At 42.6% G+C, this 126,338-nt stretch overlaps 1 protein-coding gene across 1 annotated transcript; it reads right to left on the bottom strand.

Moving 5' to 3' along the window:
* Positions 1-11,226: 11,226 nt before the first annotated feature.
* Positions 11,227-61,723, bottom strand: plcb2 (phospholipase C, beta 2; the record flags this gene model as incomplete). The annotated part of the gene is made up of 38 exons (XM_080750861.1): positions 11,227-11,403; positions 11,839-11,922; positions 15,429-15,486; positions 16,505-16,561; positions 18,306-18,370; positions 21,157-21,298; positions 21,413-21,478; positions 21,917-22,153; positions 22,303-22,461; positions 22,963-23,130; positions 23,254-23,301; positions 25,250-25,433; positions 26,367-26,642; positions 27,542-27,868; positions 28,911-29,010; positions 29,730-29,791; positions 30,178-30,282; positions 32,044-32,143; positions 32,760-32,924; positions 38,399-38,550; positions 41,284-41,408; positions 42,566-42,650; positions 43,255-43,351; positions 43,447-43,529; positions 44,409-44,685; positions 45,018-45,102; positions 46,583-46,665; positions 49,951-50,108; positions 50,682-50,828; positions 51,567-51,733; positions 52,257-52,357; positions 53,304-53,379; positions 55,497-55,550; positions 55,670-55,749; positions 56,898-57,038; positions 58,895-58,963; positions 61,412-61,489; positions 61,640-61,723. The coding sequence occupies 38 exons, from the start codon at positions 61,721-61,723 to the stop codon at positions 11,227-11,229; spliced, it is 4,722 nt and encodes a 1,573-aa protein (XP_080606987.1).
* Positions 61,724-126,338: the final 64,615 nt, after the last annotated feature.

Below are 126,338 nucleotides of genomic sequence, written 5' to 3'. Positions count from 1 at the left end.
ATCAATTCTACCATAGATTTCATCATTTCGCCCGTTCTCATACAGAGGGAAAACAAGTCCAATACTTGTTAGAATATTAAGAGGTTGCCTACCGCTAAGTGAGACTTGAGAATTTTGCTGAAAAATCCAATGATCCTGGGCTGGCTTTGAGATGCATGGTTAACCTATGGGTAACTACTGTGTTTCGGTTCAGGAATGTATTTTCTTTTATGAGCAAGTGGTCCTTGGGCCCAAGGTTATTCAATCACTTCCCAGTTAAGTGAAAAGCTGAGTGTTCAACCATGTACTTTGTCTGAAGTCACGTGCAGTGTTGACATTCTCTCACCCCATACACACTCAAGACACTCACGTTGCTCAGCATCTACCTTCACACAAATCAATTCGACTATACCTTTAGCACCTGAACCCTATCGTCCCTATATTCTGGCTTATTCCGTGAAAATGGACGATCTACAAACTCACAACACGTCGCAACTATTGGCTATTTTCGCTAAGAGTTGGTGTAGAGGGAAAAGGTAGGGTGCCAAGTATAGAACCATGGGGGACTCCGGTGAACAAAGTATATCAGGTTTGCAGCAGATTTCTTACCTACCCACTGTAAACATAGCAGGGTAATGTGTGAGGTTTTGTGCAAATGTAGTGATGCATGGGTCTTGGCTGTACTAACTGTGGGGGCTACAATCACCCCCCCGCCCCCCCAATCTTTGGAGTGCGTCCTCTCGTGCTTCACACTTCACGCCGCGGACCGCCGCACACAACGTCCCACATGTCCCTCACACAAGGATATCACGCTCGCCAGATTGTAGTGATGCGTGGAAGCGAGGATTGAACCCTGGGGTCCCACTCGCTAGACCAACGCACAACCAGTCGTGCCAATAGGGCTGAGCCCGATTGGCAGGGCTGTCTTGGCTGTATACTATGGGGGCTACACTAACAATAACATGCATTGTTTTATATTTTCATTCATTGAAGTTTGTATACATAATAACTAGTAAGACGCCTCAGGGCGAAAGGCGACCTCGCTCTAAAGGGCTAGGCCTAGGTCGCGCCATGTCTTGGCCGTCTGGCCAGTGATGTAGATCGGACCAATGGCAGATATATGGAGACTCCTGGTACCCATATATGGAGATCCAAATACTGTATGGAGATATGCTGTGAGAGCCCAAACATGCTTACTCAGTTATTGTCTCCACCAGCCGAAGGCATGGGGGAGAGTATGTTTTCCCCTCCGTCCGTCCGCCCGTCCGTCCGTCCGTCCGTCCGTCCGTCCGTGTGTCCGTGTGTCCGTGCGTGCGTCCTCGCAGTTTGTGTGCAGCTAATCTCAGTCGCCGTTGGCCCGGTCGCTGCCAAAGTGAGCACACACATTCCCTGGATGCCAATCTAGAACCTCTGCCCTAAATTCTTCAAATGGGCTTTTTCTAGCGCCACCTAGTGGCCGATGTTCGCAAAACACATTTCTGTGCACTACTCTTACAGATTTTGTCCAAAAATCCTACAAATCGGTAGTCAGTATCTCGACAGCCATGTGATCGACACGGATCTGTCCGATTTTTCATATTCCATCCTGATTGGCTAAGATTGGCTTCCAAAGTTTGTAGGATTGAGCCGTTTGGAACAAAATGCCTCAAATCCCAAACGCAATGTGCAATTATCATGAAATCGCGCACAAATGTTCCCACTAGGTCGAAGAAGAAATGCCACTTAACATTTTTGAAATCAGCCTCATGGTGGCGCTATAACAGGCCGATTTGTGGTTTTACCTATAACTCTACCGATCAGTTTCAAACTTTGTAAGCGCATTCCCTAGAGCTAAGGATAAACCTTTGCCCTGCATTTTTCACATCAGCCTTTTATAGCGCCACCTTTGGGCCGACTTATGTAAAACACATTTTTGGATATTACTCCTTGAGATTTTATGCAAAGATCACGCAAATCGGTACACAGTATCTAGTCATGTGATCAAGTCCGATCCGTCTGTATTTCATATTCCATCCTGATTGGCTAATATTGGCTTCCAAAGCTTGCAGGATTGCTCCGTTTTTAAACAAAATGCCTCAAATCATCAACGTGTGTGAAATGTGAAATTTGCCACACATATTCCCACTAGGTCAAGGAACAAATGCTACCTTTTTCACATTGGCCTGTTATAGCGCCACCAGCAGGTAGACTTTAGCAAAACTCATTTTTGGAACACAGTGCTTCAAATCATGCATGCAGCATCAGATTGCCATGAAAGATCTAAGGTGAAGAACATATGCCACCCTTTTTACATTGGCCTATTATACAGTAGCACCACCAGGACGCACGGCCTGGTGGAGACCTGTGCTCGGAAGAGCACTGCTTCTAGTTTGTTATGTGAAAGTCCTATGATGTCTATGACATCTGACATCACAAACCTTTATGCCCATACATGGAGATCCCTGTCTGGGCTGTCTTGGCTATCTGTCTTGGCCATATATGGATTCTGTTAGTGTGGCATGTGGCCGATGTGGCCTCCATATTGGGCATTCCCATATGAAGTCTGTTAGATATGGGTTTAATATTGATGACATCAGGGAACTCCATACATGGGCATAAAAGGGATTCTGTTTGTGTGACATCACAGTGAAGCTAGAGCGTGATGTCAGAGCGGCAAACCCATAGACCATAAAAAAGTGTACACGTCCAGACGGACGGAGTCAGCATGTGCCGTTTCACATACTAAACTGCGACTTTCGGTCGCAACTAAACTGTGACCTTCGGTCGCAATGAATCCTGGTCTCTACTTGCACAAAAGAGACTGATATTCTGCCTGTTTTGTTTCTATCTTGACCATGCACCAATTATGTAAAGTATATCTGACATTGTATCTTTGTTATCTGATTTTGTTTTTCGTTCTCTTTTCTCTATTCTTATGACTATTTATGAAATGACAAAGCGTTGGGAGCTCGTACAAATATTATTTCACCCGATCCGTCAATAATGTGTCAATAAACGTGAAGTTGAAGTTGATACGAACGTTATTAGCTTCAAGTGAGCCGCTGAGTGACACATGGTGACTCACCTGACTTCAAGTGCTGCTCACTGCAGTGACCGTGTGGGCTTGAGTCCAGCTGACAACCTGTGATCCGACTCCTTTTTCTTCCCACCTCTCCGGTCTCTCTCCATCGCCTCCGTTCAGCGGATCACAATGACCTTAAAAGTAAAAAGAATATAATAATAAATTCATTTTTTGGCCGTACAGTACCAGTCTTTCTGTCAGTGTTGGCCACATACAGTAGTTTGCATAACACACAGACAGAACACTGAAATAACACCTTTAGCTAAAAGTATATTGTTAAAAAAAGTATGCAGCACTTGTAATTATTTGCCAAAGTGCAAATTTGAATGCCTTGTGTTAACTATAAATGCAACTTTAAAGTCTCCTAGAGGGTTTTGACAGTGAATGAGCTCTGCCTTTAAGTTAGATGTGTACAGTATGGTACATTTAAACTATATACTTCTTTGATTGATGTCCCCTGGCGTAGGCCTACTGTACTTGGTCCCCTCCCTTTCCCCCTCTACGCTGAAATCTCTTCACTGAAAATAGCCAATCTACAGTACAAGCTCTTAATGCATTGAGGCGCGTTGTGAGCTATTTTCTCCAACTGTTCTATTTTTGCTGAATGTTCGCCTATATCATGCCATGCCCAGAATAGGGACATTAGGTTCATGTGGGTGAGCTCATCATGTTCATCAGTGGATTGTTTCGCAGCCATTCTCTGTTCCGACAGATTGATGGCATCATACTGTAGACATTTCAAAATAGCCTCAATGCCCGTTTTGACACAACAGAGACAGAAAAGCAATTTCTTTAGCACTACTTTTAACCCTTTCAGCACTTTTCTTTGCAGCTGCCCTGATATGCTATGAAGTGCTTTTGGGACATCTCTTTGCTGGTTCCACTGTAATGGCTAATCTTGAGTCAAAATGAGTACCTGAACCAAATTTGCGCAATTGCTTTTCCCCTTTCATCTTACCTGAGAGACACACTGTCAATTTAACACATTGTGACTTTAATATTTTCCCGAGACTGATGAAAATAACTTTTTTTTCTCCTCCATACTGTAATTCACTTCTTTGATTTTATTCTCTTTGATGCCTTTTCTTTGATTTCTTTTTTTGAGGTTCCACTTCCTGTCACTCTATGATGGACTTTGTACCAGGGACAACTGGTAGTTTGTGTCAACGAGCAGGGGCGTCACAAGGGGGGAAAGTGGGACTGAGTTACTAGGGCCCACGGTGGAGGGGCCTTAATTATTTTATACTTCAGCTATTAAAAATAGCAGATCTACAAGCTCACAGTGCGGCACCAAGTGCCGCGCTGCGAGCTTGTAGATCTGCTATTTTTGAAAAGTCGTGAAGATGTGTGCAAATCTTTGAATATATGTCGTTTTTAACATTTGTAACTCAAATTTTACTTCTGGGGGGTTCCTGGAACTACATATTTTGAGATGGGGGTCTGTTGCCAAATACATATCATTTTGGAGGTCCTTCACGTGAAAAGGTTTGAGCACTACTACTGACATAGAAACATAAAAAACCTTGCACAAATTTTCAAGATTTCTTAAAAATAGCAGATCTATAAGCTTGCAGCGCAGCACTTGGTGCCACGCTGTGAGCTTGTAGATCTGCTATTTTTCAATAGTTAAAGTAACCAGGGCCCAGAATTTGGTGCGACACCCCTGTCAACGAGGGTTTGTAGTACCATTCACAAAGCCTATGCCTTGCAGCTCGCAACAACTGTAGCAGGGTTTCCGTTTGCCACTCGTTGCTGTTGTCACCTTGTCAAGCTGTCCCTAAACTCCTGTGTATCTATCCTCCAGGCACTCACAGTGACTCAGATGGTTGAGTATCCCATTATACGGAGATCACTAGGCAACAGGGTTTGCTGATTGTGCAGGGAGCCAGATGAAGAGCAGTATAAATCACCTGGACAGAGTCGCATTAAAGTCTCTGTGTGTGTGTGTGTGTGTTCAAATCTGGCCACCACACACACACCACCGACCCACTTGTAGGAGGTACAGTACAAGATTTGTGCCTCTGAGAAGACATATCTTATTCATTGAGCTGATAAGATTATTGGCCACACATACTGGGCACACATACTGTACACGCACGCACGCACGCACGCACGCACGCACGCACGCACGCACGCACGCACGCACGCACGCACGCACGCACACACACACACACACACACACACACACACACACACACACACACACACACACACACACACACACACACACACACACACACACACAGAAAATCATTTAAAAAATCACGCTATTTTGTTAGGCCTACTGTTGTTTTTCAAGGTAGGCCAGAGCAAAACCATACACGATTATACGACGCTGGTCAGTGGTCTAATGTACATTGTTTGTCACCAATGGGAGCAAAACCTACGGTAACCGGGTTCCGGAACGCTCGCCCCAAAACACACTCGCCCAGCAATACTTGTTTTTCGTACATTTTAATGTAGAATTAAAGGAAATAATGAAGAATCATAAAAGTCCACCCAAAAGCACCTTGTATTTGGAGGCAAGGTAAGAACTTTCAAAGTCCCCGGAAAACTCCCAACTATTCCGGGCCTAAAGAAATACAGAAATATGTATTTCTTTTAATTTTTGGCTTTTTTTAAAGATGCAATCCATAACTGCTTTTAGTGAATAAAACGCTGCTATTTTCTGCTATATTGCATGAAAGTCAAAACACAACTTATCCTCTGCCAATACAGGCTTTCTGTATTTGCTCAGCAGTAGCCCAATACTGTAGAACAGGGAAGCAGGGTTCGAAACCCCAGTAGGATTATGGATTGCAGTACTACGGTAGCCTTGCTTTTTATTAGATGAAAAGGTGATTGGAACCCTTCCCTCCTGCTCTGGATCCAAATTGTATCAATCTAAACTTGACAGAAACGAAAGGTGACACATTATGACATAAACGAAAGGTTACACATTATAGAAGACATAAATGAAAGGTTACCCATTCTAAGACATCAGTCAAATGTAGACATGCAACCTCAACCCATACGAATTAAAAGGAACTGCAAACCCTGCTCATGGAGTACAACTTCTGTTAATGTTCCATAATTAGGGGACCGTCTAACAACAGCATGGTGTCCCTGTTAATGACATCATGATTGAATAAATGACAAGAGTGAAGGTTTTACGTGGACTAAACTAAACTAATTAGCAGTGGTGCAAAGTAACTTGTACAATTAATCAAGTACTGTACTTTTGAGGTATTTTTTTTTTTTTACTTTTTTTCACATTCCCTTCTACTCCATTACATAATTCAGAGGCAAATATTGTACTTTTACGCTTTTGATACTCTACGTGCATTTTGTTATCAATATACTTTTGTAGTTTTTCTCAAGTGCATTTTATTCCGAACTTTTACAGAGTATTTCTACATTACAGTGTAAGTAAAAAAAGCAATACTTTCTAATTAGGGGGATAAAGGGCCACCTAAGGGGTTGTCTCAGAGTATTCCATGGAAATCTTCCATCTAGGGATGCACCGAAAAGGAAATTATTGGCCGATACCGATGTTTAAAATAACAATTTAGCCGATAGCCGATACTGTTGATATTTGATTATGTTGCTTTTGGTGTTAATATCTCCCCTTTTGGGCCATGGAAACAAATAAATCAACATTGTAAGAAATAACTGTTCAGAATCTACTCTCTTGGTAGGCTGCAGATAACCAACACACAACATAGCCAGTGTCAAATGTATGCTTATCAACAACAGATAAATATCGGCTACTGCCATCGGTGTGGCCGATATATCGGTGCATCCTACTTACATCACTCTTCAACACTTCTCCGCAGCTGCACCACTACATTGTTCCACTGTCTCTCTCACACGTGTCTCTGAATACAAGTGGTCAGAGTCATCATAGCTTCCAAGTATGGGGGGGCAGCATAGCTCAGGGGTAGAGAAACCGCCATTAGAGCACGAAGGGTTCCCAAAGGGTTCCCAGTTCGAATTAGGGCTCCCCCTGATTGAATGTCGAAGAGCCCTTGAGCAAGACTCTGAACCCCTAGTTGCTCCTGGTGAGCAGGTTGGTGCCTTGCATGGCTTCCTCCGCCATCGGTGTATGAATGTGCGTGTGAATGGGTGAATGTAATGCACAATCTATGTAAAGCGTCTTGGATAAAAGTGCTATATAAATGCACCATTTAAGTACAATCTGATTTGACATGATTTCTCCTGCTGCTCAGCAATCCCATCTCGTCATTATGGGTACTCTGTGACATATTGCTTTGGGAAATTGCAGCAGTAGACTATACTTATGGGTTGTATTTGTTTTTGTTTGGCATTTTTCTTTTTGTGTTGGTTCTATTTTATTTTATTTGGACCCTGTCTTTATGAACTTCACATATACCTTTAGCTCTGTATAAGGTGTTATATTGTTTATTTGAGGATTGCTACTTGTATTACCTTGCGCAGATCTTTTTTTTTTTTTTTTTTTTTCATATCTGGTTTTTAACTGTTTCCGGTCAAAACAAGAACCGCTACTTACGAATGTTGGATTAAATGCAATAAAAAAAGAAATCTGTCACATCTCGTCATTGGTACAGGAGGCTTTTTAGATTGAGAGTCCTTTCTACCTGACGCTAGTTCGTTATCGCTCTGCTTTTAAAATGCTGATTGATCCTTGAAGCCTGCAGTATTCTTGGAAAACAAGGACAATTACAGTATGTGGAATTATGAATTAGACCTGCCATTGTTGTGAAATCTTTTTGTTCATTTTGCCCATATACAAGCTCTGGATCGATGTGGAGAGCGAGTGAGCGAGTGATAGAGAGAGAGAGAGAGAGAGAGAGAGAGAGACACACACAGACAGACAGAATAATTGTCTTCACATGCCTTTCACTCACATGCATATAACCAGTCAATACACAAGTATTAAATGAGTCACTACAGGCCACTTTTTAAAATTGCCTCCATTAAAGCTTTCATTCCTTTGTTCTGTATTCGTAATATGAATTATCCTGAAGACTCTTCTAGTAAGCATTTGAATCCCCATGTTGTTTTGGCTTTTATCTGATTGTTTCTGTCCGATAAGTTGTTGATGAACCGTTTATGATGCCGCTGTATGTTGTTTGTTCTGTTGTGCTGATGAAATGTTCTGTACAGCACTTTGGTACAACGAAACTCTATAAATAACCTTGATTTGATTCATAATAATGATAATAATGGACTTTCTGGTGATTCATGTTACTTGCATTAATAATGTGTTTAGAAACAATAATACAAGACCAGGGCAGGGATTTCATGGAGGCCATGAAGGCCATGGCCGTCGTTGCCCCTCACTTTGGCCTTGTGCCCCTCAAACCAATGACACATAACGTGAGGTCACAGTGACCTTAATTCCAGCTGACTGTCACTATACCACTTTCTCCTCTGTCTCTTTCTTGTCAATAACCGGTGTCTACTGTCTACATATTGTCTACATATTATGTAGACAGTAGACACCGGTGTATCTTTCTTGTCATGTCAGACACCAGCTAGTGTCTTTTCTGAAATTCTGATTCTGAAATCTTAACTCCCCCGAGTCCCCATCTTTAAACCAATCTAGTGAGCACGGATCAGTAAATACCATCATTTATCTATTTCACTGCAGATTAGTTCATCATCCCTAACCCATTCTTTCAATGGACTAAAATCTTGTTTTATTTGATGGTCTTGATCCTGCCCTGGCATTTGTGTTTTTACACATTAACGCACACATTCACACTGCAGACAGACATAATGAGCAAACTGATTTATTGGAAGTTTATTGAAAGGTTTTAAATCACAAAAGTAGGTAGTTAGTATATTATCATCTTAACATGTAACTTTAGACAATTGAAATGAATGATCAATTCACTACGAAACAGTATTCTTCAGTATTCTACATTGATGTCACAAGTTACTTATCGATCAAGTGCCATGGTGTTGCCAAGCTGTGTTGATTGACCCAGCGAAGGAATGGCAGATTCGGCCAAGCCATGAAATAGTATGTGTGTCTCAAAGAATTAGTCTATGGCAGGGGTCTTCAACGTTTTCAGGCCAAGGACCCCTTAGTTGAGAAAGAGATGAAGCAGGGACCCCCGACAACCTTTTCAGAGATTCCATAGTTTAATTATTTGACAGCACAGTCAGTGTATTTTGGATTCATGTCAATTGATGTTTTCAGATATTTAACCACTTGAACCGTCAATACTTAATAAACTTGACCTTTCACTCTGTACTTAGTCTGCTCTTTTTCCCCTCTGCACCAAACCTCTTTGCCGAAAATAGCCGATCTAGCTAGAATATAGCTAGATGTGCTATTTCTCTACTAGTTCAAGTGGTTAATATAAAAAAGGAGAAAAAAGTTTCTATCACACAAAGATTTGGCGGACCCCCTGTAGTAACTCTGAGGACCCCATAGGGGTCCCGGACACCCTGTTGAAGACCCATGGTCTATGGTCAACAATCAGGGAAAACATAAAATGCATACAGTACTTAATGTAAATCAATCAAAAGAGAAAAGTCTGCTATAAGACGGTTTGCAATCCCAGCAGAGATAAATAACAGCATTTTGACCTGTGGTAGACAGTAATAACCAAATGCATTTACTGAACTGTACTTAGGTACTTTATGAGTGTTTGTACTTTACTTGCGTATTTGTATTTTTGGGGAAATTTATGATTTTCACGCCACTACACTTCAAAGCCAAATGTTGTACATTTGACTACACAGACTCCATAGAACGCATAAACGTAAGGTGTGCGCAACACACGGAATGCTAATCCATGCCAACACTCTGTTCCCATTGAAAACCATTGACACAAAGTTAGGTGCGACTGTAGCATAATTTCAAATACTGTGAAAATAGCGAATGTACAAAGCTCAAAACTTGTCATCACGTGCTTGTACATCTGCTTTTTTCACATTTCTTTGGCAATTTCTGGAAGATCTTTGAATTTGGGGGGGAAATGATTACATTTCAATACAGATATGAATTGATATTAAAAAAGAAGTAAGTTTAAAAGCATGTATTGTGCTTGTGCGAGCACTTTCTTGGTCCACCACTGATTGTGACCCACCTCTACTTTATGTCCCACTTACAGAATGAATAGGCTACTTTCTTTGTAATTAAGAATCCATTTAAACCTCAAAGTGAATCATATATTCACGCTTTGTGAGAGCCGTGTGGGAGTTTCAATCAAGAAAGAATATGTTGCAGTGAAGTGTGACAGAGTGATTCATTGCATGAGTCAGCCTGTAGAAACCTGGGTCTCTCTCGCGGCACATGCTCGGATATTTCACCCTGACCAGCAACGAATTAAGGCTGAAAGGGAACCGAGTACAGAATAAAGAAGTGTGAGGGCGATATGACATACACCCACGTCTGAAAGGTGTTTCATGATGCGTGACCTACAGCGCTCCAAGGCCGTTTCGGTACTGGAGGGAGACGAGAGAGAGAAGCAGTCGAAAGCGACGAGTGAAAGTCTTCCAAATCGTCAAACTTTTGTAGTAGGCCTATTGTATGAAAGACAGTTGTGTAAAATGTGCATGCATATTGCATAGCTATAAGATATCCCATTCATTTAATGACATCCTATTATTAGATGGTATACATTATTGGGGTGGTTGTATCTGGTCTCCCTGCTGTTCTATTGAGACATTTAGGTCACATCACATGTCATGTTTAAGGGTCCCTGGTATCCTTCAAACTAAATCAAATTTTGACGTCTCCACACTGGGCAAAATGGGCCAACAGCCATGTATGTGAACCAGGGGCATCACAAGGGGGGAAAAGTAGGACTGAGTTACTAGGGCCCAAGGTGGAGGGGCCTTAATTATTTAGCGGTTGAAAAATCACAGCGCGGCACCGAGCTGCGAGCTTGTAGATCTACTATTTTTGAAAAGTGAAAATGTGTTTTTTTTAAGCGAACTTTTGTAACTCAAATTTTGATTCTGGGGGGTCCCTGGAACTAAATATTTTGAGATGAGGGTCTGTGGCCAAATACATATCATTTTGGGGGTCCTTCACATGAAAAGGTTTTTCAAAAAACCTTAGACTGATTTGAAATATATAAAAAAAAAAAATCAAAAATAGCAGATCTACAAGCTCGCAGCGCGGCACTCGGTGCCGCGCTGTGAGCTTGTATATCTGCTATGTTTCAATAGTTAAAGCATTAAATAATTCTAGGCCTAAAAGGGTATTAACCCAGGAACACATCTCCATAGACGCCCACTCCTTCCACCTCCTCCTTCTTCTCCCCACTCTGGTCCACCTGCTCGGGGAAGTGGGCTCCCACACACACGTTGACCGCCTCCTTCACCTCCCCTGGCAGAGACCTCATCTTCTGCTCGTGCTCCTTCAGCGCCTCCTGGTTTAGCTGGTGACAAAAGGGCCGATAAAGTTCATTATACGGGGGCGTCAGGAGCTTATCAAACAGATGTCTGATAAGATATGTCTTTTTAGGATACCGTTTTTCTTCACCTGCCTGGCTGTCATACAGGTTTCTGCGTTGGCAGAAGCCAACTGATAATACAGGCACGACTACTGCATAGCACGAGGCTGATGGTGTAACTTATTAGTCATACACAGTAAGACTTTAAATGGTTAGGGCGAAGAAGCTTTGACATTTGAATAAGTGACAGTGGCAAATACAAAAGTAGTTTCAGCTCGGTCTGACTCCTAATAATACTTGAATTGATAGAATAGTATTTGATAGACAGGTGTGTGTTGGCTTAATGCACTTTTGCCTTGGTGGGATGATTACTGTCAATACTGTGTGTCAGTGCGTGCGTGCGTGCGTGCATGCGTTTACCTGATTAGCCAAGGCTTTGATCTCCTCTATTGTAACAGCCTGTTTCTTCATCAGAACTTCTTGCTGAGGGCTGTAATCTGGGATCTGTAAGAATATAACACACGCACCAGTTCCCAAACAATCACTTGTGTAGCAAGAGTTCCTGAGCATTCATTTAAATTTTAATGAACACAAAAGGATTCCACTGTGGTCAGCGGTTTGGTCTGTTTACTGCAGTACAGTATGTCTGTTTCCCCTATCGAGTGAAAAACAAAGATTGTGTTTCTGTACACGACTGTAACAATACATCTGCTCATGTTTCTGTGTGTGTGTGTGTGTGTGTGTGTGTGTGTGTGTGTGTGTGTGTGTGTGTGCGTGCGTGCGTGCGTGCATGCGTTTGTGTGCCCCCCCACGGGAGGCAACCCGAGAAAGACGATCAATACAGTTTGGGTCACAGCAGGTTGGACTTGTCCAATTCAATCAGACACTGCTTAATGCACCCGGCCATTCAATACACAGGCCATGCTGATTAAACAACTGATTGTGTTATAAATAGTGGCTGTAATTAATGGGTATAAGCGCTGATTAAAGGAGGATGGAAATAGAGATGGTAATGCAGCACCGTTGGAAGCTGTTTGGGGTTTGGTCTGAGATGAGTCGGACAGAACGGCCGGTGGAATATGCGTGACTGATGCCAGATTTTCGGGGTCCGATGCCCAATGCATCCGATTTCGGAGAGTACTAGACCAGTGGGTGGGGCCCCTCCCAACATGATTTTGGGCGCGTCCCCAGATGACAGTGCACTGACAATTTAAAGGGCCAGTTCACCTCTGGGTCAACCAGATCTTATTTTATTGTTGTCTGGGAGAAGATCAACACAACCCAGAGTAATTATTTGTGTTCAATCTGTGTTTTTAGATATTTTAGTATTTCTGTGTGAATGATGATGCTTTTTGCATCATATGATGCAGCATGATGCAAGTAGTAACTGCTGCAACCTGCGGGAAGGCGTCTGCGAGACCTGGGTCTGCAAACAGGTCTGCAGTGCAGACCTGTTTGCAGACCCAGCACTGCAGACCCAGGTCAACCTCTCTACTGCTCCCAGTGGCAGCCTTAGCTCCAGGCGGAGCCGCTCGATTGTCCACGACATTGCAAGCGGCGCGAAGGCCAGCGGACCTTGGTCCTGCTCTTCGCCCCGGCGCGAGTGGCCGCGAAGAGCGGGCCAGGGCCGCGCGGCCGGCGGAGCGCCGCGCGAGTTACGAAGCCGTGGTGAATGCAATCGTTCTATTTATGCCCAGGCCGTAAGGCCTGGGCAAGCCCACGATAAACGCCCTGTCCAAGTGACTACAATGTCTGCACAGTCACCGAAGCACTAGGGGCAGTAAAGTCAAGTAGTATGGGGTCTGCAAACCCGGGTCTTCAGACCCACGTCTGCAGACATGCTGCAGACTTCCCGCAGGCTGCAGCGGTTAGCTTCTCGCATGATGTGTCAAATGATGCAAAAAGCATCATTGTTCATGCTGAAATACTAAAATATCTCAAAACACAGATTGAACTCAAAAAATAACTCAGGATTGTGTTGATCTTCTCCCAAACAACAATAAAATAAGATCTGGTTGTCCCAGAGGTGAACTGGTCCTTTAAGGAGTTTTAAGACCCTTTGTTTTAATACATATTTAATTTAAAAGAACATATATGTATATAAGAAACCCTCAGTGTTAATTCACTTTTGGTAATTTATCTGGGGACCCCCTGGAACCAAGGACACTTGGGGACCCCCTGGAACCAAGGACACTTGGGGACCCCCTGGAACCAAGGACACTTGGGGACCCCCTGGAACCAAGGACACTTGGGTTCCCCCGACCCCATTTTGAGAACCACTGTCCTGACTCCTGACTACCAAAGGTTTAAAACCTTGAAATCAATTTGATGCATGTTTCTATTTGAGAGGATTTAACTAATAAGCAAACAAATACATTACCATAAACACAAATAACTTTTTGTTATAATTTTTTTTAAATTAAGTAGCAGATATATAAATTAAACTATAAAAATATCATTCAACTTTAATTATACAATGAGCTAACAAATAAAATACTGTACATATAAATGGAATGTTAATTTATTTAACCACTTTAGCCCCATTTAAATATTTTCATAATTAGCAGACCTACAAGCTAAGTGTGACAGCGTGTGAGTGTGTGATGCGATGCATTGTGAGCTTGTGGCTCTGCTATTTTTGAAAATTGTATCTGGTATATTTGCCAATACCGATGTAATCAAAAACGTTAATGGTTGTTCTCCTTGTAAGTATGTATGTGTCTGTGTCTGTGTGTGTGTGTGTGTGTGTGTGTGTGTGTGTGTGTGTGTGTGTGTGTGTGTGTGTGTGTGTGTGTGTGTGTGTGTGTGTGTGTGTGTGTGTGTGTGTGCTGTATATGTTTAAGAGAATTAAAACATTAACCATGATATAGCCATTTTAATAAAGGCTTTTCAACTTGAGTGCTAAATCATTTTTATATTCCTCACACATAATTGAACTTCAGAGCACTCTTTTCTAGTTTTCTGAAGAGCGCAATCAGTTTGATTGTGTGTCTGCCCGTGCGTGTCTGCCCGTGTGTGTGTGTGCCACTGTGTGGGCACGCCTGTGTAGGTAGCTATGCACATGTTCTAAAAAAGGCACCAGACTGGCCATGTGACTGAAACACTTTTATGGCCAAAATTGAAGCACAGTGTTACTTTTTACAGTAGATTGGCTACCTATTGGCTTAGGTACAGTGGCCGCTTAGGGAAACGATCCCAGTTCCAAGTTCGATCCACATTTTCCCAAGAGTAATGTATTGTTTTTAGTGGTGATAGAATGCATAAAATACAGATGGCCTCCATTTCTATTTACTGATAGCTTATACATTATGCATACTGTACCTGATCAGCTCATGTGCAGAGGGTCAGGCCACACTGTACGTTAAGTTGTCGTTATACTGTCTTTCATAATGTTATCCTATTTTAACTTGTGATACCCTATTCCCTATACCTTAACCCTACCCCTATTCTACTTATTCTGTACTTGTTCTCTACCCTTACCTGCATCTTATCGTTTCATCCTTGCTATGGTGCTGCTATGACTGAATTTCCATAGGGATCAATAAAGATCCATCTATACATATCCAGACATAAACATTTCCAATCAATTTGGTACCAGTGGATTACTATGTGCTCAGAAGGAAAAGTAGACCAATATACTATAGCTTGTAGATCAGCTATTTTTGGCAAAGAGCTTTGGTTTAGAGGGGGAAAAAGAGCAGACTAAATACAGAGTGAAAGGTGAAGTTTTTAAGTATTGACGGTTCAAGTGGTTAAATATCTGAAAACACAAATTGACATGAATCCAAAATACACTAACGATTGTGCTGTCAAAAAATGAAACTATATGGAATCTATGAACAGGTTGTGGGGGTCCCTGCTTCATCTCTCGCTCAACTAAGGGGTCCTTGGCCTGAAAACGTTGAAGACCCCTGATATAATATGTCCCTGTACTCACCACAGCATCAGGTTGATAATAATATTATAATAATAATATAATAAATAATAATAATATATGCTCCAGTACTCACCACAGCATCAGGTTGAGGGGACTCTTCCAGTGCGTCGATGCTCATTGACCTCTTGATCCTGACCAGATCATTGGATTATAATAAGGGTGTTCAGTTATACGGTTTCCAGCTTGGATAACGATGATGATAATCACACAGTGAACAACTGAACAACAGCATTTTATGCAGACCCCAGGAAGACTAGCTGGTTGCTATGGCACACCAGCTAATGGGGATCCTTAATAAATCAAATCAAAGCAAAGCATAAATTACAAGCAACGTTTTTTTTTTTTTTTTTGTATTTCTCTCTTCACAATGCTGTAAGGGAAATCTCAAGACCGCTGATTGTCCATCGCAGTGATTCTCAAAAGGAAATCACGTAGAGGACCCCCAAACTGATATGTTTGGATTTTGGAAGGACCCACATACTGTAAGTGAAGATGTATGTTGTTAAAATATAAAAAATATAATAGTTATTCAGTATCGGCTATTTTCAAATATCGAAAGTATAAAATAGGGTTAATTTCTTAAACTGACTTTGGATGTTATAGAGGGTATGCATGTCCACTGGGACCCGCCCCCCTAATCTAGACTGAGTGGCAAAACATTGAGCAGCATGGAGCATTGGAGTTTGGAAGTGCTAGTTGCAAATCACTGCACGGCCCTGCATACCACCTGTTTCTAATTTGCTCATAATGCAGGAGGCAGCAGGATGTTGTGTTGTAGAAAACGAGTGCTTCCAAACTCTGACACTTGGAAAAATAAAAACCTGCACAGAATATCTTGACAGAAAGTAGCTCATAACATGCCTATGGTGGATTTTTATGAAACAAAAACTTTGCAGATAGAAAGAGGATAATTCAAGCTTTCAGTACAGCCGCAATGTTGGTGAGTTAACTTTGTTTCATACAATTAGATAGGACTTTTCCTTTTGGATGTATGGGCTGTCAATGGCAGAAATTAGTGTTTTGCCACTCAGTAGGCGTGTTCCCACATAACTTCCAGCAATAGTGATGTCACGCGCATACCCTCTATAGACTAATTCAGAACTCCAGAACTTAAAAAGTATTTGAAAGCAAGGTCTCGCTGTCACTCACTTGGCCTTGTCTGATGAGCATTTTTTGAAGCTTTTCTTCTTGGCTTCTTTGGTTTCACTGAGGAAGGGACAAATAGACAGAATTTAAAGGAGTAGTTCACCCCAAAAATTACTTATTTTCTATCAATTACACACCCAAAGTATTGGCAAATATTTAGTAATAGCAGTTATTATGCATTACAGCAGGTCTCGGAAGGTAGCAGACCTACAAGCTCACAACACATCACGTTGCAACACGTTGTTGTGGGCTTGTAGATCGTAGCCTGATTTCAGACTCAGCTGAAGCTTGAGTCTGACATTGTGCCCTGTTTGAGCGATTTCTGGAGGGGAGGGACTTTGACGGCACAGATTGGTTATTTGTTAAACCCACCCCCACCCCCTGCGCTAATTGGAGGAGCCGTCATTTCGGCTCCAGAAATCACTTATTATGAACACAATTCCAGACCAGAGAAACAGTCCACTCAGGTAGTGGGCGGGTCTATGGGCTGGAACCAGGCTATGTAGATCGGGTAGTTCCAAATCTACAAAGCAACTTGTAAGTAGTAAAGAGTATAAAGAGTTTAAAAAGGTGCAATATTTGAGTTTATATTTGAGTTTGACCAAAAGTATACTTCAAAATTGTACTAACCACTAAAACCCCAGCGTCCAGAACAGAAAGGACGCTAGCATAGAGCCAAAGTTACTTTCCACCACTGTCTGAGAACAAATAGTCATTGTTGGGTGGAAACCTTGTATGTCCATAAACGTTCGTTTTGTATTTGTAGTTTTAAAAATGATTTAAAATAGTAAAGCACACAACGCCTCGCATCGTGAGGCGTTGTGTGGTTGTAGATCTGCTATTTTCACAAGTTTTGTGCGACAGTCTTGTATGATGAAACTTTACAAAAAACTAAAAAACTAATTTGAAACTTGAAGATACAAGGTTTCTGCCCGACAGTGACGAAATACAAGACAGAATTTAAAGGACCGCCGTCTCTTTCAACCAGAAGCCTTTCCACTTCAACGTGAGGTTTTGGGGACGCTGTGACCTTTGGTCTCAGTGGTCAGACGGAGGACAGGAGGCTAAATGCTGTGTCAGAGTGTCTGCGTGGACAGGTAGGTGGCAGGGACCGTACAGTATGTCCCCAGGCTGTTTAAACACCTGTTGGCTAATGGCTGTCCTTAGATGACCATCTGCCAGCTGGAGACACTGGATAACAGACACGCACGCGCGCACGCACGCACGCACGCACGCACGCACGCACGCACGCACGCACGCACGCACGCACGCACGCCAAGAGGTGACTCATATTGTCCTTTGCAAAACATGGAATGCTTAACTTCAGACAAACACACAGCGATGCTCAAATCAAAGAACTTTTGATTTGCCAGTGTCCCTGTGTGTGTGCGACGTGCGTGTGTGTGTGTGTGTTCATCTGAATGTGCGTGCGGTACGGTACTCAGTGATGGTAGAAGTACTCACATGTTTTACTTAAGTACATGTATCAATACAGCAATGTACTGTAGATATACTCTGTTACAAGTCAAAATGTACTTGAGTAAAGGTACAAAAGTGTCAAAAGCACCTAGTAAAAGTACTCATTATGCAGAATGCACACATTATCAAGTCTAAAATATATAAAATGATTTCAGGTGTATACTGTATAAAGTATATCGTCACTGTCAGGCAGAAACCTTGTATCTCCAAGTTTCAAATTTGTATGTTTCTTTTTCCATAAATGAAAGCCTCCATCATACAAAGGTGTTGCACAAAAGTAGTGAAAATAGCAGATCTACAAGCATGCAAGTGTATGTTGTCCCACCTCTCCAGGGCCCTCATCTCACTGGAGTGTCTCTCGGTGGCCATCTCCAACAGCTTGGTCAGACGCTGTCCCACAGGAAACAAAAAGAATAGTGGAAGAAGTGGCACAGTCAGTGTTTTCCATGTCAACACGAACAACATTTGGACAATGTAATTTCCTCGATTAAAATAACACCTAAACTCCTAAATAGGCTATAGATCACATGATGAACAGAAAAACAATACATAATACAAAGCATTAGCAAGTCGAGGCGCAAATGCCTACTAGCAGACTTACTTAAAACTTGGAACACATAATCATAAAATAAGCTCTCATCCATGCATGCAGAAAACACACTAACTATCAAACACATTCATGTAACCTGTCACCTCCTACACAATAGGAGGCAAAAAATAATAAAAAATCCACAACAGAAGTGAGTGAGTTCCAGGACCATGGACAGTTGCTCAGCAATCAGCCAAATCAATACAAATACAACAGACCTATATGTTTTCTTTATTGATTTTACGATTAGAAGAGCTGAGGGCACTGATAGTGACCTGCATTACACTTCCTGAGAATGACGCCCTTCCATTCATTTTGCTCACGTTACGCCCGCTGATGTGAACCTCCATCTCTCCCAGAACGGCATAAAACAAATCTGACTGCATTAACATTTTTAAAACATATTGAAATGAACAGGTACTGGCCAATCTGGATGGGGGGCACACAGTCCAATCTGGAGGGGCACCCTGTGGCGCCAGCAGAACGCATTGCATCAACAAGCTCGTAGATTGTCTCTTTTGTCTATTCACAAAGGATACTGTATAGTAGGGCATTAATGAAAAAGTACTCAGTCAGACTTCATTACACAAGTCGACTCTCACCAGAGAAAGTGGAAAGTCGAAGTTGAAAAAAAAAAAAAAAAATCTATTGTATGCGAGGCGTTGTGAGCATGTAGATCGGCTATTTTCACAATTTCTGCCTCTATATATGTGACAATTTGGACAGTGTTTAATTTGTCATTTTAGAGCCCCTCAAACCAATGGCATGACCTGAGGCCACAGTGGCCTTAATGCCCCAGCCCAGCTGACTGTACTACTTTCTCCTCTGTCCCTGTCTTGTCAATATGTAGGCACCAGTGTCTTTCTTGTCAAAGACACCAGTGTCTTGTTGAGTCCCCATTTTTAAACCAATCCAGTATCTTTGATTTGTGCAGGACTGAGCATCAGATTGTAAATACCCATTTATTTATTTCACAGCAGATATTCTACATATTACATTTAACCCTTAAATTCAATTAATTATTTCAATGGACTAAAATCTTGTTTTATTTGATGGCCTTCCTGCCGTGGCATTTGGCCTTTGTGCCCGCAAAAAATGTACAACACCAAAGGCCAAGTGGCCTTGCCCCTAAAATTATGAAATTCCAGGCCTGCTCTATACACTTGGTTTGTTTACAGTTGAGTGAGAAAACAATGTTTCACATTAAGTTAATCCTCTGAGGACCCCCCAAAATAATTGGGGGGTCGTGTGTGATGTGATGACGTCATCAAACGATAAAGTCGACTTCAACTCAACTTTTTACTGAGTGGAGTCGACTTGCAAAAATCACAAGTCGTTAATGCCCTAGTGTATAGGGCTGTATAAGTGGTTTTCAATATGCACAGCTTCTTCTTATTTAATCCAAGCGGTGCACCCAGTGCAGAACTCCCCCCTCCTTGTTCATTTGCATGCACTCTGACTTTTAAGTATGCCAAAGCTCTCGTTGGCCGCGCATACAAGATGCCCTCTGTCACCTCGCTCCAGTCATACCGGTGCGATGTGGACTAGCACTCTGCCTCGGAGAGGTTTGCAACCCTTCCAAAATTACCTGATTGACCTCTCAATCTCCTGCAGAGCCCTCAGTTTATGCTAAGAGCACCCCAGAGCCCCCGAGGCTGATGGGTAATCAATAGAGGCTGTAAAACTCTGGATGCTCGCCTGCGGCCCTGGCGTCGCACGGCACCAGAGAGCTGAGGCGAGGAGGAGGGGTGCACCGATGGGGGAGCACAGAACCAGTACAAGTAAAAGTCTGGTAGCACAAAATGCACATACACTTACAAAATGAGTGGCATCATAATTTACTTGAAGGAGTAGTTCTCCCCCCAAAATCCTTTTTTTCTATTGATTATTCATGCCATGGAGACTTGAGTTCAATAATATTTTTATTTTCTTGTTGCAAGACAAAACTTACAATAAATGTACTCCCCATTGATTACGGACGGGCCCAGCCGGAATCAATGAGGGTAAATCTACTATAATCATTTTTTTGTCTTAGGAATACGACGAAAAAAACTACAAATATTATTGAACTCCATGCAGTCTCCATGGAGTGAGTAATCAATAAAAAAAAAAGTCATTTTGGGGGTGAACTACTCCTTTAAAGTACCAAAAGTAAATGTACCCATTATGCAGAATGTCTCGTTTCACAGGTTATTGTATGTCTAAAATGTATAAAAATCTTTTGTAAATAGCAGATCTACAGTACAAGCACACAACGCATCACATTGTGACGTGTTGTGAGCTTGTAGATCATAGCTTGTAGAACATAGAATGTATGTTTTGTACTCAAAATCCACAAATTAACTAACTAAAGTTTTCAAATAAGCAATATTTGCTCCTGAATAATTTACCCCCCCTTTTATTATGCAGAAGTGTGACAGACAGCACAAGTGGAGTCATGCGTTTAAAAATTGTTTAAAATTTGCATTAAAGACTGTATCTACATAGGGTGACAACTTGGGTGGCAATTCATTGTCATAATGGCATGATGGCCGCTGTGTGAATATGGTTTATTGGGCTGACGATGAAGCCCATGGAGGCGTCTCACCTCGGTAGCATGCTGCTCCCTCCTCCTCTTCACGTGGTCGTGATGCTCCTCCCACAGAGCTTGTAGCTCCGCCTGCAGCTTCTCCTTCTGCTCCTGGACGCGCTCCCTCTTGACGCCAGAGTCAGTGCTGTCACTAGAATTCCTGGGGGGGGGGGGGGGGGGGGGGGGGAGAGAGACACAGAGTCAGTGCTGTCACTAGAACTCCTGGGGGGGAGACACAGAGTCAGTGCTGTCACTAGAACTCCGGGGGGGAGACACAGAGTCAGTGCTGTCACTAGAACTTCTGGTGGGGGGAGACACAGAGTCAGTGCTGTCACTAGAACTCCTGGGGGAGACACAGAGTCAGTGCTGTCACTAGAACTCCTGGGGGGGAGACACAGAGTCAGTGCTGTCGCTAGAACTCCTGGGGGGGAGACACAGAGTCAGTGCTGTCACTAGAACTCCTGGGGGGGAGACACAGAGTCAGTGCTGTCATTAGAACTCCTGGGGGGGAGACACAGAGTCAGTGCTGTCGCTAGAACTCCTGGGGGGGAGACACAGAGTCAGTGCTGTCGCTAGAACTCCTGGGGGGGAGACACAGAGTCAGTGCTGTCACTAGAATTCCTGGGGGGGGGGGGGGAGACACAGAGTCAGTGCTGTCGCTAGAACTCCTGGGGGAGACACAGAGTCAGTGCTGTCACTAGAACTCCTGGGGGGGGGAGACACAGAGTCATTGCTGTCATTAGAACTCCTGGGGGAGACACAGAGTCAGTACTGTCACTAGAACTCCTGGGGGAGACACAGAGTCAGTGCTGTCACTAGAACTCCTGGTGGGAGACACAGAGTCAGTGCTGTCACTAGAACTCCTGGGGGAGACACAGAGTCAGTGCTGTCACTAGAACTCCTGGGGGGGAGACACAGAGTCAGTGCTGTCGCTAGAACTCCTGGGGGAGACACAGTGTCAGTGCTGTCACTAGAACTCCTGGGGGGAGACACAGAGTCAGTGCTGTCACTAGAACTCCTGGTGGAGACACAGAGTCAGTGCTGTCATTAGAACTCCTGGTGGAGACACAGAGTCAGTGCTGTCACTAGAACTCCTGGGGGGGAGACACAGAGTCAGTGCTGTCACTAGAACTCCTGGGGGAGACACAGAGTCAGTGCTGTCACTAGAACTCCTGGTGGAGACACAGAGTCAGTGCTGTCACTAGAACTCCTGGTGGAGACACAGAGTCAGTGCTGTCACTAGAACTCCTGGGGGGGAGACACAGAGTCAGTGCTGTCACTAGAACTCCTGGGGGAGACACAGAGTCAGTGCTGTCACTAGAACTCCTGGGGGGGAGACACAGAGTCAGTGCTGTCGCTAGAACTCCTGGGGGGGGGGGGGGAGACACAGAGTCAGTACTGTCACTAGAACTCCTGGGGGGGGGGGGGAGGGGGGGGGAGAGACACAGTCAGTACTGTTACTAGAACTCCTGGGGGGGAGACACAGAGTCAGTACTGTCACTAGAACTCCTGGGGGGGGTGGGGGGGGGGGGGAGAGACACAGTCAGTACTGTTACTAGAACTCCTGGGGGGGGTGGGGGGGGAGACACAGAGTCAGTACTGTTACTAGAACTCCTGGGGGGGGAGGCACAGAGTCAGTACTGTCACTAGAACTCCTGGGGGAGACACAGAGTCAGTACTGTCACTAGAACTCCTGGGGGGGGGGGGGGGGGGAGACACAGAGTCAGTACTGTTACTAGAACTCCTGGGGGGGGGGGGGGGGGAGACACAGAGTCAGTGCTGTCACTAGAACTCCTGGGGGAGAGACAGAGTCAGTGCTGTCACTAGAACTCCCGGGGGAGACACAGAGTCAGTGCTGTCACTAGAACTCCTGGGGGAGACACAGAGTCAGTGCTGTCACTAGAACTCCTGGGGGGGGGAGACACAGAGTCAGTGCTGTCACTAGAACTCCTGGGGGGGGGAGACACAGAGTCAGTGCTGTCACTAGAACTCCTGGGGGGGGGGAGACACAGAGTCAGTGCTGTCACTAGAACTCCTGGGGGGGGGGGGGGGACACAGAGTCAGTGCTGTCACTAGAACTCCTGGGGGGGGGAGACACAGAGTCAGTGCTGTCACCAGAACTCCTGGGGGGGAGACACAGAGTCAGTGCTGTCACTAGAACTCCTGGGGGAGACACGTAAGGAAGAGTGTCAAATGCAGGGAGACATTACATACAATACCGTAGGAGTAAGACGTAGGGTGACATACTGTAAGATGGACATGTGGTGAACTTTTATATTTCAAGGACGGTTTGGCAGTTTGATATGCATTACAGAAGGTCACAGACCCACATAACTCAGAGAGAATACCAATGGAAACAAATGGACACGTAAGGGTCCATTTGTACACTCTCAGAGTTACAGACCTGTTTTGTCAATCATTTAGCTGGGGAGATGCAGCCATGTTTTGATGAATTCAGTATGTTTCATATGGAACAAAATCTGTGAACTGAGAATGTCAACAACTGTAAAAAACTAAACTAAACTACACTAAACTAAACTAAACTAAACTAAACTAAACTAAACTAAACTTCTTCAGACCTCACCTCAGGCCCTAGCACTCCTCACTCCTTGTATAACTTATTGATGCTACAGTAGTTTACTATGCAGATACTGTATATACTGTATGTTGGTTACTTGTTCACGTTTGTGTTACTTAGATTTGATTGAACACAGATCAAAGTAATTTAGATAACATGTTGTTTAGACTGGGTGCTAGGTTAATTGTTTACGTGGTATCTATTGCAATCTATTTGAATGTGACCATTTAACTTGTTGTTTATTGACTAGACTAGAATACATGGCATGCTTACTCTGATCTTGTACGTAGCTCTGGACAAGAGTGTCTCCTTAAAGGACTAAATTGTAAACTGTAAGGGGAAAAAATGTGCTTGTTTTCCAATGGAAGGGGACAAATTTGCTTGTTTTCCAAAAAGAACAAAAGCATTTGCATCAAAATAGTACAAAATATCTTAAAAAAAATAGCCAACCTATGGGTTCACAATGCATCGCATTTGCAACGCGTTGTAAGCTTGTTTTTGAACAGCCAATGTATAATGTAAGTACCGGTAATAACTAAAGTGTTAAAATCATTGTAGTGAAGCAAAAAGTACAAAAGGACCCCCAAAGTTATTATGTATTTTGCAGCGGACACCCATCTGAAAATATTTTTGTTCCAGGGACCAGATTTGAGTTAAAAATGTTTGCTTTTAAAACATATTCAAAACAAATCTTCACAAAGTAGTGGAGTAGAAGGATAATGTATGAACAAGTAGAAGTACCCCCAATAATTTTGTCCTTACTGTACTTGACTAAATACATTTTGTTACTTTCCAGCACATGGGGGATGAAGAGGTCAGGGTAGGACTGGACCACTGTAGGGAAAGTCGTGACATAGCTTAACCGTGTTTACTCAATCATGTAGCATTGTGCACTTGCCATTATAAGCCACTTGTGCGAACCTCTTAAATGTGACTCATGTTTGTAGTTGTATTTTCGTCCACTGGCATTCCGTTCTCCTAGAAAAGCACATTTAGCTCTTACGCTTTTTAAATTATTATGCTCCAATTATATGAAGTGAGCAGAACAACCGCAACTTCATTAGTGGCAGACTATAATGCTGTAAAAGAGGCCATTTAAAGGACAAAAACAGGATGACCCTATATATTTTGCTGTGTGTTGAATAGCGAAAATAGGCGATCTACAGACTCACAATGCATCACATTGCTAGCTTTGTTTGTAGCCAACGTTCGCCCATATACAGTATAGTGACATACCCAAGCTGGGTGGTGACCAGCTGAAGTTATCCACACCCGCAGTGTTGCTGTATGGTAAATAGGGGAGGGGATGATTAAAGCAGTGTATTTCGTTTGGCCCTTTTGAATCTGCCTTTTGCTGGACATTAGTACAAAATAGAAAAAGTACAAAACTATGGCACTACCTCTATGTTTTTGCGTAAATGAATGCCCTACTTCGTCACACTGCATTGCTTGTGGAGATATACTTTTGTGTGTAGGCCCTACGTTTGCGTGTGTATGGGTTGGGCACAAAAAGTTTGAACGAAATACACCTACTCTTTTTTCTTCAGCGACGCCTTCTTCTTGAGGGCTTTGAAGGCTTCAGAGTGTTTGTGAAGGAGGTCCTCGCTCTTCTTCTGGAACCTCCTGTCCAGCTCCTTCATGTCCTTCTCCTGGTGCTTGGTGGTCTTCAGGTACCTCTTGTGCTGTGTCAGTTCCTCGCAGGTCACCGTGGATGGCTCTAATGGGGTTGGGGGGAAAATACAAACAGATATAGACGGTGACGCTGTAGGGCAGTGGTTCTCAACTTTTTCAGGCCGTGACCTTCCCAAAAGAATCATACAGTAAGGGTAATTGCACTGGGGACCCGCCACCCTGACAAGCACTTGGAAATGTAGGAGTTGAGGCATTACATTTATTTTGACAAGGTTCCACAGAGAAATATTGAGAAAGTACTAGCAGAACAAGCATTGTGAGGCGTTGTGAGCTTGTAGATCGGCTATTTTCAAAATTGTTGCCTTATTTGACAATTTGGCCAATGTTTGACCAGTTTTTATAGTATAGTTTGTTGATTACTTTTGATGCAGTAAAGTTTTTTTCTTTCTTCTTTTGAGGTATTTAAAAGGTCCTAAAAGTCCTTAGATTGTCAGTTTAACTGTCACCTGGGGATCCCCCAAAATCAATCCGCTTTAAGCATTGCCCTAGGGCAATGTCACGCAAATGTCGCTGAAATAGCTACCGGTAATCCACAGTCAAGCTCACAAAGTGGTGTGGTGCGTAGATCTGCTATTTGCCAAAATCTTTACACATTTTATAAGTGAAAGTGAACGTGCTAAAGTCTGACAGTTGGTTTAATAAATATTCAACCAATTTTATTTTTTAATTTCCTGAAAAGCAACTGCTTTTTTTTACACACGTTTCCAATGATATGCTGCATCAACACACACACACACGCACCATATCTTCAGAACATTTTCTTCAATATTCTCCCACCCGATGACATTGACTTGAGTGTTATTCTTAGGCCTACGTCTATTAAGGAAAGAACTCTGAAGTGCTCTGCAATTTTCATTTCAAGTCGAGTCGTCCCCTAGATTGGATGGAATTGGAGAGCTTGGCGCCACGTGATGTGGTGAGGCACGTGAATCTCCTCTACGCGGTTATACCTGCTTACCTCCGTCTGACGGCGGCTGAGGTGAGTCATCTGAACACGCAGGCACAGACAGCTCACATGGAACAGCGGCGGCGACACCGACAGCAGCCGCCACCGCCGCAGGATTGGCCTCCTTCCCCTCCTCCACAGCAGCGGGATCCATCTCCGGGTTATTGGCCACATCCGTGCCGAGGGTCTCGTCCGAGCTGGGCTCAGGCTCTGGACTCGGCTCCCCCTCCTCGGGGTCTCCATTCAGTGCTTCAGGATCTGCCTGGGGTTCTTCTGATTGTGGCTCCGCTGTGAGGTTGTTATAGTTACCAAATAACAAATTGTCACTGTCAGGCAGAAAACCTTGTACCTCCCAAGTTTCAGATTTGTATGTTTTTTTTTATATAAATGAAAGCCCTACATCATACAAATGTGTCGCACAAAAGTAAGGAAAATAGCAGATCTACAAGCACACAACGCCTCACAATGTGAGGCGTTGTGTGCTTGTAGATCGGCTATTTTGTATTTTCCCTATTTAAATCTTTTTTTAAATCATAACAAAAAATGACATACATTTTGGACATACAAGGTTTCCACCCGACAACGACAAAATACTAGAGTTGAAAGGAACATTTTATTTTTAGCTACTATTCCACTAAAGTCAGAATGTGTTCCGGTGCCTGTATCATTTTGGCATGAGTGTCGGCGGCAGACAGATCGATGTGTTATTTGTTCAATATTACCGCCTAATATTGTGGGTGGATAATATATGGGTGAATCTTATCTTCCAATATTTTAGCTGTGTCAGTTTCAAGACCTGTTGTCAAAAAATATCAAAACTCTTTACAAATAGTCAGTTTTCGAATCTCAACCCAAACAAATACCCGATATTACAATAAAAGAAAAAAGAAACTAATAAAACATAAAAATAAGCCTTTGCAAAACAAATACAAACTAACCTAGCAACAATAATAACCTTGTGAGCTTGTAGATCTGCTATTTTCAATCATTTTACTTTTGGTACTTTAAGTACTTTTTGATGCCAATACTTTCATACTTTTACTCAAGTACATTTTGAATTCCGGACTTTTACCTGTTACAGAGTAGTTCTGTATTGCAGTATTGATACTTTTACTTGAGTAAAAAAAATTGAGTACTTTTTCCATCACTGAGTAGACGTAAAAGTATTGGAAAGGCTGCTTAATAACCTTGCTCTGCGCCTGCGGTGGTGTTCTCAGTATCAGGGGTGGGATCAACATCCGTGGCAGGTTCAGGTTCAGCTTCGGCTTCAGGTGTGGGACCTACTTCCACAGTGGTGGGGTCTTCAGCGGCATCAGAACTTTGGGGAGGGTCTTCAATGGGTTGGGTAGCATCTGTAGTGCTGTCACCCTCTCCGTCGGGCACATCATTAGTAGTATCTGCGGATTGGGTCTCGGCCTGGGCTGCAGAATCCTCAGGGGGAGGTACAGAGTCCTGTGTGTCTGCAGTCACGTCAGCCTTCTCTTCTGGAATGGTGGCGACTTCATTGTCAGGTTCTGGGAGAAGAGAATGACAACAGAGAAAGCACTGCTGACGTCATGTCGTAAAAGGTAAATAAGCATAAAGTAAGTCAAACGTAACTAAGCAAAAGTAACTAAGTAACTAAGGTTTCTGTTACTTTACAGCTTTAAATTTCAGAGGGAAATATTTTTTACTCTACGTCATTTTTTTACAATTTGAGTTAGTTGGCAGATTCAGATTACTGTTAGATTCAGTTAGTGTGTTAGTTTTAATTGGACCTGGCTTTTACTGGCAATGTGGAAAGGCCAACAGCTTAGAAAACACCTTCAGATGGTCTGTCCAAGGACCAGTCTCAATGTCTAGTGTGACAGACACAACCTGCATGCACATCAGCCTAGATGAGGACACTCAGATCTCAAAACAGAGGCTCTTCAGAGCTTTGAGCAGACAGTAACGTTCCAACGTAGGGTAAGTGATTTGCTTTGGTTAAAATAAGTGTCTATATTCTACTCATTGCTATAAGAATGTTTGTTCAGTAACAAGAGTCTCCCTGTCTCTCCAGCTCTTTAGTAAACGGAAAATGCATTTTCAGGTCAGGATACCAGGATTTTATATATCTTATCAAGATAGAGAACTCAGTCAGGATACACGGATTAAACAAGTGGAAGGGATGACACATACAGTATGAGCAGACAAAACTGGAACTATAAAAATGAAGCCGATAAATTGGTACTCTCTAATAGCATAAAATATATGTTGTAGCCCCACCTCCACCCTACGAAATAGGGGTCCCTGCTCCATCTCCCCATCAGTTTGGGGGTCCCTGGTCTGAAAACATTGAAGACCCCTGCTCAATAGCAATGACTACTATCAGAATATGTGCTCAATTTGATTTAACCAAACCAAACATGCTATCAATCGATAAGACGTTTGATCAGGAAACAACATAAATCAGGAGTATTACTCTATACTGGGAGTCTTCATGAAACACAAAAACATAACAAGAAGAAACATAAAAGAAATACTGCTCTAACATCCTAAAAAAACATCATGTCAGCATAAAGTGCTTGTCATTACCTGCAGCAGAGGCTGTGCTGTTCTGAGCCCCAGCGTTCTCAGCAGGGGTTTGGACCACAATGGGCATCTCATAGGGGGAGATGTAGTCTGATGATGACGGCTTTGGTACAAACAAGGACAAGGACATCACATTCTACAAAAGAACCCACAGCGCTTCCAGGAAGAGGTTTAACCAGAAAATGTGTGCGCAGTCTTCTGGCAAAATGTGTGCAGACCAGTGGTGGAAAGTAACTAAGTGACTGTACTCAAGTACTGTACTTCTAAGTACAATTCTTGAGGCATTTACTGGAGTATTTCCAATGTTCTGTACTTTTATTTCTAGTCCACTACATCTCGATCTCAGAATGCAAATATACTTTTACTCCACCACAATTTACTTTTTGGTAACTAGTTACTTTGTAGATTTAGTTTATTATTACAGAACAGCTCTATATACATTTGAAAATAGCCGATCTACAAGCTCTCAAATTCGAATGAAATATGAAACATCTTGCTTGCAAAAAGCATGTTTTGAAGAAAGCACAAAGGGGTGTAAAATCTGGTCGGTTAAAAACGGATGAGGTCTGTATGGGGAGTTGTACTGTAGCATGATCCAAGGGAATCCAGTGAAAAAGAAAACTGGATTGTACGACCTGACCTACAGTATATGGTTCAAGAGTTATAAGCCAAAAGGTGAAGCGGCCTGTTATAACGCCACCATGAAAACAGGGGCAAAAACATAACATCTGAGAGAAAACTTAAGCCTTATTTACTAATAGGTCGCTACACAAAATTACTTCAGAATTGGTATATTATTGTTCTGTGTATCGTTTACAGTACCTTTGGGTTCTTCGTTGTCTTCTCTTCACCCTTTGTGGGGTTGAATAAGGCATCTGTGAAATCTGAGGTGGGATCAAAGGACTGCATGAGTGTAAAGGTCCACATCCATTATTAAACCTGAATAATGTGAGTCTTTGCATACACTTTTGCACATGCAGATCATATGTGCATACATACAAAAACAACTCAGAGAGTGGGTCCATTTCGTTCCGTTTCTACATTAATACTCAAGAGTTTACAATGTAAGCTGTAAAAGGGTTTGTGTGTGAAATGAGTGGCTATAGACAGTCATTTGCCCAGCTGTGTGCTTACACACACGCACGCACGCACGCATACACACACACACACACACACACGCACACTCATTAAACTCAATCACAGATAAGAATTCAAGTTGTGTGTAGTGGGCGATTGTTGGGGCAGAACAGAGCAGGGAGCGGCGGTGCACCTGCAAAGGCAGCGGGGATGTAGTCCTTGACCTCGATGAACACGAAGAGAGCTGGCAGCGTGAGCGCCATGTTGCTCTCACTGCGCAGGCAGATGTGCTGGAAGCCTGCGGAGGAACAAAAGCAAGCCCCTCAAGTATTTGGAAGATGAGAAAAATTCTAAAGTAGCGGATCAACAAGCCCAAAACGCGACGCTTCGCAACGCTTACGACAGGGGTGTCCAAGCTTTTTTCCAAGGGGGCGATATCAGAAAACATTGAAACACCCAAGGGCCGACTATCTGCTGACATAATGCACTTTTGGTCAGACCCTGACAAAGTCACATACGTACTGTGTGCATTCAAATGACAATATTTTATTTAACACTCAATGGTCTTTTGTCAGGTGTGTGCTCTGATCAAAACACAAATAACTCACATTACCAAATGTAACCAGACTTGCAAGGTAAAAAATAGCCTTTCTTTGACCCCTTCAGAATGCGACAACAGGGAACTAGGAATCCTGACTAATTATACTCTAACATATTCTTGTCTGGTGGGCCGTTAATTGCGACCGTAGGGAGCATTTACTATCAAAACCTCCGCGGGCTGTCCGTCCGTCTGTCCGTCCGTCTGTCCGTCCGTCTGTCTGTCACACGTCACACTTTTGCCCTGCTCATATCTCCACAACCGTTGCCCCCATCCATGCCAAATTTTGCACACACACTCCTTACCTGCCAAACTACAACCTCCAAGGACCCCCGGAGATCCAGGGACCCTCAGGTCCCTGGGGGACCCCCAGGTGTAAAAAATGACCAAATGTGCAAAAATGACCAAATGACCACCCCAACGGGGCTGCTCACGGGGAATTCCTGGGGACCACCCACTCCTGGTGCTCCAGAATGGATGCAAAAGTGGTGACGCCCCCAGTGGAGGACCCCCTCCACTGCAGCTCACATAAAATGCTGTAACTCGGGCTGGGAGCGTCCGGGAGAGCCGGGGCCGGTACCTATTCGTCCGCCAAGGCAACGCGGAGACCCCACCCCTCATTTCTCACATGGCCCTCTTCTAGCGCCACCTTCAGGCCCATTTTTAAAACACATTTTTGGCCACTGCTCCTACAGTTTTTGCCATAAAATCACGCAAATCGCTACAAGGTATGTCTACACTCATGTCATCAACATGGATCAGGGAGATTTTGGAAAAACAAATTTTTGCCCAAATTTTTGCCCGATTAGGGAGTCTTACTGGTAGTACAATTTAGGAATGAAGCCGCGGGCCACATGTGGCCCCCGGGCCACACTTTGGACACCCCTGGCTTACGAGCTCAAACTGTGATGCTTCGCGGCGCTTAAGAGCTGGCACATCTGCTACTTTTGATAGTTTTGTGTGACACTGCAGTATGATCAGTTATGGCATTCATTTACGAAAAAACACAAAAAGTTTGAATATGGGGATACTGCTTCTGCCCGACAGCAACGACTTAAAGACCTAAAGACTGACCTGGCTGTCTGCACTTGGACTGGATGGGTTAGATTAGGGTATGAATATAGGCTATATAGGCTGGTATAAATATAGGCATGATGTGTGCAATCTATCACCCATACAATGCACATACTAGCAGATATACAGATACACATACAGCATGTATGCTGTATGTGAGATGACTCCTCAGTGTTCATTATCCATGAGTGTACAAATGGACCCTTACGACGAGTTCCAGTATGTTCCATTATGTACACTCTCTGAGTTAAGTGAACACTCAGGAGTTCACAGTGTACTGTGTCAGAGAACTTGAAGGACCTTGTGCCGTTTACTTTAAGCTGAGTATTTATAGCTTCTGATCTTTTATTTTAGTTTTTTTCCCCCCCTCAGACTTCTTCCACTGACCTGATTGGATGGCGTCGACGGGGAGGATCCGGTGTCCCAGGAATTTACCGTTCTCTTCGTGGACCACGAGTCTCAGCGCGGCCATTTCGGGGAGCAGGATCTAGTGGTGTTCACCATAAACAGCATCATAACACTCACCATAATGCATTAACCAAGTGAACCCCACACTGTCGCTATTCTGGGGTGAAAGTTCAGTGAAGGTAGCAGGTCTAAAAGCTCGCAATGTGTTGCAACGTGGCGCATTGTGAGCTTGCAAATCAGCTATTTTCGGTAATGATATTTAGTGTCGAGCAAAAACAGATGAGACCCCAGTCAACTAAGTCAAAGTATTACCTGGACAGATCCATTTGTGCCTGAATGCTTTTGATGAAGGATGGATGCACACACTTGATTTGATAAAATATAATTCGGTATTTGTGTGTATTACTACTGCATGTATACGTGTATGCACACTGATGAAGACTTAAACACGAGAAACGTTAAGTTTTGAGCATTCAATTAATGGGATATTTCTATTTCCACTATTTTTGAAAATGTTTGAAAATATATGGACATTTTTCAACATGGAAACGATTATGACGATTATGTCAAATAATTGTGATTATGTCAAATAATTGTGATTATGTCAAATAATTGCGATTAGACGATTATGTAATAATTGTGACAGGACACATTCACTAACAGACAGACAGACAGACAGACAGAAAGACGCACACCTTTTCAAAGACAAAGGGTTCCTCATTCCACACGGGGTTGATGGCGTTGGGCACGGTGGACCACTTGGTCCTGTACTTCTTCTTGGGGTCTCCAGGCAGCCCGATCACCTCCACCTCCACCCCTGTCTTCACGTTCTTGTCACTGAGGAACTGGCCTGAATAGATCTGTCGGGAGGAGGACAGGAGTCTAGGAGCTGGGTTGTATCGTTGTTGTCGGGTGGAAACCTTGTATGTCCAAAACCGTTCGTTGTGTACTTATCCTTTTAAAAATGATTTCAACTAGTGAAAACAGCTGATCTACAAGCACACAAGGCCACACACCGCCCGTCTGTCAGTCAGTTAGTCTGTCAGTCTGTCCGTCACGTCACACTTTTCCCCTACTCATAACTCCGCCACCGTTGCCCCTATCCATCCCTTCATTTCTCACATGGCACTCTTCTAGCGCTACCATGAGGCCGATTCTTGCAAAACACACTTTTGGACACTGCTCCTATAGATTTTGGCCTAAAATCACACAAAGCGGTACAAAGTATCTCTAAGTCATGTCATCAACATGCATCTGTCCCATCTAGCGCCACCATCAGGCCGATTTTTGCAAAACACATTTTTGGACACTGCTCCTACAGATTTTGCCCTAAAATCACGCAAAGCGGTACACAGTATCTCTAAAGTCATGTCATCAACATGGATCTGTCCCATTTCCCATATTCCCTCCTGATTTGCTACCATTGCCTTCTAACATTTGTGTATGCGACCTGACGGTCGCTTATCTCCCGAATCCCGATTAGGGAGTCTTACTGGTTGATAGAAAAAAAGAAATCCGTTTTTGGGTGAACTAGTTGTTAATTAGACAAATCAATTTAGTTCGCACTGATTCATTAATGTATGACAAAATTGGACACAAAGGGAAACAATCTAAATTATTTGATGAATCAAAGAATAAATCTGTAGAATAATGGTTAAGAAAAGAAAATATATGATAGTTGCAGCCCTAGACACGTGCAGCACTGTGGACATGTGGCGGACACAATGCAATGGATATAAAAATAGGTCTCAGTATGACAGGTATCACTCCCACACACAGCAGGGGGCTGTATGTATTCTACTTAATCCAGTATCTGGCTTAAAGTCCTGTTCGCAATTTGGTGTTAGGGGAGTTTCTCACCTGAACTGAGTCAGTGGGTCCCTAGACATTAAAAATCACAGAGGTGCTCGTCCGCCATAGTGCCAGGAATGGCGCAATGGCCAAATCAAATATGGCTGCCATCGGCTATGATGAAAATCCAACTTTTCTGTTTCTGGGTGTATATGCACATGTAATACCTCTATTTGGACTAATTGTGGTGTGGGGAATTCATTTCTGATATTGTTTTGACCATTTTGGGCGATTTGGACCTCAAAAGGTCATGGTCAAGGTCATTTTGCTATTCCGAAGACCGTGGGCCATAACTTGGCCATTGTTAGGAGTAAAAACAGGTGCAGTAGGTCTAAATCAACTAATGCTGACATGTATAATTCATTTATGACATTGTTTTGACCATTAAGGATCATCTTGTCTTTGAAATATCAATGTCAATGCCATTTTTCAAAAACGATTTTGTTCATTACTTGCACTTTTATAGTATTTTGTGAAAGTTTGTTACTATTTTATAGTAAGTTTGTTTTGTTTATAACAAAAGACATACTAGTGAGAAATACAACAAGTAAGCATCCACATTTAACTTTAAATTGGGGTTTAAAATGGGTGTTTAAATGAGCAAATAAGACTATTTACGAATAAAAGTGACAAATAAAATTACACAACAAAATCACACACACAATTAAATAACAATTTCCCTCAAAGTGCACCATATTGGGATTGTGTGCATGCAAGTTAGTATGAGGTGTTTTTACAGGATTGATTTGGCATTGTTCCATGGCAAAATATGATGCACAGAACTCCATCAGTGTCGAGTGTCTTGCTTCAGAAATGGCAGGAGTGTACTAAAGTCAAAGTGCTCCTTCCATCCATCAGAGCTTGACATTGACTTTTTGAGGCAGTTGTCCTTTGGACAAGTATATTTCCCATTCACTTGTCCGGAGACAAAAGTCACTTGTCCGGATAAAAATTTCATACATTGAAATAATAACAAAAGGACGGCTAATGACCCCCCTTGCTCCCTCCACTCCATAGTATGGGCACTTGTCCCGGACAACAGGACAAGCCTTTATGTCATGCCCTGTTCCATGTTCCATTGGTTCTAGTCTTTCCTCAGGTTCCTTGGCTGTTCAAGCAGGTGGCAAGAAATGCGCTAGAAAGGTGCCTTGTTGGTCTCAGCAGTTGTACTTCTCTGCTACCAATACTGTGTCTTGTTCTGTCAAGGTCTTTGCCTCTCCAAAGTTTGTTAGACATTGTACTCGGTCAGAAGCCATAACTACATGTTTAATCCTCACCTGGCCCATGCAGTCATCTCCTGTCTCCAAGGCATATGTGCCTTGATCACTGTCTTGGCTAGTGGTGCTCCAAGATGAGACTGCTTGATGCAGTGCAAGTGAGTCTCACCAGTGCCATACTGCTGCCAGATCTCCTTCATCCCCAGTGCTTGGAAATATGGGGTGTAGTATAGCAGTAATGTGAAGGAGACAACAACTCTCTGGGGTCCGCTCATAGTTCCGACATCCCATTATTCTGACCATTAGGTTAGTGAAGGTTAGGGATAGGCTTAGTTATAATGGAGGCTGTACATGCACCAGGTGTCAGCCTCCTTAATCCTATTCAAGATGTCTGGGATCTCTTCTCCACTAGCGACATCATCAACAGAGACAACAGAGCTGATAATGGTAAATGGACTGCATTTACAGTATATAGCGCTCTTCTCCAAAGCGCTGTACAATGTATTTCACATTCACCCATTAACACACACATTCACACATACATTCACACCAAGAAACCATGCAAGGTGCTCATCGGGAGCAGTTAGGGGTTCAGTGTCTTGCTTAAGCACACTTCGACAAATAAGCAGGAGGAGACATAAATCGACCCTGGAACCTTCAGATTCCAAGGCAGCCGTTCTACCTACATCGCCACAAGCTTGAATGGCCACCATATTCCGAACACACAGCTGGAGAGCTGTTTGTTCACCTCAGACACCCAGAATGTGTAAAGTTGATGAGGGATGGGTGCGTCTATCGACTCTGTTATCTCTGATGATGATGAGTGGCTCCCTGCAAAAGGGGCTGGAGATGAAGAGATCCCAAAGATTGAACTAGATTGAGGAGGCTGTCACCAAGCTGCTGGTACATGTGGAGTCAACTGGCCCTATTATAACTAAACCTACCCATAACCCTAACCTAATGGAGGGAATAATGGGTCGCCAGGATTATGAGTGGACCCCAGAGAGTTGTCGTAGTGATACTTCCAAGCACTGGGGATTAAGTAGATCTGGTAGCAGTATGGCACTAGGTGTGCAGCGGCACATGCTTCTACAGCATCAAGCAGTCTCTCATCTTGGAGCACCACTAGCCAAGACAGTGATCAGGGGACATATGCCTTGGAAACTGGAGATGACTGCATGGGCCAGGTGGGGACTAAGCATGCAGCTATGGCTTCTGACCGAATACAATATCTAACAAACTTTGGAGAGGCAAAGACCTTGACAGAACAAGACAGCATTGGTAGCAGAGAAGTACAACTGCTGCCTGAGACCAACAAGGCACCTTTCTAGTGCATGTCTTGCCACCTGCTTGCAACAGCCAAGGAACCTGAGGAAAGACTAGAACCAATGGAACATGGACGGATGCAAGGAACACTTCGACTCTCGAGGATATGGCTGCCTTGCTGAATACATCCTGTAAAAACACATCATACTAACTTGGATGCACACAATCCCAATATGGTGCACTTTGGAAATTGTTATTTAATTTTGTGTGTGCTTTTGTTGTGTGATTTTATTTGTCACTTTTATTCGTAAATAGTCTTATTTGCTCATTTAAACACCCATTTAAAACCCCCCTTTAAAGTTAAATGTGGATGTTTACTTGTTGTATTTCCCACTAGTATGTCTTTTGTTATAAACAAAACAAACTTACTATAAAATAGTAACAAACTTACAAAAAATACTATAAAAGTGCAAGTAATGAACAAAATCGTTTTTAGAAAATGGCATTGACATTGATATTTCAAAGACAAGATGATCCTTAATGATCAAAACAATGTCAGAAATGAATTATACATGTCAGCATTAGTTGATTTAGACCTACTGCACCTGTTTTTACTCCTAACAATGGCCAAGTTATGGCCCACGGTCTTCGGAATAGCAAAATGACCTTGACCATGACCTTTTGAGGTCCAAATCACCCAAAATGGTCAAAACAATATCAGAAATGAATTCCCCACACCACAGTTAGTCCAAATAGAGGTATTACATGTGCATATACACCCAGAAACAGAAAAGTTGGATTTTCATCATAGCCGATGGCAGCCATATTTGATTTGGCCATTGCGCCATTCCTGGCACTATGGCGGACGAGCACCTCTGTGATTTTTCATGTCTAGGGACCCACTGACTCAGTTCAGGTGAGAAACTCCCCTAACACCAAATTGCGAACAGGACTTTAAGTCAGATACTGTATTAACTGGAATATGTCTGCTCTTGACTTAGAGGAACAAATTAGCAGACGGCCTCAGTTGAACGAGGCGAACAAGGGCACTCTACACTAGCCACAAGCAGACACACACACACACACACACACACACACACACACACACACACACACACACACACACACACACACACACACACACACACACACACACACACACACACACACACACACACACACACACACTGTACATAATGAACCAATTAGACACAACCAAGGTTGACACATACAGTATAATAATGATGCATTTTGTGAACTCTCAGATACACATGCACGCACACGTGCACACACTGGTGATTGTACTTTCAAAACAAGTAGAGTAGGGAAATAGCCGCCGGCGGTACACCTGCTTCTCCAATAAACAATCCAGCCTCCAGTGATTGGTTTGCGTAGTGAGGTTTTCACAGGGACAGGATGAGTGTGAGTGGTGGAGAGAGAGACATGCCATGAATTTAAATGATGTGTTTCAACCACTTGAACCCCAGTATGCACATTCTGTGGGGAACATTTTCCAAAAATAGCAGATCCAGGCCTACAACATGTTGTAGACCGGCTATTTTTGGCAAAAGAGATTTGTAGATGAAGTGGTTAAAGATGGGATGGCAAGATTTTTTCCAAAAAAAGTGTACAGAAAGTGTTAAAATTAGGTTTTTATGTGGCCACACCCACCAGTTCATTAAGTATGCCTGGTTGTCAGGTGGGTGGTGACACAGCTGAAGTTATCCACACCCACAGTGTTGGGTGTATGGTAAAAGGGGAGGGGTTTATTTCACGATGTCATTAACTCAGTGTTTTTCAGTTGGGCCTTTTGACTCAGAGGCTTTCAGGAAGTAACCAAAAATACACAGGGAAGGCAAATTTACAAAACAGAAAAAGTATAAAACTATGGCACCACCTCTTTAAATGTCTGAAAATACACATTGATATGATTCCCAAATGTAGTGTAAACAAAAACAAAAAAAAGTGTCATCCTGTCACAGAGAATGGGTCAAACCTGCCTTTATGGTCAGTGTGTTGGCCACGATAGTGTCAATCCTGTCGCAGAACGGATCAAACTTCTTGTCACTGCGAACCATGACATCATGCTTCAGGAGATAGCCACTCCTCCCGTTGTACTCGAACAGGGCCATGTTCAGCTGCATGGGGAAGTCTGACAACACACACACATCAATGACAACAGACATGAGCGACGGACGCACAGTATGTAACTTTTACTACTTTTTATTGGTTCAATATTATTTTAACCAACACACAGACGTAAAGGGTGTTCAATAGCACATATTTATGAAAAAAAAGAGGGCCAATCGGGTGGAGTTAGCTGGTTTGGCAGAAAGTGTGGAGTTAGGAGGTTTTGTCCCAAGCACTTTTTACTACTTTCCATTGGTTCAATATATATATATATTTGTTTAAGATTTGTTTTTGGGCTTTTTTATGCCTTTATTTGATAGGATAGTAGACTGACATGAAATAGGGAGAGAGATGGGGAATGACAGGTGGCAAAGGTCGTCCGGATCGGGAATCGAACCGGCGACGCCAGCAGGCATCATAGCCTAGTATGTGGTATGCGCCTTGACCACTAGGCCAGCGGGCGCCCCGGTTCAATATTATTTTAAACGACACTGAGATGTAAAGGGAGTTAAAAATGGAGTTAAGAGGTTTTGGCCAGACAGTGATGCACTTTTACCAGCAATAACCCAGGTAACTTCTCCTTTGGACATTTGTACATTATGAATGCGACCGTCAAAGATTCTTTTTAGTATCAAAACGTCTACCTCATGTCCGTCCGTCAGTAGCCTCGGAAACCCAGACTTTTAGTCCGTCAGTGAGTCACGCTAATACGCAACATTTCGTTGCCTATCGACTTCAGTTCCTCCCTCCCAAGGTTCCTCCCCCCTTGTTCCATCCATGAAGGCAGGTCACAAGTTTTAAGTAACACATTTCGTGTAACACTCACTCACACGGGTCTGTGGCGCCTGTTGATTGGCTGTGGCTTTCACAGACAGCTCAGATTGCTGTTTAACACGCTGTTTAACGGAACGCAGCTCTGTCAACTGGGGCGCAGTTCTATAACACGTTGTTTAACCTGGACCCTGTGTGTCTGTGTTTGTGTGTGTGTGGGTATGGGTGTTGTTTCGCTTCTCGCCCTTAGGGCATCTTACTTGTATGCATTATTGTATTCAATCCATCTATCAATCAAAAGCAGTCATCAGCCACTGAGTAGTGTGGTGGTGTTCACCTGCATAAACACATTGCCCTCTCGCAGTACTTTGGTGTGTTTCCACTGTTCAGAACAAATCTACCAAAAACAACAGTGAAAACACCAAAATACAGCGAAAGGGCCACGTGTTTCTGCAGGTCAACTCCACCACACTATGTCCAGGGGCTGATAACTGCTGGTAACCTATAGAGCAGTGGTTCTCGACCTTCTCAGACTGCGACCCCCAAAATAATCATATTTTAACTGGGGACCCCCCACCCTGACGAGCACTAAGAGTTGAGGCATTACATTTTGTATAACACGGTTCTATTGTGAAAATAGCAGATCTACATGCTTGCGTTGCGAGGCGTTGTGAGCATGTAGAAATGTCTAAAAATACCTTAAATTGTCACGTTAGAAATGTGCAGATACCCTCTATACACTTAAACTTTATGTTGGTTTGTTTACTGTCGAGTGAGAAACCATGTTGCACATTAAGTTAATCATCTGGGGACCCCCCAAAATAATTTGTGGACCCCCCTGGGATCCCTTTTTTTATTGTTTTGTAATGTAAACACAGCAGGGCAAAGTTACATACTATGCCTTTGAACAACTGACACGTTAATGACAAAGGACACATTAACTTTGATGACAACAGACAGTAGACATATCCATGACAACAGACAGTAGACATATCCATGACAACAGACAGTAGACATATCCATGACAACAGACAGTAGACATATCCATGACAACAGACAGTAGACATATCCATGACAACAGACAGTAGACATATCCATGACAACAGACAGTAGACATATCCATGACAACAGACAGTAGACATATTCATGACAACAGACAGTAGACATATTCATGACAACAGACATATTCATGACAACAGACATATTCATGACAACAGACATATTCATGACAACAGACACATTCATGACAACAGACATATTCATGCCTCCTCCTTGTCAGGGGACTGAGGGGAGGCAGAGCAGTGGAGCATTTTGCAAATAGGTCACAAAGGTGCAACACTGACCCACTGTGGTGAAAAACAGAATGACAACCTCCAAATCAGCCTATGTAAACAGATGTTAGGCTCCATTAGGATATGATGATAGTCAAATGTGAGCCTTGAACGGGAACGTCCCCTCAGATAATAACCAATCTGAAACAAATGATGACTGGAAGTCTTTGAATATTTCAAATCCTTCTATGATGTTATGTTTCTATAGTTTGTCAGTGGTGCTCAAACCTTTTCATGTGAAGGACCCCCAAAATGATATGTATTTGGCAACTGACCCCCATCTCAAAATATTTAGTTCCAGGGAACCCCCAGAAGCAAAATGTGAGTTACAAATGTTTGCTTAGAAATACACATATTCAAAGATTTGCACACATTTTCACTACTTTAAAAAAAAATTGCAGATCTACAAGCTTGTAGCGCTGCACTCGGTGCCATGCTGTGAGCTTGTATATCTCCTATTTTCCAATAGGTAAAGTATTTTGTGTCCAAAAACTGAAGTTGCAATCAAAGGCGCTATGGAAACCCTGTTCAATCTATCTACTGTAATGGTCAACCACATGCCCCCAAACAGAGACATCTGCTCAGCTACTGTGAGATATTCACACAAAGGCCTGACTGGCCATCAGTATCCAGAATGTGTGTCTATTTCCTACCCATAGTCTGGTAGTTGAGTGCCACCATCTGGCAGCCTGCGTTCCAGAAAGGCTGGGGACTGTAATTGGAGGAGTCGATTCTGGTTCCTTTAGGGTAGATCCTGCTCATCTGTCTCTTGTTGTACCTGGAGGAGCTGGTTAAGGATCATGGATGGATCTATGAGCGTGTGATGGATCACAGACGCGACCGCTGCAATCCTTACATTTTCGCCATTCACAGTGGCTGTAATTACGGTTGTACGGCCTGTTTGTATCAGCGGTTCGCAAAGTGGTTTGACCACTTTAACCTTATTTTATGAAGCTATTCAAAAATAGCTGAAGCTCGCAACGTGTCACCCGATGCCATGCTCTGAATTAAAGATTTTGGAAAAAAAACTTGATCAATCATTTTCAACAACATAAACCTTCTATTATGGCACAAACAGCTATATTTTCGTCCGTGCCTTACCCCTTATCTCTAAACTTCTGTGCCCCTTTTTTACCATTTTGAAAATCTTTTTAAGATACTTCAAATAGCCGATCTACATTGACACGTTGTCAGCTTGTAGATCAGCTATTTGAACTATTTAAAAATGTGTTTCAAAATAGTAAAAAAAAAGGCAAAGAATTTTAAGGATAAGGGGTGAGGCACGGAAAATAGGGCCCAAAATGTTTTCGGATGAGGGCCCATGGGATGAGGGCCCATGGCCAAGTGAAAATGCTTGAGAAGCAATGATTTAGATGCAACATCACAGCCGCCCACCAACAATCAGATACACAATATTCAGTTGTTATACTGTGTCATTAAACGGCTTTGTTGAATCCTCGATTTCGATTGGTCAACCATGATGGCATCCTGCATCCTCCTTGGCCACTACTCTCTCTTGTCTGCAGTGCTATGGAAGCCAAAACTTTTAAGCTATTAACATTTCAAAATCAATATTTCGTGTCAAAATTATCGATTTAGCTCTTAAGTAGCCGTGTAATAAGCAGGATATCGCGTGGACATTATTGGAAAATAAAGCCCATGATGGCGTTGCATCGGTCCTGCTTCACCCTGTCAGGGTTTATTTTCCAATAATGTCCGCCTCACTGTGCATTATCGCTTACTTGTTCACTTTACTACCATTACGGTCACCGCCACTGCATTTGCCTGCCCTAATTATATATGTAGTCTCTCGCACACGCACACACACACACTGCCTGCAATGTTCCTACTGCAGCCATTATGGTGTGCACGTGGTGTGCATGTGACAGTAAAGAACTTGAACTTAAGTGTCTTGAGAGCTTGTTTGAAAGATACTCCACAAATTCCACTGCCGACTTGGAGATCATACCTTCCCCTCTCGTCTCGACAAAAGACGAGATGTTGTAGCTTTTGTTCTTCTCTGCGAATGACAAGAGGCAGATATGAGGGAGACTGACAGAACACAGCATGTTTACATTTTTCTTTAAACAATAAATGAAATAAGATAGAAATCCCACGATTTTGTGACCCATTTTCCCACTGAGTGCCAATTGCCTATACTGTAATCCTGGGCGCTACTCTCCCTCTGCCAACCTGGGGAGAGCTCCGAACTGAGCTCACGCTTCCTTCAATGCATGAGGAGTGAGCAGGCCGCTTCTTATTACCTGACAGGGGGGGTTTCTGCGGTAGGACGTAGTGCGTGGAAGGAACACGTTATTCCAACCAGTTCCTTCCCCCTCCATCAGGTGCCCCGGCTGGCCAGGGGGAGGCAGTATAGAGACCAGGATTACTGCATGTTTTTTGTGAGGGTTTACATTTTTCGAATGAATCCTGGCATCCTTATTTTGGGGCGAGCATTCAGCGAAAAAAATAGATGTCTATTTTCAGCAAAGAGATTGGTGTTGAGGGAAAAAAGGAGTGGATCGAGTAAAGAGCCTTGGAGGACCCCGCTCAACTAAGTATATTGAGTTTAAGTTATTAAACAGTCCCTCCCAAACAGTAACACAAAGAAGTTAAGGACATACTTCTGGCATTATCAAAGGAGACAAATTTGCATGGCTGGATGTAGTTGACTATGGAAGACATGGCTTCGTACGCTGTCACTTCCTGTCCAGCTGTGCCCTAGGGGGGATTGACAGGATGTTAGCTGACACACGAAATATTTAGACAGGACACAAGAGCATGTAAAAGAGCGATGATGCCGTCACCCTCCCCACCTCGTCTGAACTCTTCATCTTCTCCTCGTCCTGTTCTTCTGTGTCTTCCTGTTCTTCGTTGTCCTCCGCAGTCACGTCCGCCTCTGTGGAACCGCATAAACAACGTCTGGTAAGTAAATACAACACATTATACACACACGCCATTAAGACATCACTACTGAAAGAACATGAAAACACACCAACCAGCCAAACATGATGCTTGTAAATAAAGTATGCTGATTTGGTTTGGCCTTTAAAGCTACACTACATTACAGTATGTGGTGCTTGTGCCATGCTTATAGTTAGATGGTACATGGTTTCAACGTACCGTTGATCCGATGGAGCGCATTATAACTCACATTAACGTAAACATTTTCGGACTATCGGCAGTCAGACAAATGGGCAGCTCCCCAGTCCCCACTAGATTATGTTAATACAATGTATTACACAGCTTGGCTGAATGCTTGATTCTAATTGGTCAATCGCTGAAATCAGCGGTCTGTTATTTCTTGATAACAGACCGCTCCGCTCTATAACAGACCGATGCCTAATCAAAGGCTCGGAGCACCTGCTGCACTCAGGCTGCACTGCATGAATTTTGTGTCTATCCAACATGAGAGCCATGTAAACAAACACACAGTGTCATTTAGAAATAAACGTTGCTCTCAAGAATGTTTTTTAAAAAGATTTAAAAACACTTCCTTGTTTTGTGTGTTTTATAACCACATTAATAAAAACATGTTTTATGTGTTTATCCCACATAAAACCACTGTTAAAAAATACCTTTTATGCGTTTAACTGAAATTCGAATAAAACATGTGCGTCTCTTTAGCCACTTTCCACCTGGTGTCTCTACTCTCTATTTTGGCAAATGTCATTGACATTGTCAGAAATGGTCAAAAAATAGCAACAATCATGATACGGCTTGATTTTGAGCTTGTATATCAGCTACTTTCGTATAAAGTGGTTAAGCTCCATCATACCTTGGTTCTCCTGGGTGGTGGGTGCTGGGGTTTCAGGGTCATGGCTGGGGGTGTTGGGGTCCTGGGTGGAGACAGGTGGAGCCGTTTCACTGGTTGGTGGAGCCGTTTCACTGGTCACTGGAGCAGTGTCACTGGTCGCTGGAGCTGTGTTTTGGTCGCTGGTCTGTGCAGGGGGTTTCTTTGACTGGTTTTGGTTTCCATGGCTACCTTTCTTGTTCTTGATTAAGATCTTGCCCATGAGCTCAGACGGGCTGGGTATCTGCTGACCAGGCTTAAGCTAGAGCATGGATGGAAGCAAAAACAGCAACGTGGTTGAGAACAGTGGTCAGCAACGATTGAATGGACACATGTTCTGTGTACTATGTGCATGAGCTCATCTCTTGGCTCATTGCTCCCTCTTTTGCACGCTCGCACGCACGCATGCGCGCACACAGACACACACACACTTTAGAGATTAATAAACATTTTGGGATGACTTGATCTCCACCTCATATATTGAGTGTACTTGTGTAGCTTGTTTCCTTTTTTTAATTATTTTTTATACATACTCAAGAATTCCAAATCATACCATTATGATACAATTTTTGTTCCTTACACTCTACTACTCACAGGGTATTTCTCCAGTGGCTCTGTTAGTAGAGCGTCGCCAAAAATGGTTTTACAGTAGTTGGCCATTTTCTCTTGCTGTTTCACCCTGAAACAAAGACCCACAACAACACTTACTTTTAATCCGTGAATCATGCCGACGACGAGTGACGGCAAGTGACACTTTCGTACCGATTATGACATTTTAAATGACGATTAATTGTCACTCAAATAATCGCGATTAACGATTTAATTGTGTATTTGTCGTTGACAATAACATTTCTGTTTGGCTTTTAGGCTTTGAAGTTGCACATGGTAATCATGACACATACGTTAAATATACAAAGATTACTGACATATTTGACAATTTTATACTTAAAAAAATAACATTGAGAGTGGAAATAGACGATCTACAAGCTCACAACGCGTCACATCGTGACGTGTTGTGAGCTTGTAGATCTGCTATTTCCGCTACTTTTAGAAAGTGTTTGTAACTACCCACTTGCCACAAAAAGTTCAGAAATCTAACTTTGGTCGATTATATCTCCCCTTTAATAAACTCAAATGGTATTGTGTTTTATATCATTTTCATTGTTGATTTGTCTCCTTTACGAGGTACAGCTTGTAAGCATCGGGCATTCGAGGCATGAGCTACACAGCCAAACGTGTGGGTAGCGCTGACCAAAGATTTGCCAACATTCGGTCCATTATATCCCCCCTTTAATTGTGCCAAGTGGTATTGTGTTTGATATCATTGTTATCGTTGATTCGTCACCTTGAGGTACAGTTTGTAAGGATCTGGCATTCGTGGAATGAGAAACACAGCCAAACGTGTGGGTAGCGCTCCTCCAAAAATTGTCAAAATGGCCTAGCAGGCCTGCAATACTGTTCTTTTGGTCTTCACCTTTGTTACTTGGGGCATTGAATGATTGCACTCTCTCACAGTAATAAGGAAAAGAAAAAACAACACATATTGGCAATTTCTACACGTTATTAATGTTAAGCTCAGTGTCAGGGAAGCCCAAAACGAGAGTAAATAAATGCCAGCAGAACAGTATATTGCAAGCCATTTTGGCAAAATTCTGGTCGGCGCTACCCACACGTTTGGCCGTGTAGCTCATGCCTCAAATGCCCGATGCTTACAAGCTGTACTTCGTTGTAAAGGTGACAAATCAACGATAAAAATGATATAAAACACAATACCATTTGGGTTTATTAAAGGGGAGATATAATCGACCAAAGTTAGATTTCCGAACTTTTTGTGGCAAGTTTATATTAACATTTCTCAACATGTAAACGATTATGCAAAATACTTGCGATTACCTCAAATAATTGCGATTAGACGATTATGTAATAATTGTGACAGCCCTAACCACAGAGCATAAAGGAGGCTTTATTCACAGCACAGGAGGCCTATTCATATCATATCCTGGAAATGTCTTGTATTCTAATGGTAACGACAGCATTACAGACAGTAATATTACATTTGTGATAATCACTTTGTCCAGTGCAATGGGAGTACAGGGACAACATCGTGTATCAATTAAGGGGGGGGGGGGGGGGGGGGGGGGGGGGGGAGACATACTTACGAGTCCACGTGGTTCTCAAAGGACAGGATTACAGGATACGGTGACGTCTTGAAGGCACTCTCAGCGATGGCCTCAATCACATCCTGTCACACATGAACACACATGGACATGCAGACATGGACATTGTATTATCTCATTTAAAGGGATAAACTTCATCACCAAAATGACTTTTCTCCCATCAATTAACTCACCCCATGGTGCGTTAGATTCATGGAAAATTCATGTTTTCCTGCATGGCGAATGAAGAAGCCAAAAACGGCCAAAAGTAAATAGGGGTCCAAAGTTAACAGCAGAAAAACTCTATCAGAAATCGAGGGACAGCGAATACACTTCCCGGCAGGTGCCGGACCGGTACCTAACGCTAACCCTAACCTTAACCCTAACCCTAACCCTAACCCTAACCTCAGTCAAACTATACCTAGCCTCACTATAACTATGCCTTAACCAACCTTAACCTCAGTACAACTATACCTAAACCTAACCTTAACCTTAACCTCAGTAAAATTATACCTAAACCTAACCTTAACCCATTGCGGTAAACTGCCGGTCCGTGCTGCGGCCGCCGGTCCTACTGCCGGGATGCAGCGCGACTGCCGGTTGAACTGCTGGTCGTTCGGCCTTGCCTGCCACGGCAGTTCCGCGGAAGGTGCCGGTGCCGGAGACTGTATTCGCTCTTTCTGCAGAAATCTCTCTATAGAATCTCACCACAACTCTCACAGTAACACTACTATCGTCTATTCAGTTCGCTCTCAGAGCAGCATGAATGATATGCATAGACCATTGTTAAATTGCTGCTTTGGGGGCATTTTGTCAATGCTGCTCTCAGAGCAGCATGAATGATATGCATAGACCAGGGGTTCTCCAACTTTTTTATCTCACGACCCCATATTCTTAGCAAACTTTTATTAGCGACCAAAACAATGCATTTTCGCAAGGCACGGCCATCGTCCGTGCACAAGACTGTTTACACCGGAAGTGTTTTAAAAGGCTATGTTTGAGTGAATACACAACCTTTTGGAAGTAATGAGCAATGAGCATAAGCCTGAATACAAGACACTTTAATTATATACTGTGAGAGTTGTGTGAGATTGTATAAACAGATTATTGATATACTGTAGTTTTTGTTGTTGTTAATCTTGGAACCCTATTTACTGTCATCAAATGTTTTCTTCATTCCTGCATTCTTCATTCACCATGAAGGCATGGCGACAAAAACAAAACGGTCGCCATGAATTCAAGGCCCATGGGGTGAGTGAGTAATTGATGGGAAGTGCAAAGTATTCCTTGAACACATTAAAACCGGGTAAGCATCTGTGTCATTTACAAATTAGAAGGAAGTATAATCAGGTCTCAATGTGTTCATTTGGATGAACCCTGGAGGCCTGACTGCAAAACTGGGACAAACATGATGAGCTACAGACACAAAAAACACATACGTGCAAACACACACTAACAAACAACACTCAGCAATTCACCTACAAGTAAGCTAAAAAAAATGCAGTCAAAAATCCCAGAGGAAAAGAAGACAGAGAGACAGAAGAAGTGTTGGTGAAGAGAGTCCCTGAACAGGAGCGGAAGGGACTTGATAACAAACAGCACCAGTGAACTGTTGGAGCTGGAGAGCAGTGTGGAGACACATCCAGAGGGTGACACTAAACCGCACTGATGGATTCTGATGCTGTGCCAGACTGGAGCTCTGGTGAAGAGAGGCCCTTAAATGGAAGTGCCGAATGAGAGGGGATGATGAAGGTGTGTGTGTGTGTGTGTGTGTGTGTGTGTGTGTGTGTGTGTGTGTGTGTGTGTGTGTGCGCGGCGGCGCGTGCCTGTGTGTGTATACAGAATGATGTGTATGCTGTATGTAATGTGAGCATGCGGGTGTGTCTGTGTGTGTGTGTGTGTGTTCTGTATGTATTGTGCTTTTTGTGCAGATCCAAATAAAATAATTCAAATGTGCATGCGTGCGTGCGTGTGCATGCATTACTGTACATTACAGTGTTACCCGCTCAGTGACCTTTGTGGTTTAATGTGAACATTAAAATAACTGGTAGAGCGAATGCACAGCCTCCCATGATAGTACACCGTGACATTCTGTAGTCGCTATGGACACCGCTTGGAAAGTCTCAGGAAGCCCTGAGGCAAGAACTACACTGCACTCCATTCACAGGATGCTAAAGTTTGGCACATGGTTTATAGAGTGCAGAATGGATGACGCAGCACGGTAGACACGGATGTGTTCAATGCAGTGGCTGTGGATAACTGTGAGTAGGGCTGTCACGATTATGACATTTTACAATTATCACTCAAATAATTGCGATTAACGATTTAATTGTGTTTTTGTCCTTGACAATTACGTTTCTGTTTGGCTATTAGGCTTGGAAGTTGCACATGGTAGATATGACACATAACCTAAATATTCAAAGAAATGACTGACATATTTGACAACTTTATACTTAAAAAAGAACATTGATAATGGAAACAGCCGATCTACAAGCTCACAACGCGTCGCGACGCGACACGTTGTGAGCTTGTAGATCTGCCATTTCCACAATTTTTTACTTAAAAAAAGAATATCTAAACATTTTTCAACATGGAAACGATTATGACCATTATGAAAAATAATCTCGATTATGTCAAATAATTGCGTTTAGACGATTATGTAATAATTGTGACAGCCCTAATACTGTGAGGCTGTTTACAAAGGAATGTGAGGATATCAACCACTTTTTTCTGTACTATTTTATACTGTTATGCAGTGAAAATAGCCAATCTACAGCTCACAACATGTTGGCGCATGACACATTGTGAACTCCACTATACTTTTTTGAAAACTTTAGTGACTAGTTACTTTATTTAATTTAGATTTTTACAAAACCACTTCAGACCTATACTTTGGCAATTTGAAAATAGCCGATCTACAAGCTCACAACGCGTCGCAAATGCTTTGTTGCCATTTTCCTGTGCATCAACCACCTAGGCACAATTATTACATAATCGTCTAATCGCAATTATTTGACATAATCGCAATTATTTTGTCATAATCGTCATAATAGTTTCCCTGTTGAAAAATGTTCATATAGTTTCAAAGATTTTCAAAAATAGTGGAATCAACGCGTTGCATCGCGACGTGTTGTGAGCTTGCATATCGGCTATTGCCACTATGTTGTTTTTTAAGTATAAAGTTGTCAAATGTGCCAGTATTTCTTTGTATATTGAGGATATGTGTCATATTTGCAACTTCAAAGCCTACAAGCCAAACAGAAATGTAATTGTCAATGACAAAAACACAATTAAATCGTTAATCACAATTATTTGAGTGACAATTAATCGTCATGTAAAATGTTATAATGGTGACAGCCCTATATAAACACCTTGAAGAGGATCTGCGTGGTCATGGTGAAGCCGTGGGTGATGTGGGGGTCCTCCTCTGGGGGCTTGCCCTTCCAGCAGTCCAGCTCCAGACACCTGCAGCCTGACAGCAGACACTGGCGGTACATCTCTGGAGAAGACACGCCTGACAGCTGGCCGGCTGCACAGCAACACACAAGCACAATTTCACACGTTACATACAGGATGTGCCAGGGCTGGGCAATTTAACAAGCAATATATATCATCGTCGTTGTCGGGTGGAAACCTTGTATGTCCAAAACCGTTCGCTTTGTATTTATCATTTAAAAACATGATTTAAAATTGTGAAAATAGCCGAGCAAATAGCCTTGGATCATGAGGTGTTGCGTGCTTGTAGATCTGCTATGAAGCAGGGCTTTACTTTACAAAAAAAAAACAACACAAATTTGAAACTTGGAGATACAAGGTTTCTGCCCGACAGTGACGATATACCGGTATACGGTATATATAGATATAAAGAAATATCTATCTAGCATTATATAACTTTCCTATTCTGGATTTTAACCTGGTTTCCTGGGGGATAAATTGAATCTTGACCATCAGTTCAAAGTTTTTGTCAGATCCTGTGTCCAGGTTAGACATAATGACCTTTGACACAATCTAAATATCTAATAAATCTGGCCACAAATAAATCACACTTCCATCTGACTCTAACTTCCTCAAATGATTTGCAATGAATAGTGATGTGTGTGACCTGTCAGGTAGGTGTTGTGGGAGGACTTGATGAAGTAGTGTGGGATGGGTTTGGTCATTTCGTGGCACAGAGCCAGATGGTCCAGGATGATCACTGACGTCTCTGGACCCATCAGGTAGAACAGAAGGCCTTCTCGTGACACTTGACCTGCACAACACAACATGGAGGAATTAACAGCTGGTTACAGTGGTGTACACAGGACTAATCCCCAGCACAAATTATAGAATCTCTTTAAGTGACAATACAATATCTCTCCTTTAGAAAGCACGACATCATCTATTCATGTAACCTGACTTTCGCCAGATGGTTTGCAGCATTGCGTATGCCTGCATAACGCTCTGCTTCTACCATCTGGACTCGGTCCAGCACAACCGATGTAAGGGGCGGGCCATTTTTTAAAATTCTAAAGCAGGTGATTGGATATGGCCGTGCCAACTCCAACGACTCATATTGGCCTGTCTGCATGACGTTGCACCCAGAATCCGCCTCCTGGGTTTCCACGTGGTCTGCAATCAGACTCTATTGGCTCAGAGCCGCTCAGAGCCCGCCCATAGCTGCCGCTGATTGGTCCGGCCAGGGACATTCCGAAGGGAACCCCTCCTCCGCAAGTGAACCCAGATGGTAAAGCAATGCATAAGCAATGCTGCCACCATCTGGCGAAAGTCAGGTAACTATTCATGAGTTGCATTTGTAATCCTAAACGGCCATCTTGAGGACCAACACAGGTGTTTCAGTTTGTCTGATTGGCATAGAACAAATGTTCTACGCCAATCTGTGCTTGTAGATCGGCTATTTTTGCTAGTTTATATCATTTTTAAAATGATAAATACAAAACAAACGGTTTCGGACATAGAAGGTTTCTACCCGACAACAACGACATCTCACCTTTGTTGGCGTTGGAAGTGTTGGGTTCATATTTTTCGATCAGAGCCTTGATCTGGTCTGGCCGGAGGCGGGGAAACAACTCTTCGTTGAGCCGAGAGTCCCTTTGTTTCTCATTGAGGAACTTGGTGAAGTTCTCCTTGGTCATGTAGGGTTTGGAGCCGGGGGAGCTGGGAAACACATAGTCAGTCATGCCAGGCACCAGGGGTGGACAGGTTCAGGTTCAGGTTCAGGTTTATTAGTCAAATGCATATCCATACAGGTATAGACATACAATGAAATGCTTGTGCCAGGAGCACTCTCAGCCTTATTACACACAAAAAAACAAGACAACAACAGGTCACCCAGGACAACCCAAAAACAACAAAACAACCATACAGTGTAACAGTGTACAGAGTACTCACACAAAAACGTCAAGATGTGATACGGTGTGAGCTTGTACACTATAAACACGAACTTTCAACTTAATGTCTAACCTCATGTAGACCTATACAGTACAAACCGTACCTGCTGGTTTACGCTATGTAGATTTAATACATTTTTGCCTCTCCCTGACATGTTTACTGTTTGATTTTTCTCATTGCCCATTCTCCATGCTCCCCCTGTCCCCTTGAACAAAAAATCATTTCCCCCACTTCTTTGCACCTGTAAACCTGTGATGTGACAATAAAGCAGGTTCTGACGAGGACTCACTAGGACGAGAAGATCTCATCAATCTCAGGCCGAGGACAGAGATTCGTCAGGAAGGTCTTGAAGGCCGTCTCGCTGAAAACATCAGGCTTCATGGTGTCGTACTGGCGAGAAAAGGGGGGGCGGGGGGAGAAAATAACTGGAACATCCAATATTTCTTTTGCAGGTGCGCGTTGGAGAGGAAAGAAGAAATAATTTCCGCTCGCTGCTCTTGCGGTCAAGACGATCATTTACTCTAGCTGACATTTTGACTGCGAGGACAGTGTGTGTGCGGGATTGTTCTTTTCTTCCTGACACCTACTATAGAGGTTGTATTTACGGACAGCTGTCAGAGACGTGGCAAATTGAAGAAGATTAGGATTTATCTGCCATGAAGAAACAAGTATAATGGAAAGTGGAGCTGTATATCATCCTTGCATGAGGTGGGGTTGTAAATGTATATCGTCGTAGTCGGGTGGAAACCTTGCATGCCCCAAACCGTTCGTTTTGTATTTATCATTTTAAAAATGATCTAAACTAGTGAAAACAGCCGATCTACAAGCACACAAGGCCTTGCACCGGGCTTGTAGATCTGCTGTTGTTGTTTTTTTTTTTTTTTAAGATTTGTTTTGGGGCTTTTATGCCTTTATTGATAGGACAGTAGACTGACAGGAAATAGGGGGAGAGATGGGGAGCGACATGCGGCAAAGGTAGTCCGGATTGGGAATCGAACTGGCGACGCCACCAGGCATCCATGCCTATGTGGCAATGCTGGACCAGTGGACCAGCTGGCGCGCCAGTAGATCTGCCGTTTTCACTACTTTTCTGCGACGACCCCACGTTTTGTAAAGCAGGGCTTTACAAAACGTATAAATTTGAAACTTGGAGATACAAGGATTCTGCCCGACAGTGATGATATACACATAAACATGTCAAACAGACAGTGGTGTAAAGTAGCTAAGTACATTTACTTAAGTACTGTATCTAAGTAACATTGAGATATTTGTACTGGTAAAATGAACATACAGCTGTTTGGAGATACAGTAAATAAAAGGGTCTCCCCTTTCCAACCTTTCCTTTAGGGAGGTGTGCAGAGGACAGAGCACTCTCTACCCTCTTCTTATCAGCCGGGAACATCTTGTAGATACTGAGGGAGACAGCATAAAGACAGCAGAATGCCATTGAACATTAATATAGTGGGGATAGAAATCGAACAAATATACTGTAGTGCAGGGGTCTTCAACGTTTTCAGGCCAAGGACCCCTTAGTTGATCATTTGACAGCACAATCATCGTTGTATTTTGGATCCATGTCAATTTGTGTTTTCAGATATTTAACCACTCGAACCGTCAATACTTAATAAAGTTGACCTTTTACTCTGTACTTGGTCTGCTCTTTTTCCCCTCTACAAAACCTCTTTGCCGAAAATAGCTGATCTACAAGCTGTAGATCTGCTATTTTTGGCTAAAGTTCTCAGAATATAGGGTTCAAGTGGTTAATATAAAAAAGGAGAAAACAAGGTTTCTATCACACAAAGTTTTGGAGGACCCCCTGTAGTGACTCTGAGGGTCCCAGACACCCTGTCGAAGACCCTTGCAGCACTGCAGTGGTTCTGCCCAACCATAATCATAGTTGAACTGGGGACCCCCTACCTTGATAAGCACTTGGAATGTAGGAGTTGAGGAATTGCATTTAGTTTGACTCAGTTCCACAGGTACTGTATAACTTGTGAAAATAGCACTGCGTTGCGAGGTGTTTGTAGATCGGCTATTTATTTTTCTTTCTTATATTATTTGACAATTTGGCCAATGGTTGTCCATTTTTTGGAGCTGTGTGAAGCACAGGCTCCCTATACGTGGCTGTGTGGGTCTGTCTGTGTGTCTGTGTGTCTGTACGTAGCCTGGACTTCGGCGCGTAACTAGTCCCACAGTTTTGCCACCACACACTCGCGCCATATGTCAAATCGACCGGCTTACTCGGGAATCGTGGGCTATTACTTTTCTAAGAGAAAAGTTGTATCGTTTAATTGATATAAATTTATTAGTGAATTAATTTTCCCCATTGACTTATAATGGGAATCACAAAAACTCACATTGAATTATTTTTCCCTCACAAACCATTGGGGCTACAGTTTCAAAACTTGGAGAGGAGGTTCATAATGCAGGCAAGGATTAACTGAAAAATAATTACATCATTCGGCCTCATGGTGGCGCTATAACGGCCCACTTTACGTTTTGCCCCGTAACTCTTGAACCGTAGATCGGAAAATTAAAATTCTTTTTTCCCTGGATTCCTTGGGTCAAGACGCATCTCCCCACATAGGCCACGCCCATTTGCGCCAGGATAGATTTTCCGCCATCTTGAATTTTCTCCAAAACACACTTTTTGCTCCTTTTCCTACATATTTTCTTCAAATGTCACAAGAATCGGTACACATGATCTATCGACTCATGCGATAAACATATTCAAACGATATTTTGATAGTCCATACCGTTCTTCCGTGACAAGCTTCCAAAGTTAGCGGGAGGAACCCATTTTATAAGAAGTAGCCATAAATCACAAACGAAACATCCAGTCAACACAAAATTTTAAACACAAGTGGCGGGCGCTATACTGAACATATACCCAAAAGCATTTCCACTTCGACCCATAGGGGGCGCCACAAACGCGAAAAACGTAACCGTTTCATGCCAAAACGTGTTTTTCAGGGGGAATGACCCTCTCAAAACGAAACACAAACGATCTCTGGAGAGACGCGACAACGTAATCGCCTTGCGGAACTTGTGGGAGGAGCCTATTTCTTAAAAACAAGAAACCATATCCTTACTTCAGAAACGCAGGAAACGCAAAACACACTTTTTGCTCCTTTTCCTACATATTTTCTTCAAATGTCACAAAAATCGGTACACATGATCCACACACACACACACACACACACACACACACACACACACACACACACACACACACACACACACACACACACACACACACACACACACACACACACACACACACACACACACACACACACAACTCCACTTCACACGGGTGTGATTTTTTTATTTTATAGTATAGTTTGTTGATTACTTTTGATGCAGAAAAATGTATTATTCTTCTTTCTTTCTTTCTCAAAATGTCTTAAAAGTCCTTAAATTGTCACTTCACTGTCATCTGGGGACCCCCCAAAATCATGGGTGGACCCGACCCACAGGTTTAAGAACCACTGCGCTAAACAGACCAATTCAAAAGCATAGTACCCACTTTTTTACAGGAATCTTTCCATCCTTGTTGGTATGAAGAGAGAGGCGCACATATCTAGGACAAATAAAGCACAGGGTCACTGACTGTCATGTGCAGCACATTGTCATTTCACAATAGTGACAAGCAAGAACTTAGCAAATACGTGTACAATATAATAAACCTCGCTGACTCACATTTTATCAAGAAACACTTGTCTGCATGCGTTGTTTCTCGCAGGGTTGTAGGCGATGGCGAGAATGTCAGCTGCCCAGTTCTACAATGAATTGTAAATGGTAAATGGACAGCATTTATATAGCGCTTTTCTCCAAAGCGATCGACAATGTATTTCACATCCACCCATTCACACACACACGGCAGAGGAAACCATGCAAGGCACCAACTTGCTCATCGGGAGCAACTAGGGGTTTCGTGTCTTGCTCAAGGACACTTGCCAGGAGGAGCTGGGAATCGAACATGGAACCTTTGGATTCCAATGAGGCCGTCCTACCTCCTGAGCCACTACCGCAAGTGCCATCATGTTGCAAGTAAACATAAAGGAGCACGTTGGTAGCTGACCGGATATTGGGTCAACCACGCGCCATCGCAATGTTCCCGGTTCAACTCCATTCAATTCCAGCTGCAGACCTACGTTGCATGTCCTTTCCCAGCTCTCTGCCCTTCGTTTCCTGTCCATCTACTATCCTATCTAATTATAGCGCCACAAAAAAGTCCCCCCAACCCTAAAAAAACCTTAAAGGGCAATTACATAATACTAAATATCAAGCCCTTTACAGTATATCAACTACTTGACCACTGGAGCGTATTGATATAATCAATGCCTCAGGAAGCGGGAGACTTGCATGTTGACTTTGGACACAACAGAATTGTGATTTCATTACAGCTGATTAAATCCGGATATTGGAGCCATAAAGTCCAATAAAGAGTGCAGGGACAGAGGGAGCCTTGTTAGAGGAAGAGCAGGCTCACTGTATAATGCATAACGGCCTGCGGCTGTCTTTAAGCAATCAAAATGGATGTGGGACAGAGAGACTAGAATAGTAAACAGATACCATACTGATAGTTAACGGGGGGGATAACCACTAGCACCCTGGCATTCCTATTTTTGGCATGTTCTTCGTATAGGTGAAAACATATTTCAGAAATAGCAGACAGTCAGCCATGATGCGACGCGTTGTGAGCTGACAATCTGACATCTGCTACTTTCAGAAAATAAATTGAAAGAATTTAGAGAACATTTTTTGAATTGATGAAGAGTGTTCCCATCAAATGGGCAAACTTAAAGCACACTCGAGCATTTAAAAAAGCCTTTAATTAGACTTAAAAACAATGAAATGCCAAAGCCGAATTTTTTATGAATTGTTTTTTATAGAAATCTGGCTTATGAGAAGTATACATTATTACCTGTGTCACTTTCTCTTTAGAAGCAAAGAAGTTGTGGAAGGTGAGATCGACCATGTCTGGGCCTGTGACGATGGTCAGGGTTTTAGCCAGATGGTTGCTGTCTGGGAAGTCCATGTTGAACACGTTGCGGACCTTGGGGTGCTGTGGATAAGGAGATGAAGCAGGTTGTAAGTAGGTAGATAGGTAGGTAGGTACTTTATTGATCCCAGAGGGGAAATTCAAGCGTTACAGCAGCTCATAAAGACATCAATGAAAACACATGATGATAATAAATATCTAAAAGAAATGCATCTAAGCAAGTTAAAATGTTACTAAATAACTGACAAACCAAACCAAAACATTACTAATAGAGATCTGAAAAAACGTGTATCCCACATCCCCCCTCCTACTGTAACTGGCCTGGTCAAGCCAACCAGATGAGGAGTTGTACAGTCTTATAGCTGTGGGCAGAAAAGATCTCCTATATCGTTCGTTTTTGCAAATTGGATGTAACAGTCTGTTGCTAAAGGAGCTTTTCTGCCCTTTCACAGCGTCATGTAGGGGGTGAGAGTTCAGCAAAAATATAAATCACATAGAGCATACTGTACCAGTATACTACAGTAAATAAGGCTAAATAGTCCTTCGTGCAGTTGGCTCAGGTTCAAATCTGACCCGAGTGTCTATGGTGCATCATATGTCTTCCTCTCTCAAAAACATTAAAACAATCTACACATTGAATATACGTTTAATGACATGTTTATAAAAACCTAAAAACTGTATTATTATGAAAGCTCAAGTTCGAGAGGGAACATGGATTACTTGGCTTAACTTATCATGATCATCAGCCTCATCAGCAGCAGCATCAAAATGCTACAGTATGCTGAAGTTGGTGTTCTCATAATTTAGATCCATTGTGCCAAAACGTTTCAAATGCATGGGAATTGGGACCTTTTTGAACACCTGGGAGCTTGTACATTGCAGGCAAATCTACTGACCAGAGCATGCAAAACACACACACACACACACACACGCACACACACACACACACACACACACACACACACACACACACACACACACACACACACACACACACACACACACACACACACACACACACACACACGCACACACACGCACACACACGCACACACACGCACGCACACTGCAATGACTTATAGTGCTCCCGTCACCAGCATGGAGCTGGAGCTAGCAGCGCTAGCACAGTACAGGACAAACAGTGAATGAGATGAGATGTCAGTGTTCTGCTCTCCTTGGGGAACAGAATAGATTCCACATGCTGCTCCAACCCTCTGCTGCTGAATAGAGTCATAGAGATGTTATTTTTGGGGGACAACTTTCAAGGCTTTATTTGACAGCAATAAAGTGGAGAGAAAACGGAAGCAATGGCAGGAGAGAGAGATGGGGAAGGACTAGGGTTGCCAATGATCCCCGTTTTTTTTTGTCTCAACACATAATATTTGAGTTTGTACTCATGACATAAACAGCAGTTTAAATTAGGCCTATTAAGTACAATTTTGGGCCGCTATATGTGGCCCTCACATCTAAAGGTCAGGCCACATTAGGGCCCTCACACCTTCAGTGCAATGCAACGCTCTGCATTGCATTGTGAGCTTGAAAATCGTCTTTTTCCGACAGATGATTACAGTTGACAAAATCAGACTTAACTCTGGATGGAGGCAACACCAAGTGGGAGCCAGAGATACAGGCTTCATGCTGTCAAACTGGATCAGCCCTTCACTGCTGCATGATAAACTGAAATCCTACTGCTGAACTCACATGGCAATCACAACATAATGTAATGTGAGTGTGTGTGAGCACGTGTCTTTGAATTGAGGGGTAGGGCATATGCTGCGCGAATGTGTAATTTTTGCAATGCAAATACACCACTCCTGGTCTCCCACTAATGTAGACCGCACACACACACAACCATTTGAATTGGAGTTGGAGTGCAGTAAAGGGGTTATTTAACATTGTTACACAATAATAATACTCACTTTAGGAAGTTTAGCATATTTTCCTGTTCTGGTGTCTCTGATGGTGGCAACATCCAGGAACGTAGTCTCCTGGGAGCAATAAACACATCCAATTCACACAACTCTCATATTATACTGTCATTGCCAACACAAATGTTAAGATACAATCTCTGGACACTGTGAAAAACAAATTACAATATACTTTCTGTGTAAATACTAAATATGGCTATGTTCATCACATTTTTGGTCTATCCGGATTGGAATCAGAGTTGTTCTATCACTATAAACAGGAAAAGAAAAAAAGAAAAAAGGAATAAAAACATTGAAACCGATTCAAACAGTTATGAACCAACTGTGTATTCAAAATAAGTTTCAAATCTGATTTCTAAAGTTGTCTCAGTCTGAACACTTGGACACTGAAACCAGATCTACATTTTGTTGCCTGCTGGAAAATAGCCGATCTACATGCCCACAATGCATCATGATCCGCCGCACTGTGAACTTTGAGATCGGCGATCCAATGCAGATAGGTTGATGATGTCTGAATACACAAATCTGATCTGATCTCTTGCAAATAACACTGTGGACAGTCAGCCCCACAGATCAGATTTGAGAAACAAATTGGATTTGCCTTCAGTCTGAACAAAGCCTAAGTTAACTTCAATCTCTCTATCTACAGTATCTCATGTAATTCTGTCAGAAGATGTAATCTTTGCAATAGATGATCTACAAGAGTATAGTGTGTGGATAAAGCAATAATGTTTCTTGGTGTGTGAGTTTGTGTGTGCGCTAGGGATGGGACGATAGATATTGGGCCTGGAAATAAGGTACTTAATTGATAGTCTTTTTTTCACTCGCTATCAAATCTCTTTGCCAAAAAATAGCCAATCTACAAGCGACGCGTTGAGAGCTTGATCGGCAATTTTTTGGCAAATGTTCTGCCACAGGATAATGGATGTTGGGATATTTTGGTTATCGCGATAACATCGTAAATCGCATTTTTTCTTTCTTTATTTTTTTAAGATTTGTTTTTGGGGCTTTTTTATGCCTTTATTGATAGGACAGTAGACTGACAGGAAATGGGGGCGAGATGGCGAGTGACGCGCGGCAAAGGTCGTCTGGATTGGGAATCGAACCGGCGACGCCACCAGGCATCCATGCCTATGTGGCAAAGCCAAAGGCGGCAAAGGTCATCTGGATCGGGAATCGAACCGGCGACGACGCCAGGCATCCATGCCTCTGTGGCAAAGCCTAAGTGGTACTGTATGCGCCTGGACCAGTAGGTCAGCGGGCACCCCCTCGCTTTTTTTTTTTTGTCAAGATAATAATCGGGACATGACATTTTCATATCGTCCCATCCCTATTCTGCGTGCGTGTGTCTTTCTAGTCTGTCTGTCTGTCTGTCTGTCTGTCTATGTGAGTGGGAGGGCGGAGAGAAAGGAACAGTGTAAAGTATATGGGGATGAAGACAGATAGCCCTCTTCCCATCCAGTCAGCATCACAGTGAGGGTTGAGGCGCACAGCGAGGCAGGCTGGTGAAGCCAGATCCTGCACCAATCAATAACCTCTGCCAGGCTGAGGCAGGCGGGCTGCTGGGATTGGGAGACGCAATGCAGCTCTCATCTATTCCCACAGCTCAGTGTACACACAGTGAAATCCTCAGTGTCAACTTAACTCTGAGAGTGTACAAATGGAACCTGTATTTGGTTCCATTTGTGCACTCTCAGAGTTACAGACCGGTGAGGGTCCATACCCTCTCGAGGTTACATTAAAGGAGTAGTTCACCACCAAAGTGACTTTTTTTTCTATTGATTACTCCCACCATGGAGACTTGAATTCATGGATATCTTTGTCGCATTCCTAAGACAAAAAATGGATTATAGTAAATTTACCCCCATTGAATCCGGATGGGGACCCGAATGCATTTGGGTCTCCATCCGGAATCAATGGGGGTACATTTATTGTAATCAAAATGTTGTCTTAGGAATGCAACAAAAGCCAAAACATATTAATACTCAACTCTCCATGGCATGAGTAATCAATAGAAATAAAGTCCTTTTGGGGGTGAACTCCCCTTTAACACGAGGATTTTAATGTGTAGGACATATTCTCGTGCATTAATATTAACACAATGTGAATATGAAGGTGATGGCTGTTCAATAATGTTTTATTTCTGGAGTGATTACTGTGCTACAATCAATGGTTCTTCTTCAGAACCCCACAATCAGAACGTTTCACAAAAAAAGAAAAACAAAAGAAAAGAAAGACCAATGTGCAATCTGGATTTTGCTGTGTGCGGTTTCAGCGATTTCCTTTGGTATGTAGATTGTGTTTATCTTACAGCTGAGTTACACATCTGAATAATAAACAATGTCAAGGACACTGGTACAGATAGATATTTATAATTTAGGAGTAAGAACACCCAGAATTGCACCTTTCTAGCTACCATTATTGTTGCTATGTCTGAGGAAAGCAGAACAAAAATATTTTATATGAACGCACACATGATGTAACAATAAGAAAAAAGAATATCCTGACCTTGCTTTGGTTGGTCCAGTAGACATAATAACCTTTACTGTCCATCTTCATGGTGACAGGGCTGGTCTTGTTCGAATCCTAGTTTTGGGGAGGACAGTCATACTTATACGTAGCATAGTCTATTCATTGTACCACTGTATTTTGCACAGCGAAAATAGCCGTAACCGTTCTACAATCGATCCTTTTCATGTCCTTAATTCGTATCATGTATGAAATGAGTTCACTCACCTCAGACCATTTCGTAAACCTCTCCCCTTTCACCAGGTAGTCTTTGATCTCTGGAGGATCCAGAGAGTATCTTTTCTTGTTCATTTTCTCGGTCCCTCTAACGTGATCTCCAGTGCAATGCTATATGTAACACGTATTTAGCATCTTCTTCTTTCTTTTTTTACTGGTCGCAGCCAAAGAGTAGTTTAGCCTTTCTCCTCATAGAATAAACTGCACAGGAGTTCCACGGCTGTGCTGACCTCAGGCAGCTCATGGCAGGACGCACCCCAACAAATATGCATTGCAAATGAAGTTGACACTAACAAAACTCCACACACAGTGGCCGAAGGTTCAACCTGGCCTCCCCATTTTATTTTATACTAAACCTCCTGTTGATTTGACCATAATAATAAGATTTGGATCTGTGGTTCCGGTCCAGATCTTTTACCTAATTCTCCTTCCTAAGAACACAATTAAATGGCCCAGGCCTGCTAAGAGGTCCGGGCACCTATAGGCGCCTGACAACTACTGTATGCACCTGACTATAGTGCATTGCGGGTTATAGTCCCGTTCCCGACAAACTTGCTGTATGTCACTCCTCCTATCTCACTCTCCTCGTTTCCTGTCTGTCTCCACTTATTCTATCAATAAAGGTAAAAAGCTCCCCCCAAAACATATTTTCTTTTATATATATATATATATATATATATATATATATATATATATATATACTGTATATATAAAAAGAACACAATTAAATGCTGTGTCAGATTTTGTAATTTAAAATATTTGTGCAGTCCATGTAGGGAATGAGACTTTATCCCAGGTGAAGGAGTTTAAATATCTCGTGGTCTTGTTCACGAATGAGAGAAAGGGGAAGACGGAGAAGGAGATCAGCCGGAGAATCGGAGCAGCAGGAGCAGTTTTGCTGCTGTTGTGAAGAAAAAAGAATTGAGCAGGGAGGCAAAGCTCTCTTTCTACCGAGCAATCTTTTTTCCTATTCTCACCTATGGTCATGAAGTGTGAGTCATGACCGAAAGTATAAGGTCGCGGGTACAATCGGCCAAATGAGTTTTCTCAGACGGGTGGCTGGTATCTCCCTTAGAGATAGGGTGAGAAGTTCAGTCACCCGAAAGAGACTTGGAGTAGAACCGCTGCTCCTACACTTGGAAAGGAGCTTAGGTGGTTCGCGGGCATCTAGTACGGATGCCTCCCGAGCGCCTTCCTGAAGAAGGTCCTCGAGGCACGTCCCACTGGGAGGAGACCCCGTGGCAGACCAAAGACCAGATGGAAGGATTATATCTATCTATGGCCTGGTAACGCCTCCGTATACTCCCGGAGGGAGTGGAGGAAGTTGCTCAGGATAGGGATCTCTGGAAATCTCAGTTGGAACTGTTACCCCTGTGACCCGATTCCAGATAAACTGCACAAACTGCGTACGTGACATATAGCCAGTATTTCTGATCAGCAAGATACCTTGTTCAGAGAAATGATGCGTACGTGACATATCTGTCTATTTCAATGTCTGATCAGTGAGATACCTTGTTCAGATATGGCCATGCTGATGAGGTCTGAAAAAGGTGCAAAGTAAGGTTTTTTGTGTGTGTGTGGGTGGCTGTTGAAAAAGCCACAGACACACACAGACAGTGAACCTGCTTTTTGTTAACTTTTGCACAACAGAGATGTGAAGCTGAGGTGAAGCTGCACACCTACGTGCACACACGTACACACATCATATTTGGGGAACTTCCTTGAGACCGCAATACCGTATATAAGGGCTCTCACGAGAGCATCTTCAGGCTTTTTGGGAGGCTTTGCATTTGGGGTGTTTGGCCACGGAGGGCTTAGGCCTTTCAGGCCCTTTTGGGCCCTTTGGGCTCTTTTAGGGCGATTCTTCTCTTGCATGCTCAGATGTCAAGCAATCATGGTTCCACATGGAGGAAGTTAAAGAAAATACTTAAATTAAAAGGGGTAGTGGGGTACATTTCTCTATTTTGAGATTAAGCCTATTTGGTGTTAAATATTGTCAGGAAATGTGTACATTTTTAGACTGGCCTGTAACTAAGGCTAAATCTAATAGAACCTCCTCCGTTTAAACCAAAATTCAGAATTATTTCAGAACAAGCCTAATTTAAGGCATTGGTAAATCTTAATAGATGTTATTTCTATTATTTTTGTATTTGCATTTTCATTGTTAAATACACATTTGTAATCCCACTATGAACTGAGCAAATAAAAACTAAGCTTTTAAACTTCCAAAAAGCCTCATTTTCTGAATTAGTGCTATAAAGATAAATAGACTAGGTCTTCTTTAGGAGAAGAAGCAATGCCCTCTGTGAGTATCTGAATTCCACACGGCTGTTACATTACTGATAAAAACTCACATAGTTTTTAGTGGTGAACATCAGCACATTTCTCTAGACAGACTAGGACAGGTCGTCTCATAAGAATCTTTTGAGGACCTTAACGGTCTTGCCTGTGACATACAAAGTGTACACCGTGATGGTTAAAGCACAAACTGTTTTCTGTGGTTAAAGACCTCCTGTCTGAAATGTACACTATTGCACAATCCAAGACGGTTTACACAAGCACCATGAATCTTAACCAGCAACAGGGTGGGTGTGGAATTAAAGTCTGTAAAAATAAGTAGTCAGTGTATGTTGAAGTATTTTCCATTGTTTTCTTCCAACATATTTGTATGTTACAGCTTTGCATTTTTTTCATAAACAGTAATCTAGAATTCAATTAAATTGACTGATAACTTATCGTAATAAATGTGGCATGCCTATCCAGGGCAGAATGCTGTATTCATGGATTCTACAGACCGTCATTTGAATATTATGCAAACGAACTCTGAGACTGTGCAATATCAAATGCAAATGTAAGCCAAACGAGGACTGGCACCAGGTAAATCACTTCAGACTCAGTTAATGACGTGAAATCCCTGTATTTATATTATGATTACAAAGTTAAACATTTAAAGTGTTCACCCTGCAATTTCTATTCAAGCATAAAATACACATTCAGTACAACGCAGTGTGTCTTCACTTCATTGAAAAATATTTACTGAAACTTTATGTATATGTTGTTCCATATGTTTTGCAGTGATACATCACATAAATAGCTATTTTCTGAAACATGAATTAACTGTGGATAAATATTTGCATATTTGTAGTTAGCCTAATCACTTGAACTGAAACTTTTGAAATCATTTTATCTCAATACATTTTCATTGGCTTTTATATAGATACCGTACTATACCACTGTGTTACCAACATTCCTTTCCCTTGTTTCGTATTTTATTTTTATTCCTGTATTAAAATAGAAAAATCTGCAAACCAAATAGCTCCCGTTAAAAGCACATGTATATACTGCAAGGGTGAAAGGCTCTTCCGCAGACTCAGGAAGACTTTCCTTTTCATTTTCACAAGGTATGTACTATGTTTTGATCCAGCATCCATCTGATTTGGTTTTGAAATGTTTTTAATCATCTTTCAATATTTTACATCAGTGTCGACGGATGAATAATGAGGATATTCTGCAGCTTTATGTTAATCACTTTCACCCTGGCGTATACGCAGGCATGTCAGTGTTTTAAAACAGTGGTTCTCAAAACTTTTCAGTTCCCATAGAACTTTTAAACCCACAGAGAATTCAGGCTGAAGAGAGATTGTGTTGTTAGCTCAAATGATGAAGTGCCAATTAGCCAAGTAACTCCAAAAAGAAAGTTTTGAGTAACGGAGTATCAGAAAGATCTAAAATGACACAAATCCCAATCTCTTCCTGCTGTGCAGCTCAAGAATGTTATTGTTTATAAACTGACCTTACTGCTGGCTAGATTACCCAGTTAACCACTTAGCCAGGAACCCACTCACTCACACCAAATCTCCTCACCAAACATAGCTGGCCATTTATTCACTGTCCCATTGACTCCACTACACAGGAAAAGAAAAATATATTAAAAAATCGAACCTCGGTTCGAAGTGGAGCGGTGAATCTCTCTGTGTGTGTGTGTGTGTGTGTGTGTGTGTGTGTATATGTGTGTGTGTGTGTGTGTGTGTGTGTGTGTGTGTGTGTGTGTGTGTGTGTGTGTGTGTGTGTGTGTGTGCGCGTGTGTGTTTGTGCCTGCACAACAGCGCCCCTCCTTTAACTTGTGTGGCCACTCAAGGTATTGCCAGGCTACAGACATACCCAGCCAGCCAGCCAGCCAGCCAGCCAGCCACATAGCCAGCCAGCCACAGACATACCTGTCTATTGGGAGCGCTTCCACCGCTCCAAAAAAAGAAAGAATGTGCTTTAAGTAGCAAGTGAGGGGTCAAACTAGGGGTTCTTCGTGATTCTGAATCCATTGCAAGCACCCCTAGTTTGACCCCTCACATGCTACTTAAAGCAGAATCGTTTATTTTTTAAATATTTTTCTGTTACTGTGTAGTGGTAGAACGAAAACAGTCAAAGTACAGTTGTATCTCGAGTCTGGTTCTCTAAGACTGGAGGGTTTAAATGGTGGGGGATATATTTATTCCTGAAATTAACGAATTAATTTGAACTTTTTTTCCATGTTTGTGTCATGGGTCCATTCACAAAGAACGGATGTTATATACAGTGATAAAGTGACATCATGATTTCAGAGCTTGCACAACTCAAAATAAACTAGCCTTTTGTACTGTTTATTCACCATGCCCCTGGTGTGAAAAGCCTTACCAGTCCAAAATTCCTGCTAGCAGCCCTTCATGCTGCTGGGTTTACGAGGCTATGCGGCTCCTTACATCCACATGTTGGGTCTCAAGGTGACCCAATAGAGACGGGACACCAACATCCTTATAAGGATCATCCTGCAATCTGATAATTCGGAGATATCTTGTGTACAGAGTTGACATCTTGGCCTAGAGAGGAAAGATTGGTTAGTTCTCTAACTCCAGCAACTGAGGGAAGCATGAATGCACTGAGGTCTCAAGGCAATCTGCCCAATTTGAGATATCTTGTGTGTAACTGGACATTTTGTCCTAAATGATGGCACTAAAGGGAAGGCCAGTGGTCACTAAAATAGGGGCCATTCTCTGGGGTACAGCAAATTACTTGTTTGTGAGAACGTTGTGTAAGTGGAAGATTAGGCCTAATGGTGGCACCAGAAAAAAAGGCCACAGGGTCACACAAATCAGCGATGTCCGTCTTTGGGGATCATGAGGTACGTATGTAGGCTAGCCAATGCCATGGCAATCCAACAAGTATAGCGTTCAAGATAATGTGTGTTGTTTTGGTCCAAAGTAGTGGACGGACAGTATATGGATGGACCAACTTGAGCTGACATCTCCATGCTTAATTATTTCCTGTTTAACATTACAAAAAAATCATAACTCAATTGAATGTACACGTATGTACTTCTCAACGTTTTACGCACATCATGCTCACTTAGTTTTTTTTAAAGGTGCTTTGATTTACCTAGGCCTACAGCAGCTGTTGGACTAGCCATGTATTTAGCAACATGCTAGCAAGTTAGCCTAACATCACATCATTACAGCAAATCTTAATCCTGAATTATCTCTGGGTTCATATAGACAGATAGATAGAGAGAGAGAGAGAGAGAGAGAGAGAGAGAGAGAGAGAGAGAGAGAGAATCTAAAATCAACAAACTTACCCATTAACAGCGGTTAATGGTTGGTGTTCAGTCCTCACACCTTTGATGCAGCCTTTTAGGTACTGCCAGTGTGTATTCACACATGCTCGTGGTTATGTGTGAGTGTGACCTGCTGCACCTCACACTCAGCACACAACCTGAGGCTGTCCTCGTCTACTCGCCATCATGCAGATAGATAAGCTTACAGACAGGATTAATACTTCAGCAATTCTTCAGAAGTTTTTAATTTAGCTGCAGACAGCGATAGATTTGTTCTTTACCGCAGGCCAGCTGTCATCTCTGTTCATTGTAAAACACTATGTATTACTTTATACAAATTATTCTCACTGTACTATGACATTACTAATGCTCCTTGTTTTACAGGATCTATTGTCATTTAGGAAATATTTCTAAGTAGTTGATGATTTTCGGATTACTTGGCTGCCTGGGCAGTGTTTGATTTTGTTCACCTGTCCTGCTACCTGTGATCAACTGAGACACACTGGAAGAAGTAACCTTATGAGACATTTCATTTAACTTTCAAACATGTCAACTTTGGGGTAATTTTAACGTCCACTCTGTCTTTTGCAATTACCCCAGACAGTTTTTAAGTTGCTTGATTCAGTATTTGGATATTTGATATACATTTTACAGGCCACTTCCTCTACAAACCCATTGTAACTTCAAACTCCATTTTGATAGATTAATCGAAACACAGGTGCTCAAACCCCACAAAAGGGCACATCTGCGTGGCGGTTTTTGTGGGGGTCCCTCGTGCCATTTCACACCAGAACTGTATGGATCAATTTGGATGTCTTATGCTTATGGGGCAAGATGTTCCTACAAAAAAACAGTAAAATAAGCAGTACATATACAGTACATAAATACAAAAAAAAAATCTTTGTAGCCACCACTGATGGTGATTTATAAATGTATTTTTATAACTACGTATTTTTTAGTTTTAACTTTGAACAATACGGTACGATTCGGTACCCAACCTCTAGGGTAGTGGTTCTGTAAGTGGGCTCTACGGACTCCTAGGGGTCCTTGAGGGGGTTCCAGGGGAATGTGGATGTGGAGTGGTATTGTATTGTATTGTTTGGTACAGGGTCATTTGGTTCGGTACACCCTTCTATTGAACGGTTCGATATAGATACATGTAGGCTAGCCTATTGTTGCACCCCTAATTGCGACCGTAGGTCGCATTTACTACCAAAACCTCCACCGGCTGTCTGTCTGTCTGTCAGTGAGTGAGTGAGTCCGTCACACTTTTGCCCTGCTCATATCTCCACAACCGTTGCCCCCATCCATGCCAAATTTTGCACACACAATGCTTGACTGCCAAACTACAACCTCCAAGGACCCCCGGAGCCCCAGGGACCCCCAGGTCCCTGGGGGACCCCCAGATGTAAAAAATGACCAAATGTGCTCACACGTCACACGTCACACTTTTTCCCTGCTTATATCTCCGCACCCGTTGACCCGATCCATGCCAGATTTTACACACACACTCCTTGCCTGCCAAACTACAACCTCCAAGGACCCCCGGAGTCCCCAGATGTAAAAAATGACCAAATGTGCAAAAATGACCAAATGACCAACCCAACGGGGCTGCTCACGGGGAATTCCCGGGGACCACCGACTCCTGGTGCTCCAGAACGGATGCAAAAGTGGTGGCGCCCCCAGTGGAGGACCCCCTGCCACTGCAGCGCACATAAAATGCCGTAACTCGGGCTAGGAGCGTCCGGGAGAGCCGGGGCCGGTACCTATTCGTCCGCCAAGGCAACGCGGAGACCCCACCCCTCATTTCTCACATGGCCCTATTCTAGCGCCACCTTCAGGACGATTTTTAAAACACATTTTTGGACACTGCTCCTACAGTTTTTGCCCTAAAATCACGAATATCACTACACAGCATGTCTACACTCATGTCATCAACATGGATCAGGAAGATTTTGGAAAAACACATTTTTGCCCTATTTGTGGAGATAAGCCACCTACGGTCGCTTATCTCCCGATTAGGGAGTCTTACTGGTATATATATATATATATATATCAGTGTTGAGACCAGGAGCGCTCGTTTTTGGGAGCGAGGTGGCACAATCGGTGCCTCCTTCCGGGGACTGCCCATATGTCCGACATTACATTAGTCCTACAGGGTTAGGTTTAGTCATAGTTTTACTGAGGTTAGGGTTATCATTCACCAAGTTAACATTCACCAGCGTCGGCAGGTTAGCATTCACCAGGTTAGGTTTAGGCATAGTTTTACTGAGGTTAGGTTTAGGATTGGGGTTAGGTTTAGGCATATTAGCATTCACCAGGTTAGCATTCACCAGTGTCGGCAGGTTAGCATTCACCAGTGTCTGACTCTGCAGGTTAGTATTCACCAGGTTAACATTCACAGCGTCGGCAGGTTAGCATTCACCAGCATTGGCCAGCGTCGGACTCGGACTAATGGGATGTCGGAACAATGTGGCACAGGCTCCTGCTGCCCATAAGGTGAACTACAAAACAAGCGCTCCAGTCCAAATCTCACTGGTAGGTCTACCTCAAAACACTAACATATACATACACGAATGGGCCTCTGTGACATCATTTTGTAGGCAGAGGAGAATCTGCCCCCAGAGCATTTTCTGTCCCTCGCTATTTAAAAAAACAACGACTAAAAAATAACGACTAAAGTATCATTCTAACACTTTCCTTTCAATAACAAAGAGAAGAAAAATGTGTAAATAGTAAAAATAGTAAAAAAGATTCACGGAAACTGGGGGCAGAAATTCTCCTCTGCCTACAAAATGATGTCATACTTAACAGCCCCAAATAGTATCTATAATTCACATCGTTTAAAATAGCAAAATCACAAGATATAGAGTAGACCTATAGGCAATGTCCATCCTCATTAAAGCCTACCAAAGTGCTGACCATGTCCAGCATGCATCAACAGCCTCGTGTGCTCTAAAGGTGATGCTTGTGTTTTCCATTTTCATCCATGTGTAGTAGCCTATCACGCCTATAATGTACTGTGTAGCTTAATACCTCGTTGCACGATGGGCTACTCAATTAAAGCGCCAGGCTGCGTTTCTGAACACTGCACAGATGCTGCTTCTTTAAGAGCCTCCGCCCGCCCCTCTCATGTATTTTTAGCCAGGCAGACAGCCACTTCATTTGCTGGATGAAGACAGGCAGTTGTGTACCGTTATGATTTCACTTTAATCCTTTTAAATAAGATATCAAATCTAACGCGCATAGGCTATATCGCCTCCTGCAGCAACAGGCTGGTCCCTCGCTGTGTGTCGTCTCGTCGCTGTGTTGCATGTCGGATGCTGAAACGCGCAACAGCAGCCGGATGGATGGATGCGCTCCGTGGCCACGCACGGTGACACGCACCAATGCTGCACTGGGATCAGGCGCAGTGCCGAGCCTTCCTTCCCTCTCCTCCTGCCATCAAATGAATTGCACGCAAATCAATTGAAGGAGGCAAATATATAGTGCAGCAGGCGCGGCGGCGGACGGTTCGAGACGCGGGCATAATTGTATCGATTCCTAACGGACTTCTCCTGGATTGTGGATAACAAGAAGGCTTCAAGACGGACGGGGTGGTGGAGCATCGAGGAAAAAACAGGGGCAACATGAGGGAGCGGGACTTCATGCCCAATATGGAGAGGGGCAAACCTGCCACTTATACGGGGGACAAAAAGGCTAAGATGGCAGCTAAGACCAACAAGAAGTGGGTGAGACTGGCTACCGTGTTCGCATACGTTCTGTCCGTGTCCCTGGCAGCCATCATCCTGGCCGTGTACTACAGCCTGATCTGGAAGCCGACCAGCGGCAGCGCGTCCTCCTCTGCCGTGGGGAAACCTGGGGTGCACGAAGAGGTCACCGCCGTCCCTGCAAACATCTCAACTAATAATATCTCGAGCAGCAATGCCTCAGAGTGGAACAACTCTACACAGACTCTAAACGCCACTCTGAACGCGACAGAGAGCCGTGGTGCGTTCCAGTGGGACGACAGGGCGAAGACAGCGGCGGTGTCCTCATCGGGGGGTCCGCGGCAGCAGCAGCAGCAGCAGCATAAGGGACTCTACGGCGCGTCTTCTCTCGGTCACACTCACACAACAACAACCACCGTAGCAGCAGCAGCCGCAGAAGCTGCGAAGAAGAGACCTACTGGGGACAGACATGCATCTCAACAGGTCCATGACGGGGGAGATGATGGGCACAGATCGGACAATCCTGAGCAAACAGCCGCAGATACAGCCACTGGTTCTGCCGAAGAGCCCGCATCCACGCAGTGAAAGTAAATACAATAATCAAAAAAATATATTTTCTTTTGTCATTGAGCCCGACTACCCGAGGTCCGACCCGAAAATGTCGGGTCGGGTCGGGTGCGGGCAGAATTTGGGAAGTCTAGGGGCGCACTGGCCTGCAGCACAGAGCAGACTGACTGATCACATCACAGTCAGGCCTGTCTGATGCAGTGGTCCTCAAGTCAAACCTTTCAATGTCAAGGACCCCCAGAACCCAGAGAGTGTACAAATGAAACCATTGGTTGCATGTGCAGCTCTCAGCGTTACAGACCTGTGTAAGGGTCCATTTGGAACCCCCTCAAGGAAACATGAGGGTCCCTGCCTGGACCACTTGCTCTGTTGAACAAGGAGGGTTTCATGGACTAAACGCCGCCGGTCGGATCCACAAGTCTTCTTGAAGCATTTTTCGTAGAGCGCGTTACTGTACGGATGTACTGTATGGATGCTGAATTGCACAGGGCCGCGTGCACTGCACAGGCCTACCTATAACTGATATATTTTCATTGCCCATGAATGACAATGAGAAATCTCACCGCTTCAGATTAATATCGGCTCTCCCTGAGTCCCTATAGGCCTACAGCAATTTGTTTTCTTTTATGTCAAGTGCATAGGGTCTTCAGCCTGCCAATATATAGATCTCAGTGTATACAATTACATATTTTGTTAAATAGAATACAGGCTTTTGATTTGCAGGACTCGAGGCACAGCAGGCATATAACCAGACACCTTTTAATGGGACCACACAAAGCTACTTCATTGCCATTCACCTGTTCTGGTCTAAATTACTGTTGCATATTATTGCATTTTATAGGCTATATTTTCATGGATACATTCTGGACTAGAGGAACCTGTCCTGCATTATTGAGTTACGCTCAGGTATGTGGATATAACTATGTAAATGTGATGTGTATTTGGTACATAAGCAGGTGTACATCTTTTGAACTTGATGAACTTTAAGTGTAATTAGATACTTTTTATGAAATATACAGTATGTATGATAGATTATATATAGCTATATCACAAGGTGCAAATAAACATCCTTATAAAATGATCAATTTGCTATGGTTTTATAATTATGGTTTGCAGGCAAATCATTCAAAGCTGTTCCATATTCAATGTTACCTACGGTATTACATAAGAAATAATCTACTGTAGTCCTATAAAGTAGAAACTAAACGTCGGTTTTCAAAATGCCAGGTGGTCTTTTGCCATGTCATTATGGGTGAAAATACAATTGGGGAAAAAACCCAAAACAAACCTGCTTATGCAGGCTATTTTTTAGCCATTCATCATAATGACAAAGTATAGGCCTATGGCTTAAGCAGTTTTAATGAAATGTGATATACTGTACAGATATGGATCTAAAGATTGCTGTTGGCATCATTCATCTCAACTGTCACTTGGATTTAATTGATTTGAAGAAGCCATTAATAACAGCTCGGCCAGCCCAAAGGACAGCCGCTTTACGACCAATCTGATGTCTTTGGCCTTCAAATCAGATCAATGTGTTTTCCAGCATCGAACCTCTGTGAACTGTACAGTAGTAGGCTACAGTCACATCCTCTATGTACCAATTGAACCCTAGCAAGCATCCCTCTTCTGGGCCTAACAGTGAGCTTGTAGATCGGCTATTTTCAACAAAGATACATAGGAAATGGAGACCTTTATTATTCCCTCTGGGGAAATTCAACTTCAGCTTCATTCAGCTGATGGCTACTCAGATGGCCATCAGCATCACCCCTCTTAGAGGTGAAGTGTCTTTTTCAGGGACATTTTGACACAGATGAGACCGGGGTGGGCAGGCGAACCGGTGACCTTCATGCAGACAGCCTCTCTATCTCTACCCACTTCAGCCACCATTTAGTGTAGAGTGAGAACAGGAGGGGACCTAGTATAGAGCCCTTGGGAATCTGGTTAAGTATAGGGCTAAAGGGGTTATAGCTCTTGAATAGTCTACTAAGGGTCCATATTTACACTCTCTGAGTTAAATGAACAGTATTTTGCAGTGTACTGTACACTGCTACAGTTCAGACTGGAGTCATGTGTTGAACTACTGTATGAGGTGGAAACTGGAAACCAGTGGTTCTTCTCAATCTGGATCAGGGCCCGCTGGAAAATCTCAAAAGCGTTCGCGGCCCACCCATCTGACCAAATGAAATGCGGGTGGGCCGCATTTTCCTAGCATGTTAATGATCAATCAATTGATTGTGTTGTCTTGGATCAATGGAACTTTAAGTATCTAATGAAAACTCACCTTTCAAGGTTTAAAAATATGTACAGTTAGATACATCATTTCTTTTATACTTCTTTTATATTAGCATTAAAATCCCAGTGTTTCGCCAATTATTTGGGGGCCCACTCGCGCAATACCCCCACGGCCCACTAGTAGGCCCTCGGCCCACAGGTTGAGAAGCACTGGTGGTAAACAACAAGAGCAGCCTGCCTGGCCGTGTGCTTTCTAAGAGCGGTGTGTGAGGGAGGCGTATTGATCTGAGAGCAGCCTCATGGTAACAGCAGCACACCGAGAAGAGAACACATTGATTACACAATGCTGCCACTCGCGGCTATTTTCAGCTGACTCGCTCTGAGGACGCCTGTTTGGATTGGACTGTGTGTGGTTGGAGGATTTGTTCTTTATATTCTGCTATTGTATACCGAAAAGCCCCACACAGTATCACACACCGGAATGCACACAAACACGGTGATTCTTCGGCGGTTCTTTGGGGTGGTTGAGGTGCTATATGCTGTGCGCTATAGTGCTGCCATTTCTGCATGGTTCTTTAGGGTTCCATCCTGGTTGTTCAGCTTAGTATAGGCACACCTGTGGGTTTTACATTTGACAAAGGTACCACCATTAAAACCGGCAAAGCATCCGTGTCATTTTAGATTTTTGCGTTGGCTATTAAAAAATAGCAGATCTACAAACTCACAGCATGTCACTTTGTTCCACGCTGCGAGCTTATACTGCTTGGACATCTGCTATTTTAGTGAGAACCACTGATTTAGAAGACATTTTAGAATCAGCCTTTAGGTCTTAATGGGTTAAGATAGGTCCTATAAAGCTCCAAAAGAGGTTTTGTTAGAGTGATATATCAAAACATTAAATCCAGAGAGGGAATAACACTCCAATCAATGGTCTCCATATAAGATGACACATAGTAACAGACATCATTCCAATAAGGCCTTATTGCCTGCTGGAGAATGCAGGAGTGTCGATGCAGGAGTGCAGTATATTATCACAAGTGACAGTTATGACCAGAGGCCCATGGCTGACCTCTGACCTTTGAACCTACAGTAGTCCCCCAGGCTGATGAGCGCAGATATCACAGATATCTGAAAGGAAAGATGTTCAATCAAATGAGCTAAATAAGACTTGTTTATTTAGTAGCTTAACGTCTTTATACTTCATTGTAGTATGCAGAATAACGGAAATAGCCAATGTACAAGCCAACAACGATTTGCAGTGCCTTATGAGCCTGTCTTTGGACATTTCATTGTTTTGTCTATAATGACATGGCCAAAATAGGGATGCCAGGTTGAAAGTTATCTTTATAGTTATCGTGCCCAGCGGCAATTAAGGCAGTAAAGCCTTTTCTGAATAAGATCCAGTATCTCTAGAGTAATACTAGTGATAATTCATTTATTTGTATAGCACTTTTCAAAGATACAAAGGCTGTACAGAGCACAACAAACCACAGAGGAAAATGAGAAAACTATTTGTTGAACAAACAACTTTAAAACGAGAACAATCGCAAGCAGAATGGTTAAGAAAAACACTTGACATAGAGGTGAGGTGATGTTGAGGGGAGCGTGTCGCTGTTACTACATGTCATCCTGACTCTAATCCTCACCCTAACCTTAACCTCCGTGGAGTGAGTCGCTAACCCGACTCGAAATGATGGGCGTCCGCAAAAGCAAGATTTCCCATGTTGAGCGGGGAGTAATATACAGTAGGAGATAATAAGATGCCAAGGGATAACAAATAACAATATTTATAATGCAAACTCAGTACTGACTCAGGAGAACACTCATCTGAGAAGTGTTACCCAGCAGCACAATATAGAAACGATGACATAGCAGGTACAGGAGTGACATATATTACACAATTGTGTTTGTTTCCAACAAAGGCATTTCTGTATTTCAATATGCCATTGTTTAAGCGAGACACCTTCACAAAAGCAGCCTTGCTAAGAAGGGGAACAATATGAAAAGCTGCTTAACAGTAACCTTTTCAATTATAATATGCATACAGACCATATGCATCAGTGGGCATTGTTTAGCTTACAGGAAGCTTAGCAGTCGTTTAATTCTACGTGAGTTTCCATTATGGGCATTACTGGATCGGCCTGTCACGATCATGCTATATTACTGGACGATTAATTGTCACACAAATAATTGTGATTAATATTTAATTGCGTTTTATTTACCTTTTAATTTTTTTTTAAATGAGTGGAAATAGTCGGCCTACAAGCTCACAATGCGTTGAAGCGCTGGGTTATGAGCTTCTAGATCTATTATTTTCTATCTGTTTATTTGAAAATGTATGACATTTGTTCTACATGGAAACAATAATGACTTGATGATGAAAGACAGGAAGCAGAGCTGGAGGTAGCAGAGACTAAAATGTTTAGGTTCTCTCTGGGAGTAACAAGGATGGAAAGGATCAGGAATGAGTACATCAGAGGGACAGCGCATGTTAGATGTTTCAGAGAAAAAGACGGAGAGGCCAGACTGAGATGGTTTGGGCATGTACAGAGTTGGGATATAGTGAGTATATTGACAGAGGGATACTGAGGTTGGAACTGCCAGGCAGGAGGCCTAGAGGAAAACCAAAGAGGAGATTTATGGATGTAATGAAAAAGGACATGATGAGTTTAGCTGGTGTGGGAGAAGATGAGGCAGAGGAGTCAGGACAGGGTGGGATGGAGGCAGAGGATTGTGGGGACCTCTGAAGGGAACTGACGAAAGGAAAAGAAAAAGACGATGACGATTATGCAAAAATAATTGTGATCAGGCGATTGTGTAATAATTGCGACAGGCCTTTTACTGGACTAGAACAGCTTGTGAGCATTAATCATTGCAACACAGTAACACTGCATGGGACACAGGTGCTGATGACATAATGCTGTGAGCACAGTCTGCCTTAACAGTCATGGATCTGAATGTGTTTTCGTTTTCTAAATCTCAGTAATAATAGATGTCATTCAATTCATAGTCCCATTTGGGTGGAAACGGCCTGTAACTTCATTGGTTAAATAAACCCACGGACCCACCACCTGAATTCCATTTTGGCCATGTCATTATCAGGCAATAAGCAAATGTTTTCTACGAGCTTGTAGATCTACTATTTCTCCTTCTTTTGTGCAACTGCATCATAAGATGAAGAATGTTCATCAACGTCTCCTCAAAATGTGAGGTTTTGTCATCCGAAATCCGCCTCCTGCTACTGTCGCTGTAAGCAAAGCTCATTCAGCTCAATGGGTTATTCAAGTTGACCGCATGTAGCGATACTGAGGCTTCTAAAACTTGTGGAAACATCCACTGAATTTCATTTTAGTTACTTCAAATCAGTAAAACACGTAAAAACAGAATTAGCCGGAACACCAGGTTCTATGGTTTGTTCTTCAGAATCAAGAATTGATTTCCATTAACACACAATAAGGTGCTCGATGCATGTCGTACTGGGAGGAGACCCTGTGGCAGACAAAAGACCAGATGGAAGGATTATATCTCCAGTTCTCCACACTGGCTTGGGAACGCCTCTGTATACTCCCGGAGGTAGTGGAGGAAGTTGCTCGGGATAAGGAACTCTGGACACATGATGAGCATGTAGATCTGCTATTTTTGACTATCTTTGATGAAATGAATTGCCTGTATTGACATGCCCAAAAATAGCCAAGGTGACAGTGACAAATATGCCTCAGGCCAGGATATGTCCCAATTACAAAGTATTTCTGCTCTTAATAATTATTTTCCCCAAAGGAAGGTATAAGTAAAGCCGATTTATTGCACATACAGCATTCCCTTGTTAGCAATAAAATTGATAAGTTATGTTGAACAGAAGCAGCAGGCTACAGAGTTTCATGCATTTATGAAGTCAATAAGTCATGCCACAAATAAGGGTGTTTTACTGGCAGAGTGACGGATGGGCTTCTTTGAAGCTGCTTAACAGAAGGGACCACGTTCAGATCTATAGATGGCAGCCAGCACAGCTCCCTAAGAGGCGTGAGAGACCCTCCCTGGTCTGGGCAGCTGTGAAGGCGTGGCAGTTATATCCTGACTCGCACAGGGGCTTGCGTGCTCAGTGGGGTGGTATAACCAGGCTCACAAACGATACTGTACCACTTGACCACTTAAATCCTATACTAAGTTGAACTGGATTCCCAAGGGCGGGTCCTATTGCAGTTTCCCAAACACTTGGTGATCTACAAGCTCGCTGCACTTTGTGAGCTTAGATCTGCTGTTTTCACTAGTTTGGGTCCCAGGGCCCCGGGCAAATGTCTTTTGGGTCCTGAGCTAAAATGTTTGGGAACCAGTGCTCTATATGGGTTTACACTAGATATATTCACAGAAAACAGCCGTTCAACAAGTTCACTCACGACGCAGTGAGATTGAATGTTGGCCCCCCAGAATAGGGATGCAAGGGTTCTAGTGGTTCAACCTGGCATCCGTCTATAGTGGGCATGTCATTGACTCATTGTATGCAAGATTTGTCATAAATACATATGTATTTTAACTGTCCAAAAATGGATAAATATTATTGGACAAATAGGCTAACCATTACATTATGTAATGAAACTGCAGAAGCTGCCTACTGCAACCCTGTCTTAGAGAATTAAGCCCCTATCATAATAGGCACCGCGGTGGTAAGCTATCCACCGTGGTGTAGTCTTTTTATGTCATAAAACTACAACATTGCGCCATTACTCGCGGTGAAGAGCTATCCACCGCGAACCCCGACACATCTCTCTGTTTTTACTTTCAGACAGATCGACCCATCACTGATTGGTCGATCTAGACCAGTCAGTCACAGTGATAGGACTTCACCGTGACTGACTATGATGGCCTCCACTTATTTTCTCACTTAGGTGGATAGCTTTACACCTAAAGTTTGCGGTGATAGGCTCTTCACCGCAGACTCTAATAAGGGCTTTGAGGTATCATTATATCCTGTTTAATGACATCACCATGGCACGTCCGAATCTAACTTTCAGAAACGGTTCTCATCTTCAAACTGCACTGCAATAAAACTGCAAGTCAAGTGTCTTTGCGGAGTGCTTCAATGACACATTTTGGTCCAACATATAGCTGGAGTGGAGCTGTGAATGTGAATTTCAAGATATTGTATTTGTGTGAGACCAGCCTTGAAGAGAGATGGGGCGAGCTTGAAGACAGAAGAACATTTTATGCAAAAGAAAGAAAGAAAAATCTCACTCCTCATTGCCTATGCTGACAGACTTGGTTTCAGGTGCATCGCCTCAACAGCTTGGAATGAAAGTTGAGTTCCTGTTGGATTCTCCTCTGGAACAGACTGGAAGAGAAGCTTTTTGACACTTTACACTCCACTGCAGACTGTATAGGTGACATAATCCCACACTGCACTCCATTCCTCTATCAGAACCTACATGATGTTTTTCCATACGTCGTACACCCACTGAGTCCCATAGTAATGGCGGCTGCCATCACAATATTATATCTAAAATCTCAAGACGATATAGATATCCAGCCTCATAGTACAATATCTACATAATATCGAATGTTGAGGAAAAGCACCCTGGGAAAGGACATCTGTGTCATTTTAGCTTTTTGATGTGGCTATTAAAAAATAGCAGAGCTCACAAGCTTGTACATCTGCTATATCTGAAGATTTTTGAAAAATATTGATAGTGTGAGAACTACTGATTTACGTAGAAGGCATTTGTAGAATCCACCTCAGGTCTTAATGGGTTAAATACAGTATATACTTGTTGAGTGTGATCCCCAGGGCTCTATACCAAATCTTTGTCGAAAATGGTAGATATGTAGCCGTGGCATTGCATTGTGAGCATCTACAGTATTTGCAAAATGTTCACACCAGAATAAAGATGCTACAGTATAGGATTCATGTGGTTAAAATGTACAGGAATCCTATAGTCTTTTGACCTCGTATTATGGAAGGAAACACATAAAATAAAGACCATCGTGTTTTGCATGTAACACCAAGCAAATGATGCCATTACATCGCAGCAGGAAGCGATGAGAAACAAAGCTATCGTGCATACAGGTCAAAAGCCCTGAAGTGCTCCGGTGTTAACGACAGAAGGATGCCCTGGAGAGCTCCTGTGGAAAAGATAATTAAAAGAGTAACACCCAGGGGACGTCCCGCCCCGCCCTGCCTGTGGGGTTTCCAATGTGACAGCGGCCTGCGGAGAGCTCATTTGAAATTAATCAGACATGGACTGCCAACATGGAGATGGAGGCATCATTTGCAGTGACAACATGCCGGTTTTTCACCGGGTCTCTCATCCACTGGTAGCTCTGTTCAACCTCAAGAGTCACAGTTGCACACAGATGTGGAGGATATGATGATACAGCTCCCTATGGTCTTATGGTGTTCTAACAAGTCTGGCATGTCTCTCCCTCTCGGCTTATTTACCGCATACGTCACCACGAAGACCACGTCACTCGCCCGAAAATAACAGATTTTCAGCGACACGGCCATGTGATGACGCACAAGTGTCTCTTTTAATGGTCGTGCCACCTCTCTGGTGATTCACACATGTCCATGGTGCCGCCTGTTGCCTGTCACACACACACACACACACACACACACACACGCAGGCACACAGCTGTGCATAACACATTCACATTTATTAAGGCAGGACATACACACACACAATCACTTTGAACATACCAAATTATATATCTAAACGCATACCTCATACAGGTATCCTATCCAATACTTTATATTCATAAATGCTCACACATTTGTATTTATTTAGAGGTTGGACCCATGCATACAGCACATAATTAGGGCACCTTGGCGTGTAGGGCTGTCACGATTATGACATTTTTACTTGACGATTAATTTTCCCTCAAATAATTGCGATTAACGATTTAATTGTGTTTTTGTCGTTGACAGAATTTCTGTTTGGCTTTTAGGCTTTGAAGTTGCACATGGCAGATATGACACATAACCTAAATATACAAAGAAATTACTTACATATTTGACATAACTTTATACTTAAAAAAGAACATTGATAGTGGAAATAGCCGATCTACAAGCTCACAACGCATCGCGATGCGACGCGTTGTGAGCTTGTAGATCTGCTATTTCCAAAAATGTTTTTAGCCGGGGAGCCACTGTGCCAAAATGAGAGAAGACCTGTGATGTCATGACATACTCCAAATTTTAGTTTTTCCTATTAATTTGGTCAATAAGGTACACAGAATGAGAGGCCTGCTCTGCCGGAAACACTGCGAAAAAAAGTTTCCCATTGACTTCACGATACTGGAAAAAAAACACACCAAAAAAAGTAGCATGTGAGGGGTCAAACTAAGGGTTCTTCATGATTCTGAATCCATTGCAAGCATTTGTTTTGCATGAAAAACATTCCTTAGGCTAGATTTCAGCCTCTCAAACCTGTGAAAAGTGATGAGTCATCACTTTTCACCGTTATTTTGGTCTGTTTTCTAGCCCAAGGAATGTTTTTCATGCAAAACAAATGCTTGCAATGGATTCAGAATCATCAAGAACCCCTAGTTTGACCTCTCACATGCTACTTAAAGCATATTTATTTTGGTGTGTTTCTTTCCTGTATATTGAAGTCGATGGAGTGAATATACAAATGGCCATAACCTTTTTTCGCAGAGTTTCCGGCAGAGCAGGCCTCTCATTCTGTGTACCTTAATGGCCAAATGAATAGAAAAAACAAAAATAAAAAGTATGTCATGACGTCACAGGTAAAACCCTATTCTTTGAGCTTTTGGGCCTGTGGCTCCCCGGCTATTTACATATATGAACATTTTTCAACATGACGATAATGAAAAATAATCGTGATTATGTCAAATTATCGCTATTAGACGATTATGTAATAATTGTGACCGCCCTATTAGCGTGCTACTGTTATTGTATCATATTTTAGTTATTTTTATTTACTTTTATTACTTTGCTACTTATGACAGTGTAACAAAACAACACTGTGTCATGACACAAACTGTAGCCAAACCACAAGAGAGGAGATGAATGCTTCTGAAATGTGGGAAGGCTTTATTGAAGTTCTGTATGCCTTCTTCCAATCGTTTTACAATTGATTATGTTGCACACCGATACAAACTAACACCTTTTCTGAGCAGCAAAAACCAAAAGCTGAGAACACAGCTGTACAGGACACACACACGCGCAGTCGCGCACGCACGCACGCGCACACACACACACACACACACACACACACACTAGGGGTCGACCGATTTTCATGTTCGATTTCTATATAGATTTGTTGTGATCAAAGAGGCCGATAACCGATATTAAGAACCGATATGCATTTTAAGTAAAAAGAAAAAAAACATTTAAAATTGGGTGAGCTTTCTTTTTTTTTCATCCTAATTGTTCTAGAGGCTCACATCTAGTCGCCGCATCACCCTAGAACAGGGGTGGGCAACTTTGATGATGGAGAGGCCACGATATTTTCACACTCACTCCAGGGGGCCACATTGCATATACAGTTAAACATAGACGATCTACAAGCTCAAAACGCGTCACAGTGCGACACATTTTGAGTCTGCTATTTTTTTATTGGAATCTTGAATAGTTTTTTAGCCATTTTTAAATTTGAATCCTGAAAATTTGCATTGTTCAAGGATTGTGCAGTTTGTATAATATCTGTCTTCTGTCTTCTAAATTTGCGGTAATATTTTTTCAGCATTAAAAATGTATCCCACAGCGGGAAATCGGGGAAAATCAGTTACCAAGATGCACACATAGTTAAAAATAAATAAATAAATATATATTTATTTCGATATCGAAAAATATCGATATCGAAAATCGATATCGATATTTTTCTATATTAATAAATTGTATGAATATCGAATTCGATAATCGCCCTTTCGATAATCGGTCTATCCCTAACACACACACATACACACACACACACACACACACACAACGTATTGCTTTATATCCTAAAACACACACACAAGAACATAAAGACAGTGTTGCAAGTTCAGGGGTGCAATACAATTAAATTCACCTCAGTGCCATTTAGCTGGGAAATACTCAAGTTTAACCACCCTCGAACGAGCAAATTAATTACTGAAATATATAGACCATAAAACATTACAGTGTCTCGATATAAACAGGCACTCAATATTACAGCTACTGTACATGATGGAAGCTCAACACATTCTACATTCCAGGTTTCCTTTTCACAGACTCATCTGAATCACAAGGGATCTAAATGATTTTCAAATTAGTTTGGTGAGTGTCATCCAATACTTCTACAGTACTTCCCTACATAATATTTCAGAGAAAAAGGTTTTCTATAACGATCCCTCCACACCCCAACAATGCATTTAGGCAAGCGTTTAAAGGGCCATGGCTTGGCTTGTAGTTTGTTTTCCTATAAAGGTTAAAAACTACAGAAGGGTAAAAACAACTTGTAACTACTGTAGTACACCATGATGTAATCAATGCGACTGAGGCAAATCAAATTAAAACACAAATTAAACATTCTGGTATCCACATTATAGAGAATGTCATTTAGTAAGCAAAAATCTATATAAAAATCTATATATTCTTTCTGTTTAAGTGGTTAAGGGGTGCATTTGATTGATTGATTGACTGACATTTAGTCAGAAATTTAAAAAGCATGTGCTACATTAAGAGATTAAAGGTGTGCCAGTGTGCAAACACTGACAGTATACAACAGTGTTGCCCGCCTACATCTCACACTTCCATTATTCATTTCAATAACTGCAGCAACATTGCTTAAATCACGGTGTACTATAAAGTCAGCCTGCTCCGTTCAGACCAAGCCACAAAGTTTTCAATTGGTACACTCTGCTACGGCAAGCTTTCCCAGACAACGTGTACAAGCATGACACATAATAAAGTACACTAGCGTGCACTGCATGCTCTGTGGTCTCAAAACCTAGTGTGCATGCTCTATTGAGATATGCTCATAGCTCAAATGGTTTTGACCCTTCTGTATTTCTTTTTTACATATCGTCTGACGGTTGGAAACCTCATTATGTCCAAAACTGTTACTTTTCAGGATTCAAATTAAAAAACAGCTAAAGTAGCAGACCTACAAACTCAAAGCGCATTGCTTTGCGCCACATTTCGACTCGAGCTTGTGGATCTGCTACTTTTGATGCTGTCAATTTACGAAAAAAAACACAAAATTATGGAGATAAAGAGGTTTCTGCGCAACAGCGACAGCATACAGCATACAATCGCATACAAAAGCAAACTACAGAATACAACACTAAATGATCCTTCTTGACAGATGGAATGGCCTCAGTGTTTTGTGACCTTTTAGATGTCGCCAAGATATTTTGACGCTATGGGGCCTGACCGTCTACAACACATCCACAACTCCATCTCAGCCGTATGAAATCATGTTTTTCACAACAAAAGACACACAGCTCGTAAGGCTATATTCATACAACTCTCCCATACCAAAATAAGATACAAAATATTTTCAACTGCTAATAAATAACATCCTTACACTGTACAGATAAAAGAGATATCTAATGCACATGGGCTCCATTTCAAAACTATTTTAGGCTGGCCAAGTCAAACTAGATAATATTCAGTTGTCCAAATAAAGGCAGATATATAAATTAAATCAACAGTGTACTAGCTTTGTGCAATGATTTGTGTACAGTAACCTACTGTACATGAACACTATATGTTATAATAAAGACAGGAACCTAAAAATGCAAGGCACAATAATAACAAATAACCTAATTATTAGGAAACCTTGAAAAAATAAACAGTTCTAAAATCCAGCATATTGTCAGTGGGAGTTAAGAGCTGAATCCCACTGTTTGTATTCTGGCCTGTGAACAGACTGCATGAAAGCGCTTTGAAGCAGAGATCACACGTTGGTAGAGGTTTGGGTTGTGCAGTTACCTTGCCACGATGTAACTCCAAATATTGGATAGATATCTTCAGTAATTGCTCACTCGAGTAGAAATTAATATTCTAAAATAGGTTCCACAATTGAAGCATTCATTAGGTTCAGGCCACAGTACTCATATACTGTACCAAGGTCAATTCTGCTCAGACCCTAACCCTCATTTTGTGTGTGCAAATCTTATATGTATTTTTAGAGCGAACGTTTGTAACTCAGATTTTGCTTCTGGGTGGTCCTTGGATTAACTATAATATTTTGAGATATGAATATATTTTTACAGGGGTCCTGTAAACCTTACAAGGTTTGAGAACCACTGACATAGCAGTCTCTCAAGAACAGACTAACTGAGCTTCAGTTCAAGTGAAAAGGACCTTTTCTTTGACGATGGCTAAGCCAGATTGCTGACATAGAAACATAGGTTTTTCAAAAAAACGTAGAAGGATTCAAAAGACACTTATAGAATCGGGTCAAAATTCAAATTTTCACGATTTTTCAAAAATAGCAGATCTACAAGCTCGCAGCGCGGCACTCGGTGCCGCGCTGTGAGCTTGTATATCTGCTATTTTTCAATAGTTAAAGCATAAAATAATGATACACAATAACGTGTACCCGTTCTAAAAGGGTTAATGTGCTAAAATAGTGACTTTGATACCTACAGTAGTTCACTGTGCAATCTAAGTCAATGATGAGACTATTTTTGGAATATAAATTTCTAATCAACGAGGCAACTATTGAACATATCGCACCATTATTTGGGGTTGTATCATGGCAAGGCAACTACACAAACCACATCTATACCAACGAGTCATTTTGCATTAAATGGCTTGTGTTTGTAAGCCAAAGCGGGGCCATGTAGGAGAACATGTTATGAAATCTTTATCCTTCTACATTAATTACAATAAGTTGTGCAAATGCAGCATCAGCAACTCATGATATGAAGAATGTTACTATGCAAATATAGAGCTGATGATTGGAAATAGGCAGTAATATGACAGAATATTAATGCACGTAATGAACATACATCTCCCAATTTCCCTGTATTAATAGAAATAAAGGAAATAGTGGTTGAGATGAATTAATGTATCATCGCTGTAGCTAACATGACCATAGTATGACCAAGTCCAAAAGTCCAAACATTTGGGATTCAGCCTTCATTAAATCTTTCTATAGGTACTTTTGTCATGCAAGTAAATGAAAGAGCAGGTAATGTGAAACACATTTTGTCCCCCATCCCACTGACTAGCATTACTAAGATTGTAAATAAGAGACAATTGGTAGCCTCCAAAAAGCAACACTGGTATTAAAACACTTCAGATTTGTCATTAGAATCACAGTCAGTGATCATCACTTTAATAATAATGCACTTGAATTGATTGCTGCACTATGAAACAAAGGCCATTTGCTGAATGATGCTGGAAGCAGTTGATAGGATTATATAATTAATCCCTGTTCTACTTATAACACCTATCTTCATTCAAAATACCACTAAGGCGAGATCAGGCACAAGATTAGAGTATTTTACTATCGGTGGAGTTTATTGTCATGGGCTGCATGTGGAAAGTTGATTGGCTAGCCTCCTGAACTGATCATTTGAAACTTCTATGTACAACAAGTACAATGAAATCTTCCATTGAATGTAAACAGAGACAGACATCCAATGAGCGTGCATTTAAACAGCATATACATGTACTGAATAATGCATCAATACTCATACTGTCAACACTCATAAAGTGCTTTAAAAATATTTGAGCAAGGACAATGTAAAAAAGAAAAAGACTTCTCACTCCAATATCGAGTTTGAGATCAAAACTCGTATAGCATTCTGATGTTACTTACATGTTGATAACCGTGTTCCAAAAACTACAGCATAGACACCACAATTAAATCACAGCTTCATGTACAGAAGCCATGCAGTACGCATCTCAATGAGCTACTGGAAGCAAAAGTGGTATCCAAGTACAGAAAGGCAACATTCTATCGCAGTGTGTTTTGGTTTCAGTATATCTTACATCCAAGACACTCATCTGGCGCCTGGTCCTTCAGACAATCTTCCCGTTCTCTCTAGCCTGCAATAACAGAAGATTGTGTGTAAAAAAAAAAGAAAAAAAAATCCTTTTACAATTCACATACTGTATGCATGCAGTCTCTCTCTCTGGAATCCACGCAGTGTTGTTTTTGACAACAAATTTTGATTTAGTTTTAGTCAGTCTTTTGAATAAAATCTCATTTAGTTTTAGTCATAATTTAGTCACCTGAAAAGTTTTAGTTTTAGTCGACTAAATATCATAAGATTTTAGTTGACTAAATCTACAGTTGATTTAGTCAACTAAAATGTATTTTGGCAGGCCTTGATCGCATCGTAATGACACTTGATTGCGTGCTGAAAATAGCCGATCTACAAGCTCACAACGCGACGCCTTGTGAGCTTGTAGATCGGCTATTTTCAGCACGCAACACCTTCTACGAAACTGTCAATATATTTTGTCTTAGTTTTAGTTTACATTTACCCTAGTACTGCAAACTGGCCTTGGAGGCACTAGAATATACCCTACCAGTCACAGCTTCTATTCAATGTGTGCGAGAAGCTGTGTCCAAACCTTTGACTGGTAGGGTACACATTCCCAAAATCTAAAATAGTGGTTCTGGCGCGATGCCTTTTTTTGAGCTCTGAATCACTAGCATATTTCAAACAATCCTCAAGGACCCCCCACTACTACATATACAGTATACATTCAATAAGGAACCCAAGTCTGATGTAATTTCCGCATCCCCCCAGCGTTCTGAATTCTGAAACCCCACAGACGTGTTTAATATTGCGTCAAACACGAACTGTGTTCCAAAAATAAACATATGAGCATCAACTGATGGCGAGAGAAAGCTACAGGTAATATTACAGCTGCCAAATTAATAACATTTTAGCCAGAAACTGACTGTATCAAATAAAAAGCAAACGATACAGAGCGACCTCCTTGACAATAGCACCGGGACAATCCGTTTATTTTTGGACCACGATTCTTATACGAGACAATTTTAAGATGACCCAATGTTATTCTCCATAGAGAAATTACCTCCGTGACCCAGGGGATGAACAATTGACAGGACAATGGTACTCTATCCATACCATACAGACATAACATGACATCTTTATTACATTTACATGCTGTGGACCACTAGACTAGTGATTTGCCTGACCCTGGTTGTTGTACTGACCTTGTCACTGCTAGTGGTGTGCGTTGGACATGTTTCTCCAGACTCCAGGCTCAGAACAGATAGACCAGAGTCTATTAACTCCTCTGTGAAGGAAATCCAACATTAGCTCATTGAAGATATCATCCAACAGTTTGAGGGTCACGGGGATGAGGAATGTAATAAATTCTTAAATTTCAATTCGGTTAACTTTTGGGGATTTGAAGTATTGTTTCAGATTACAATTTCAGATCATCTGATTGTTAGCTTCTCTGTTGCCGCTCCCGAGTGAATTCAATGACATGTGCCTGCTGATACGATTCACAGTATACACAGCACATGAATTCTGCTAAGGAAAGAGATGTCAAACTATGGGAAAAAAATAATTAATCACTTAAAGCAGCAGCACAATGTAACTTTCCTCTTCTACCCCGGATTTGAACTTGGTTGACTGAAGCACAGACTGAATGTGATTCAGTGTGTTTTCAGCATGGGCGCAAACTATAATAGCACACCTGCGTTTCGGTTGCTGATGGTGCTCTTGGCGTGTTCTACAGGCTGGACAGGGTTCTGCAGGGAATCACAGGCCTTTACAGGAGGGAGGGGGGAGGCGAGCGGACTGTCTTTTACAGTGGATTCGGCTTCTAAAACGAGGTCGTCGGACACGCGCTGCCGGCAAACAGAAGATTGTTCCCCTTGGTCGTGTGCGCTACCATCATCCTCCTGGACGATTTCAAGAGGCTGCGGCTTCGGACCCGGCATCTCAGTTTTGATTTTGCTGGGAGAGGAAATCTTTAACGAGCGAGGTGCTCTGGTTTCAGAGCAAACTGCGTTCGTCGTACTGTCGCTGTTCATCGCGTGGGACCCCAGGATGAGTTCCTCTGAGAAGCGCACTTTCTTCTCCGCAGCTCGAGGGGACGAGGTCTGAGTCTTACTCAGCGTGACAACGTTGTCCTCTTCGGCGGTAGCAGTTGACACGTGACACGTGGGTCCGCCGCTTACTTCTGTCCCTTCTGAGTCCGAACAGCACATCGCTTCTGGGGTGGGCGTCATCTTCACTTTTGGATTATCTTGGTCTCTGTGATCGCCTACCTCCGGATCGGTCATCAGGGCATCAAGTTCCTCTAAAAAGTCTTCTAACGAGCTCTCAGGATTCTATTAGGAGGAAGAAATGGAAATCAAGCTGCATTTCGGATAAAAGGATAATAATGGGATTATGTCATTTAAACTTATACTGTACAAGCACTTAGGATGTCCCACCTGTACATGCTCTCCTTCCTCATTTGCATCCCACCTGCGAAATGAGAGGCGTGGATTAGGTATTAAATAGTCTCGCGTAGCCAGACAAATATTCCACAATCTCCGAATGCTATATAGAGTCTGGAACTACAGCTCTTGAACGGCGAGTAATGGAAACTAGCATTTCCGTTCAAGAAAATATATTTTAAAATGTCATTTCTGCTAAGCAGCAAGCTAAATATGCTTAGATGATTTTTATTTATATTAGGATAAATGTGCGCGATGTGAGGCGGAAACGGAAGTAAGGAGGAGGCTTCACTTCCACTTTAACTGGGTACTCATCATTCTTCTTACGTTATTCCAGACTGTATGACAGGAGCATTTGCAAATCGCTGAGTCAACAGTCTGGCCACGCAAGACTAGGTAATAAATAACCAACAAAGAGTTTTAACTGCAAGACATTTAGATAATGTAGTTAGCCACATGGCACTTAACCACTATTATATTTTGTTATACCGTGGTTATTGCGCTGTGGAAAGCTCACAACGTGTTTCATCGTAACATGTTTCAAACTTCATTCTGGTAATCACACAACGGAGCTACCAAACACTACTCAAATGGATGTTTTTTTGTAATGAAACACCAAAAATAGGGAAGCCACTTCAAGCCAGGATGAAAATGGTTAGAAAATAAAGAGATTTAACCTTGTCACATCTACATTGTACACAAGAAGATCCCAACACATGAACATTGCACAGTGAAGAAAGAGAAAGTTCCAGTGGAGAAAAGAACAGGTAAGAAATGGAGACAGATGATCGTACAGAGCTCATCTCACACACCTGAGTGTTTGGTCACAGCTGATATTGTCTGTGCGTGTGGTGTCTGAGGGCATCTCTCTCTGCCCCCCCTTCTCTCTCTCTCTCCACGCTCTGATCTTTTCCTATTAGTGACAGCAGCATCGGCTAATAGCGAAGCCCTCTCTGGATGGTGCTGAATGCACCGAATGGCCCCTTCTCACCTGCTTGCATTGCTTTAGCAGCCTGAGCTGAGAAATGGAAGCCTGTCTGGCCCTTTGACTCCGCCGGATTGAAAAGCATCACCTCTTTCTCTCCCGGCTGTATTGTGAGTGACTCATATAATAAACAATTAAAAGATTTACGTTGTACTTTGAGTGTCTATTCAAAGTCCATTCCGTACCTAGCAGTGACTGGTATGTGGTCTTTGTTGGTTTTTGAGATTAGATAGAAATTCAGTTTCATCTTCACACTACTGACGGCTGCTCAGTTGGCCATTTTGAATGCAAGGGCTTTGTTTGTTTGGGGTTAAGTGTCTTGGTCAGGGACACTTGAACACATACTGTATAATGGGTGGTCTCTTATTTTTTACAGTGTTTATGTTTTCTTTCTTTTTTTGAGCGGTGGTCACACCGTCTCCATAGCGTGGCCGTGTGTGTAGGTATGTGGGTGGGTATGTGGGTGGGTCTGTGGGTCTGTATGTAGCCTCATGTGGTGTAGTACCTTTTATGACCACACATGTTAAGGGAGGGGCGCTGTTTTCAGGCCAGGCCAGGCACACACACACACGCACACACACACACACACACACACACACACACAGGGGGGAAGGGGGGGGGGGGGGGGGGGGGGGGGGGGGGGGGGGGGGTTGGTGGGTAAACCACCGCTCAGTTCACACGGGTGTGATTTTTTTTTATTGTTACTGAATTGTTACTGTGGCGGTTGAAATCAGGTCTTGAATTGGTCTTAAACTGTTAGGTTGCAGCAGGTCAGGCTTGAAATTGAGGTCGGCATGTCTGTTCTGCATGTAGTGATAATGTTGGGTTTTTACTGACCTGCGAGCCCTCCCAGTCAAACGGTCCTTGCCCTTGGCTGTACTGCTCACAACTGGCACATTTTTGGCACCCTTGCCTTTGCTCCGCGACTCATGACCTGGGGTGCAAAAGACATGGTCAATGGAAGGCACCATTATCTGTAATTCAAACAAGTTCTTCATCCTCTATTGCCGTTTTGGTCATTCATGATTTCCTTTGAGTTAACACATTCTCATGCCACACTGGTCTATTTTGCCTGTTAAAAGGGCCCCGCAGGCTGCCCTTTCCGACAACGTGAAAATAATGTCATGCGCGGTAGGTGGTCTACTACACTTCTGAAGAACTTCCATTATGTCTGAAACAGACACCTCAGGCATGTGCCTTCTTGTGAGGACAGAATGTTAATGATGTAGTCTCAACATTGAAAACTAGGCAATGTTGCCATTAAAAACACAACAACAAAGTAGGCGGACCGCCAGAAGCAGCTTCAGCCATCGTGTGCCTGCGGTGAGCACAGTGGTGCAGACTCAGTGGCGTTAGAGCTACATGCAAACCATTTCTTTGCCTCTGGGGGCACTGCCCGCTTCCACTTAGAGACCTGATGTCGGCCGCACACTCCCCTTTGTCGCTCCACTTCCGGTCACACGTGTCTTTGTTTACATTCCTAACATTCCCAACTCTACACGTAGCAACGGGAGTTGCTGACACATTCGGCTGCGGAGCTCTGAATATATTAAAATATAAACCATATATAGACCAGGGGTTCCCTCCTTTTGCACTCTACACCAAATGCCTTAGTTAAAATTTTTGGATCTACGATCTTGTAGATCTGCTATTTTTGACAAATGCTTACCTATTAAGACGCGGTTTAAGTGGTTAAAGGTGCCTAAAAGAAAAATGTGTTCCTCAAAAAAGGTTATTTTGACCACACGAGGAACAACAAGAGCCATTCAATAAATAAAATAGTTATTTAGTATGGTTCTTCGTGAACTATATAGCCATGCGAATAACCATTTAAGAGGCATTATTTTTCCTGTGTGCGCCAATAGGGTGGGAACCACTTGGTGCACAAAAGGACATCCTTGATGTCACAGGCAATCATTGGCAAAATATTAAGTAGTAGTAGTAGTAGGGCATGAGAATGCATGGCTGAGGACTTGATTCAGTCAGCTGTTGTTATCCTGCCCCTAGCCTTGAAAACATACCACGTGAATCAGCATTTGACCTGGAGTTTCCTCTTCTTGCATTTCTTCCACCTAGAAATCAAAGAAAAAAATCAAATGAATTCATTGATTTTATTCACTGATTAAAAAGTATTATTGTCCCATGTTAGGACACAGACTATAACTTAAAGCTAAAGTAACTTTCCTCTTCTATCCCAGATTTGAACCCATTTTCCTACTTAAGTGCTGACATTTTTACCATTGAGCTAATAGTCTGCCTGCTTGCTCAAATTCATGTCTGATCCTCTGTCTAGACATGACCTTTGACACGATCAAATGTCTCAATAGAACTATAGAAGAGCAATCTTCATTAAAACAAATGTGCCAACTTAAATACCACTTGACACGTGTAGATCTTATATTTTTTAAACCTTATGAAAATCTGCACCCATGACATGGCCAAAATAAGGAAACCATAGTTCAAGTGGTAAAAACTAAAATCTGATGTACTCCGAAAATAATCAAAGATCAAGCTAAACCGGGGTGCCAGTAAACCACCAGGTTTTTGCCCTCAAACTTGTGAACTAAAGACACATTTTGTTCTTGTTCATCAGATCATTTGAACAAACTCACCTCTGCTGGGAGGCCCTCTGTCTCTCTCGGGATGGGCCTTCTCTGAAAACCTTAAGAGCAGAGGTTCAGTTTACACAGGAGGAAACGCAAATGAGTGCACAAAGCAGGGCGTTTCATACACAGGGGTGCCGGATGATGGTTTTGTTGTTTTCAGTGAACATGCAAATTGTGACAGATAATTGATGGGAACCCATGCAGTGGGTGGGTGGACCATTAATCATGTCACTGTTTGCATTAAAACTGGTAAAGCATCTGTGTCATATTAGATTTCACGTTGGCTATTCAAAAATAGCAGATATACAAGCTCACAGCGTGTCACTTCCTGCGAGCTTATACATATGCTATTTTGGAACATTTTTGAAAAATCTTGAAAATGTTGAATAATTTTGAATTAGGAAAAAGTTTGAGAACTACTGATTTAGAAGGCATTGTAGAATCATCCACAGGTCTTACACAATTCACTTTGTGCTCTGTCGCACAACAGTATCGCTGGCCTACAAAGCTCATGGCGACGTGTTGTGAGCCATTTTCGACATCATGCGAAAGAGCATAACTTTAGACTATAGTGTATACCCCTCTAGATCAGGGGTCTTCAATGTTTTCAGGCCAAGGACCCCTTAGTCGAGAGAGAGATGAGCCAGGGACCCCCACAACCCATTGATACCATATAGTTTCATTGTTTGATGGTACAATCATCGGTATATTTTGGATTCATGACAACTTGTGTTTCACTTGAACCGTCAATACTTAAAGTTATACCATGTAACTTTTTTTATAAAACAAATCTTAAAATTGTCCTAACTGTTAAATCGCTAAAGTTTTAGAACCCCCACTCTGTTATTTTCAGCTTCTGAAGCCTTCTCTTTATATGTTTTCTATGAGTTGTGAGGGGGGGAGAATTTCCCGGCAAAATGATGTCATCTCCCACATGATACACTACCGGCCAATCACAGCGCCGATCATACACCACCGGCCAATCACAGCAAGTCTTGCTGTCTCTAAAGGAAGTAGCTTCCCTCAGCAACTGTTTACATTGGTGAAGGAATCTTGCTTGCTACTCCCTTAATTCTGGTCTAAAAATGATGGGAGACGGCTCTACGGAATCGTATCGGCAAGGCGGAGGTGCTCGCGACGGCCGCGGTGGTCCGCGGACCCCCGTTCCGGTGGTCCACGGCGACTCCGGCCGAAAAAAGCAATACCGCTACTGACCACTAGTTGAGCAGCTTCCACAGTACAGCTTTAATAAACTTGACCTTTCACTCTGTACTTAGTTTGATCTTTTTCCCCTCTACACCAAACCTCTTTGCCGAAAATAGCCGATCTACAAGCTCACAACGCCTGAGCTTGTAGATCTGCTATTTTTGGCTAAGGTTCTCCGAATATGGACACTAGGGTTCAAGTGGTTAATATAAAAAAAGGAGGAAAAAACTTTCTATCACTCAAAGATTTGGAGGACCCCCTGTAATAACTCTGAGGACCCCCTGTTGAAGACCCCTGCTCTAGATTCACTAAGAAGGATTGTCCCCTCCCTCCCTCCTGTGGCCAGATCATCATTACTTGGACTGCAGGTCAACAATCTGGTTCTTAATGTGCAGAGATAGTGTGTGTTTGTTTTTTGGATTCCGACTCCACCCGTCACATCCATCACTATCAAATGAAAGACATTTCCTCTTCTATTCTGTCTCGGGGGCCTTGTTTAAGCTTTGCCAAAAAAGGCAAAGCATTCCATCCCGGGGTAAAAATAGACCCTCTTCCCTTGTCTCCTTAAAGCTTAATGTGTTCTCTAAACAGCCACTTGGTCACTCTTGGCACCACAGCTGGGTTAGTTTAAATCCTAAAACACCCACATTTCTTTTTAACTTTACCTGGCCGTTTACATTTCATGAGTGGGATATAGCAAGTCTTCAGGACATACTGTACAAACAATTTTCCCTGATTGTCTTCACAGATTGTATTCGTTTACACAGTATTAAGTACTTTCTCTCTTAAAGTGTGTGTGTGTGTGTGTGTGTGTGTGTGTGTGTGTGTGTGTGTATATACAGTATATATGGAGAGAGCACTTTATTTCAGATAGGTCAGTGTAGAGAGACAGGAAACCAAGGGCAGAGAGAGGGGCGAGACGTGCAAGACAAGATAGGGGTCAGATTCTAACTCGGGTCCTTGCGTTCACTAGGTTCATAGTCTGAGCAGGCACTCCCTCCATGTCATTATTCACTGTAATTGACCAACACCACCATTACAAATTCTGCATAATGTGCTAACATACCTAGCCTAGCTCAGCTATACCATCATCCACCCATGTTAAAACGTGGGGATCCATACTGCAGTTATTTAGCTGCATTAGTATAGAGTCTGGCCAAGCCAGGCTAAAACATACCTGCCTTGGTCTATCAAACAATGATGGACCAATGCTGCACAGACGTTGTTCCCAATCAAATTCTAAAAAACATTATAAAACGTTACACAAATGATCTTATATGGATCAAGGATTTTGCTTCCAAATCCATTTTACATTTTTAATCCAAATTTAATTTCTTTGAATCATTGAGTCCAAAAAATTAACACAATGGATTATTCCACTAAATAATCTATCTAAAAAGCAATATATTTCAACCCCAAATAGACGATTGGCTCCTTTTCTGGAACACAGCATTCATGGACATGAACCTACCTCAAAAGATAAGGGACAGTTGATGCCAATCCTTACAGGTACATCTTCTAACAGTCGGTGATTAGTTGATGATGTTAGTAACTCCGTGAGCCACATTAAACAAGCAACAAGATGAGGATTTGTTGGCAATGAGGTTTAATGACAACATATACAACACAAGCACTAATTATTAGTGACGTCATTAACTTATAGCCAAATAAAATAACAAGCAGCCACTCAAACATGAACAAGAAAATGGAACATTCAAACATAGAAACTGAAATGAACTTTAAGCCACAATCCATCCGTTTAATGTCTCTCTCTCCTGAGTCCTGACCGGAGAGAAGTAATTGAAATAATAACTATAATAAAGATGGCATCTGCTTCAGTAACTTTACTGACATTGTCAAACAGTAGATTTCCTACTGTACCCGACACCAGGGTTTCCAACCAACTGCAGATGTGCTAGTACTGTAAGTAGTATTTACATACATTTCAAATCCAAAATAAAAAATATGAATGAAAACAATTCCCGGATTGCAGCTTTAAGTCTAGTCTAGTCTTTAGACTAATGGGGGGAAAAAAATTATAAAAACAAACAAAAAAGAAGCAACATTCAAACATGCACAAACCGAAATGCTGTACTTATTAAGAGAGCATCGGCCCCAAAAATAACAAGTGAAGCGGCTTTAGAATCAGCCATCATCTTACATGTTCTCAGTTTTGTCCATGTCCCACGCCCGTCTCCACTGGCCCTTGGCATTCTTGTGGCGTGCCACCCTCTCCCTGTCGATTTGCTCGCGCTCCTTCTTCCATCGCAGATACTCCTCCTGCTCCTCCTTGGTGGTGGGGACAGTGAGGTCCGTGGTTCCCAGCTGACGCTCCTTCAGTTGACACAAGGGAGACAAGACGACAAGAAGAGTCCCGGCTGTCTTTTTAGTCCGTAAAACTAGCCACTGGGTTTCCTGCCATCCATATTTTTTTAACATTCAATAATGGATTTCCTTTTCATGTATGATAATATTAGTGGCTCTCAAAGTGGGGTCTGCATTTTGAAGGGCTTCTAGGGAGTCTCCAGCAAAATGAGGAATAGTTGAACTTGAATCCCATTTTGTACTTTGGCTTTGAATAGCCAATCTACAAAGCTCAGTTGTGTGTCCACTATTTTAAAAACATTGGAAAAAGTATATTGAAATCTCTTTGGACATTTTTAAATACAAATATTTTTACTCTTCTCTTATGGGGGTTCCTATCACTAAACATTTTAAGGTGGGGTCTGCAGCCAAAAAATATATAAATAAGTTGTGAATATAGATTTCATGTACAAGTACGGCATTGAGTGCATAACAAGAACTAGTCACAGCTTACTGTATCACAGATTGAATGCTTGTTAACGTCCATATCTGTCTGGCAGTGTGAGTGAGGCATATGAGAGCCTTTACTGCAGCAGTTCATTTCTTTTGCACAGAGGCTGCATTTTGCACAAACCACCCTGCCAATTGTTGTTTAAATACTGTCATAATAGGAAGCTGTGCTGGATTCATTTTGGCCTGCGCTTCAAGCTAGGCCCAGCTCCAACTGCACCTCAGCCCCGACTTATTCTCAATTGCGTGTGGAGTGGGTGTCACACACCGAAAATAGCCACTCTATGATCTTGCAGACCAGCCATTTGCAGAGTGCGACACCAGCGTACAAATAAGTATAACGTATTCTTACTGTAACTGTGGTGCATAAACAGCACTTTTCTCATCAATTTGATAAGGACAACGAAACATTTTGGATTTAAAGCTACAATCCCTACGTTGTATCTCTCCTGACAAATACAATATAGATGGTGCCACATCTAAGTGTCCAATCCGGTGCGCCGTCTGGTTCTAATAACAAACTATTGACATTGACAACCAGTAGGTGTCCGACCTGACAGAAGGGGTTCAAATTTCTCAATGGAAGTGCAAGGAGACCACCTCCAACCACTGAGGATGTTCTAGTTATATTGTATTAACATACTCTAGGATGAAGAGGAGTCAGTATCATACACTAACATATAGATTGAGTTCATTCTCATTCATTACAATGAGGTGGGGGTTGCTAGCCTGCATGGCGAACCATCCAGGTCACGTGCATTCACACTATCTTGGCCCCAAGCGGTGTGAGCATTTTGCAGAAACCAAAAAGCGGTAGAGCCAATCAACGTCTGCGCTCAGGGCAGTGTGACAGACAGATGCTGATTGGCTCTCAGCAGACGCTTAGAAAGCACGGATGGCTCCCGCCGGTGCTTCCCTCTCCGGATTTTGCGAGAGTATATTTGAGCCCTGATGGTTGGTTAAACAAGACAGGAGGCTCACAGCTTGAATCCTGCTAGTCCTGTGTTGTTGAAGGTGTGTTAAGATAACGGGGCCTGGGATTCATAGGAATGGGAGTCTTTGGAGGTGAGCTTGCTGCTGATGGGGAGTCGTTTCTGCTCTTCCTGAATAAAGAATCTTCATCCATGTTTGAACCCTGTGTATAATATAATTTCTCAACAAAGTATAAAGTGGCTAATGAGCCATTCAGAATACGTAGGACTAAAGCACTTGCACCTAAACAGGATTAAATCGACCATCATACCACTTGTATGTCATTCACGTAATGTTTATACAGTAGCAATGCTCTAGTACGCTAATGGTAGAAAGAACAAATAAAAACATACTGAGACTAACCATGGGTGGTCTGGACAAATAAAAAAAGAAAAGAAACATGGCAGATCATCTCTAAATGAATTAATTAGAGTAACAGTAGTGTGGGCGTGCGATGAGAGGAACCGCAGGGGGTCAAGTGCGACTAGCTACTGATTCATGGAACAACAACAAATGAGACAGCATGACTCCTCACATTCAATGATCGACTATAGGACTGTTGCCTTTCTGCCAACTGCGAACGTGCATGCATGCACTCACACGCACACCACCACTTACTCATCTTACCTAAATATTAAATACATCGCACACTGGCACATGACACTTTGCATATTTGACACATATGCACTCATAAATGTATATGCTGTACACATACTGTACAGTATACGCATGAAAATGGATACAGTATACACACACACACACATACTATTGTGCAGTGCACATACACATAATGGATAATTAGAAGTAATAACAACCATGCATACAGCAGTAAAGCACCTTCAAGCACCTCAAACATGGTATGACTCTCTTACCACCAGTAAGACTCCCTAATCAGGAGATAAGCGACCGCCAGGTCGCATGTATACACGCAGCCTCATGGTGGCGCTAGAACAGGGGCATGTGAGAAATTAGGGGCGGAGGTTTGGTTTGCCAGCCAAGGAGTGTGTGTGCAAAGTTTGGCACTGATAGGGGCTGTCTGTCAGTCAGTCGGTGGAGGTTTTCATAGTAGTCGCTACTACTACTACAACTTCTTAGGATTGCTGCCTGCTATTCTTGATTATTGTTTTTGCTGATGCAATGTTGCAGTGTTACAAGATGTAATGATAAAAGATCTTGAATCTTGACTAGTCAGCCTTAACACATTTCATTAAACATAACTCTTTCATTAAATATAAATGAACATTTCTTAGAAGTTAGGATTATTTGGGGCATAGGGCTTAAGTGGTTAAGTGGATAATTGCAATCATCTGGGGTTTGACTACTGACATCAGTGAATGAGCCACTCAGAAGATCACGTGACAGCGTCACATCCTCTGGAAAGAATCTCCATGGACCTGGGAGGTTCAGTGTACAGTCAATGGAATTACTGTATGCCCGTCCTTATATCCTCTTCATAACATCCGCTGAGTGGCTGGAATGATGAGGTTAGACAAGTTGCTTGTGCAATAGGAGAGGGGACTTGAGAGAGATGCTCTTTAAAACATCAAAGGGGAAACTGAGTGCTGTGTGTTGTGGTTTCAAATGCTCTGGAGTGAGAACGCACAGACCACCAAGCTCCCAGCGACGAACGCCACCTTAAAAGGCCAGCGAATGATGAGATAAAATGCATGTCATGTCTCGGTAGTGTGTGCCTGGGAGGAAACCAATTAAGCTCTATGTTATCGTCGTATACGATGGTGTTGAATATACATAATCTACAGGCATTTTCGAAAAAGTCTTGAAAAATGCTAGATTCTTTTGACATTTTCACCAATGACCCAAACAGGGATGCCAGTCTTAATGTGGTAAAAAGGTTAGTGAACTATCAGATGATCTGCTACGTTTCTTTTTTTTTGTCAAGACCACCCATGGTTAGTCTCAGTATGTTTTTATTTGTTCTTTCTACAAGAAATGACACACGTTCCCTGGTTTTGTAGTGGGAGTAGAGTCGACGTGTTGGTGTCTGGAGACAAATGGAACAGGCAGGGATGCTTCCTTGCATATTATCCTCTGTTGTGTGACGTGTAGCAGCTGAACACAAAGCAACAACCAAAAACACGAACAAAAGCAAAAAAGCAAAATAATGAAATTGGTTTTATTTAGACAAGAGTCGGCTAGAATACAGGAGAGACAGGAGAGGCAGAAAAGAGAGACCATGCAGTCCTCCGAGCTGTGAAGAAACTCTGCTATGATAGGATGATGTTTTCCTCCGAGGTGTCTACCAATCACAGGCCGGTAAACATGTTGCCTTCCTGCAGGCGGTATTGAGAGAACATGGCGTCCCTTGTGCTCACCTCCTTCCCCTCTGGTCCTGAAGGACACGCGTCCACTTGGGGGACGCAACGTCTCACATGTTCCAACAGGCCGCTTCCAACACCTCGCTAATTAGTTCTTTTCAATCTCTCGCCCTCCACGGGGTCTCCTTCGGAGGGCAGCAGGGGTAGAGACGGGGAAGGGTGCCTGGCGCCGAGCCATGCATCGGGCTCATTGGTGTTCTGGGACAGCGGGTGCTGTGCTGCGCTTTTGAGTAAGTCTTAAAGGTAACATCTTCTTCCAGGAGCCTGAGCTTATCCTTCCTGGAAGGAGATTCCTTCTTTTGTCAAACACCCTGAAGACTTTTCTTTTCAAGTTTTTTTTCCCTTTAATTGGGGGATTTTCCCAAGGAGTGTCATTTTCTTTCCTGTTAAATGTATTATAGGCCTCTATATTCCGCACACAACTGCGTTGCGTGCTGGCTGCCACCGGAAATCAGGTAAAAACAATAGGAAAGATACATGGCAGTTAATCTACATTAATTATGAGCCCAAGTGTTAACAGAACATGGTACAGTAAGACATTAAGGCTAAAAGGACACCTGGGGGCTTGTTTCCGTTGTGGTCCTATTATGTTACTTCTGTAATAGTAAAGCCTATTTTATGCATTTATTTAGAGCTAAATCCTGGATAGGCTGGATATTATTGAGTAATGGAAGAACCACGACCGAAACTACCTCTACTGGTACATGACATAACCTGAAGCAGGCCCTGCCAGGCTGCCACAAGACGTTAACATTTGTTAACCAAAGCAGTTAACAAAAGACAGAGCTCTCTCCCTTACGCAACACTTCTAAGATCTGTGGCTGTGTTGTGTAACCATCAGCAGTCAGACCCAGCAAGGTAAGGCGGGTATCACATGTCCCGTTGCCCTGCCTCCCCGGGTCGGCATGTTTATCGTACGTCTCATCAGCCGGAGCGCAATGAAGCGCTCTCTTCTGCTGGAAGTAACACGCGTGCTCAGGGGAGGTGGGGAAGGCAGATGGGGACAGCTCAGCAGTACATGCATGTGGAACTGTGCACTAGCAAAAGTCTACATGCGTGTGTTGGTTGGAGGCGCATCCTGGCACGTACACACAGCAGAATTCTCAGTGTTAAAGATGCAGTGCCATGATCCCTCGACCCCCCCCCCCCTTAAACCTGATTATCAGGTATTATTATTTTCCAAGAAAAGTGTACAGAAAGAGTTAAAATTAGGTTTTAGGTGGTCACACGCACTAGTTCATTAAGTATGCCTGGTTGTCAGGTGGGCGGTGACCCAGCTGAAGTTAGCCACACCCACAATGTTGGGAGAATGGTAAAAGGGAGGGGATGATTATATGATGTCATTTAATTACTGCTTTTGGATCGGCACTTTTGACCCACAAGGTGTCAGCCTCCAGGAAGAAACCACCAATACAAAGGGATTACAACCACACCAGGGGGTCTAATGAAGTACTGTCAACCTCATAGACACATGAAAACCAGAAAAAGTACAAAACTATGGCACCGCCTCTTTAATATAAATCACAGGCCCGGTTAAAAACCTACACTGAGGATGTTACTGAGTGTGAGCGCGCGCTGTGTGTGTGTGTGTGTGTGTGCGTGCATGCGTGCGTGCGTGCGTGCGTGCGTGCGTGCGTGCGTACGTGCGTGCGTGCGTGTGTGCATGCGTGCGTGCATCTGCCTTGAAATACCTGCCAATGCTCTGAAAGCCCGCGACTCTCCTCTGGGACACTCTGGACTTGTCTCGCTTCATCCTAGATGCAAGAGAGGTCAAGTGAGTGAACACGAGCGAGTAAATAGGGATGACAGTGTTGATAAAACGTTCACGGTGTGCGTCTTCAAGACAGACACAACAACCGTTTATTAACCAATCAAATGGGGACACTACTTATAAAAGGGTCCCACCGCTGAGATCGCTGCTCGCTGCCATCTAAAGGACAGCAACAAACAAAAAGGAGGACACAAACTCATCCTGGTATTGGGAGTGCCACACTGCCCTCCAGTGGACTGAGGGGGCTATGATCAATCTCTGGCAAGTGTGCTTTGACATGTAAACAGAAATGCAATTTTGCAATGACATCATATTATGTTGTCAACTTAACTCTGTGATTATTATTATTACAATGTTTTTATTCTAACTTCAAACTCTGCAGCCCAAACTGTGTGCTTTTGATTTCTGTGTGTCTCCCTCAGCAGCAAAGTTAAAAGTGGATGATTCATGTTGCCATTAGCAGGAGCACTCTCCTGGACAGCGGGGGAGACTAGTAAGAGTGATTTAGTACACCTACAAACGGGCATGCATGCACACGCACGCACACACAAAACACCATTCTGCCACTCTCACACACAAAATCCACAGTGTTGGTTTAACCCAGAGAGAAGTACAAATGGAACCGCAAGGGGGACTTCAGCCTCTCTTTCTCTCTCACACACACACACTTCTTCTCCCCTCCATCCTGGCACCTGGCCAAAACCCGTTCTTTTGACAGCATAATGAGCCCACTCCAAGAGAAAAGGCAGTCGAATGTTAATTAGATCAAATGGCTCCATTCAGGGGCGGTGGGAATGGTGAAACAATGCGCTTGTCGGGTAGGAGAGAGACGGCTCGCCGAGGCTCCTGGGTGGAGACGCGGGCACTGAAAACAGTCGTTCAACAGCCAGGACTCGCTCTCTGTCTCTTCGACCCTGATATTTTTTGGTTTCCCCTTTGTCCCATCCTACCCCGCCTGTTCTCCTTTCCTCTGCACTCTTCCTCTCCAGAGTGACAGTCTCATGAGCCGTGGGACGGTCCAAGCTCCCCCCGAGAAACCACTTAGACGGTCATTATCAGTGTCCTACCCTGTCAAGCGATAACACTCACGACAGTGTATATACTAATGTCTCCACATGTACACACACGCAATATCTACGGCACACAAACACAAAGACATGCACACAAGCAATTACTATAGTTGAGATCATCAACATTCTTTCAACTTATTGCGAGCTTGGAGATCTGCAATTTTTGGTTCACAACGACGGTGCGCAACTACACTCATAGTACTGTACATGTAGAGAGCTGTCAATCTAACCCTAACCTCTAAACCTAATGCCTGACCCTATCAACCTAACTGTAAGCCTCAAGCCTCAGTTATACTTAGTATGCTGTAGTTGCGTGCCGTAAATAGCACATCTACAAGCTCACAACGCGTCACGTGAGCTTGCATATCTGCTATTTATGGCATGCAACATCAGCGTGCCATAAATGTATAAATCAGGAGTGACTCCTCAAATCTTTTTAAACCATAAAAACAACCATTTGTCTTGTAACAGGAAAATGGTCCTCAAAATGTCTATTTCTCAAATTCTACAATACTTATCTGGACATAACAATTATAGCCACACACACACACAGCGGCATGGAAAATATAGCAGCAGAGCATGATTCATTCTAAATCTATTCCGTGCACAGACCCAGCTGACAGCATATACTTTGCCAAAGAGAGATCTGTGACACCTCTGTCCCCTCCCCTCTCCGCAGCCCTATCCGTCTGCGTATAGCTCTGATGCTACGGCAGGTCCACTGGAGCCAGGGCTTATGTAAACCAGTGGTTCCTAGAAAGGAGTCCTTGAGAGGGCTCCAGTGGGTCTCCAGCTGAAGGATTGATAGCTAGGATCCAGATTATAGTAGCTATGTAACTCAAGAGTGTAAAAATAGATCCAAATGGACTCAGTGTGTACAAATGGACACTCTTAGGAGTTATGAGGGTCTGTGGCCTAAAAGCATAGCAAACTGATGGTCCTTAATGTAAAAGAAACAGTGATGTAAATAGGGATGGGACGATAAGCGATATTATCGTTTATCGTGATAAAAAACACACAAGATAATCGTATCGTGGAGATTTAATTTATCGTGATACCATCCTCTGTCATGCACTGAGATCAATTCACCTTTTATTTGCCGAGCTGCATATCCTGTACCACTTAAACCCTCTATAATTAGTAAAAGGTACTTATAACATACGTACTTGATACAGAAATCTTTTCCACTCTATCAAATGTCTTTGCCAAAAAATAGCCGATCTACAAGCTCACAACGCGTCGCAATGAGCTTGTAGATCTGCTATTTTTTGGCAAATGTTCAGCTCCAGGATAATGGATTTTGATTATTGAGATAATATCGTAAATCGCGATTTCTTTTGTCACAATAATCGCGATATGAAAGTTTCATATCGTCCCATCCCTAGATGCAAATGGCGGCCACGTGGGAACGACAGCCTTGGCCAGGCGTGCTTTGCAGGTGCGGGTGCCGGTTGTTCCAGCAGGCTAGCGCTGCCTGGCGGCGGTGCAATGTTGATGCAGTGGGCCCTGACAAACACGGGGGGGGTGAAACACAGACAAGGGAACGGCATGTTCTGCCCTGGAGATTTATCAGGTTAGCGTGGATGAGCTATAGCGAGCGGTGCACACACTCTACCATGGGCTGATATAGACGCGCATGTGCAAAAACACACACACACACACACACACACACACACACACACACACACACACACACACACACACACACACACACACACACACACACACACACACACACACACACACACACACACACACACACACACACACACACACACACACACACACACATACATGCCGAGGCCAAGCCGCTATGTCATGCAAGACAGTGCCATCCATCCAACAACAGCCATCACCACCCCCCCACCCCTCCCTCCCCCACGTGTCCAGAGACCAAACCGGCCTGCTGCCATAGGCTTAATGGGGTCTGTATTTACAGTGGGTGAGGCCCGTCAGCTGGTTGGTTCGGTGTGTGTGTGTGTGTGTGTGTGTCTGCCAGGCAACATGCAGAGCCCGAGCAGCTGTTCTAGAGCCTTTGCAGTCCCCGAGAGGGGGGGTGGGGAGGGGGCTAACTATGTGATGTGGCATTTGACAGAGCAGCCGGGGGTAATAATGCATGTGCACTGCAGCAGGGTGTGTGTGTGTGTGTGTGTGTGTGTGTGTGTGTGTGTGTGTGTGTGTCTGTGTGCCCGATGTGCCCGACTTCGTCATATGACCAATATCCAAAATAGCCGATCTACAAGCTAAAACATGTATTCAGAGAATTTTTGACAATATAATGCAGGGGGGTCTTCAACAGGGGGTCCGGGACCCCTAGGGGGTCCTCAGAGTTACTACAGGGGGTCTTCCAAATCTTTGTGTGATAGAAACTTTTTTTCTCCTTTTTTACATTAACCACTTGAACCCCAACGTCCATACTGAGAGAACTTTAGCCAAAAATAGCAGATCTACAAGCTCAGTGAGCTTGTAGATCGGCTATTTTCGGCAAAGAGGTTTAGCTTTGAGGGGAAAAAGAGCAGACTAAGTACAGAGTGAAAGGTCAAGTTTATTAGTATTGACGGTTCATATCTGAAAACATTAATTGACATGAATCCAAAATACACGGATGATTGTGCTGTCAAACAATGAAACTATATGGAATCTATGAAAAGGTTGTGGGGGTCCCTGCTTCATATCTCTCTCTCTCAACTAAGGGGTACTTGGCCTGAAAACGTTGAAGACCCCTGATATAATGACATGCCTAAATTAGCAATGCCAGTGGTTAAAAGTAACGCCCGCTCTGTATTTGAGTTGCTAAAATAACAATAATCCCTTGAAGAGGAGATGATGCATCAAAAGATATGGTGAACTTTACTTTACAGCATGTTCCACAAAAACAAAGGCCTGGAAACTCTCAGCTCAACTATTAATGACCTGGTAGAAAATACAACAAAGGCAATTAGGAGCCAATCAAGGACTATAGCGTGTAAACAACCATAGAGGTGGAGTGGGATTACACCAAAGATGTCATCCGACATGATAAATGTGGCTATTACTGAGTTCCATAAAAGCTTGATGAAATGCCACGCCCCACCCCAGTCTCTTAAAGGGGAACAGTCACGTACTGTAGTCCTTTTTTCCCTTTCTTAAATAGTGGAAAGTACTGCTTCATGACTGAGCTTTTGGGGGTGGGGGACAGGCAAGTCCACAAAAAAGACAGAACAACACTATCTGGTTTGGAGGTTGTGTCCAAACAACTCTCACAAGTTTCTGTATTCCTATCGGTAGTCATACCAGTAAGCGACCGTCAGGTCACATACCACAAACTTTAGAACGCAATCGTAGCCAATCAGGAGGGAATATGGGAAATGGGACATATCCATGTTGATGACATGACTTTAGAGATACTGTGTATGTACCGCTTTGCGTGATTTTGGGGCAAAATCTGTAGGAGCACTGTCCAAAAAAGTGTTTTGCAAAATTGGCCTCATGGTGGCGCTAGAAGAGGGCCATGTGAGAAATCAGCCAAGGAGTGTGTGTGCAAAGTTTGGCATGGATAGGGCAACGGTGCCGGAGATAAGAGTAGAGACAAAAGTGTGACGTGACGGACAGACAGACGGCCAACCAGTGGAGATTTTCATAGTAACATGCGACAAATTGCAAGAAATGAATTCACAGGGCATTGCTGTTGCCCGGTCTAATTGGCCACTTGTAAACTAGGTCAGTGGTCCTCAACATTCGTTCCAGGGACCCCCAGGGGTCCTTGAGGGGATTCGAAAGGGGTCCCCAGCTAAATGATTAATAGTTCATATTTACTATGATTGCATATACAAGTAAAGACAACTAGAGAATGTACAACAATGTCTATTTTGATTCCATTTGCTTTGTACCTGCCAACATTGGGTTAATATGGGAGATTTTTTTGGAAGGTCAGTTTACATATCCACCCCCATGATGTAACAATTGGAAAGTCATACATTTCTTAATATCTAGTGTCCAGTACAATAAAATTCCACACATAGGCCGTAGTGGCAATAGATCCCATGAAGTAGTGTGTGTGTGTGTGTGTGTGTGTGTGTGTGTGTGTGTGTGTGTGTGTGTGTGTGTGTGTGTGTGTGCGCGTGCATGTGTGCGCACGCATCTGCGTGCTTGCGTATGCATGCATGCCAGACTAAACCTATGATTATACTGCAGCCAGGGCTGCTATAGTTGATATTGCAAGACAAAAGAGAACAGAGAGTGATAACTGTCCATATTAATTCTATTTTCAGTGACAATTTGAGCATTCTGGTTATTATCACCCCACCTAGCTATCACCACGTCTGATATTAGAATCTGTCCTGCAGACCTTGCAAAAAGGCATGGCTTTTGTCAATGTGACGTGATGGCAAAAAAAGTCTTCTATTTACAGTAGCTACTGTCTTGTTTCAACACTGAAAAATCCTGAGTTAATTTAATTCTGATAATTCAATATTTCACTGTGATGGAGTGTGACTCTCCTCTGACTTCCTGGCCAGCACTAATGAGCTGACACGGATTGATGGGTGACAAAAAACAAGCTCTTTGTTCCACGTTGAAAGAAATTGAGCAGTAGGTGAATTATGTTAAATAATCTAATTAATCGGACAACTTCACTTATCCGTCAAGCAAACACACAGGCCGATTGTTCTGTTAATTCTTAAATTAAAAAATGTGACTGTTGGGGAAATACAGGAGTTTCCCGGGAGAGTCAACAAAACGAGAGCATGTTGTCAAATACAGTAGAAACTCATGCATTTTTTAAATGGCCTCAAGACTCTAGCGCCACCCTGAGGCCTAAACATTTTGCACACCAGATATCAGATGATTCTGGTGACTGAAAATAGATTGTTGCCGCTTTCGTCAAGTATACAGTATGACCTGTTAGTCAATTATCTAAACGTGCAAAAACACAGGTACATGTAGGCCCTTTCAATATACAGGTACAGTACATAAACATAAGGGTGAAATGAAAATTGTGCTCGTCATGGACCACATTATATTACCCAAGAATACTTAGTTTTTATGTTCAGTTCTAGCCTGTGGGCACTGGACCCACAGGCACTGATTTTACAAAGTTTAAGCTTGAAGCCGTCTCGCCTATTTAAAAGAAAATGCACTGTGTAGCTGTACCTCTCGAACAGGCCCAGTGCACACAGAAACCTTATGTATTACCCCTCGACTCAGAGCCTCATGTGCTATAATACTGGAACGCAGCCTGAGCGTGAGACTGGCTTTACTCGCCCCCACCACCACCATGAGTCAATCAAAGCTCCAGGGCCTGTGTCCCACCCCTCCTGTCCAGACCTCATTGTGCTCCGTCAGGCGGGGTGGTGGGCTGGGCCGACATGTCTGACATCTATGTAAAACACAGCGTCGCAGTGTGAGACCACAGACAAAAGGGGGAGTGACGGGAGTGAGTGTCCCGGCTTTCGCGCATGGCTTACTGCTAACCGGCGCTCTAGTTGCGGCGGAAGTCAGGGACGCAACTGCAGGATTAAGGCTGCAATCCGTGCATGTTTTTTTATGTAACACCCGGGGTTTGAACCCACGTCTCCTGTGCGAAAAGACCAAAGATCTACCGCTCATCTAAGATCAAGAGCAGGCAATCTCCCGTGCTCATGAGCAGCGAGCAGGTGAACCAGGAAGGTGTCCTACCACCATCACACCATGTTACCCCTCAGGTTTGATTCTGGCCAGACCGTCTTTCCCCCTCTGTCTTGTATACCGTAGACCAGGGGTCTTCAACAGGGGGTCCGGGACATTCCGAATGTTTGTGTGATAGAAACTTTTTTCTCCTTTTTTATATTAACCACTTGAACCCTAACATCCATATTCTGAGAACTTTAGCCAAAAATAGCAGATCTACAAGCTCACAACGCCTCGAACTGCGAGGCGTTGTGAGCTTATAGATCCACTATTCTCGGCAAAGAGGTTTTGCGTAGAGGGGGAAAAAAGAGCAGACTAAGCACAGAGTGATAGGTTAAGTGTATTAAGTTTTGATGGTTCAAGTGGTTAAATATCTGGAAATACAAATTGACATGAACCCAAAATATGCCGATGATTGTGCTGTCAAACGGATGAAACTATATGGTATCTATGGGTTGTGGGGGGTCCCTGCTTCATCTCTCTCTCAACTAAGGGGTCCTTGGCATGAAAACGTTGAAGACCCCTGCTGTAGACAAAGTGGTGCTTCTAACCTGTGCTGCTGCCGGTTCTCTCTTGGCAGTGTGAGGAGGGGTCTGCTTCCCTCTCCCGGCTGACTCCGCTGGGCGTTGCGGGGGGCCGTCCTCTTCCAGGGGGCTCTGTGCGTCCTGCGGGCCAGGCCTGGTCTCTGGTTTCTCACTCACCACCCTCTTACCCTGGGGACACAGTTATGCACATTGTGATCAGCAGCAGAATTTAGCAAATAATTCAATTGACTTATTCTGTAACCTTTTCTGACCCCATAAGTCCATTGAGTTCAATAAAATGTTTTTTACAACACGGGTTCATATTTTAGATTGTAATTAGAGAAAAGAAAAGCTGAGTGTTAAAATGTTTTCATTTACTGCGTTCTATTGTTTTAGCGATTTTAGTATTTTGATTTCAATGGATGGGGGAATGCGTACAAGTGGCTAAATACCGGTATGTCTTATTAGACAAAATAAGCCGGAAATGTAAAAATGGTAAATGGTGCATTTATATAGCGCTTTTAATCCAAAGCGCTTTACATAGATGTGCATTACATTCACCCATTCACACACACATTCATACACCGGTGGCGGAGGAAGCCATGCAAGGCACCAACCTACTCACCGGGAGCAATTAGGGGTTCAGAGTCTTGCCCAAGGACCCTTCGACATTAACTCAGGGGGAGCCCGGATTCGAACTGGGAACCCTTCGGGATTTATACCCTTCGTGCTCTAATACCAGTTTCTCTACCCCTGAGCTATGCCGCCCCTAAATGTCTTTGTTACCCGTTACACCAGCCCCCATAAGTCACATCTGCCCATGAAAGATTGCGGTGCATCTTGGGAATGGGCTTATTGTGTCTAAAATACATATTTAGCCACTTGCATGCATGAATGCAAATCAAAATCGTTAAAATCACTAAAACAATAGAAAGTAGTAAATACATTTTACTATACATTTTAACACTCATCTTTTCTTTTCTCTAATGACTATCTAAAATATGAACCCTTGTTGTAAAAAAATATGAACCCTTGTTGTTAAACCACAACTGTACCTAATCTTTTAATCTATTGGATGAGTCCTGTATTAAATGTTTCATTGTCAATAAAGTTTAGCTCTGTTTGTACTTGAACTATTTTTCTCTGTACATTTTTCTCCCTTCCTCATTTAACGTACAACTAACACTGTCAGGAGTTACATTTGTAATCAGATTCTTGTTGTGGTTTAACAAATTTATACAACGATTTCCTAGGGTGCAATTCCCTACAAGCTCAGAACGCAATGTGTGGTGAACTTGTAGATCTGCTATTTTTGCAGAATGTTTGCCCCCAGTATAGGGATGTTGGGGTTCAAATGGTTAAATTCTTTCAGCAGTCTTTGCCGCTGCCTGAGAAGAATAATTCTGACCCGTGACTCTTTCAGCTACAGTATTTCTCTGATGTATGACAGGCTCTGTTTCTTAATTCTGTTCAATTCACCTCATTTAGATGTTTGCTGCAGCCCAGTTCACCTTAACAGCACTCTAAGGAGTGCTGAATGAGCTTGCAGTTGCTATTATCTGGTAATGACAAATGCTAACAATCCATTTTTTTACGTAATGATGCTTCAATGTACAAATGTTAGGTATTATCCTTTATTAACTGCGACTTGGTAAACTTAATATGGTAGTTTTGCGGTTTTAGCTGCTCAAGCATAAACTAAATCACTGCTTCACAAATACATTGAATGTCCCACCATTATAGTGCAAAAAGAAAAATGTGCCTTCTTCTGATGCAGACTCCAGCAGAGGCAAGGTTTAAGGCCCTTTCCCACTGCGCCCGATAACGATAACGACATGTCGGCGTTCACATCAATTATGTTGGGGTTATCGTTGTGGTGTGGACCATCCACTCTCATCCACTTCAATGGAGAGATATATTTTGTATCGTATCGTGCCGATGTGGGAAAGGACCTTAAAGCTGTAATCCGTACCTTTTATGCCCTACTTGGGACTCAACTTCTAGTCTCCCAGAGGAAAAATAGAATTTCTACCGCACTGCCAATATGGCAATGTTGTTTTGGCCAGGGTCGCAATTATCAACTTCAGGCAGTACTACTTGTTGTCAATCAGTAGGTGTACCACCCCCTACACTGCAGTCTAGATTTCTCTGTGGAAGAGTAGGGAGACCACCAGCAACCACTGCAGATGTGCAAGTTATATCGTATTCACATACTCTACCATACAGATTGGCTATGCATTGAGCTTGTAGATCTATATTCTGTGAGATTGGTGTTGAGAACAAAATGGGCCTAGTATAGACCTCTGCGGGACTCAGGTCAACTAGGTTTGTATACTCATTACTGTATGGTTTAAGTAGTTCAAATAAGATTGAAGATTCCTGATTGCAGCATTAAAATAATGGATGGACAATATTTCTTCCACGACATTGTGAAGTACAAATCAAGAAGGAATTGTTTGATTGAGTAAAAGACTACACTTTTTAATGTATGAATAATATTCGGTAATCGATATTTCCACTTCTTTTAAATCGTTTTTAGTTGTTTGAGTATCATATCACCATCCTTCATCTATATTAAAATCAAATCCATATTATGATAAAATATACTTATGTATATTTAACCACCAGCTAGGGCTCTATTAGGTCCACCTATTTTTTTTCCCTCAACACCAAATCTCTTCGCCGAAAATATCCCATCTACAAGCTCACAATAGACATATCTTTTTGCCATTTTTGCCCCCAGGCTGGGGGCATAGTGGCTAAATATGTCTTTTTAGACACAACAAGCCCATTCCCAAGATGCACCACAATCTTTCATGGGCAGATGTATTATGGGGGCTGGCGTAAATAATAATAAAGCAATTGCTGGCTTATTGTGTCTAAAAATACATATTTAGCCACTTGTACACATGCCCCCACCCACTGAAATCAAAATACTAAAATCGCTAAAGCAATAGAAAGCAGTAAATGAAAACATTTTAACACTCATCTTTTATTTCCTTTAATTACAATCTAAAATATGAGCCCCTGTTGTAAAAAAACAAAGTTGTCCTTTAGCACACCCTTACGAGTCCATTTGGTTACATTTGTAAACTGGATTTTTACTGTACATGGAATGAAAATAGACTTTTTTTTTCTTCTTTTTTTTGTTTACCTTTTTCCTGGCCATGGTGACCAACAGCTGCTGCCTGCGTCCGCGCCCTGAGCCCAGCAGGTAGGGGTCCTCTGCCAGTCCCTCTGGCCCCACTTCTGGTGACCCTCCAGTGCCAGGCTTGGCCGTCACCACGCGAGTGTCCTGTCACATGAAGAGGCATGAACTAGTACAGTCTCAAACACTAATCAATTACTGTATGGAATAGCTGCAATGTGAAAGCTTTAGCTTTAGCTAGCGCCCTAGCTAAATCATTCAAGCAAGCCCTGGGCTACATCTGTGCAAAATTTTGCGCTTTAAGACAAATTTGCACGAAATTAGCATTTGCTCCCCTTAAATCCCCACACTAAAAGGGATACATGACAACTGACTGAAGTTAACTAACATACAGACAAACAAAGCATGCTAACAAGCACTGCCGAAAGTAATTAAAACAGAAAAAAGGACTGCACATCACAGTACAAACATTTGTCATAGCCATATTTCAGTCTTACTCGCAGGCATGACTACTCCTGAAAGCATAACGTTGATGAACTGTGGAGAACACACTAAAGCAGGGGTAGACAACTAGGTTTGACCTCAGGCCAATTATTTTCTAAGTTATTAGATGGCGGGCCCGAACATATAATGAAAGGCTAATTTAAGATTATAGTTAACTATGTTGCTCTGTAGTGTGATGCGTTTTACTGGAACTCCAAGACCCTGAGCAACCTTACATTTGTGATTGTGATACAGATGAGGAATCAAAATGTAAGCTAATAGGTGGGATAATATACTGAAAATGAGGTGTTTTCTGCCTTTCCATTTGTGAAATGTAATACACCATACATTTATGGTCTAATCGGGTCACAAAAGCGTTGTATGTCAGAACATAAATTGGTCGTTACTGGATTGATTACAGCTGCTACTTCTGCAGAGAGACAGACTGCTTGAGATCACTAAACATTAGAAAGGTTAATGTACTTGTTGCTTCACAACACAGACACTCACACTGGTGGACTTGCTGATGGTTACGGTGAGGTCATCAACTTTGCCCTTGCGGCTCTGCAGTGCTTCCTCCTCTGCCCTCTTCTTATCCGCCTCCACCTCCTATGAGCAACCCAACAAAGCCAGTCAAATCAACACACGTCCAACAGAGGTCTTACAATCACAGCTACAGTAAATTCCTTAAAGCTGACATGGATAACAGAGAATGCTCGATAAGGAAAAGGGACTTGCTAGTAGTAATCCCAGAGGGAGGCGACTTATTGTAAGTCGCTCTGGATAAGAGCATCAGCTAAATGCCTATATTTTAAATTGAAGGGGAAATAACTTTTACTGCTTCACCCAGCAGAAGGCTGCTCAGGTGGCTTAGATGAGCGCACAGGGGAAGCTCATAGCTTAGCTTGCTAGCTAAAATGTCTAGTTACAAATAAAACAATACTGTGTGAAATCAGTGTGTGGACTTTTCTCCCTGATCCCCATCATCATTGGCTAACATTATGCAAAACCAATTGTTATAACAGTTATCCTTTGATAAAATAAACTCGGCACAAAAAGAAAGGAAACTTGACTTCGGTCCATTATATCCCCTTTAATAATACCAATTTGTATTGTGTTTTATCTTGTAAGCATCGGAGATTCGAGGTATGAGCTACACAGCCAAATGTGTGGGTAGCGCCGACCAAAATGTAGCCAAAATGGCTTGCAATACTGTTCTGCTGGGATTTACTCTCGTTTCGGGCTTCCCTGACACAGAGCTTAAAATTAACAAAGTGTAAAAATGGCCAATATGTGTTGTTTGTTCTTTTCCTTATTACTGTGGGAGAGTGGAATCATTCAATGCACCAAGCAACAAAGGTGAACACCAAAAGAACAGTATTGCAGGCCTGCCAGGCCATTTTGATTTTTTTGGAGGGGCGCTACCCACACGTTTGGCTGTGTTGCTCATTCCACGAATGACAGATCCTTACAAGCTGTACCTCGTAAAGGTGACAAATCAACGATAAAAATGATATAAAACACAATACAAGTTGGTATTATTAAAGCGGAGATATAATAGACCGAATGTTGTCAAATTTTGGGTCTGCGCTACCCACACGTTTGGCTGTGTAGCTCATGCCTCGAATGCCCGATGCTTACAAGCTGTACCTCATTGTAAAGGTGACGAATCAACAATAAAGATGATATAAAACAAGTTTCCTTTCTTTTTGTGCTGAGTTTATATAATACCCAATGGACAGCTCGCTGGATCTGCGCCGGGGTTTGTGTCTTGTCCAGTGGTGCTTTGGGATTTTTTTTCCCGGGCGGACGGTCATTTATTGACGTCACGTGCACGCGCGTGCACGCGCCTCTAGAGGTTATTTAGATAGAAAGGATGTCAGCAGATCTAATCGTGGGAAAACAATAGTTTTCTAGTCTTAATTACATTTGCATTGTTACTTAAGATTTAATGTTCTACTTTCTTTAAATTCATTTAGAAAATACAGCGCTGCAGTAGGATAGAGAAACAAAGTTTGCCTTGAACGAATCTCAAACACTAAATACCACAGTAAAGCCCTTTGCACACAGGCTTAATGGATGAGGACACACACACATCGACACATGCACATGCAGTCACAGCTGGAAACCCAAGTAGGCTACACTGTATATCCATATGAATAGAGGCTTGAGGACGCTCACACATTCACCACTAGAAACCTGCTATGCATAGTAGTAGCCACTGATTAAAGTATTGCTTGTAGTTATGGCAGATTCGCGGGGTGGGGGGTTGTCGCGGCTCTCGCGGGGGGGGTATGCACGCGTTTACACGGTCGTGCACCGTTCGGTGCCGTCCGTGCGCGTGCATGTGGGGAAATATTTCCGGCCACACGGCGTCCGGTCCCGTCCGGCCCCCAAAGCACTACTGGTCTTGTCTCCCAGTGAGCATTCCGAATGGAACCGTCAATACTATAGCCACTAATCAGGGATCATTGGACCATGAAGGCCTCTTATGCCTGCCTAAACAAAAGCTCGTCCTCACCTGGTACCTCTTCATGAGGGCTTCGTTCTTCCTGCGGAGGGCCACAATCTTCTTATCCAGCTCCATGTCTCTTCCCTGATCCCTCTTGGGCATCACGTCACTGGGGGTCTGGGTCTGTGTGGGAGGACATGTAGAGGAGGAAAAAACCCTAAAAAAGAGCCTTAGTTTTTGAGGTACCCCTACCCGGGGTAGAACAAAACGCGACATAGTTTTTTCATATCTTTAGGATGTCCCCTTCATGAAATGGATTGTCCCAAGTTTTACTTTGACTGCAAAAGTCATGAAATTGATCCATGAAGGGACTCATCACATAGGCAAAAAAACGCCTATCCTGAAAGATGGAGTTCCAAGTCAATCCTTTGTCATTTTCTACCTGCAGGTTGTTTTTACCTCATACTTGCACAGATGGTCTACAGGTAGTGTCCTTACATCCCAGAACAATCAGAATGCCAAAATATGGTTCTGTTTTGAATCTGCAGCCTTTTATATAAGGACTTTCTATAGGCGGAAATTACATTTCTAAGGAATGTTCCCCTGTAAGTCTGGTGATAATCTTCTATAAGGGGTAGAACAAAACGCGACATAGTTCTTTCAAATCTTTAGGATGTCCCCTTCATGAAATGCACTGTCCCGAGTTTTACTTTTACTGCCAAAGTCATGAAATTGATCCATGAAGGGACTCACCACATAGGCAAAAAACGCCTACCCTGAAAGATGGGGTTCCAATTCAATCCTTTGTCATGTTCTACCTGCAGGTTGCTTTTACCTCATACTTGCACAGATGGTCTACAGGTAGTGTCCTTACATCCCAGAACAATCAGAATGCAAAAATATGGTTCTGTTTTGAACCTGCAGCCTTTAATATAAGGACTTTCTATAGGCGGAAATGACATTTCTAAGGAATGTTCCCCTGTAAGTCTGGTGATAATCTTCTATAAGGGGTAGAACAAAACGCGACATAGTTCTTTCAAATCTTTAGGATGTCCCCTTCATGAAATGCACTGTCCCGAGTTTTACTTTTACTGCCAAAGTCATGAAATTGATCCATGAAGGGACTCACCACATAGGCAAAAAACGCCTACCCTGAAAGATGGGGTTCCAATTCAATCCTTTGTCATGTTCTACCTGCAGGTTGCTTTTACCTCATACTTGCACAGATGGTCTACAGGTAGTGTCCTTACATCCCAGAACAATCAGAATGCAAAAATATGGTTCTGTTTTGAATCTGCAGCCTTTAATATAAGGACTTTCTATAGGCGGAAATGACATTCCTAAGGAAGAATCCCCTGTGATCCTGGAGATAATCTTCTATAAGGGGTTGTACAAACCCTGACAGTGTTTTTACTTGTCCTCTTCATGAAATGGATGGTCAGTAGTTTTACTTTTACTGCAGAAGTCATGAAATTGATCCATAAAGGTACTCACCATAAAAAAGCCTACCCTGAAAGATGGAGTTCCAAGTCAATCCTTTGTCATTTTCTACCTGCTGGTTGTTTTATCTCATATTGCACAGATGGTTTACAGGTAGTGTCCCTACATCCCAAGGCCTAATTCTCTTCACCTCAAAAGCAGCAAACATATTGTTCTATAAGCAGTCTATGGTATTCAGACTTAAATGCAGTACAGTATGTATGTAAGCCTATATTCAGTAGAATACACTACACTTTGTGTGCCATTCTTAATGCCAAATAATCAGCAGCCTTTTCTCATTTTCATTTATTTCTTTTTCAATCAACAACTATTTTGAGCAGTGTAAGGGAGACTGACCAATGTAATACAGTATCTGGCTTAAAGTCCTGTTCGCAATTTGGTGTTAGGGGAGTTTCTCACCTGAACTGAGTCAGTGGGTCCCTAGACATGAAAAATCACCGAGGTGCTCGTCCGCCATAGTGCCACGAGTGGCGCAATGGCCATGTCAAATATGGCTGCCATCGGCTATGATGAAAATCCAACTTTTCTGTTTCTGGGTGTATATGCACATGTAATACCTCTATTTGGACTAATTGTGGTGTGGTGAATTCATTTCTGATATTGTTTTGACCATTTTGGGTGATTTGGACCTTAAAAGGTTATGGTCAAGGTCATTTTGCTATTCCGAAGACCGTGGGCCATAACTTGGCCATTGTTAGGAGTAAAAACAGGTGCAGTAGGTCTAAATCAACTAATGCTGACATGTATAATTCATTTCTGACATTGTTTTGACCATTAAGGATCATCTTGTCTTTGAAATATCAATGTCAATGCCATTTTTCAAAAACGATTTTGTTCATTACTTGCACTTTTATAGTATTTTTTGTAAGTTTGTCACTATTTTATAGTAAGTTTGTTTTGTTTATAACAAAAGACATACTAGTGACAAATACAACAAGTAAACATCCACATTTAACTTTAAAGGGGGGTTTTAAATGGGTGTTTAAATGAGCAAATAAGACTATTTACGAATAAAAGTGACAAATAAAATCACACAACAAAAGCACACACAAAATTAAATAACAATTTCCCTCAAAGTGCACCATATTGTGATTGTGTGCATCCAAGTTAGTATGATGTGTTTTTACAGGATGGATTTGCCATTGTTCCATGGCAAAATATGATGCACCGATATCCATCAGCAAGGCAGCCATATCCTCGAGAGTCGAAGTGTTCCTTGCATCCATCCATGTTCCATTGGTTCTAGTCTTTCCTCACGTTCCTTGGCTGTTGCAAGCAGGTGGCAAGACATGCACTAGAAAGGTGCCTTGTTGGTATCAGCAGTTGTACTTCTCTGCAACCAATGCTGTGTCTTGTTCTGTCAAGGTCTTTGCCTCTCCAAAGTGTGTTAGATATTGTATTTGGTCAGAAGCCATAGCTGCATGCTTAGTCCCCACCTGGCCCATGCAGTCATCTCCAGTTTCCAAGGCATATGTCCCCTGATCACTGTCTTGGCTAGTGGTGCTCCAAGATGAGAGACTGCTTGATGCTGTAGAAGCATGTGCCGCTGCACACCTAGTGCCATACTGCTACCAGATCGACTTAATCCCCAGTGCTTGGAAGTATCACTACGACAACTCTCTGGGGTCCACTCATAATCCTGGCGACCCATTATTCCCTCCATTAGGTTACGGTTATGGGTAGGTTTAGTTATAATAGGGCCAGTTGACTCCACAATCCACATGTACCAGCAGCTTGGTGACAGCCTCCTCAATCTAGTTCAATCTTTGGGATCTCTTCACCTCCAGCCCCTTTTGCAGGGAGCCACTCATCATCATCAGAGATAACAGACGCACCCATCCCTCATCAACTTTACAAATTCTGGGTGTCTGAGGAGAACACACAGCTCTCCAGCTGTGTGTTCGGAATATGGTGTCCATTCAAGCTTGTGGCGATGTAGGTAGAACGGCTGCCTTGGAATCTGAAGGTTCCAGGGTCGATTTCTGGCTCCTCCTGCTTATTTGTCGAAGTGTCCTTAAGCAAGACACTGAACCCCTAACTGCTCCCGGTGAGCACCTTGCATGGTTTCATGGTGTGAATGTATGTGTGAATGTGTGTGTTAATGGGCAAATGTGAAATATATTGTACAGTGCTTTGGAGAAGAGCGCTATATACTGTAAATGCAGTCCATTTACCATTATCAGCTCTGTTGTCTCTGTTGATGATGTCGCTAGTGGAGAAGAGATCCCAGACATCTTGAATAGGATTGAGGAGGCTGACACCTGGTGCATGTTCAGCCTCCATTATAACTAAGCCTATCCTAACCTTCACTAACCTAATGGTCAGAATAATGAGATGTCGGAACTATGAGCGGACCCCAGAGAGTTGTTGTCTCCTTCACATTACTGCTATATTACACCCCATATTTCCAAGCACTGGGGATGAAGGAGATCTGGCAGCAGTATGGCTCTGGTGAGACTCACTTCTACTGCATCAAGCAGTCTCATCTTGGAGCACCACTAGCCAAGACAGTGATCAAGGCACATATGCCTTGGAGACAGGAGATGACTGCATGGGCCAGGTGAGGATTAAACATGTAGTTATGGCTTCTGACAACAAACTTTGGAGAGGCAAAGACCTTGACAGAACAAGACACAGTATTGGTTGCAGAGAAGTACAACTGCTGAGAACAACAAGGCACCTTTCTAGCGCGTTTCTTGCCACTTGCTTGCAACAGCCAAGGAACCTGAGGAAAGACTAGAACCAATGGAAAATGGAACAGGACATGACATAAAGGCTTGTCCTGTTGTCCAGGACAAGTGCCCATACTATGGAGTGGAGGGAGCAAGGGGGGTCATTAGCCGTCCTTTTGTTATTATTTCAATGTATGAAATTTTTATCCGGACAAGTGACTTTTGTCCCCGGACAAGTGAATGGGAAATATACTTGTCCAAAGGACAACTGCCTCAAAAAGTCAATGTCAAGCTCTGATGGATGGAAGGAGCACTTTGACTTTTGTACACTCCTGCCATGTCTGAAACAAGACACTCGACACTGATGGAGTTCTGTGCATCATATTTTGCCATGGAACAATGACAAATCCAATCCATCCTGTAAAAACACCTCATACTAACTTGCATGCACACAATCACAATATGGTGCACTTTGAGGTAAATTGTTATTTAATGTTGTGTGTGATTTTGTTGTGTAATTTTATTATGTCACTTTTATTCGTAAATAGTCTTATCTGCTCATTTAAACACCCATTTAAAACCCCCCTTTAAAGTTAAATGTGGATGTTTACTTGTTGTATTTCTCACTAGTATGTATTTTGTTATAAACAAAACAAACTTACTATAAAATAGTAACAAACTTACAAAAAATACTATAAAAGTGCAAGTAATGAACAAAATCGTTTTTGGAAAATGGCATTGACATTGATATTTCAAAGACAAGATGATCCTTAATGGTCAAAACAATGTCAGAAATGAATTATACATGTCAGCATTAGTTGATTTAGACCTACTGCACCTGTTTTTACTCCTAACAATGGCCAAGTTATGGCCCACGGTCTTCGGAATAGCAAAATGACCTTGACCATGACCTTTTGAGGTCCAAATCACCCAAAATGGTCAAAACAATATCAGAAATGAATTCCCCATACCCCAATTAGTCCAAATGGAGGTATTACATGTGCATATACAGAAAAGTTGGATTTTCATCATAGCCGATGGCAGCCATATTTGATTTGGCCATTGCGCCATTCGTGGCACTATGGCGGACGAGCACCTCAGTGATTTTTCATGTCTAGGGACCCACTGACTCAGTTCAGGTGAGAAACTCCCCTAACACCAAATTGCGAACAGGACTTTAAGCCAGATACTGTATTAATGTTTGATTATTTGGCATGCAGTAAGCCAAAGATTCTCAGATCCTGAAGTTCATGAATGAAAAAAAAAACAAGCTGGCAGCTTGTTGAAAGCTGTATTATTGCTTATTCTGAACAGGCTGCTCGTTGCATTGCATCCAGTCAATGCGTGCCATGCTGGAAGACTCTCACACAAAGCCACTCCCAATGTATTTGTAATATCAGACATTGGGATGTATCGTTGTCTATCCCATGACCAGCATGCATGAAAATGGCAGCTATTCCAAGGAGTTGTTGACTGACATAGTAGACGAGCAACACAAGTATATCCATAGTACTGTACATATAAATTAGGTCAGGGTCTGAGAACCTTTGGCTTGACAGATAGTCTACCAGAGGCTTCAGGATGTTCAAGACAATATGCCCTCACTCTCTATGGCCTAAAAAAGAAGGCAAAAGGCCAGGTGTGTTCTAGTCTTGATGAGCCCCGTTGTATTCTTGCATCGACAACGACAGACATGCCAGTCTCACATCTGCCTCCCACTGAGGATATTTTTGAATGCTCAACAGGCTATGTACCAAACTGGTACAGTATATGGTGCCACAATCATGTCCCCAAACCCCTTCTGTGGAATCCAGTTGGGAAGGGATGGATGCTAAAGGATACATCACTAAAGCCTGTCCTGTTCAAAAAATAGCCTGCACCAAGCAGTAAGAGACTTCACCCAACTCTACTGCTATGATAAGGATTGTTGCAGTCAAAGTAGTACGTGCCTCAATGTCTCTCTGTGGGATTGTGTTGACACAATCCTTTTATACCAGCTTGTGCCTTGTGGACCAGCCTTGACTGTAGAGCATTGTAGTGGCCCTTGGTTGTAATCCACTGGGAACTGAATTCCTTCTTACCGTTTATATTATAATAATATATACCATCATACCATATTTATTACTATAACATAAATAGTAAGACGAAATTCAATTAATCCATTGACCAGCCATTGACCAATAGATACAGAATTTGGGAGATCACAGCTTTGTATCCATTGGCCAGCTTTGCAAATTGGTCAGTCCCCCTCACACTCAAATTAGTTGTTGATATGAAAATATTGAAAAAGAAATAAACAAAATAAATTAAAATGAGAAAAAGCTGCTGTTTGATTATTTGGCATGCAGTAAGAATGGCACACATACAGTAGGTCTATATAGAAAAAAATACAAGCATATTATGACATATTCTTCTGGTTTCTTCTGGTTGTTGGTGTATTCCCTATTGACAATCTGAATGGAGTTCGTTAATTTGTATTGATAATGAGCACCTTATCCTGCTTATTGACCCATGGGCTTTTATCGAGCCCACTGTTGAGCGCTTTATAATATTTTGTGGGAAGATGTGAGATGTGAGATTCTGAACAGAACTGGTATCTTTTTGTATTGGCCAGTTGTTGTGAGTCTGAGTTTGTCTATGAGGATGAGAATTGACAAAAGTAAAAAATATTGTCATTTAATATCTTTAGAAAATCATTCATTAGTGTGCAGTAAGTGTTAAATTGCTATATATTATGATTAGTACTGTAACAATGTATTGATCGCCTCTTGTCTTGATTATTTAAACATGATGTCATGGGCCGCTATGCTTAATAACAAGCTTGATAAGCCCAAAGCTTATTGATACCGGGATATCAAGTTTGTAGTAGGCCCTTGTTTCCAGCTCCTTCCCTACCAGTAAGTGGAAATGGTGTATGATTAACTTGTGGGGATATTTCTGCACTTTCTTGGTAAATCACTTTTTTGCATTCTGATTATTTTGGGATTTAAGGACGCTACCTGTAGACCATACATGGGCAACAGGCGGCCCGGGGGCCACATGCGGCCCCCACCTTCACTTAATGCGGCCCACAGGTTAATATCAGAATACTGATATATTATTGATTTCAGCTGTTATAATTCCAGTCATTCAAACATGACCCGTTTTAATTCCGTCAGTCTATCTTAGTAGCTTAATGACTAGTAAAGTAGGCCTAGTACTAAAATGTTAGTCTTTTTTTCATATTAAACACATTAAGTTCATGAACTTAACATGAGTATAACTAAATGCATTTGAAATTTGTAAAAAAAAAAAGTACATTTCAAGATTCCAATTAAAAAATAACAAATTATTCAGGATTCCAATTCAAATCTGCAACGCGTTTTGAGCTTGTAGATCTGCTATTTTTGCGTATTTTGTATGAGCTACTAGAATGACAAAGTAGGATGTAGCAATATGCAATGTGGCCCTCTGGAGTGAAGGTGGAAATATAGTGGCCCTCACCATCATCAAAGTTGCCCACCCCTGCTGTAGACCATCTGTGCAAGTATGAGGTAAAAACAACCAGCAATAGAAAATTACAAAGGATTGACTTGGAACTCCATCTTTCAGGGTAGGTGTTTTTTTGCCTATGTGGTGAGTCCCTTCATGGACCAATTTCATGACTTTTGCAGTAAAAGCAAAACTACTGACCATCCATTTCATGAAGAGGACAAGTAAAAGTTATGAAAAATCGAACCTCTGTTCGAAGTGGAGCTGTGTGTGTGTGTGTGTGTGTGTGTGTGTGTGTGTGTGCGCGTGTGTGTGTGTGTGTGTGTGTGTGTGTGTGTGTGTGTGTGTGTGTGTGTGTGTGTGTGTGTGTGTGTGTGAACTGAGCCGTGGTCGTGGGGGGGGGGGGGGGGGGGGGGGGGAGGGGGGGGAGGGGTGCCTGTGTGTGTGTGTGTGTGTGTGGGGGGGGGGTGCCTGTGTGTGTGGGGTGGGGGTGTGTGTGTGTGTGTGTATTGCAGTTGATGCTCAGGGCAGGCTAGACTCAACAGCACCTCTCTGGTCACCCAGGGTAGTCAGGCTACACCAGAGGCTACATACAGACAGACAGACAGACAGACAGACAGACCCACCCACCCACAGACACACACGGCCACGTATAGGGAGCTTGTGTTCCACACAGCTCCAAAAACTTTGTCATAGTTTGTACTACCCCTTATAGAAGGATTACAGGGGAATTTTCCTTAGGAATGTCATTTCCGCCTATAGAAAGTCCTTATATAAAAGGCAGCAGATTCAAAACAGAACCATATTTTTGCATTCTGATTGTTCTGGGATGTAAGGACACTACCTGTAGACCATCTGTGCAAGTATGAGGTAAAAACAACCTGCAGGTAGAAAATGACAAAGGTTTGACTTTGAACTCCATCTTTCAGGATAGGCGTTTTTTTTGCTTATGTGGTGAGTCCCTTCATGGATCAATTTCATGACTTTTGCAGTCAAAGCAAAACTCGGGACAATCCATTTCATGAAAGGGACATCCTAAAGATATGAAAAAACTATGTCGCGTTTTGTTCTACCCCGGGTAGGGGTATGGTCAACTTCTGGCCTATTTTTTCCTCTACTAATGGCATTCAGATCCAATCAAGCTGTGACTAAAGCTGATACTCCATTACACGTCAATGCCACTTGCCACACAAAAAAAGATCTACAAGTGTCGGGATGAGTTGTTAGCTAGTAGATATATGTTCGGCACCATCACACACAGAGCATGAATTGAGCTGAACATGGCCGCAAATGACTTTGCTAATATAACATAAGCCCTGCATGTTTTTATGTTCTGAAATACATTCATACTGCAGCTCAAATTAAAAGAGCTGCCTCTCTGGCTGAGTCCTATTGTTCTATTGTGAGGACATTTGAACATTTGACATAGCACTTCCAAATACATTCTGTGTTGAGAGCTTGCTCTCACCATCTGCCTACAGAAAATGCATCAAAACGGGTAATTTCCCTTTGTCTTCTATTAGCGAGGTCTATCTTTATCAAGGCCTCTCTTTTCCATTTTGTAGGGCCATTAAAGTGGAACTTTGCTTCACTTAACATGAATCATATCATTCTGTTGTGAGAAGGACATTTGAAAATGTATAGTAACCTTTTTCCAGCAAAGAGAATACTAATGATAGTTAATATTATCTACGTGCAAAGCTCCCCTCTAATGGCTGTAGGATAAAAAAAATAAAAATAAGCCTTCTTAAAAAATAACAGTAAATAAAAAACTATTTAGAGATGTAAACGTAAGCCCACTATTATAGTCAATACATGGTAAATGGTAAATGGTGCATTTATATAGCGCTTTTATCCAAAGCGCTTTACAGAGATTGTGCATTACATTCACCCATTCACGCACACATTTATACACCGGTGGCGGAGGAAACCATGCAAGGCACCAACCTGCTCACCGGGAGCAATGTGGGGTTCAGAGTCTTGCCCAAGGACCCTTCGACATTAACTCAGGGGGAGCCCGGATTCGAACTGGGAACCCTTCGCGCTCTAATAACGGTTTCTCTACCCCTGAGCTATGCCGCCCCTCAATACATGGACAAGCGAGGAATGGATGTGAAGTCTTGTGACTGATGCTGCACATGGCGGTGTGCCGTGCCCTCACGCCCACAGATGGAGCGTTCATTATGGAGCTCCGTTACGCAGTGGGAATGCGTATGCAGAGCATTTGAAACATCCTGGCGTCGTCAGCAGCAGACGTGCCTCCTCACACCACACACGCGCGCTCTCCCAATGCTCTCACTGCAGATGGAAGTGTGTTCACGCTTCCATGGCAAGAAACATAATCATAGATCTTTGGGTGCAAGGGAATGTCACTATCTGCTGTCTATGACATGGTCTCTCTCTGCCCTGTGTTTGTGCAGTGGTTGAAGAAGTACTAAGATGCTTCACTTATGTTTTGTAATGATAATCTAAATCTAATTTACAAAGTAACTTGTAACTAAATTATCAAATAATTGCATGGAGTAAAATGTACAATATTTGCGTCTGAGATACAGTATAGAATATAGAACAATGAAATGAGAAACACAAAAGTAAATGGATTCAAGGCCAGATTGTGACAATGCAACATACTCGCCTCTCTTTGCAAAAAAAAAAAAAAAAAAGGTTTTCAGGCCGGCCCACACACTAATGCAGCTCCTGCAACTACTGTACGTACCATTGGGGATAAAATGGTTGCAAGTAGTTGCATTGGTGTGGACTGGCCTTAGGGGGCGGGGTGCTTTAAATGGCAACAGGGTGGCCTAAAGGCCACATGTCTCACGAGACGTGAGAATGATGAAGACCCCAGAACACTCTGCAGCATGAGGCCTAGAAGAGCAGAACAGCCTTTTAAGCCAAAGGTTATCATTGACTCTTTTCATTTTAAGTCTGACATTAGGTCGCAGAATGTGCAAGAATCCACAAATCACAGCATGCAGGCAATTTGTTTACGACTTTCAACCAAGAAAATAGATCCTACCCCATCACAGAACGTTGCCATGTGGCACGTTGTGAGCATAGATCGGCTATCGTCAATATTCTTCGTATGACCAAGTATGAGGTTTAGAGGTTTAATATATAAAAAAACATAATATTTTGGGGGTCCTTGGCACAATAAAGTTATGATTTTGGAGGCATTTTGTAGAATCGGCCTGTTTTCCTCAGGTCTTCTTAATGGGTTAACATAACTCTTCAACTTGTCTTTTCCTTAGGTGTGTTGACGCGACAGTCGCAGCTACATCATGCACAATGTAAAGTTACTATTTAATAGGATGTGCGGTGCCCCGAGATAATGATGTCATGCCAAAAAAAGAAGAACCGCCCTCTTACACACTGCAGCGTCAGCTCGAAACAGACAAAAGCACTTCACGGTGCTTTGGGAGAGTGTCAACGTCCACGATGTCCGTGTGTGTTCGCTACAGCAACAAACAAAACTAAAAAATAAAACGCTCAAACACCAGGGACTTTCAGAAGTATCGGTCAAAATGAAACAATTGTTTCCACTTAACGTTGATACTGACAACCACAGGTATT

This window comes from Nannobrachium achirus (genome assembly GCF_963921795.1).
Source record: "Nannobrachium achirus genome assembly, chromosome: 20".
Classification (NCBI taxonomy): domain Eukaryota; kingdom Metazoa; phylum Chordata; class Actinopteri; order Myctophiformes; family Myctophidae; genus Nannobrachium; species Nannobrachium achirus.
Note: the sequence above shows the minus strand (reverse complement) of the source record. Positions and strands in the feature narration are given on the sequence as shown.